Raw genomic sequence first — 126,495 nt, forward strand, 5'->3', positions numbered from 1 at the left:
CATGAGAAATTGGTGCATGTGTGGAATTTGTTCTGTTCTATTTTGAGACAGGGTCTCATGTAGCTCAGGCTGCCCTGGGACTCTATCTTCAAGAATGATACAGAATCCTTGTTCTCCCTCCATCTCCCAGATATTGGCGCAACAGGCAGGTGCCATCATGCCGGGCTCTCCTATGTACTTTTTAAAAAATAATTTATTTAACGTTATTTATTTATTTATTTATTTATTTATTTATTTATTTATTTGAGACAGAGTTCCTCTGTGTAACAGCCCTGACTGTCCTGGAACTCACTTTGTAGACCAGGCTATCCTTAAACTCACAGAGATCCACCTGCTGCTGTCTGCCGAGTGCTGGGATTAAAGGAGTGAGCCACCACTGCCTGGCAACATTTTTAGTGTATTTTTAATTATGTGTTTATGTGTCTGTCTGTGTCAAGGTATGTACGCATAAATGTGTGAGTGCAGGTGCCCACAGAGGTGTCAGATTTCCCTAGAACGGGATGTGAGCTGCCTGATGTGGGTGCTGGGAACTGGATTCAGGTCCTCTGGAGATAGGTTTAACTACTGAGCCGTCCCAGTAGCCCTTTAGTTGTTTTTAGTTGTCTTTATTTGAAAGTGTGTGTTGTGTGTGTATATATGTGCATGTTGTGAGTGCATGTGATGTGCGTGGTGTGTGTGTATGTTACACATTGTGTGTCTGTGGGTGTGTCCACGCCACCAAATACATATGGAGGTCAGAGGACAACTTCAGCTTTCAGGAGCTGGTTCTGTCCTCCCACCAGGTAGATCCCAGGGATCAAATTTGGCTTGGCCGCAGGTACCTTTACCTGCCATCTTGCCTCCTCTTCCTCCTTTTCTCCCTTCCTCACTCCCTGCTTGAGGCTGGGTCTTGTTATGACCCTTTTGCCTCAGCTTCTTGAGTTCTATGATTTCAAGGGTAAACCACATCAGTGAATGAAAAAAAATTAATTCAAATATGTTCCATACATGATTTGGGAATTTCACCAAGAGATATTCAAGCATTACCTATTCATCTGAAGTTGAAATGTAACCATCTACCCTGGGGCTTCCTTTTTTGTTTTTTTTTTTTTTTTTTTTTTTTTTTTGGTTTTTCGAGACAGGGTTTCTCTGTGGCTTTGGAGCCTGTCCTGGAACTAGCTCTTGTAGACCAGGCTGGTGTTTTTTTTTTGTTTTTTTTTTGTTTTTTTTTTTTTTATGGTTTATTGAGACAGGTTCTCAGGACAACCTTGACTGGCCTTACATTTTTATCCTCCTGCCTCTTCCTTCCCTGTGCTGGGATGTCAGTGACCACATGCCCAGCACACTCTGTTTCCACACAGTGAATCTCCAGATGAATTCTCTGCTGCAGCCAGAGTCACTGTATGGAGCAGCCCTACCCCAGACGCCTGCCTGCAGAGGGCTGACTGCTTGTCACATGCCTGCTTCTCGTGGACAGTTTAAAAACAGTCATGCAGAGCTGCTGTTTGCCATGATGCAAACATTTCAGGAACAGACTTTGGGGGTGGTTGCACAACAGTGTAAACGTACTCAACACTGCTGACCTAAACACCTGAAAGTGGCTGAAATGGTAAATTTTATGGTCTGTGGTTTTATTTTTTCCACAGCAGACAAAAGAAAACAGAAGTGCAAACCAACCCACCACAGATCCCCATGTCTGCTTATGAAAAGGACCTTTTGCTGGACATGGTTATGGTGATGCACGCCCGGCATCCAAGACTGGAGAAGCTGAGGCAGGAGGATTGTTGGGTTGATTTAGAGTGACATAGGAAGACCCTGCTGCCCACCAGAGCAGGAGGGATGTGCTGTTTATAGCCAAACCCAACCTCTTTTCAGCATTGAGACCTGGTGCAGGTTGCTTAACCTCTGTGGACTGATCGCTTCACACCAACAAGTGATTGGTTACTTATCTGGCTTGTAGGCTGGCCTGAGACAGGCCAGAGCATCAGGAGATGGGTGACCACAGTGTAACTAAGTTGCTATTTTATTTATTCATTTTTGAAAAAGAAAACAGATTTGATAGCCAGGCACGGTGGCACAGGCATTTAATCCCAGAACTCAGAAAGCAGAGATAGGAGGCTAGATGTAAGTGACCATATCACACTTTGATTTTTTTGTTTGTTTGTTGTTTTTCTTTTTCTTTTTCTTTTCTTTTTTTTTTTTTTTTGGTTTTTCGAGACAAGGTTTCTCTGCAGCTTTTTTAGAGCCTGTCTTGGAACTAGCTCTTGTAGACCAGGCTGATCAGGAACTCACAGAGATCCTCCTGCCTCTGCCTCCCGAGTGCTGGGACTAATGGTGTGTGCTATCACCACCCAGTCATTTTTAATTTTTTAAAGACAGGGTCTCAGTATGTAGTTCTGGCTGACCTGAAATTCACTTCTGTGGACCAGGCTGGCTTTGTACTCAGAAATCCACCTGCCTCTACCTCCACAGTGCCAGAATCAAAGGTGTGTACCACCAGCACCAGGCCAGACTTTGACTTTTTAGGTTCTCCTGATGTAGCCCTAGGTGCCTAGAACTGTGATCACCCTGTATCTGCCTTCCAAGTGTTTGGGGTAATAGGCCTGCACCACCACAGGGATAGAGTATAGGGTCAAGTGTATGCTAAGCAAGAACTCTACCAGTGTAGCCTGAGTGTGATCATCTTTGTTTGACACATGCTTCCTTACACACACTGTGCTACAGGCCCAGAGGGAGTGTCTTTGGTGCTTCCCAGAGATTAGAGATTTTTTCCCCCAGAGTTAAGAATTGAACCCAGGGTCTTTGTGCCTAGGTAGGGGCTCTACCCCTGAGCCCCGCCCCCAGCCCCTCACTGGGAGATTCTAGGCAGGGACTCTACTACTGAGCCACACCCCAGGCCCTCACTGGGGGATTCTAGACAGGGGCTCTACCACTGAACCACACCCCCAGCCCCTCAGTGGGGGATTCTAGGCAGGGGCTCTATCACAGAGCCACACCCCAGCCCCTCACTGGGGGATTCTAGGCAGGGGCTCTAAAACTGAGCCATGCCCCCAGCCCCTCACTGGGGGATTCTAGGCAGGGGCTCTACCACTGAGCCACACCTTAGCCCCTCACTGGGGGATTCTAGGCAGGGGCTCTACCACTGAGCCACACCCCAGCCCCTCACTGGGGGATTCTAGGCAGGGGCTCTACCCCTGAACCACACCCCAGCCCCTTACTGGGGGATTCTAAGCAGGGGCTCTACCACTGAGCCATGCCCCCAGCCCCTCACTGGGGGATTCTAGGCAGGGGCTCTACCACTGAGCCACACCCCAGCCCCTCACTGGGGGATTCTAGGCAAGGGCTCTACCACTGAATCATGCTCCTATCCAGCATTCTTTTCTCACATATGTGGAAACTGAGACTATAGTTGTTAGTGGGGGCTGAATCTAGTTGTCCTTCACCATTCCACCATGCTGGGACAATGCTTGACCCTCTCCATGCAAACCCTACAGCCCATGAGGGATTCTAAGGCAGTGGGGCTGGGCTTGGGGAAGGTCTCTGTCCTCTGCCCTTAATCCAAAGTCAGCACACAGGGTGTCTGTGGGCTGTTTGCTGTTTGGTGCCTGCAATGTTTGCTCATCCTGGGGACAGGAACAGATTGAAGGTCGTCCAGGATGGACATCAGGGGCAACTAACAAACAAGGAGGAGAAAGAAAAGGAATCAGTGAAGGGAATAGGACAGTTGGTGGCATGACAGTGCAAATCTGAGGACTGAGAGCATCCCTGGTACCCAAACTGTCCTTCGAGTCACCAAGCATGCCAGCAAACAGAAACTCTCCCTTTAGCTCTCTTTTTGGCTTTTGAGATAGAGTCACACTACAGCCAGGCTGTTCTTAAGCTCTTGTTAATCCTCCTGCCAAACCTCCCAGGTCTCTACTCTCCTGTCCCTTGGTCGCTGATCTCATCGTGATCGAGAATCCCTGCTTTTACTGTTGAGTCCTCAACCCTCATTCTTTTTACTCTTCTTTCGGAGGTTCTAACTTCTCCAGCTGCATGTTTGGGGCTGTGGCAGGAAATTTTGGAGCAAAAAGGTGTTTGGGGGCCTAGGAAATGTGGCTCAGTTGGTAGCATGCTTGCCTAGCACACATCAAGTCCTGATTTTCATCTCTAAAATTACATAAAACTAGGCATGGTGGCACAAGCCTGCAATCCCAGGACTTGGGAGGCAGTGGAAGGTGGATCTCTGTGAGGTCCAGAACAGCCTGGTCTATGGAGGAAATATATAGCAAGACCCAGTCTAAAAAAGAAGGAGGAAAGAGATGAGGAAAGAGGGAATCCCCCAGTGAGGGGCTGAGGTGGCTCAGTGGTAAAGCCCCTGCCTAGAATCCCCCAGTGAGGGGCTGAGGTGGCTCAGTGGTAGATCCCCTGCCTAGAATCCCCCAGTGAGGGGCTGGGGCGTGGCTCAGTGGTAGATCCCCTGCCCAGCATGTGTCAGGCTCTGGGTTTTGTGGGAATACAGTGTGTTAAGACAGGCCTAGCACAGACCTACAATACAACACTGAGGAGGCTCAGGAGGCTGAGGCAGGACACTCTTTAGTGAGGCCTGCCTGGTCTACAAAGCCTTCTTGAAACCCTTTTCAAAAAAACAAAGCAAACAAAAGCAAAACAAAAAGACCAAAGCCAAAAACTGATGTGTTTAAATTAAGCAATCATTGCTTTGACCAAATATTATTCATTGTTGGCCCTGTGATCAGCTCTAGGTGGACAATGCCTACAGACCTATTGGCGACAACAGTCTTGGCCATATTACCTGGGGGCTCATGGTAACCGTTCCCAGCTAGGGTTGACAGAGACGCAATGCAGAACAGGCCTGGAGTCTGGGAGGGCTTCTTGGAGGAGGGGATACGAGTACTAAGACCTGGTAGCTGAGTACTGCATCTGTCTTTCTGGCTCTCTTCTGTGCCCTCCCCAGCCCTTGCTACTGTTTTCCATTTCTCTTTATTATCCACTTACAGTCCAATGAGCACCTACTCTGTGCAGAAGTAAAAGCAACCCAGCCTTACCTGGATCATACTAAAGCAGAAGAGTATAAGCCTGTGATCATGCCAGGCTATGCATTCAGTCCAGGTTCCCTGTTTTCTGGCAGCATGACCTTACCTCTCTGAGTCTCCATGCTCATAGGACATGAATATGGTTCTCAAAGAAGGTTCTTTGGGGGAATCACAAAGTTAAAACAATGGAGACAGAGCCAGGACTGGAGAGATGGCTCAGCGGTGAAGAGCACTGCTGTTCTTCCAGAGGACCTGGGTTCACTTCCCAGCACCCACATGGTGGCTCACAACCTTCTCCAGTTTGAGGAGCAGTCACACCCTCTTTTGGCTTCCGTGAACGCCGCACATACGTGGTGCACATGCATACATGCAGGTAAAACACCCATACACATTAAAATAAACGCATCAAACAAACATTCTCAGTATCGTCCCTCTGCTCCACCCCCATGCAAAGCACTTCAGGGCGCATTTGTTCACTGTAGTCTTTTTATTGGTGTAGGATGAGGGACCTGCCACATCACGTGGGCGTCCTTGCTGCACTAGGTGGCCCACCAGGTGCTCAGGCAAACGTGGTTTTGATCTTCTCCTTCATTTTGCCGAATGTCTCTGAAATCCAGGTCCTTTAGAGAGAGATGAGGACAGGGTCACTGTTTACTGTTTCCTCCAAGGGGCCCAGAGCCCTGTTTCCTGCTCCTTTAGTGTCCCTGACCTTAATCCCCACCCACACTGTCTGTGGGTCAGTTTCTCCGCCTGTTTCCTCACATAGACCAGAGCTCTGTGTGTTTTTAGACAGGGTCTCAGGTAGCCCAGGCTAGCCTCAACCTTGATAGGTAGCTAAAGATGACCTTGAACTTCTGACCCTCCTGTCTCTACCTCCCAGATGCTGGGATGTACCTTTATGTCTGGTTTTCTGTGGTGCTGTGCCAAACCCTAGGCTTCCTGCATGCAAGGCAAGCACTCTATCAACTGAACCACATTTCCCACTCAGATTGAGCATAGTGACATCAAAAGTCAGCCGGGCAGTGGTGGCGCACGCCTTTAATCCCAGCACTCCCTTTATTTATTTATTTTTTTTTGTTTGTTTTTTTGAGACAGGGTTTCAATGTAGTTTTAGAGCCTGTCCTGGAACTAGCTCTTGTAGACCAGGCTGGCCTCGAACTCACAGAGATCCGCCTGCCTCTGCCTCCCGAGTGCTGGGATTAAAGGCGTGTGCCACCACCGCCCGGCCCAGCACTCCCTTTAATCCCAGCACTCCGGAGGCAGAGGCATGCAGAGCTCTGTGAGTTCAAGGCCAGCCTGGTCTACAAGAGCTAGTTCAGGACAGGCTCCAAAGCTACAGAGAAACTCTGTCTTAAAAAAACTGAAGGGGGGAAAAAAGAAAGGAAGAAATCAAAAGTCAAAGAACTTCCTCTTTCAAAGCCCGCCAGTTTGTGAGAGTTGGTGAACAGGTGTGTAAAGAGGACAAAGGACACCTTCAGGTGTTCCTCAGACAGCATCTCCCTGATCTGGGCTGGCCAGCTAGCCCCAGGGATCTGCCTGCCTCTCCATCAGGGAGGTTAAAAGCATTCACCACCTTACTTCACTTACACTTTGTTTTTTGAAAACAGGGTTTCTCTCTGTAGCCCTGGTTGTCCTGGATCTCGCTCTGTAGAGCAGGCTGGCCTTGAACTCACAGAAATCCACCTGTCTCTGCCTCTTCATCTGCCTCCCAAGTGCTGGGATTAAAGGGGTATGCCACCACTACCTGGTCACTTATGGACTTTTTTAAAGCTTTACTTTTATACGTGAATTTGTGTGCTTGGGTGCCTGCAGAGGCCAGGAGCCGGCATTGTAGCCCCTGGAGCTGGAATTACAGGCTGTTGTGAGCCACCTGACGTGGGTGCTGGGGACAGCACGTGCTCTTCGCTGCTGAACCTCAAGACTGACTTTTAAAATGCGGATCCTGGGCATCAACTTCAGGCATTTTATACACTGAATGACCTTCCCTCAGTCTCCCTCCCTCTTCTTATCTTTAGTTAGCTTTTTTTTTCTAAATCTTGTTTGTTTTATTTGTTGGTTTTAAAAACATGTGCCACCACACCGCACGAGGCGTGCCATCTCTTGCTTCGCGCCCACTCTGGCCTGTGCTTGCCTAAGCTGTCACCACCCTTTTTCTTGCCTTCCTCCTTGGCCCAAGTTATTCCCCTTGTCTGAAAGGCCGGTCTCTCTTGTCTGTAAATCTTCCTGCCCCAGGGCCTTTGCACTTTCCCTACACAGGAAACTTTCTTGCCAAGTTTAGGCCTGCCTGGCTGGATATTGGTAATCAAACTCAGACCTCGCTTTAAATGAATGGTTTGTCCACTTGCCAAAACGAGCAGAAATTGGCTAAACCAACCTGTTTACAGCATACCAGACGCCTCTCAGGTTGCTTTCATTTCCCTTTCAAAATCGCTCCCTCTTTTTTTTTTCCCTTTGTATCTTTTTTGAGGCAGAGCCTTGTCCTGTGCCCCAGGCCTTCCCTCAACCTCCCAAGTTGCTAGGTTTTGCTTTTTATCTGTCCCCCCCCCCCAGACAGGGTTCATTTGTGTAGCCTTGGCTGTGCTAAAACTGGCTCTGTAGACCAGGCTGGCCTCGAACTCACAGAGATCTATCTGACTGCTTCTGCCTCCTGAGGGCTGGGATTAAAGGTGTGTATCACCAGCTCCCAGCTAGTGGCTGGGGTCTTAGCCCAGCATCCCCTAACCTCCCTTCTTTAGTTATCTTTTGGGCTAGTGTGAACTATGACCCCCATCCCAACTCTCCTCTCTTTCTATTCCTGTCCCCGAGACTCCTGGTCATATCTTGTCTCCAGAACATATAGGTATCTCAAGATCTAAGGGAGCTCAGGGTCCAAGGTGGTCTGTAAGCCCCCAAGCTTGGGCCCTTCACTACCACCCAGAAATCCCTCTACCAGGTGGCTAGGAGTTCCACGGCCTGCTCCCCTGACTCCGAGCACCTTGAAACCTAACTCTGTGACCTCAGGGACAGTGTCAATCACTTTTCTGGTGCTCAGCTTCCCCACTGTGGCAGTGTCAGATTGTCCACTAGGGCTTTTTACACAGACACCCTCAGAACCTGCCCTGCCGTGAAAGAGCCTAACCGGGTCTTGGTCAGAAATTCCTTCTGTTTGATGTGTTCAATGGCTGCCCGGGCCTTATCTTCCAAAGTGTTCCCAAACTCCTTCAGCTTATCCGGTAAGTTCTCAAATGTGCTGGATAAGTCAGGGGTCGCCTGGGCGGGGGCTGGGCCTGCAACGAGAGGGTTGTAGGCAAACCCGTTAGCATGGGGGAGGGTATCGGAGTGACCCACCAGACTCAGGACGATGCTCACTAGTGTGTTACTTCACTGTCCACCGTCACCATCTACGCTCCACCCCTTTTAGGAAGATCAGCCAATCCCAGGGGCGAGATGTCCTACGCCATCTGTAGCTAGGGCTCTTCTGGACAGACTAGCCTCCCGCAGTACCACTTTGACAGAAAAATAAGCTATCTGGCAGGTGGGGTGGCGGACCATCCAAGGGCCGTATTGGAACGGGGGACAAAGAAAGGAACCTCAGAGCTCTCGCGAGGGTCCTTTAAGTCTCGTCCCCAGGCCCACAACCAGTTCCACACTTCCATGCCCATTTCTTACCTTCCAAAGCCATGGCCAGTACCACAATCAGGACAGGAAGTGAGATGAAGAGCCTCATCGTGGCTGGAGGGGCACCCTGGAGGCGGAGGGGGGGGGGGGAGTATCACTAACACCTTCCCACCCCCACCATGATCCCACCACCCCCACCCCTTGGCTGTAGGAAGTGGGGAGCACTTTCCCACGCACCAACCTGGATCTAAGTCAGATAGATCTGTTAGGTGGAGCGCAGGAGTGGGAGGATCCTGCACAGGGGTTTAACAGGTTGGGGCAGGGGGCGGAGCAGGCTCCTCGCCCTCCCCCTGAGCCTCCCCCTTGCCTTTGTGCCCACCTACTTTTTTTTTTTTTTTTTTTTTTTTTTTTTTTTTTTTTTTTTTTTTTTTTTTTGACGTAGTCTCTTTGTCTGGCCTGGGACTTGTGATCCTCCTGCCTCTGCCTCTCTTGTGAGTGTTGAGATTACAGGCATGCACGACCATAACCGGCCCACCTCTTTCTGCCATACTGTTGGCTACTGGGAGTCAGGCCCCTCCCAAGCCCATCATTTAGGCCTAAAACTTGTCACTGGTCACTGGTTAGCACCCTCACTCCCACTCAGGAAATACATTGGTCTCACCCACTCTCTGAGGCTGTCCCACCTTAGAAACAACTCCCCCCACCCGCCCGTACTTCCAGATCCCACCCCCAGCTCACACTGCATCCTCCGGTTAGCTCTGCTCTGCCCTTTCCTTGACCACAAGCCTCAGCGCAGACTCTGTGTCAGGATGCTGGGAGCTGGCCCCCACCTCCCTTCACCTCCAATGCCTTTGCATCTGGGCACCCCAGACCTCCTCTGATGCCCTCTAGGATCTTGTCACGCCCTAATCTGCCTTCTTTAGGAGTTGCCTCTACAGTGAGTCAAAACTGCAGAGCCTCTCAGCTTGCAAAGCTGCACAGTGCCCCCCCCCAACTGACACAAACCACCCCTCCCTCCCTGTAAGACACTATTAGCTCTTGTTGGGCCTCTCAGGCCCCTCCAGGCCCCAGACCTGCCTCCCTGCCCCCTCCCTCCACCACATCCTTTCCCTGAGGCTGGAGTCCAAGGCCTTTCCCTCCCTCAGAGATGTCATTGACCGCTAGTGACCCCCTGGCAGCTGGTGGCTATGGGCCCCAGACTCTAGGTTGGCTGGCCCGCTGCCCCTGCAACCCACGTGTCAGTTCCAGGGAGGGGGCTCAACAGGGGATGGTTGTGAAAGGGGAGGAACAGATTCGACCCTGGCTGGGTTGCAACATCTCTGGGGCCAGCTCACAGCTTCTTGTCCGTGTGGGCGCCAGGCCTGACCCTCTTGCTTCCTGAACTGAACACTGCTCAATGCTCAAGCACCCATCTGAATAATGTAACAGATTGCCCCTGCTCCATCCCTGAGCTTCCAGTTTCATCCTCTCCCCGGCAACAGGGCCTCCTGTGCCACAGGTGGGTCATGGAAGCACAGCTAAGGTTATTAAACTACTAGCCATTCAACTCTGATTTTTTTCTTCTTTCTTTCTTTCTTTCCTTCTTTCTTTCTTTCTTTTTTTCTTTCTTTCTTTCCTTCTTTCTTTCTTTTTCTTTCTTTTTTGTGAGACAGAGTTTTGCTGTGTAGCCCTGGCTGTACTGAAACTCACTGTGTAGACCATGCTGGCCTTGAACTCAAAGATCCACCTGCCTCTGCCTCCCAAGTTGCATGCACCACCTCTGCTCGGCTTCAGTGCTGATTCTTACACTTCAAGATGACGCTCTGATTTTTAGTAAGGTCAACCAGCACTCCATGGCTCCCCTTACAAACCTTCTTCTCTAATGTCTTTCTATGGTCCCTGCCTCACCTCTGGTATGACCAGGTCCCTTCCTTTGCTTACAGCTCTCTGCTTTTGGTGGTACATTCCTGTAAATCCCCCACTTGGGGTGCGGAAGCAGGAAGATATGGAGTTCAAGGACAGTCTTGGTTATAGAGTGAGTTTAGGCCAGCCTGGGCTATAGGAGATCCTGATTCAAAAAACAACAACGAAAAGGGCTGAGGAGGACACGGCTCAGCTGGTTGAACACTTGCCTGGCATGGAAGGAAAGCCTGGATGCCATCCATAGCCCTACATACAGCTGGGGGTGATAGTGCACGTCTATCCAGAACCAAGGACTTGGAGGCAGGAAGACCAGGGTTTCAAGGTCATCCTTGGCTACGCGGAGATAGCTCTGGGTGGGTACATTGAGGCCTTGTTTCAAATGAACAAAAACAAAATATCTCTTTAGAACTCAAAATTGAGCTCTAAGCTTGATCTGGTGGCACAAACCTGTAATTCCAGCCTTTCCAGCATTTGGGGCTTAGGCAAGCGGATTCAGCGTTCAAAGCCAACCTGGCTCAAATAACACCAAAACAATTCAGTTCTTTAGTGGGAGTCATGCCTGATATGGTCTCCCCTCATCTGGATATTGGAGGCTCTGAGAGTGTGTTCCTAGCTCCTAGGCATGAAGTGTGGCTGTCCTGAGCCCTGCCACTCAGCCCACTGACCTTTCTTTTCCCTGGGTCCCGTGAATCACCTGTGGGAGTGGTGCCTGCCTCCAGATAATGCTCAATGTGGTGCCAGGAACAGCTCCAGGCTCAGGGTGTGCCAGAGGCAGTGGGGGACTGAAACCATGGTCTGACCCAAGAGACAAACAGCTCAAGCCCTGGCCTGCCCCTGTTGGTGGGAGCCCTGCTAAGCTCCTGAGAACTGAGGGGGTGGGAGGGAAAGCCAGCCAGGGGCTCTCCAGCTTCCACCCTGACCCCTCCAAGTGCCAGCTCCCAATCAGAACAGACAGAGAAAACATCTTCGTATCCCCATAGGCTTCCTGGAAAGACAAATAGCAGAAGTGGGGGAGAAAGGGTGGGCTTGGGGCCGCCCAAAGCCTGACCCAGAGGAAGCAGAGAAGTAGCTATCTTCAGAGTGAAGGAGAAAGGCAGAGGCTCCAAGAGCCACACTGTTAGAAGGGAATGGATCAACCAAAGACCCAGAGCAAAAGACACTGCAGGAGGCGAGATAACAGAGGCTCAGGAAAACAGGAAGCCAGAAAAGGAAGCCCTAAGAGTGAACAGAGAGGAGACAAAGCCAGGAGAAGGAATCAGATAAGACTACAGCGGAGGAGGGATGAGTCCGGCAGATGAGTAAACACAGCCCAGGAGATGTTTAAGTTGGGAAAAGCAGCTCAGCAGAGATAGGGTGGTGCACACCTGTTTTCTTAGTTCCCGCAGAGGCTGAGGACAAAGATTCAAATATTCAAGGCCTGCCCAGGCTGGAGGTCAAGGAATCTCAGTTGAGATCCGATCTCAAAATAAAAAGAAGGGCAGTAATATAGACCAGTATTAGAGCTCCTGCCTAGAATCCCCCAGTGAGGGGCTGGGGATGTGGCTCAGTGGTAGAACCCCTGCCTAGAATCCCTCAGTGAGAGGCTGGGGTGTGACTCGGTGGTAGAGCCCCTGCCTAGAATCCACCAGTGAGGGGTCGGGGGTGTGGCTCAGTGGTAGAACCCCTGCCTAGAATCCCCCAGTGAGGGCTGGGGTGTGGCTCGGTGGTAGAGCCCCTGCCTAGAATCCACCAGTGAGGGGTCGGGGGTGTGGCTCAGTGGTAGAACCCCTGCCTAGAATCCCCCAGTGAGGGCTGGGGTGTGGCTCAGTGGTAGAGCCCCTGCCTAGAATCCCCCAGTGAGAGGCTGGGGTGTGACTCGGTGGTAGAGCCCCTGCCTAGAATCCACCAGTGAGGGGTCGGGGGTGTGGCTCAGTGGTAGAGCCCCTGCCTAGAATCCCCCAGTGAGGGCCTGGGGTGTGGCTCAGTGGTCGAGCCCCTGCCTAGAATCCCCCACTGAGGGGCTATGGGTGTGACCCAATGGTAGAGTTATCAGCTCTTCAAGTTGCTAGGTTCAAGGCTTAATCTTTTGCTGCAGAACCAGAACAAACCAAACTATAGGTGAAACAAAAGAACATAGCCTCCCCTACCCTGCAGGGCAGTGACGGTGTCAGGGAATGTGTGGCTAACATGAGGGAGAGAAGATAAATTGAGATTAGAGCTGTAAACTGTGTAGAATCACTCTCAGAGACCCAGCAGGTGCTTGGAGAATCTTTATTAAGCAAGGGCCACCAGGGGGCCAAAGCGGTACTGGGGACAGGGCCACCTGCTGGCCGTGGGTGTTGCTGCAGTGAGTAGGAGAGGGATACTCATTGATTCTCCTGGGGCACTGAGGAGGGGGGGATGGGGTTGGTAGCCACTGAGGCCTGTATCTTCTCCACGAGGTTTGCCCACTGGCGCTGCATGTCTTCCACCAGCGGCTCGAACCAGCCCTTGAGGCGGGCCTGGAAAATCTCGGCTTGCAGGCGCATCTGCTGGGCCTGCTCCTCCACCTTAGCGCGCACCTCCTCCATCTGCTCACGCACCTCTTCCAGGCGGTCACGGGCCTGGTTGCCCACCTCCTCCAGTCGCCCTCGGATGCGGGCACCCAAAGCCTGGGCGCGTTCGCGCAGGGGCTGGACGGCCCCAGCGCCTAGATTGGCTGTGCGCTGGCGACCCTGCTCTACCAATGGCCCCAGGCGCTCACGGATGGCGCCCACGCCACGCTCCGCGCCCTCGCGTGCCCCGGCCTTGTACACCGCCAGGCGCTTCTGCAGATCCTCCGCATCCCGCATCAAGCGCTTGCGCAATTTGCGCAGGTGCGTGGTGAGGCGGGCCCGCAGCTCCTCTGTGCTCTGGCCCAGCATGGTCTGCACCTCGTTGCGGTACAGCCCTAGTCGGCTGCGTAAATCCTCCATGTCTGCACCGAGCCGAGACTGTGCTGCCTGCACCTCTTTGGCCAGCCTGGCTCGAGTCTCCTCCGCCATTGGGCCCATCTGTTCCTCCAGCTCCTTTTTGTAAGCCTTCAGTTCCGTCATGGTGTCCTCCATCAGTACCCTGCAGGCCCAGAGGAAACACACAGGAAAGATGAGGACCAAGACAGAAGGGCCCCAAAGACAGGGGTGAGGTGGGCAAGAAACTAAGACAGAAGGGTGTGCTGAGCCTTTGAAGCCAGCTTGAGTTAGAGATTGGGACTCTTGTTTTAAGCCAAAAACCGCTGGGTGGCACAAATCTTTAATCCTAGCACTCAGGACGCAGAGGCAGGCGGATCTCTGTGAGTTTGAGTTTTTTTTTGAGTGTTCGAGTGAGTTCTGGGACAGCCAGAACTGTTTACACAGAGAAACCCTGTCTCGAAAAGAACAAAAAGAGAAAAGAAAAGAAAAGAAAATCCCAGTACCCAGAAGGCTAAATAAGGCAGGAATATTGAGTTCAAGGCTAGCCTGGGTTACACACAAGAAACAAGAAGGGGGTAGGTGCCCAGAGAGTCAGACACCCTGAGGCCTGGAGGATGTTCAGTGGGTGCAGAGGGTGAAGGTACAGGACTGGGCACTCACGTCAGTTCCTGCGTGACTTGTGAAGTCTGCAGTTCTTCCTGGACCTGGTCAGACAGTGTCTGCACCCAGCGTAGATAATCCCAGAAGCGGCCCAGGGCCTGCTCCCAAGGTTGGTTGGTCTGCCATCCCAGCTGATCGGTCACCTCCGGCTCCAGCTCCGGCTCTCCCTCGGCCAGGCATCCTGTGCAGAGTAAGTTCAAGGCTGGGTCAGGACCTACAGTGCCCTTGGGTCTCTTTGAAGCAACAGTGGGTCTGAAGGGGGTGGAGTCTGTTCCGTTACTACAAGCATGCATTGTCTTGGTATCCCAGAAGTACAGAGCAAAGACCAGGCAGGTGTGGAATTAGAAAATATATACTTCCCTTTTTAAAGCAAATATATATTACATATTTTAACTTTGTGTGTGTGTGTGTGTGTGTGCGCGCGCGCGTGCGTGCGCGCGCGTCCCTTGGAGGTCATAAGACAGCTAGAAGGAATCGGCTCTCTCCTTCCACCATACTGGTCCTGGAGATGACAGGTCTTCAGGCTTGGTGGCAGCACCTTTACCCCCTGAGCTATATCGCAAGTCAATCCTCTTATTTTACAGATAGGGTAAATCAAGGAAACCACACAGCTGTGCTCCGGGATATTTTATCTCAGAGAGGCCTCAGAACTGCCCCAGTCCCAGCTCGCCAGCGTCCAGCGTTAGAGACCTAGGGATAGAAAGGGGTCAAGAGAAGAGCAGAGGAAGAGGCACCAGAGTGAACCCTTGTTCCCATACCTGCCAGCAATGTGACCACCAGCACGGCCCACAGAGCCTTCATCTTCCCGATTGTAAGTGGCCAGTCTGGGGAAGAGAGAAATTGTCTTTGAAAAGCTAGGGGGGTACTCCGCCCACCCAGAAAGCCCCACCCTACCTCCCTTCTCAGTTCTGAGAACTCAACCAATCACAAACATTTCCCAAAGAGAGCTCCTCCAGTTCCCAAAGGTCTAAGTACTCTCCCTCCGGTGTTAGCTATCGGCATCCCTGGGGAAGATCCGCTGCCAAAAATTCCAGCTCCCTCTCCTAGGGTTCAAATTCCACCTCACCAGGACACAGCGGGCAGTCCAGTTTACATCCCTCATTCTGCCTTCCCGGCTAAGCCCTGCTTTCCGTTTTGGTGCTAATTTACCGCGCACTTAATCATCCTCTAGCCCCGCGAGGTGGTGCCCTCACATAACCCCAGAACTCGGGACACTGAGGCATGGGGATCGTCAGTTTGAGGTCAGCCCAGGTTACTTGGGGACTGCGATGGAAACCAGTAGGTGTTTATATAAACACAGACTAAGGCACATTCCCGGTTCTTTCGCGGAAGGATGGTCCCACCTTCTGGTTGTGCTGGATGCCGTGCTCCATACTCCAGGAGGTGGCCCCTCCAGCTCCTCCATCTGTCCTGACTCGGGCAAAGGCTAGTCACCTCATGTCCTTAGTTTGTCCCCAAGTGCTTCTATAGTGCTTTCTGCTTTTCCAATTCTTGCCCGTTTCCTAGACGCCTGGAGATCCCAAGGTCCCCAGCCTACATCTTCCCAAGACCCCTGGGTGAGTCCCCAACCCAGCGTGTCTTACCAGCTCCTTCAGAAACAAGTCCTTAGCCTCTGGGGGTTGAGCAGGGCGCTGGATCCCAGACTCGTCCAATTATAGGGCTCCCCCTGCCCCGCCCCCTCCTCAGGGCTAGGGCGGACTGGGCCAGCCCCCTGTCACGAGGCGGGTTGCTCCCCCCCCCCCTTCACAGCAGGGCAGAGGAAAGAGGTGGAGTTTGGAGGCCTTGTGACCCCCCCCCCCACCACACACACAAGTGAATTTACACTTCATCGAATAAACCATGCATCTTTCTCCATAGTGAGATGCTGGCGCCCAGAGTACTCTTTCCCGACTTTTCTTATGGGGTCTGGTGCACTTTAAAGGAAGAGGGTTGGAGGCTTAAGTGGAAAGTGGGGAGAGCCGCGGGGGTCCAGGCCTGTGTCTGTTAAGAGGCTAGACTTCTGGGGTAAATTTTAGCTCCCCACCCCCTTTGTTCATTCATCAGGTACAAAAAGGTAAACTCTCCGTGTCCCGGGGCTGCAAAAACTCCAGTTCCACTGGGTTTGAAGCAATACACCGAGGCAAGCCCTGGAAGCCCAGATGCCAGGACTTTAGTCCTGCTAGTTGCCAGATGTGTGACCTAAGGAGAGGGAACTACTCTTCCAGAGTACAGGACCCTCAAAATTACAAGCCGGAATTGCGTGTGTGCCACTGGCATTTCTGAGCAACTTCTTTGCCCTAAGATCAGAGCAGTTATTTTTGCTGGCGGGCACCTGTAGTCCTGGCCACTTGGGAAGCCAAGGCAGGAGGAGCTCAGGTAGTCAGGGTAAGCCCTATGCTAACAAAAAGTGAGAAAGTAACTGCACCTGGGTCGTCTCAGGTAGGGCCAAGGTTGCTAGAGGCCTGCCAGTTGCACCAAAGTTTCCTATTCCCAGGTGCTGCCCAGAGAGGGTGGCAGAAGAAGCCACACAGTAAGGTTTGGCACTAAACTGGGCAGGCACATGATTCTACAGGATGGCAAGATGAGAACACCTTATTCCAAGAAGGGTACAGGGTGCCTGGCCAGGCCCAGGCCTGTTAGCTTCGGCTTTATTGAACTCTGGCAAGAAGTGGGTGTGGTGAAGTTTCTGTGGGTTATTAAGGGTCAGCCCCATTGGCCAGCTAACATCCCCAGATCATGCAACAGAAAGGGTTTCGGTGTTGTTGTCTACAGGGACATGAGCCAGTTTATTTGAGTCTTGCTTGGCATTACAAAATCCAGCACTTCCAGCAGGGTGCCATGAGGAGCGCAGGACTCTAGCCACAGAAGCAGAACCCAGTTTGAAGTTGGTACTACACCCCACCAGAGCAAGGGCCAGAATGTAGCCCCATGGAAAAGCACTTTGGTGGCCTAGCACCTGCCTGACACGTGAGGTCCAGTTACATCTTCAACCAGCAAAAAATAAAGCTGGACACTTCCTTTGTTTCAGTCTGGGAAGGTCCAAGGGCCCCTTCCTTCCCGAGAGCTACTTTCTGTATTGTGCTGAATTTCTTCCAGGAACTTAGTTTCTTCCTGAAGTTTCTGAGACCTCTGACCTTCCTACCCGGAGAAAGTTACCACAAGCTACCACCTCAGCCCTTTTTGGAACAGGGAGGCTCCAGAGCCCCATCTCCCTGCCCCCACCCTATTTGTAGAGACAAAGTCCTCTGCCACCTCTCAGGGTCAGGCTGCACAGGGGCAAGTGACCTGGAGCCACCCTCCTGGTGAGGCCAGGCCTGTGATGGCCATGCCACGGGAAGGTGACTGAGGCTGGGCCAGGCTTTCCCTATCCTGTTACCGCGTACCCGTGACCCTCGGCGCCCCCTGCTGGCAGCTGTGCTCAGCAAGTGGAGAAATCGAGGCCTCTCAGATCTTTTTTCCATGTGTATTTTTTGTTTTTTAAGTTTTTTTTTCTGTAAAATGTCCCGGTTCTTCCATAACTTATAAACATGATTTCTATGGAGGGGTGGAGGGGAAAGTGACGGGCGGCCGGGCGCTCCTCTGCTGCCCTCGGGAGGACAGGGACATCACGTCATGTCTTTCGTCCCTGAGCCTGTCCAGCCGCCTCTGCCGGAGCTCTCAGTATTGAGTGCCTTTCAGATTCCAGAACTCCCTCTGGGACCCCAGGCCCCCTGGACACTATCCCCTGGTACTGGGGATCCTCGGGCGTGGGGTGGATCCCCTCCTTCCCGCTGCCCAGACCCCAGGAGGGAGGGAGAGGAGGGGAAGGCGGCCAGCCCAGTGGTAGTCTGCAGAGGAACGGCAAGAGGGCTCAGCCGATGGTGAGGCCAAAGCCACACAGGAACTTATTCTTGCGGTGGTTCAGGAAGGCGCAGAGGGACAGCGTCAGGGGAAGAGGAGGCAGCTTCTTTTCCAGCGTGGCGCCCACGATCCAGTTACTGTTCACAGAGCCTGTGGGCCAAGAGAGGGGTAGAGAATGGGTGGGTCGATGTGCCTGATCACCTCTGTGGGTAGTCACACCAGCCCTGTCACATGTCAACCAGCTACTTGGGCTGCTCCTCTTCCAAGCCCTGATCTCTGGGAATGGTCGATTTCCTGAACATGCAGGTGCATGAGAACCTTAGGGGTTGGACGCCAACTTAGCTGTCCCCAGGGAAAGGGACAGAATGAATAGGAAAAAGGTAGCAGGGCTGGACTCAATTGACCCCTAACTGCAGGGGACTGTGGGATTGGGGTCACAAGCAGACCCCAGCATCAGGGCCCCAAAGAGAGCTGAGACCACCTGACTAAGACCCAGATCACCCAGGTCTGAAAAGACCGGGTTACTGCCTAGATAGAACAGGACAGTCTGGACCTGACCGTCACCACCTAGACTCTGACGGGCTGCTTCCCACTCGTGTGTCACTTGAGGGAACCTCAACTGAAATGTCTTCAGAAGACCAGGTGGCAGGCAAGCCTGCAGGGCATTTTCTTAAGTGACATGGGAATACCCAGCTCACTGTGGGTGGGACTGCCCAGGGGCCAGTAGTCCTGGGGACACAGAAAAGCAGGCCGAGGAGGCCATAAGGAGCAAAGTCACTAGACAGTCTCCACGGCCTTCTGCACCAGTTCCTGCCTCCAGGTTCCTGCCCTGACTTCTCAGTGACGCAAGTGTGACCGGAGAGTTGCAAGCCAAAATAAACTTCTCCTCCCCACCTTGCTTATGGTCGTGGTGTTTCACCACAGCAGTAAGGCAGGATAGAGAGGGGAGGGCCATGTTGCCTTTCATTCAGTGCAGAAGGGGAGAGAGCTTGCCAGATAGGCTAACACTCACGAGATGTGCCCCGTTTGGTAACCGCCCTGAGGAATTCACAAGTGTACAAAGGCCCCCAGCACACAGCCAGCTGAGTCACCCCTGTCTGTTTTCTAGGAGGGAAACTGAGGCCTTCGTTACCTTTGAAGAGGAAGTTGGCCTTGGGAAGGTCCAGCTGGTACCCAAAGGAGGCGCTAGTGTCCTGCATCCTGGTGCTGGCCTCGAACTCCACACCCACCTGCAGCTGGGGAGGGAAGGCCCGGCACATGTGAGCTGCCCAATGGGGCTCCTGGACACACCAACAGCACCAGCCAAACTAGGAAGCACTCCCTCCAGCTCACCTGGTCACTGGCTTTGTGGTAATAAGTCGCGTGCATGCCTGCCTGGCCCAGCGTTACTGTTGCCAACCAGTTGTTCACTAGGAGAGCAGAGTTGGGTGAGGGCTGGGTATCAAGGGGATGAGGGCATCTGGAAACCCACAGCCTCATTGTTCAGACCCTAGAGCTCTTCCCTCATTCCGAGGTACAGGCCACAGCCTCCTCCCTCAGACCACAAGTGTGCCCCAGGCTCACGTGTGTATTTCCCAGCTAGAGACATGACAGTGCCTTCTTCTCCAGGCCGCCGGTGGTAGACGAGCTCTCCCCCCAGGGCCAGACATGGCGTGATGCTCTGGAGATAGTGGGCCACGAGGATTCCTGCAGGAGGAGAAGGCGCTCAGACTCCAGGGCCCTGCAGGCCTGGATTTACCTCGCCACAGGGGCTCCTCCTGTTAACCCTTAGGACAATTCCCGCCTTTCTGAGGAGCTTCCCTAAACCATCAGAGAGGGGTGTACTCCCATAGAACGGGAGCAAGTACACCTTTAGGCCCAGTACTCGGGAGACGGGGGAAGTGAGGTTCCAGGCCAGCCAGGGATACACAGTGACACATCTCAAAAAGAGGGCCTTTGCAGAGGACCATCTGGCAGAACAGGCAGGACTACATGAGGGCCAGCCTGTGCAGGGATTAAGGCCCTCCCCTCAGAAGTGGGAAGCGAGGCCCAGAGTCTTAGCCAGGGCCTTGGTGTGTGCTGAGAAGTGTGACCATGGCTAGGACAGAGGCACCCTGGGCTGATGGACTCAGGAGTAGTGTGTTTCCTCAGTGAGCAGGGGACCATCAGCTTCAGGACAGGATCAACCAAATCTGGGCACACCTCTGACCACCATTAATGAACCAACCAACCAACCAACCAACCAACCAGAGGAAACAGAGCCAAAGTCCTGAGTGGCCACCTACAGACAGCAACTTCAAGGCAGAACACCCTCCACCACAGCTGTAGGGACCTCTGGGATTAAGGACTAACCCAGCCCTAAGTGTGTCTCTAACAGTCCTTAGCTTTGGGGCGCCACTGCCCCCCACAAATCATTTCTCTATGCCCAGCCTCCTCTATCTCCAGGAGACCCCACAGCACACACACAGCCTAGGGGTCTCATCGCAGCACAACCCAACTGCTCTCTCAAGAGCCTGCCATAGCTTCCCAGTGCCCTGGGAGGATCTGAGACCCTCACAATAATCTGCGGTGTCCTATGGGTTGGACCAAGCTTCAGAGCTTTGTACGCTTGCGTGACACAGCCTGTCACTAAAGCTTTCCCTTGACCCAGCTGACTAAACATCTACAAGGCGTGCCCCAGATCTGATCTCCTTTAGTGCGTCAACTGAGACAATCATGGGACACCAGGCTGACCTGTCCTCCTCAGCCCTTTCCTAAAGGGCTGAATTTGAAGCCTCTTCCTCTTAGGAGCTTGCAGCTCTTTATTCCCTCCAGCCAGGGTCTTAGCACGTGGGCCAGAAATGCCTTGAACACGTAGCCCTCCCATTTTAGCCTAATATATGATCAGATTAGAGGTACCACCATAGCCCAGTTTTGGCCTTAACATTTAAAGATGTGTATGGGTGTTCTGCCTAAATGTATGTCTCTGTGACATGCACACCGGGTGCCCAGAGGCCAGAATAGGTTATCAAATTGCCTCGATCAGTTACAGGTGGTTATGAACTGGCATCTAGATCCTAGGAATTTAACCTGGGTCCTTTGGAAAACCAGTCAGTGCTGGCTGGTTCAGCGTCTCTCTCAAAAATGGGGTCTCATGGGCCGTGGTGGCACAGGGCTTTAATCCCAGCACTGGGGAGGCAGAGGCAGGTGGATCTCCGTGAGTTCGAGGCCAGCCTGGTCTACAAGAGCTAGTTCCAGGACAGGCTCCAAAAGTCAGAGAAACCCTGTCTTGAAAAAAAAAAAAAAAGTCTCATGCCAGGTAAGACCTTAATCCCAACACATGTGACAGAGGAAGAGGCAGGAAGAGAGTTTGAGGCCAACCTGGTCTACATAGACACCCTGCTTCAACAAAGGATCTTGCCATGTGGTTCTGGCTAGCCTCAAACTTGTGGCAATCCTTCTGCCTTGACCTCCCAAGTGGCTGGATTATAGGCATGTGCCACCGCACTCTACTCGAGATTTCATCCCCACCCTCATCAGCAGTTGTGCAAGCATGTGTATGTTGCTCGTGCAAGTGTACATAAGTCAGAAGACAACTTGTGGAGCGGGTTTCCTTGCGTGTTTGTCAGAGGGATCAAACTCGGCAAGTCAGACACAGCAGCAAGTGCTTTTTTCCCTGTTAAGCCACCCTGTTGGTCCCACCTTGTTCTTTGCCATTGTTTAATACTCTCTCTGTAACTCTGGATGGCCTAGAACTTTTGGGGATTCTCCTGCCCCCTCCTCCCAAGTGTTAGAATTACAGGTGAGAACCAAGCTCAACAGACTGAGACAAAGCCTCTCTATGGATTTGGGGTGTCCAGCTCTGGTCAGTGTGGTTGCTGAGGACCCAGTGCAGGGTTCTGTGCATGCTAGGCAAGCGCTCTACCATCCAGCCTGTAGTGCTGCAGATGAACAGAGCCCATGGTGTTAATATGCGCAATGACCTGAAGCTCGACTCCAGCCTTTGCAGTCCTGATTCTTGACCTCTCTATCCCAGGCTGCCTAGGAGGCTCTGCGGTTCCTCCCAAGCTTGTCTGCACTGGTCCCCACTGCAGAAGCCCCACAAAGACATGAGTTTTGAGTATAGCACTGGTTTCCGCAATGTATTAAGTAAGATACTTCTGATGGGCACAACTTGGAGGGTATCGTCAACAGCTAAACATGGCACACCCAAGGACAGTCTAGCCAAAGTCACATCCTGAGGCTTAAAGCACAAAAGTTTTTTTTTTCTTCTTTTTTCTTTTTTTTGGTTTTTCGAGACAGGGTTTCTCTGCAGCTTTTTTAGAGCCTGTCCTGGAACTAGCTCTTGTAGACCAGGCTGGCCTCGAACTCACAGAGATACGCCTGCCTCTGCCTCCCGAGTGCTGAGATTAAAGGCATGCGCCATCACCGCCCGGCCACAAAAGCTTTGAATGAATTTCTGGTGGGGACACAGCCCAGAGGTAGATCCCCTGCCTAGACTCCCTGAGCGAGGGTTTGGGGATGTGATACAGAGGTGGAGAACCTGCCTAGTCTTGGCTTCCATCTTTAGCACTGCAAAAGCATGAACGAGGATCATAAAGCCAGGCACATCAATAAAATCACCTTCTTCAAGCAAATGGATGAATGAACCTAACGTCCTAAGGGACTAGTACCATCCAAACTGCAACCGCCAAGGTAAGGGCAGGTCTCAGGAAGGCAGGCTGGAAGGCCCCACCAGGTTCCACCCTGATCTGCTCAAAGTTGATAGCTTTTTCTTTTAGTTTTGACAGGGTTTCTCCGTGTGGCCCTGGCTGTCCCGAAACTCGTAAAGATCCGCCTACCTCTATGTTTGCAGCACTAGGACAGCTCTGCCGACAGCGTCTTAAATGACTACCGGCGTAATCCCAGCACTCAGGAGGCAGAGGCAGGCGGATGAATTTGAGTCCGAGGTCTACAAGAGCTAGTTCCAGGACAGGCTCCAAAGCTACAGAGGAACCCTGTCTCAAAAAAACAAAAAGAAAAACACCAGCCACTCTGCAGATGTATAGGTTGGATGCCTAGAGGGCAGGCATCTATGTTCCAGCCAGAGACCCTATCATCCCCAAAATGCCAGTAAACCCCCCCCCCCCCCCCCCAAAAAAAAAAAAAAAATCACCCCTCCCTCCTCCTTTTGCCTCTTGGCTGAGGTAGTGCCATTTTGGAGTAGCTGTCTCGGGCACTCCAGTAAAGATAAAGCCTTGTGTTAGAAGCCATCATAGCTGGGCCAGCCAGAGGGTCCAGAAGGCGAGAGCCTGATGATTGCCATCCCTGGTACCTGACGCGGAAGGATAATCAGCTCCTGAAAGTTGTCCTGATCTGCACTTGCACCCATAGCATGCACCCACACACAACGATAAAGTAAAAAGAAAGGAGCAATCAGTCCTTTGAACTCACTTTGAGTGGGACTCATCCTAACAGTAACAAATGCATCGTACGAATATTTGGAGGTATAACATGCTTGCAGGTAGAGCGGCACACTCTAATCCCGCCACCCAGGAGATAGGCAGCCAAAGCTCTGTTCAACTCCAAGCCAGTCCTCGAGAACAAAACAATTTTCTTATGGTGCTGGGACTAGAACCCAGGACCTTGCTCACAAGCTCTCCACCAGAGCCATGCCACAAGCACCTCACTGCTGGACCTATCTATACCTGACATCTCTCTGTGCTCTTTATCTAGAGTCCCTGCTGGGATGGGCAGAAAGAGGTGGACTCTGCTCACTACCCATCACCAGTACTTAAATACACTGTATGGGGCACACTCAGCACACTGGCATTCAATGTGCGAACAAGACAGGCAAGCAGCCAACTTCTGCCGGCAACAAAAAAAGAATGGAAGGTTGGGCAGCGGTGGCGCATGCCTTTAATCCCAGCACTCAGGAGTCGGGAGGCAGAAGCAGGGTGATCTCTGTGAGTTGAGGCCAACCTGGTCTACAAGAGCTAGTTCCAGGGCAGGCACCAAAGCTACAGAGAAACCCCGTCGTCCTCCCCCCTCCCCCAAAGAAGTTCAGATATCAGTACTCACTTTGACCTGTCTGGTCGTTCCTTGTTGGGACATGGCCACCACATGCCACCATTCCACACACTATTGCTCCCAATTCCATGTCTCACACTAAGATTAGTTCCCATCACCTGGTGCCCAGCATGTGCCTGATCTTACAGTGCCATGAGCCAAGATTCACCAGTGTCACTAGGGTCCACATGACCAAGCAGGCAGCAGCAGTCCAGGGTTGAACTATGTCCCCACCCTCATCGTCACTGCTCCAAGACAGACCAAGGTTGTCTTTTAGCACACCATGTGCCCTCCCCCATCACTGTTTACTCTGCACCTCAGTGGGTGGTGCTGTTTGGAGAGGCCCAGGAGGCGTGGCCTTGACTGAAGATTTAGGTCACTGGGGGTAGGCTCTGAACTTTCAAAGCCTCATGCCATTTCCAGTGTGGTCTCTTTGCTTCCCGTTTCTGTTGCTGTGCCTGCCACTTGCTGTCATGTCTCACTGCCATGACAAACTCTGGATCTGTAAGCCATGGCGCCTCTACCACAGCAGCAGAGAGCCAACGCTCCAGGCTGGCCTTCACCTGGGCGGCCTCTGCAGCACCAATCTGCCGTGCACCTGAGCACAGGTTGAGTATAGGTTTGTGTCACCAAACTCACATTTATTATTCATTTATTTTGATTTCTTTGTTTCAAAGACCACCTCACTATGTAGCCCAGGCTGGCCTTAAAGGTGTCCTTCAGGGAACCCAGATCCTATGTCCAGCAGCCATAAGGTGGCTCGCAGCAGTCTAATCCCAGCTCAAGGGGATGGATACGCTCTTCTGTCTCTCAGGGCAACAGACGCACATGCAGGCAAACATCATACACAGCAAATAATTTTTTTTTTAAAGAACATGTACCCTCCCCTAAAGGGTTCCAAGCCTGATCCTTGATCCTCCCCAGCCCTGGGATTACAGGTGTGACCACACCTGGCCTTTTGTTTTGCTTTTTCTTCTTTTTTGAGGCAGCACAGGCTGCCAGAAATTCATGACTGCCCTGCCTTAGCCTTGCAAGCTCTGGGATCACAAGGTTGTCTGACACCCAAGTGTCTCAAGTCGTTCCTTCCTACTCTGCCATCCCTCAGAGGGAAGCAAGAGACAAAGTCACACTTGCTTTGTGGGGAAGGGGGAATTGGATCAAGGCCTCAGGACCACCCGTGAGCCCCTCCCCCACCTCTTACCTGAACCCACCAAGACATCTGGGTTCCCTAGGGTGACAGCAGCCGTGAAGTCAGAACCCCGGTATTCCCCATCCACCTGCCAGTTCACGAACTTTGACTGCTGGGTCTGTAGGGAAGGGGCAGTATGAGGACCATGGATGAGGGAGCACCTGTGAGGGTGACAGGCCACACACACCCACGCACGACTCACCTGGATGGCCATCTTGGACCTGAGGCCTGGGCTCAGCTGATGGATGACCTGTGCATTGAGGCTGCCACTGTTGTCCATGTCACCTACCAGCACGGGAAAGGCCTGCGGGGCAGAGGGCGGCTTAGAAGTCAGAGAAGCAACACAGCAGTTAAGTCTAAGCAAGATGCCTGGACTCTAAGCACCACACTGGCAGCCCCTCCTCCAGGAAGCCTCCTCAGTGCTTGGCCGTGCCCATTTTGGTCCCCTCAGCAACACAGCCCCCTCTGGAACTGGTGGATTGAGCCCAAAGCTTCTGTCACTGCTCATCCTGCCAGGCCAATAATCTGGGTACTGATTAGCTGAGTTTTTTGGGGGGAGGTTGTTTTTTAAGTTTCTCAAGCCCTGGCTTCTCTGTGTAGCCCTGGCTGTCCTGGAACTCTGTAAAGCAGACTGGTCACAAATGCAGAGATCCTCCTGCCTCTGCCTCCTGAGTGCTGGGATTAAGGGTGTGCACCACCACTGCCCAGTTACTCTCTCTTTTTGAGATAGGGTTTCACATTGCTCAGAGCAGCCTCAAAGGAATGCTCTTTGTTTCCGTTGCTGAGATGAGCACCAGCACCAAAAGTTAACTGAGGAGAAAAGATCAACTTTGCCTTCTAGTTCCATACCACAGTGCATCACTGAGGTAAGTTGGGGCAGGAGCTGAGGCCCTGCGGGTGCTACTCACTGGCTTATTAGCTTTGCCCATAGCACCCAGGGCCACCGGGCCAGGGGTAGCACTGCCCAGTGAGCTGGGTCCTCACATCCATCATCACTCACGAACATGCCCTGCAGTCAATCTGGAGGTGGCATTTCCAACTGAAGTCCCTCTTCCCAGATGTCTGCAGCTCGCATCAAGCAGACACACACCAGTCAGCACACTAGCTATGTCACACAGGATAATTGTGACTTCCTAAGTGCTAGATTACATGTCTGATCCACCAGTGTGCTCTTTGGTTTGTAAGTCTGTTCACTAATTTATACAAGTGGGTCTTGCTATGTGGCCTGAACTCATATTTTGTAGGTAGGCTCTGCTTCCTGACTGAAAACACAACCTCCTCAGGGGTCCTCCATTCCTGAAACCATGTCTTCTCCGCCAGGATGGCATACTTCCTCTCCAACTATTGTAGGCCACTTGCTTCCCACACCTGGGGACTTCCCAATCTCCAAGCAATGTCACAGTCCAGTTTGGACTCTTACATATCTACCCCCTTTTACTCTTCAGAACACATCTCGAGGGGCCAATGAGATGGCTCAGTAGGGAGGTCAAGGCGCTTGTCACCAAGCCTGAGGACATGAGTTCAATCACAGGACACACAAGGTAGAAGCAAAGAAATGACTGTTGGAAAGCTGTCCTCTGCACCCAAAGGCCTCCCCACACACAAATAAACGTAAGTCAGTGTGCACTTCACGGCTTTTCTGCCTCCCAATACTAGGAGCCTCCTACAGATGGGCAGCCAAACAAGGTCCCCTAGCTACTTTAAAGCAGCTGCAGGAAGCACTTACTCTTGTCAGTGGCCAGACCTTGCTGATCTGGAGGTATAATAGTGGAGAAAATTTACAAAAGAAAAAAAAAAAGAGTATCAGGCACGGAGGCACAAATCTTGAATCCCAATCCTGGGAGACAGAGGCAGAAGGGCAAAAAGATCTCTGAGTTGGATAACAGCATGGTTTACATAAAGAGTTCTAGTCCAGCTAGGGCTTGGATAGGTAAGAACTCTCCTACACACAAGTATCAGAACCACGGTTCAAATCTCCAGTACTTGCATAAGCACCAGGTATGGCTGCAGAGACAATGGGTCCTTTGAGCTGGCTGGTGAGCCACTCCAGATCAGATGTTCTGTTTTGGCATTTGCAAATGCAAACGCTGGAACAGGCACCTGCACATGTGCATACTTCACTCAAAGTGCACACGTTAAGTGTCGAGGATGTAATTCAGCTGGTAATAATGCTTGCCTAGAATGCCCTGGGTTTGATTCCCAGCACCAGATAAAACCTACACATGATGACTTATGCCTGAAACCCCGGCAGTTGGGGAGACAAAGACAGTTTAAGATCATCCTAAGCTACAGCTCAAGCCCAGCTGGGACATGAGACTTTGTCTCCAAAAGCAAAAAACCAGAACAGGTAACATAAGCAGACTCAGGACCAGTTCCTACCCCTCCCAAAGCTCCACATCCCACTATCCACCCCCTGCTAGGGCAGCAGGTGCAACACACCCAAAGCAATCATCTAACCCCATTTCCTCCCCTTGCCACATTTTTTCCGTGGCTCTCCAGCGCCCCCTAGAGGACGTCCAAGTACAGAGTCTGACATTCCTGGTCCTATACCTGGTTCCCAGCATACGGGTCATCACCGGGTCTTGAAGTACTTGCTCCCCTCTTCTATCACCCAGCCCAGGACCAAACAAAGAACAAGTATGCTAGGGATGCTGCTGCAGGAGGGAATCACCTGTCCTGACACCACCTCCGAGCCTGTCACTTGTCCACCTATTCCCTCAATGGAAGAATTGGATGGAAGAATGACCAAAAGAACCTTACCTCTGTGGGACTCAGCTGCTTCGTCCCCACGTACGTAACCCCAAAGTGGTAATTGGACTCCCCAATTGTGCCGAGGGCTACTGTGTGGGTTACCTGAGGGAAGAGTGTGAGTTATGTATGGGGTCTTGGAAAAGCTGGCTTATCCAAAGACAGAGTTTTGGGGCTGGGCAGGGAATAAAAACTAGGGGTACAGGGAGTGAACACTGGGTGGCAAACCATCCAACCCAGCAGCTGAACAAAACAAACACCAGGCTTGGCCGGACAATATTAAGAGGCACCTAGAGAGAAAAGTGGAGCTAGAGTGGGCTACACACTTGCCCTTGCACCCCGGCTTGAGGCTGCAGGGTAAGAGGCACCTTTCAATTCTGGGCGCCTAAATCCAAACCTTCCCACTCCCCTAGAGTAGCCATCCTGGAATGTGTGAGACTCTTACTGCTCATTTTCCTTTTATGTTTTGATGCAGGGTCTTGCTATGCATCCCAAGGCTGGCCTGGGACATAGAATCTTCCCGCTTCAGCCCCTGCCAGTGCTGAGATCAGAAGTGTAAGCTACTAGAGTGCTATCTACTTGTCACCTACCAAAACGCCCATGCCTTTAGGAGCACGAGGGGAGCTGTATGCATGGAGGTCATGGCACCACAGACTCACCTGGAAGCGGTTACTCAACCCTTTGTTGACTGTGAGTTTGACACCCTCCATCTGCACTGGAAACAGCTCTGTAGAAGAGAGATGCTGTTACACTCCAAATCCCCCCTGCTCTCCTCCCAGCCCCAGCTCTCTCCGTTGACCCACGTCTCACAGAACATCCCACCACTAGAGGAAACTGCCTAGTGAATGGTGCTGGGCCCTCTGGTTGTTTCTAAAACCCAGTGCAATCACCTGGATTTAGGAAATTCAACTTTCTTACCAAATTTCTCATCCATACAACGCGGATCCTCACCACACAGAACTGTTCCAAGTATTTTATAAGTTAACACGTATTTTAGCATCAAAGATAAAAGTGTACCTCTCTTACGATCAAAATGATCCTAGGCCAGGATCCAGATCCCCTGGGTTGCACCCCTCACATGAACATTGGGGAACACCTTGCTGACACTGTGACCTTGGGCCATAATTCCTTTCCTGATCACACACACTAAAGAGTATGGCGGGGTTGGTCCCGGGGCTCGCAGTGTCCAAGACTTCTCTCTCCGGCTGTGGCATTTTTCCCCAGGGACTTCGCCATGTGATCGCAGCTCCGAGCTCCAAGTCCAAGGTCCCACCATCCCATCCCATCCAAAACTCCTCATATTCTGTTCAATGATTGCAACGATGCGCGCCAATCCTCCGGGGTCCTTCCCCTTTCCCTCAGGTAAGCAGGGCCCGGCACCCCTCACCTTTACACTTCCGGTGGCACTCCTCGAACGTGCCCGGGTTGGGCAGGCAGCCACAGCCCCCATCGTCCGAGGCCCCAGTAGCGCCGCCGGTCGCAGTCCCGGGAGTCCGTTCCGAGCCGCGGCCCGCGCTCGATCCTGTGCCCAGGCCACCCCCGAGCGGCGGCAGCGTAAAGCCGGGCGGCGAAGGCGGCGGCGGCGGTAGCCCCACGAGGGACGGCGTAGGAGGCGGCGGTGGCCCTGCGGGCGGAGAGCTGGCGGCCAACACGTTCCCCATGGTATCTGCGAGGGGAAGGGCCAGAGGTCAGAGGTCAGGGGCCACACACACACTCCCGGATGCGACCTCAGCCACCTCCCACCCAACTCGGACCCGGTTCTCACTGGCGGCGGCGGCGACGGCGGCGCCTGTTCCCAGCCTGGGCTCCGCTCCTACCCCGTGCGCTCCGCGCAACCGAACCCACTGCCGCCGCCGCGGCTGTCTCCCCGCCCCATGGAGCCCATTGGTTCATTTTTTTCTCCAAAATCCGCCCATCACGCTAGAAGCGGGACTTTTTATTGGAGTTCCGGAAGGAAGTACCACCCATCTCGCTGAAACACCATTTCTATTGGTTCTCAATGTCAATCGGTCAGAGCCGCTTCTTCGCCTTTCCTATTGGCTGGCATAACCCATGCCCATTGGTTCACGACCCCGCGGGTCTGGGACTGGCTCTCCATTTGTCGATACCGCTCGCTTCGCAACGCCCACTTGCTCATTGCCCCACCATCCTCCTGGAGGAGCGGAGCTCCGCCCCAGAAAACGCCGTGACCATTGGGCAGCTTTGGCTCATTTCGCACTCTCATTGGCTACGGAATGTCTAGTGGGCCGCCTTCGGCGACGTTTGCATTAGTTATCTCATTGGCTAAGGTATCGGGGTCAAAGGACGTGGGCCGAGGTGCGTTGCACCGTAGACGCTGCTAGGCAGCAAGGTCAGGTTCGGCGCCCCACCAGGCACTGCGGTGAAGGGGCTGGGTCGCCGACGGCAGAGCCGGAAGTGCGACCCCTTCCCACAGTGCCTCGGGAAAGCCTCAAACAGTCCTGTGAAGAGTGGCCCGCGTTGACTTACCCACAATGCCCGCCTTCCCCTGACCACAGCTGCCTCGGAGCCCACCCCTCGTGTTACCCAGCATGCCGGACGCTCCCGCGTCACCGCGGCTTCTATCTTTGGCCCATTCATTCCTTTCCCATTACCCAGCATTCATTCTCCCATTCATTGCGCTTCATTTCCTCAACTGTTTTGCCCATTTCTGCCCGTTCACTTTCTCACTTTCACCATCCTTCCGGCCTTTCTAATTATCTGTCTTGTCTTGGAATCTTACCTCCTGGCTATTTTACCCATTACACCACATTCCTTGTTTCTTCTTATCTCTTTGCCTCTGGCTCATTCATTTAGATACATTACCCATCACGCCACGCCACGGGGGCTTCTTTGAAAATATTTTCCCCATGATCTATTTTTTTAATGACCCCCCCTCAGCTTCTCAAGTACCCTTAGCCTATTTTTTTTTTTTTTTTTTTTTTGGTTTTTTCGAGACAGGGTTTCTCTGTGGCTTTGGAGCCTGTCCTGGAGCTAGCTCTTGTAGACCAGGCTGTTCTCGAACTCACAGAGATCCGCCTGCCTCTGCCTCCCGAGTGCTGGGATTAAAGGTGTGCGCCACCACCGCCCGGCTGCCCTTAGCCTATTAATTGCCATTGACTTACTAAACCTAAGCCCCTCTTGGCTGGTTACTGGTGTGTTTCTCTGTTTCCATTACTTAGAGCTGTTAATCGTTAGGCAGCTGTTGTAGCCAGTCCTTTCAATACAGTCTGCACGTTAGACGTCTCTTGTATCCCTGTCATTTTGTTTTAGTTAATACGGTTTTACTTATTACTATTATCAGTTTCTGGGATATCTTTGGTCTTTGCGGAGGGGACCAATTTTGTATTGACTTATGGCTCTCCAATTCCTTCAAGCCCCAGCCCTTACTCATTTCCCTCATATCTTATCCCACTCTAAACTCACAGAAAACACAAGACTTTATCAAAGTATAAATTCATATTTTGTAGGAAATGCTTACAAAATAATATTGCCCAGACTCCCAACCCAGATGCCCAGATGTCCCATCTCATACACACCCCAACCCCCTAAAGAGAGATACGTAATTCCCTTCCATTAGATAGAGGTCAAAAGGATTCAGTAGTCTTCAAGATAAGAGCAAATCTCTCAAACCTGGGGTGGCAAGGCACACTTGCGTTAGGCTCTCCCCTCCAGCTCTGGAGACAGGAACTGGGGTACCGGGTGATGAGAAGAGGGTGTGAACCCTGAGATTCCTGCCTGCAGGAGTGGGTGGAGATGGGGAGGTCCTACCTTACACAGGGGAGTCTTCTTTTCACCTTTGGGGAAGAGGGAGGGGAGGGATCAGGTGAGCTTCTGCTGCCTGGAGGGCTCAGGTCTGAGCAGCAGGGGGCCCCTGATCCCCTTCTTGCAGACCTGTGGGGACTCTATTGCCTGAGGGCAAGTCCAAGGTCCCAAGTCTTCTTTATGGGTAGGTGAGATCTAGGTGGGCGGTGAGTGGCAAGGTCAGACGGTCACAATCTTAGGAGTCCTTGAGGGGGTCAGAGGTGGTGCAGAAGGACCCTCTGAGCTCCCTGCCTCGAGAGATAAAATTCCCAGGTTTCCAGCCACGCAGGTTTGTCTGGGTCAGAATCATAAGTTGGAGGTCATGGTGGAGTCACTAAGAAGTCACAGGTGGATTGCAGGGGTGATAGCTGACCCTGGCTTGGCTGGAAGTCAGAGAGTGTCCTAGATCACTGGTGGAAAGCTTGGGGGGGGGTGTCAAGGGTGAAAGTTGAGAGATCAGAGGCCCTGTGCCTCACACATACATGGCCCGTGACACAAAAAAGTCTTTGCCTTGGTAGGAATCATTGGGGCTGGGGTAGGACAGGGCATCATAAATAGGATTAATTTTATCCAGGAAGTCTTCCTCCTCATCATCTTCCTCCTCGTCTTCAAGATCCAGGGAAACTCCCTCCACAACAGAGGGTACTGGAGGTACCAGAAGAGAAGGTCCCAGGCCTGTGGCTCCCAAAAGCAGGGGTCCCGACCGCTCTTCCAGGGTGGGCAGCTCATGATACCTAGGCGTATCCTACAAGTGGAGAGCAAGCAGGAATTCAAGGTCACCTCAGTCTCAGGATGGCATTTCCTGATCTGTCCCTTGGTCCAAGATTCCTGACCACCTTATCCCTATGTCAAAAAGACTCAAGCACCCCACTGTCATCCTTTCTCCCTGGACGAAACTGCTCAGTATGGCCATCCTGCCCAGCACTGGCTTCCTCACCCTGCCAGTCCTCTTCCTTGATCCCTGAACCCAAATCCTTACACTTGACCTCTTCTGTGGTATGTTTGCTTGTTTCTTTTTTCTAGACTGTTGGGATAAGTGTGCACTCTTGCTATCTGCTTGACTTTTTTTTTTTCCAAACACATATACTATGTAGCATAGGATGGGCTCAAACAGTGTAATCCTGTACTCCCAAGTACTGAGACTACAGATGTAATCCCCACACCAGGCTTGACAGTCAGTCAGTCTTTTCTTTTGGTTGTTGAAAATAATTTGCACGCGCACGTATGTGTGTGTGTGTATATGTGTGCGTGTGTGTGTGTATACACAAAGGCCAGAAGAGGTATCTGACCCTCAAAGCTGGAGTCCCAGGCATTTGGCGATGCCCTAGTATGTGACACAGACCCTCCCTCAGTCTCCAGCTCTGGTCCTCAGGATGACACAGCAAGTGCAAAACTGCTGAGTCATCAATCCTGCTGGTCTCCTTGGCTATTTTGAAACAAGTCTTTAACTCATGCCAGCCTTGAACTATGTAGCCCAGGTTGGTTGAGCCCACTATGATTCGAGTTCTTGCAATTCTCCTGCTTCAGCTCCCCAAGTGTTGAGATTACAGGCAGGAGCTAACAAGCTCTGGCCTCAATCTTTACTTAACCCTGAGTGCCAATCAGGTCTTTAAACCTCAAGCTGCTTTGACCTCCTTACTCAACTCCTGACCATCCAGGGGACCTCAGAGGAATGTTTCTATCATAGAGGAGACCCCAGGGGAATGTTGTCTCCATCATAGAGGGGACCCTAGGGGAATGTCTCCATGATGGTATCTCTGCTGCAGGCACAGATCCTGGGCAACTCAGAAGCCCTAAATCACTCACCTCTACTCAGCCTTGACCTCCTGACCCTTAACCCAGCCCTAAACCCACCCTAGTTTACCCAGGAACTCCCACCTGATCAGCACAAGAGACACCAGCATCGAAGTAGGGCGTCTTCACTGAGCTGTGCTCTGAGGCCCCCAGAGTGAAGAGTTGGGAAGGCTGTGGCATGACATAAGGGTAAGAAGTCAGGACTCCTCATGGTGGCCCCTCCCAGGCAGCCCTGTCCCAGCCCAACAGCCCCTCCCACTCGACCCCAGGGAGGAAGAGTGGGAAGGGAAGCAGGGTAGCTTGGGCTCTAAATTGCTCACCATCTCTGGTTCTTCCAGCTTGGCCTTGGGGGTTGGTGGTTTATAGGAGGGAGGTTCTTCCAGTCTGCAGGGGTCAAAGGTAGAAGTCAGATCAAAGGATGCTAGCTCCCCCTCCCCAACCCCTAGTTTATTCTTTTCCAAGAAATCTGGCCAGGTGTTAAAATGCTGGTTTTTTTTACTGTGGTTTTTAGCATTGTCCCTGCCCCAACCCCAGTGCTCTGAGTGAATCAAACCGAGTAAGGTAGAGAGACCTGGCATCCCAGACCCCTCTGGGAAGAATTCAAAGAATTCTCATTCAAATAAGTGAGCCAGGTGTGTGGCACAGACCTGTGACCCCAGCACTGAGGAAATCTTGAGTTCAAGGCCAGCCCTGCCTACTTGAGGAGTTTCAGGCCAACCTGTGCTAGTGAGATCCTGTTTCAAAAACAAACAGACCAAGGTGGGTGGAGCCTGGGGAATGCCATTCAAGGTTGTCCTCTGCCCTCTCTGTGTACAAACATCTGTCCAGTAACACATACTTGATTAAGCTTGCATTCACATGGGCACAGGCAAAAAACAAAATGGGGTTGTCAAGACTGTTTAGTGGGTGAAAGAGCTTGCCACTAAGCTTTTTGTCTTGAGACCCAAATGGCGGAAATAGAGACTCTTTGACCAGATAACATTCTCTTACACACACACACACACACACACACACACACACACAAACTTTCAAAGGGAGATTGGAGAGATGGCTCAGTGGGTAAGAGCACTGACTGCCTTTCCAAAGGACTTGTGTTCAATTCCCAGCACCCTTATCAGGGAGTTCACTACAACCTGTAACTCAAGCTCCTAGATTCAAGGTCTTTTGGCCTCCGAGGGCATACACACACAAAGACCTTCAGAGACCCACACATACACAGAGACAGACAGACAGACACACATACACATAAGAATAAATCTTTTTTTCTTCAGTTTTTCCTTTTTTTGTTTTCAAGTCAATGTTTCTCTATATCCCTGCTGTCTTGGGACTTGATCTGTAGAGTAGACTGGTTTTGAACTCTACCTGCCTCTGTCTCCCGAGAGCTGGAATGAAAGGCATGCACCACTGCCACCCAACTAAGAAAATAAATCTTAAAAACAAAACAAAAATAAATAGGCAAGTTGACTAGCAGATAAATGCTTTGAAAAACCTGAATTCAAACTGGGCAATGGAGGCACACACCTTTAATCCCAGCACTCAGGAGAGGAGGCAGAGGCAGGCAGATCTCTGAGTTCGAGGCCAGCCGAGTCTACAGACCAAGTTTCAAGATAGCCAACCATCTGTAATGAGATCTGGTGCCCTCTTCTGGCCTGCAGGCATATATGGAGGCTGAATACAGTGTACATAATAAATAAATAAATCTTAAAAAAAAAAAAAACCCAACCCTATTTTAAGTGAGCTCGGGGATCTCCGTTTATTCCAATACGTCAATACGTTGGACGTGCGGAGAGACTGAGTTTGCAAACTTGCATAAAATAAAGGCTCTTTGCTTTTACATACAGGACTTGGGCTCCTTGTTGGCTTTTTGGGGAATTTTGCATATTTGGGCATAACAAGTGCAGACATATAAGCAAGTAAATACACAGAGAAAATAAAAATAAATCTTAATAAATCTTTTTTTTTTTTTTTTTTTTTTTTTTTTTTTGGTTTTACAAACATCCCTAGCAGTGCTGGAAGTTGCTCTGTAGACCAGACTGGCCACAAGATCTGCCTGCCTCTACCTCCTCAGTGCTGGGATTAAGTTGTGTGCCACCACCACCCAGCTTCTTCTTCTTTTTTTTTAAGTTAAAGAAGAAAACAGTAGACTTATACAGCAGAGTCATTTAGGAAGCATGTTACTAATTCAAAACCCAGTCTTCTTGTGGGAATTCTGGCTCAGTGGGTTTCGGGGCAGGCCCGGAAATGGGAATATACTATTTGTTGTGAGATAGTGCATCCCAAACTGGCCTTGAATTCTCAATCCTCCTACCTCATTCTCCTGAGATCTGGGATCATAAGCGTATATACCATCATCCTTGGTTAGTGTGCACATCATTATTTTTTTTAAATCTCTTTTTAAAAAGATTTATTATGTATACAGTGTTCTATCTGCATGTATCCCTGCAGGCCAGAAGAGGGCACCAGATCTCATTTCTCATTACAGATGGTTGTCAGCCAACATGTGGTTGCTGGGACTTGAACTCAGGACCTCAGGAAGAGCAGCTAGTGCTCTTAACCTCTGAGCCATCTCTCCAGCCCCTGTATATTAAATTTTAAAATTACATTTATCTATTTAGTCTCTCTCTTTGACTCTGTGTGTGACACACACATGTTCATGCATGCCGAGGTCAAAGGATAACTTGTGGAAGGGCTCTCTCCCTTTCCGCCATGTGGATTTCAGGGAATGAACTCAGGTCATCAGGCGTAGCAGCAAGCATCTTTACTTGCTGAGTCATCTTGCTGGCCAATATCTTAATTTTGTTGAGATTGTTTCTCATCAGCCTGTGTGGTGGTTTGAACAAGAATGATCCCCATGAGCTTATATGTTTGCATGCTGGCTCCCCAGTTAATGGAACTGTTTGGAAAGGATTAAGAGGTATGGCCTTGTCGGAGCAGATGTGTGTCACTGAGGTTTCAAAAGCCCAGGATCAGTCTCATTCTCTCTCCCGCTGCTGCCTGGGATCAGCACTTAAGATCCCTGCGACTGCTCCAGTGCCAGGCCTGCCTACTGCCAGCACCATGACAATCATGGACTCGCCCCAGAAACTGTAAGCAAGTCCCCAATTAAATGCTTTTCTTTAATAGCAGTCTTGGTCGGGGGCTGGAGAGATGGCTCAGAGGTTAAGAGCACTGGCAGCTCTTCTAGAGGTCCTGAGTTCAATTCCCAGCAACCACATGGTGGCTCACAACCATCTATAATGGATCTGGTGCCCTTTTCTGTCAGGCGTACATGCAGGCAGAACACTGTGTACATAATAAAGAAATAAAGAAATAATTCTAAAAAAAAAAAAAGCTGTCTTGGTCACGGTGTCTCTTCCCAGCAATAGGACAGAAACTAAGGCAGCGTGGAACAGGAAGTATGCTAGGCCACCTGTCTGGCCTGTGAGCCCCAGAACTCCTCCTGTCTGCTTCCTCAGGGATGGGGTTGCAAGTATTCACCACTACACTTTTCTTCCCCCTAAGACAGGGTTTCTCTGTGTAGCCCTGGCTGTCTTGGAACTCTCCCTGTATACTAGGTTGGCATCTGCCTGCCTCTGCCTCCTGAGTGCTGGGATTAAAAGTGTGCACAACCACCACCTGGCTGATTTATTTATCTATTTTTAATAAAGGCTGTAGGGATGGAATTCAAATTCTTAGTGACTGACTCATCTCCCTGGCTCCTGTACCTTTTTTCTTAGTTTTTTTTTTCATTGCTGTTTTTTGAGACAGATGTAACAGAGGGAGCATGACCTTGAACTTCTGCTCCTCCTGCTTCTACCTTCCAAGTGCTGGGAACCCACACTTAGCATCCCTTAAGAGCTGAAGCTCAGGAGAAGGTGGAGCAACAAGATAGTCGGGGCCTGGGCTCTTACGACATCTCAGAGTTTCTCATACCCATACTTCACAAGGAAGAGAAAAATCTTTCCTCACCACCCTTATTTATGGTTACTCATAGTGGTGTCTCTGTCTCACGCCACCTTTAGGATTTCTCCTTCTGTCCCCTGTGCTCCCCAACTCTGATGTGCTCCCCAACCTTGACATCCCTACTCCCAAACACTTCTCAAGACCCCATCACTCACTCTTCTTCCTCATCAGCCCCCTGAAGCCTCTGCTCCTTCTGCTGTTGTCGGCAAATGAGGATGCCTGTGGCAGCCACTGCGGTGGCAATGATGGCAGCGATAATGCCTCCGATGATGCCGCCTGTGGCCCCTGCGCCTGCTGTGCTGGGTGACTCTGTTAGGACAAAGAAAACACGGGGCTTACTAAGAGGGCCTCAGAGCTGCTGCTTCCAGCTTCATTCCTCAGATACCACAGATACCAATCTGTTTTGAGACAGGGTCTCACTATGTAGCCCAGGCTGAACGCATGCCTCTGCCTTCTGGCCTTGTCTCCTTTGGCTGTACAGGAAACTAAACCCAGGGCCTCAAGCATGCTAGGCAAGTGCTCAGTGTTTGAGCACATCCTCTGCCTGTCCACCCCACATGGATAGGGCTTTGCTTCAACCAACTGCCCTGTGCATCTGATTCAGGGACATCTCACCTGTGTAGGTGGGAAGAGACATGGAAATGAACTAAATGCAGAAAGTCCCCACCTTCATGGACCTCACTGCCCAGGGTCTTAAGGTAGCCCAGGCTGACTTTGGCCAACAGCAAACAAGCAGATTGGGTGCTTTCTAATGTCAGGCTTGAACTGGACACAAAGTTCAGAATGTTCAGAACGGGGAGAGGGACAAGGAGTGACAGAAAGCCAGGCAGACAGGGCTTATCTGTGAAGGGATATTTTGAGTCCTGTGTTGTACTGTAGAGGAATAGCTAGTGCAAAGGTCCTGGGGCAGCCTGGGGTCTTTTTTAAGGAACAAGGAGAGCCAGTTGTGACAGTTTAGAGGCACCTATAATTCCAGCACTGAAGAGGTTGAAGCAGGAGTTATGTCAAGAGTATGAACGTAGTCTGGGCTACAGAATGAGTTCCAGGACAGTCAGAGCCACATGGCCAAGAGGGTTTCAAAAAACAAAACAAGCCGGGTGGTGGCGGCACACTCTAATCCCAGCACTCGGAGGTAGAGGCAGGCAGATCTCTGTGAGTTCGAGGCCAGCCTGGTCTACAAGAGCTAGTTCTAGGACAGGCTCCAAAGCTAGAGAAACCCTGTCTAGAAAAACCAAACCAAACCATACAAAATAAAACAAAACAAACAAAAAACAAAAACAAACAAACAAAAACAAAACAATATCCACACACAAGGGGGAAGCAGTGGGAAGAAGTTCTTCAAGTTCAACCTTGGAAGAGAGCATTTGAGGACTGTCTCATACAGAAAAAAAATACAAACAGGAACAGCATGAAGACTGTGGTATTGAATGCAGAGAAAGGGGGAGGATGTGGAGGGCAGGCTGAGGTGTCAGGAGCAGAACCCTTCATTATTAAGGGAACGTCATGTTTTTAGGCCCATCAGGAGAGCTCACATGGTTTCTCATCCCCAATTGTTCAGTATGGCAGGGTTCCTGGAGCAAGGACCTGCCTCCTCACTGGATCCATAGCCCTGGCTTGGACACAGGCAGACCTCTGAGAGGTGATCTGTGTGCAGACAGAAATCAAGCAAATTGCTGGCCCTGCTCTCAGGACGGAGAACATGGTGGGCACCTGCCACGAACACCCAGAATAGACACGGATGCAAAGCTCTGGAGTGTCACCAGTGACGTTACTTAATGTGCTTCCCAAACTCAGAGGGGAAGTTGCCCAGGGTGTGCAGTCAGCATCCGCTCTCCTGCTGGGCATCCTCCAGAAGTTCCCAGTGTGTGCGCTGGTGGATGTGTGTGTTGGCGGGGGCAGCAAGAGTGCGCCACACAAGGCCATCGCAAACACTCAACTCTTCCTGCCATTGTTGCTGGCTGGCCACATTCCCACAGGACAGGGCTCTGTGATCTGTGTCCCCAGCATGGTGGACACAGGCTTAGCATTATGGGATCTATGACTACTGGCTGAGGAAGTGCACATAGCCAGGCTTCCTGGCTGTCCCACCCACCCAGAAGGCGTCCTCTGATCCTAGTGTCTCAAGAAGCCAGATTTGGGGGGGGGGTGAGGCGCGGGGGTTAAGCTCACCTCCTTCTCCCAGGGGCAAATGGTTTGGGATGCTCAGAATCAGATTGCTAGCTGAAGAAACATGTGTTTCTGCTATATATGTTGTGCGTGTGAGTATATGTGTATGTGGTACGGGGGTGGTGAGGCCCATCAGAATTTCTGGTAACTCCCATGGGACCAAACCCTGTTAAGAGAGTGGGAGTCACCCAGGACAGGACACTTTGAGGATGTCAAGGTAGGACCATCTGGGTATCACCAACACCTGGAACCTGCCTCTACACCCTTGAGGTCTCCAAATACAGACAGAAGCAGCCTTCCATTCCTAGGACCTTCCACAACAGAAAAAGGAGACCTGTGTGGGTCCCCACCCCACAGATCATTAGAACTCAGAATCAAGGGAGTTAGCCTTTCTCTCTCTGAGGAAACAGCCCCAAGCCAATTGCTCACCCACCTGTCCAAGAGTTTAAGCTCCCTTCCCCATACTCCCGTCTCTGAGCCTCAAAGTCAGGGACCCCATTCTCAATTCCAGCAACTACAGGGGAACTTGGGCGTAAGTGCTGTGACATCTCCCAATCTGGGTCCCCACCTATTTTTTTTTCAAGCTTCTGTCCCACCCACTTGTTCCCCAGGACACAAAGAGAGGGGTCTGATGTATTACAAAACACCCCTAAGTTTTTCTGACAAGGCATTTATTAGCTCCTGAGTGTTTCGGGGCCAGGGCCAGGCTGGGGCCGAAAGCAAAGCTCTAAGGAGTCCTGAGTGTGCACCATGGCGCTCTTGGGGTCCATGAGGGCCTGGAGATAGGAGTCTGGTGTGTGGTTCCACTTGTCCTCCATCCAGAAACTGGGGAGGTAGCCTTCCAACTCCGGTGTGCTGAAGAAGAACCAGTCCAACCGGTCCCTAGCCATCCCATTGCTGGCTGGCGTTGGTGTGGTTGGCAGTGGGGGGTGGGAATTGGCGTCTCTATGTGTCCGGTGTCTACAGCGTAGGGTCACACATAAACTGCCCGCCGAGAAATGAGGGAGCCATCCAAATGAGATTCCATGTCGTCCTTGGGTGACTCGTGTGGAGGCAGCATGAGGCCTTCCTCGGCCTTTGCCTCTTCGTCCTCCTCCTCTTCCTCCTCCCTGCCATCTGGCCTCATGGGCTCTGGGGATGACGACCTCCAGAAGACAGGACCCCCGTTCCCAAACACCTGAGTCTTTGGATCGTAGGATCCTCTGTCGCCATCATTTCCTCCTCCTCCAGGGCTCTTCCGCCTCCTCCTCCCCCTCAGCAGGATGAAGGCCAGGAACCCCCCAGCCAGAAGTAGCACCAGCAATGTTCCCCCCACGGCCCCCCACACCAGCGGACCCACATCTCGGGTGGCCTGGGGGGTGTCTGAGGAGAAAGGAAGGAGAGAGAAAAAGAGGAGAGGGAGTCAAGAGGACACATCTGGGGGGGAGGGCATGGGGGAGACCCAGGACACGGGTTAGTGACCAGAACTTACGGGGTGACTAAGGGGGAGAAGGGAGGAGAAAGGCAAGGTGGAAGATGAAGGGGTATGTATGACCCTTCACGCCAGGGTGGGCACTGTATTAAGGAGAGGTTGCCAGCTGATGCTGCCTTAGATAGCTATCTGTACCTACAACATGCTCAAAAATGAAGACCGCAGCAAGGTGTGGTGGCACAAGACTGTCATGTTAGCAATTGGGAGAATAAGGCAAGGCAATCATGTCATCAAGGCCACATAGTGAGACGATCTTAAAAATTCTGAAGAGGAAAAGTTGTTGGGCTGAGGATGTTGGTCAGCAGTAGAACGTTTACCTACAGTCCTCCAGTGAGGGGCTGGGGGTGTGGCTCAGTGGTAGAGTCCCTGCCTAGAATCCCCCAGTGAGGGGTTGTGGGTGTGGCTCAGTGGTAGAGCCCCTGCCTAGAATCCCCCAGTGAGGGGCTGGGGTGTGGCTCAGTGATAGAGCCCCTGCCTAGAATCCCCCAGTGAGGGACTGGGGGCGTGACTCAGTGGTAGAGCCTAGAATCTCCCAGTGCGGGGGTTTGGGACACTCAGTGGTAGAACATTTGCTTGCCCAGTCTGAGGCCCTGTATCCCATCTCCAGCATTACCCAACACGCAGAATTAAACCCACTTCTGTGACCTGCAATTGAATCTACTGGGGAAACTCAGGTTAAGATCCCACATTTGAGGCCAGGCTGTCCCCACCCCTTCCCTCAAAACAACAAAAGACAATAAAGTCAGTAACATTGTAGTCAGGGGGCGGGGTCCCAGCCCCTTATACACAGGAGCTCAGGATGAGAGCCCCTCTGCTCCCTCCCACTCAGGCACAGAATGTGCAGGCAGGAGGAGGAATGGAAGCACTGACCATTCCTGGGTATCTTCTTGGTTTGGGAGATCTCAAATCACCTCCCTCACCTCACACTGCTCTTCCTAGTGTTCCCTGCACCCTGGCTGCCTCATGCTTACCTCCACGGGCCCCTTCCCACCTGTTCAGCCTGGTGGGGAACACACAGGAAGTCAATAGGACAGGGGATTGGAAGCCTTGCCTTGCGGCCCACTGGGATGCCTTTTTATTTTTTTTTAATTTTATTTTTTTATTTTTTTTTTTGAGACAGGGTTTCTCTGCAGCTTTTTTAGAGCCTGGCCTGGAACTAGCTCTTGTAGACCAGGCTGGCCTCGAACTCACAGAGATCCGCCTGCCTCTGCCTCCCGAGTGCTGGGATTAAAGGCGTGCGCCACCACCGCCCGGCTGGGATGCCTTTTTAAAATACAAAAATCCTGTGGGCTGGCATGATGGCCCTCAGCCAGCTAATGGAGATACAAATGTGTTCCTGACCAGTGAACTTGCTGGCCAGCTGTGAAAGTTGCTTGGCCACATGTAACCAGTTAGCATTCCCTGACAGCTGCTCACTACCTCCGGTCTGTGTTGGCCAAGCTGGATTCTTCTGCCAACCTTCGAGTTCTTTCACAGCTCTGGAATGGAATCCAGACTCTGTTCATGATGAAAACGGGCTCAACCACTGAACCATTTCCCTAGCCCTTCAGTGGGGGATTCTAGGCAGAGACCCTACCTCTTAGCTACTTCCCTAGTCACAGGGCTATAGCTTTCGGATTTTGTTTTGGTTTTTGAGAGGATTCCATGAACCTCAAGCCATCCTCAACTTCCTGATCTCCTTATCTCCATCTCTGTAGTGCTCAAATTACAGAGCTGGGTTGCCACATCCAGTTTCTAAGTAATGTTTTCAAATGGAGTGCCATACTGGGTACAGTTATGGCATGCTTTCGATCCCAGCATGCAGGAAGCAGAGGCAGGCAGGTCTCTGAGTTCAAGGCCAGCCTGATGCACATAGTGAGCCCCCCACCACCTAGGGCTACACAGTGCGACCCTGCCTCAAAACAACAAACAAAACACAAAATCAAACAAAGTAATAAAAAACATAGTAATAAAGTAATAGTTTTGGGGGTTGTGTGCAAGTTCTATGCAAACAGGGCATTATTCCACGTAAGGACCCCAATCTGCAGCAGTGTGGCCTCTGAAAGGAGAGTGGCAGTAACTGTCTCTAAGAACTGCACCGGAGGCAGGGATGAGGCCCTCTGAGTGCTGCTCAATGCATCCCTCAATCTTCTTCCTTGGAAATGTGGGTACTCCCATGAAGCTGGAGAGGAGCTTTGGAGCATGGGCAGGGAGAGTCTAATCACTTGTGTGTGAGTCAAAGGTGTGAGTTTTCTGCAGAGGCTGCCATGTGTCACAGTGTACCCACTTGTGTTTTAATTGTTGAGCATATAAAACCACGTCCTAGTGAGACTGAATATGTTGGAAGCATGGGTATGTGCCTGGGAGCAGGGCTTTGCGTCCTCAGAGGGCAGCTGGACCCAGAAACCTCGTTTTCCTGGTGTGGGTGGATCTCTCCAACTATGGCCAAATGGATTTATTCTCTTCCTTTCTTTCCTTTTAAAATGGCTGGGGGGCTGGAGTGATGGCTCAGAGGTTAAGAGCATTGCCTGCTCTTCCGAAGGTTCTGAGTTCAATTCCCAGCAACCACACGGTGGCTCACAACCATCTGTAATGGGGTCTGGTGCCCTCTTCTGGCCTGCAGGCATACACACAGACAGAATATTGTATACATAATAAATAAATAAACAAAAATACAAAAATAAAATAAAAGATATGGCTGGCTTGGAACCTGCTATGCTGGCCAGGCTGCCCTCAAATTCAAAGAAATCCTCCTGCCTCTGTCTCCCAGGTGCTGTGATTACCGGACCACCCTGCTACACATCCAGCTTTTCTGGTTTTCTGAGATGGCCACAGGCTGCACAGGCTGGGTCTGGATTCACTAAGTAGCCAGTGCTTAGCTTGAATATTAAAAGGGAGGCGGAGCAGTCCATCCCCAGGGATGGATTTAAGCTCAGAAAATAAACAGCTCAAAGTTCCAGAAAGTGATGAGCTGCAAGGCTGGGCCACTCCCTCGCTCCCTCTCTAAGCCTAGAGAGGCAGTAAGAAAGGCCGAGTGACTCTCAGACCAGCTGAGCTGCCCAGTGCCACAAACACAGAGACAAGTGAGTTGCCCGTAGGCTGCGCCATGTGCTCCAGTCTGAACTGTCACCCAGGCTGGGGTGGGCTCTGATGATGCGGCCATCCTTGTATCATGTCTGCACTGTAAGTAACCTCAGCACAACGCATGGGCTCACCAAGTTGGCCTATGGTGCTATCCACACAGGACCTGTCCAATTCCTTATTTTGGATGAATAGATGTTTGATCTTCCAGTTATATCCTCAACAACAGTGTCCCGCCAATAGGTGGGTCCATGGCTACCTTTATCGGAGTCAAGGGTGACTTTTTATATGGCAGTTTTTCTTTGGTTGTCCAACTTTTCTTTCAAAGATTTTATTTTTAACTGTGTGTGTGTGTGTGTAGATGTATGAACATGTGAGTGCAAGAACCCCATGAAGCCAGAGACATCCAGTCTCCCTGTAGCTGGAGTTAAGAGGCAGGTGTCAGCTGTCCAATATGGGTACTGTGAATCCAACTAACTGGGGGTCTCTGCAAGAGCAAGCCACACTTAACCACTGAGGCATCTCTCTAGCCCACCCAGGTTTCTCTCGGCACTTGGGGTTTAGGAGTATCTGACTGTACAGCAGACTATTTATTAAACTAGGCCCGGACTAAGCAAGCTAGGGACAGTCTCAGCACTTTGGAGGCAGAGGCTGGACTATTCAGAGTCAGAGATGGCTTGGGCTGTTTCAAAACATGAGAGAAAGGAACATACGTATACATGCGCTCCTCACCTCTGCCATGCGATGCCCCGCTGTCTTTGAATGTACAAGCAAGAAGGCTGTGACTAGATGAGACCCATAGGAGCTGCACCCCCAGGTCTCTGAGCTGAGAGAAACCTCCTTTTATAAAGAAGATTGCTTCAAGCATTGCTTCAGAATAACAACAAAAACTGCCTGAAATAGTAATTGATATAAAAATCTCAAGACCAGTACTTATTTTTTTTTTTTTTAGGAAAACATCAAAATAGAGAGAGAGTCTGTATCCTCCATTCTTCAGGTCCCAAACCCAGGCTGAGCCTCCTGAGACTTAAGGGAGCAGCTCCAGCTGAGCATGTTTCCTAGTGTGTGGAGCTGGGCTCCACTGGCTGCACCTTAGCGGAAGGACTGCACCTGTATTTGTTATCGTACCCCCAATACTAAAGAATTTGTGGGGGTATGATGGCTCAGGGGCTAAGAGCATGACTGCTTTTCCAGAGGTCATGGGTTCAATTCCCAGTACCCACATGGTGGCTCACAACCATCTGTAATGAGATCTGGTGCCCTCTTCTGCAGGCATATGTGCAGACAGTACACTGTATACATAATAAATAAATCTAAAAAAGAAAAAAGAAAGAAAGAAAAGAACTTGCGCTCAAGAGGAAACCTCAATAAGAATTGCTTAACAGATGACCTAGTGACTCAGAATCTCTATAATGGAATTTCTGGATGCAGAAGCGTCTTCTAGAATGTTCTTCAGGTGTGTAAGAAAAGATGTTTCTGTATGTGAACTGTGGCCCTGTTTGACAATGTTTTCATCCAAGTACATGTCCCTGAAGGTTCAGAGCTGATGAGCAAGGCAAGTTTCTGTTCCTACAGGCAAGTCAGCTTGCCATGGGTGTATGAGCAAAAGTTGTGTGTGTCTCAGCAAAAATGTGTTCTCAAGAAGCGCATGTCCAACTACATCACAGGGCTGAGCTGTCATTTACTTTCTCTCTAAGCCATTTGCTGTGTTTCTGAGGGGCTCAGGACCTGCTTGGTAAGGTCTGTCTTTCAGATTAATGTATTTGCATAGGCAAACTTTGTGGCATCTACAGTGGTACTTCTAAGTCTTCTTTTATGTTTCCATACTGAAGATTGAATTTAAGGTTTCCAACATGCTAGTCAAGTGCTCTACCACTGGGCCACACCCCAGCTCCTCACTGGGGGATTCTAGGCAGGGGCTCTACCACTGAGACACACCCCAGCTCCTCACTGGGGGATTCTAGGCAGGGGCTCTACCACTGAACCACATCCCAGGGAATTCTAGGCAGGGGCTCTACCACTGAGCCATTTCCCTAAGTCTCTTGTCATATTTTATTTTATGGTATATTTTATTTTCTGAGATTATGGTTTTGTTCTGTAGCCCAAGCTAACTCAGAACTCACTCGGTAGTCCATGTAGGCCCTAAACTTCTTATTCTCCTGCCTCAGCCCCCACCAGGTCTGGTTAAGGGTGTTCTAAGAACAGTTCTTTCCTGGTTCCTGCGGCATATTATAGGCCTTGGCCAGTGTCACTCTTTCTTGGGGTGTGTCTCAGTGACAGTGGTTCTGACTATAAAAGGTTACATCTGGGTGACTGGATTTCCAAGTTTCAAGAGAATTCCCAGCCTTGGCTCATGGCCAGCTTGTGGGTCTTGACTGTGGTTCTCATGACTGAGCAAACTTGCTCGATGTGAGTTTATCACATCAGTAGTCACAAGAACCATGTATGCAACATTATGACAGTCTTGTCTGCTCCCGGGGACAAACCTCGACAGCTGTCATTAGCTCCTGTGTCCGTCATAGACTCACCGGTTCTCTTCTCTCACTGAACTTTGGGTGCTTTCCTTCTTTGAAATAGGGTCTCACTATGTAGCAAAGGCTAGCCTCACAGTAATCCTCCTGCTTCAGTCTCTTGAATAAATGCTGGGACTATAGATGTACCTCATACCCAGCTTAGGCCTTGGCTTTTAAGATAACTCAGTGCAGGCCCCCACTTTGGAACTCTTTGGCCAACTCTCCTCTCTGGTCACCCCCATTACAGCCTACACCTGCAGGCCAAGATGGAGAAGCTGAACTATATACTCATCTGTACAGATTGAGGAAATTTTGACTCCCTCTCATCCTAGGGCAGCACCAGCGGACCCGAGCCCCAAAGGGAGAAACTACAGGGTTTTATATTCAAATGCCAAGACCTCCTTACCTCGCACCAGGACGACCTGCTCAGCACGACCTGTCCCCACAGCATTGGTGGCTGTACAGATGAAGGTAGTGTTGACCATTCGATCCACAGAGTGGACAAGTAGCTGAGACCCCTGGACAACTGCGGAGGCCGGGAAGACGCCTGAGGTCCTAAGGGTGTGGGGTGAGGTGAACAGTAGTGAAGCAGGCACCCAGGGGGAGCAGGTTGTCCCGGAGACTGCAACCCTAAGTCCCAGGGGTCCAGACTCCAAACCTCCTCCCTCAGACCCAGGGTTCTAGGCCCCAGCCCTCTTCCCCACACCCAATCCTAGGTTCATGTCACTCACGTGCTCCAGTCGTAGCCTGTGGGCTCTGGGTTGCTGCGTACATCACAGGTCAAGATGGCTTCGCTGCGGCCGAGGTACCAGTTGTCATCATAGCCAGAGATAGACACTTCGGGAGGGTCTGAGAGGAAGAGACGGCTGACTCAGAGACAAGTAGACTCCAGAACTGGGGACAAGTTAGCAGAACAGGTGGCAGAAAACCATGGATCATAACCAACTGGGGTTAGCAGGCCACACTGTAAATGCTCTGACCAGTGTGGACCCCACACCCAGGAAGCCACTTGAATGTCAGCTCAGGCAGGATCAAGAAAACAACTACAGGTGTTGTGTTTGTGTGTGTGTTTTGTGTATGCATGCTCCCAATTCAACGTGCCTAGGGTACTCCATACAGGAGACAGTATATCTAGACAGTTTGGGGCGGCCAGTGTAGAAAGACAGGAAGTCAGGGTGGACAGGCTCACAGAGGATCTCAGGATGAATATGGCTGGAAGAAGCCACTGCAGACAAGGTAGGAGGACTTGATCTCACAGTGAAGGGCACAGCTACTCCACTGGTGTCCTGGGTCAGTTGCAACAGTGGGCGGACAGGGTGGCGCTGAAGATAATAGGTTTGCATGGCATGGCTCAAGCTTGTAATCTTCGCAGTAAGGAGGTAGATGCAGGAAGAGCAGGGGTTCAAGGATATCCGTAGCTACACAGAGCTCAAGGTTGGCCTTGCGCGAGATGTTCTCTCAAAAAATAAAGACTGCAGAGACGGCTCAGCGCTTGGACTATATATAGCTCTTACTGAGAATTGTTTCAGCACCCATATCAGGCAACTCACGGCGGCCTGCGACTCCAACTCTAGGGGCATCTAAGACCTCCGGCCTACTCCACTCATGAGCGCAGACACAGACACACAGAAATAATTATAAACAGTAAAATAAGTGTTTAAGAAACGTAACAGCTGGGCAGAGGTGGTGCATGCCTCTAATGCCAGCACTTGGGAGGCAGAGGCAGACAGATCTCTGAGTTCATGGTCAGCCTGGTCTACACAGTGAGTTCCTGGACAGCCAGGGCTATGCAGAGAAACTCTGTCATCAAAAAACAAAACTAAACAAAACAAAAAAAACCCAAACCAAAGCAAAACTGCTGTACATAGTGATGCATGCCTTTAATCCCAGCACTCAGGAGGCAGAGGCAGGAGGATGTATCTGTGAGCTGGAGGATAGCATGGTCTGCACAGAAAGTTCCTGGCCAGCCAGGGTTACACAGTAAGACCCTGACTCAATACAAGAACGAAGCAGGTAGAATCCCAGCCTTTGTGTAGAGAGTGACTGGGGTTGTCACTGTAGGCAGTTTCTGAAGATGCTAGCCTCCGTTGGGAAGGCTGGGGGAACTCCAAGACCCCTAGGGAGGCAATTTAAAGAGGAGGGGAATGCTTGCTCAGCATCCCCCAGGCTGTGCTCCACTCCCAGCACCTCACAGAACCAGGACCACACCACTGTTTTGTTTTGAGATGGGGTTTCTTTGTGTAGCTTTGGAGCCTTTCGTGGACTTGCTCTGTGGATCAGGCTGGCCTCGAACTCACAGAGATCCACCTGCCTTTATCTCCCGAGTGCTGGGATTAAAGGTGTGCACTGCGTTAGTAGTAATCCCAGCACTCTGGAAGTGAGCGGGGCTCACAGGCACAGGCTGTGGATGAGCAGGCTGGGGAGTCTGATGCTAAACCAGGTTAGGTGTGAAACTCTGTCTCCAAAAACGAATCAATGAGCAAAGCGTGGCAACAGTGCTGCGGTGGACAGCATGGACCGTGGGTCCAGGACAGTTGATGAAGACTGTCAGGGGACGAAAAGACAATGGGGGCGGAGTGAGGGGACTGTTTACAGGCAAACCAGGTCTGGGAGGTGGAACAGCTTATGTGACACATTCTTCTATTTTCTTGTTTGATCTCACACCTCAGCGATTGGGGAGAAAGTAAACCTACTGGCTCGCAATGCCTTCTCAGCTCATCTTTGATTCCAGGGCAGGCAGGCAAGCATGCAAGGCAGGAGCCTGTAGAAGCCCGTTAGGCCTGGTGCGATGGTGGGAGACCGGGAGGCAGGCAGTGGGGCAGGCCAGTCTGGATTTTACAAAGAATCCCAGTGTAGATGCTAGAGGCCGCACATGCACGAGGCCCTCCAAAACTAGTACAGACAGTAGGCGAGATTTGGCTGGGGTAAAGGGAGAGCCGCACTCACAGCGCACGGAGAGCGTCACTGGCAGCTGGGCCGGCTCCTCGAGGCTCTCGTGCTCCACTCTGCACGTGACCTTGACACCATCCGCTTGGCCCACAGGCACCAAGGAGTATCGGCTGGTGACTGTGACGGTGCCAGCCTGTGGACCGAGCTCCTGAATGTCTCTGGCCTCTCCACCCAGAGATGAGATCCAGGTGATCCGGGCAGGAGGGCGGCCCCCCGTGGAGATACAGCGGGCAACAGGCACGGCCTCGGAGCCAATCGTGACCTCCTGGGCTTCAGCATGATTCTCAGGCTGGGCTAGGGAGAGGAGCAAAGAAGGTGTGTGACCCATGACTTGCAGTCATTCAAAAGATCAGGCAGTGACCATGGAGCATGGGTCCACACATCAGGTTCTGCTGCCGGGCTTCAGAGCCTAGCTCATCCACCTAGCGTGTGCACAGCTTTGGGCAAGCCATTTTAACCATTTTCTTTAGTGTCAGAGTAACCTAAGTCCCCACTCCACGGGACTGATGTTTGGATCAAAGAACATACCCAGTGCATACATTATTCTAGCATAGTGTAAGATATGTATGTATATTTACATATAATTTATATGAATTATATATATATATATATAGACATATAATTCTAGTCTCTGTTGATATATATAACATGTGTGTGTGTGTGTTTTTCCCCCTTTTGAGACTGGGACTCCCCTTGTGGTCTTGGCTGACCTTGAATTTCCAGAGATCCACCTTCCTTGAGTGCTGAGATTAAAGGTGTGCACCACCAAGTCAGGCCTGTGCAGGACATTTTACAATATCCATACTGCCCCATCGGAAAGATATACAGGCCAAGGCTGACAGGGTAAACCTGTGATGCCATCACTGGGAAGGCTGGGCTTAAGCTACATAGTTAGACTTTGAATCAATAATAAAAACAATAAGTGGGGCGTGGTGAGTGGTGCATGTCAGCTCTGGAGAAGCGGAGGCTGGAGGGTCAGAAGGGCAAGTCAGCCTGGGCTACCATAAATTTTCTCTCAAAAAAACCAAGCAAACAAAACAACAACAACGGCACTAACAATAATTAAAAACAAATCAAAAGCAGAGACAGAGGGCAACAGCCTGGAAGAAAATGAAAAGTCTTTAGCTGAGCCAGCTTTAAGCCAAATGCCTTTGATCCCAGCACTCGGGAGGCAGAGACAGGCAGATCTCTGAGTTTGAGGCTAGGACAGCTAGGGCTACAGAGAAACCCTGTCTCAAAAAAGAACCAAAAAAAAAAAAAAAAAAAAAAAAAGGCAGGGAAGGAGAGAGAAAGTCTAGAGTCTGAGGCATGGCTCTGTGGCAAAATTCCTGCCTAAAATTCCACAGTCAGGGTCTGTGAGTGGGCTCTCGTCTAGGACGCTGAGGCCTGGGTTCCATCCCCCGGGACCAGAAGGGAAGACAGTGTTCTGTTTCTTTTCCTGTGATCACCGCTGTACTGCACTTCCAAACTGGGAGGTAAACAACAGGGATCCCCGTTGCTCATCACGTTTGCCCTTTCACCTTATCCTCCCGGGAGACATGGGAAAACCCTGTGTTTCTCTTAACCAGCACTGTCCCTGGAGTCGGACTCGTGGGTCTCCTGCATCCAAGTGGACCTGCCCATCTGAGCAGGTATCGCCTGAGCTATCGGTCCCCTCCCCTCTCTGTCCTCACTGTGTCCCCCTGACCACCAAAGGGCACGGATCCATCAGGCCCTCCGGTTCATCGGTGGCCACAGGGGTTTTCCAGATCCTTCCACTGGGAAGTTTCTTTTGACTGTGGAGCCTGGCCATGGTGCACGGCTCTCGGTTGGGAGTTCTATACCCTACAGCCCTCACCCCCAGATGGAGGCTAACTTCCTCAACTGGACTTTTCTGGCCTCTGTGATCCTGAGTCACCAGCCTTTCCACAGTCAGAGGTTGCTCTTCCCACAATGCCTGTGGCCTGACTGATGTTCTAAAGTTTGCCTGCCCTCCACCCCTCCTTCCCTCTTCCAGTATTACTGATGGAACCTAGGACCTTGTGAATGATAGCCAAGGCTGTGTCCCTGAGCCGCTACCCGCCCCCACCACTTCCCACGCCCCCGCTTCTCCCTTCCCTCTTCCCTGTCCTGTCAGTCTCACTGCGCAGCACAGCCTAGGGACACAGCTGAGGACCCCATGCATGCCAGGCAAGCACTCGCTACTCAACAACCCCAGTTTCCCTTTTAGGTATCCATTTTTTTCTGTGTAGAAGGAGGGTCTAGCTATGTAGGATAGCCTCAATCCCACGATCCTGCTTTAGCCTTGGAGAATGAGCACATGCCTCCACACCTGGCTTGAAGCATTTCTTGATTTTAGTCTTGTTCAAACTATTGCACAAGAGCAGAGGGCTTTACAGAGGTGTGGGAGAAAGACTTTGCGGAGTGTGAAGTGTGCGTGCATGCCTCTTTTTCTTTCTTTCTTTCTTTCTTTCTTTCTTTCTTTCTTTCTTTCTTTTAGATAGGGTCTCAAAAACCCCAGGTGGCCTCAACTCCCTTCATAGATCCAAAGATGACCTTCAACCTCTGATTATCCTAACTCTATCTTCCACTTCTTGGGAATGCAGGCCATCAGCCCTTGTTTCATGTGGTGCTGGAGACTGGACCCAAGATGTTTTATGCACCATAGGGAAGCACTCTATCAGGTAAGCCCACTTCCAGCTCTGCTTACATTTCCTTCTTCCTTCCTTTTTTTTTGCATGACAGACAGGTGCTCTGTTACAGAGCCATGCCCCCAGCCCCTCACTGGAGGATCTAGGCAAATAGTCTATCATAGAGCTTCATCCCTAGCAAGAACTTTGTGTTGGTTTTTTTTTTTTTTTTCTTTTTTTTGAGACAAGATTTACTCTGTGTAGCTCTGAACTCACTTTGTAGACCAGGCAAGATGGCTTCAAACTCACAGTGAAATCGATTTTGAGAATAGGTCTAAAGTTGCCCAGGCTGCCCTCAGCCCCGAGTTTATGGAATGACAGGCGTGCTCCCCCAGAACTGGCAAGAGCTGTGCCTGGAGCTATGGAAGCAGCTCTTCTGGTGTCCCTTGGAAAGGGAACCTTCTGTTCCAGAGTGTGTAGGGAGGTTTCCAACTCTCTGGAGCCAGAAAGGAGGTACTAACCTGGGGCAGTGTGGTGTCTGGAGGGCTGGATGGTGTGGCCTGCAGGGATTTTTCCAACTCTAAGGAGAAATCGCTGCCACCCTGCCAGCTGGCTCTGTCAGTCATCTGTTTGTGAGGCCGGCAGGCTGCAAGTCCTTTATTTTTTATTTTCTGCGTATGGGTGTTGTGCCTGTATGTGCCTGCCCACCACAGGCCTGCAGCATCCACAGGGGAGAGAAGAGGGAGATGGAGCCCCCAGGAAGTGGAGTTACAGGTGATTGTGAGCTGCCATATGGGTGCTGGGAACCAAACCAGGGACTTATGAAATAGGAGTCAGTAGTCTTCCTACTGAGCCACCTTTTCAGCCCCATGGGTGTCTGTTCTGGTCCTCCTTCTCCCCCACTCCAGGAACAAAATTTCCTGTTTTGTCTCCTCAATTTCCCACACTGCCTCATCCTGCGGCAAGCCAAAGCGAGCCCAAGGCTCACTCCCTGCTTCCTGCCTCTCTAATCCCCCCACCCAGTCACATTTTTTGATTCAAAAAAGTTGTTCTGAGCTCTCTGGGACATCCACAAGGACTCTTCCCCAAGCCCCAGCTCCGTGCTTGCTCAGAACCCCCATGGCTCTTGTTCTCAGGACAAAGCCAGAGCAGAATGCAATGGCCCACACACCTATAGTCCCAGCCCTAAGGCAACTGCTTTGAATTGGAGGTCAGCCTGGACTACATATTGAGCTCAAGGGGAAAACATGCTGTAGCCTGCTATACCCTTGGTGGACAGAATAAGCAAGTACCACCCAGTCGGGGACAAATAAGTGTTTGTCAAGGGTAGGAGCCTTGATGTGTTCCTGTGGTCCTAGCACTCGGGAGACGGAGGCAGGAGGCTTAGAGTTCAAGCAAGCCTGGGCTACATTTCTTAGAAGAAGGAAGGAAGGGGAGGAGGGAGGGAGGGAGGGAGAAGGAGGGAGAGAGGAAAGGAAACTGGGGCTAAGGCTATAACTCAGTTGGGAAAGCGCTTGCCTAGTATTGGTTCTGTCCCCAGCACCAAATGAACTAGATGGGATGGCTCAGGTCCTTAATGCCAGCGCTCTGAGGTCGAGTTGGAGACAGGATCAAAATATCCAGCTCATCCCCAGTCACACAGACGTTTGAGGCTGGAGTTGGCATAAGTGGCTCAGCGGTAATGGCAACAGCCACCAAGCCTGGCGCTTGACAATCCGAGTTTGATCTCCAGAGCTACCAAGGTATGACGAGAGAACTGGCTCCCAAAAGTTGTCTTTGACCTCCAAACACTGCAGGATGGACGCACATACCCACATGCACGCACCTAATTTTTAAAAAATAAAAAAATTTGAGGGCAGTCTTAACTACATGAGCTTCCCTTCTCAATGAAACGAAAACAGAAACAAACAAACCGCAACAAAAACAAGCCCTTTGACAACACATTAAGGGCGGTCAACCTGAAAGCTGAGACAGGGAGAAATAGGCAGAAGGGGCTCTCACACTGTCTCCCCACTCACCTATGACTCTGAGCCAGGTCACCCCCCTGCGGGTACCATTGGGAAAGGTAGCAAACTCGCAGGTGTAATTGCCCTCGTCCTCCACCCTCAGTCCCCGGAAGGCTAGCGTGGCGTCCCGCAGGTCCGCGTTTGTGTCCTCGTTTGCTCTGACAAAGGACAGGCGCTCCTTGTTGTACTGAGGGTTGGGGAAGTCCACACCGAAGGATGGGTGGAAGGCGGCCACGACTGCGGCATCCAAGCGCTGCCAAGTCACCTGAGAGACGCGCTCAGTCGTGGGTGGGAGCAGGTGACACGGTAACTCCACAGTGCCTCCCAGGCGGCCGCGGACCTCTGGCAGCACTCGTACCCGCACATCTTGGGCTCCTAGGGAGAGAGGAAAGAAGTCAGTCAAGTGGGGAAGGGAATAAGCCAGTGGTCTCCAGGAAAGGCTATGCCAAGGCAGAGATGAACTTCCTATTCAATTGCTTTAATTTAGACAGGGTCTCAGTACGTAGCTCAGGCTGGCCTAACTCACTATGTGGCCCAATGTTGCCTTGAACTCAGAGATTTGCTTGCCTCCGTCTCCCAGCGCTAAGATTAAAATCATGTGTCACCACACTTGACTCCCTCCTTGTCTTTTTAATTTTATTTTTTAGATTTATTTTTTTCAGTTTACGTGATGGGTGTTTTGCCTGTATGCATGTATGTGCACCATGTGCATGCAGTGCCACTGGAGGCCAGAAGGGGGAAGTCAGAACCCATGGAGCTGAAGTTACAGGTGGCTGCGAGCCTCTATGTGGGTGCTGGCAATCAGAATCTGGATCCTCCGGAAGGGCAGGCAGTGCTCTTAACAACTGAGCCATCTCTCCAGTTCTCCATCATATTTGATTCAGGGTCTCTGATTGGCCTGGAGCTCACCAGTTCAGCTAAACTGGCTAACAAATCCCTGAGATCCCCGTCTCACTCAGCCTCTCCAGTTGCTGGGATTCCAGATGTTCGATGTTGCATCTAGCTTTTTGTAGCAAGGAGGCTGCTTCTTTATCCCAGCTGCCCAGAACTGAAATAACCACATAGAAACTATATTAATTAAATCTCTGCTTGGACCATTAGCTCTAGCTTCTTATTGGCTAACTCTTACATATTAATTTAACCAATTTCTATTAATCTGTATATCATCACGTGGCTGTGGCTTACCAGGTAAACCAGCATGTCCCCGGTGGTGGCTCCATCACTTCTCTCTAACTCGGCCTTCCTCCTCCCACGCTATAGGCCAAGCCAGTTTCTTTATTCATTAACCAATAAAAGCAACACATAGACAGAAGGACCTCCCACACCAGCTTTTGACATGGTCCTCATACCACAGAGAAAGTATTCTGTCCATCGGTCTGTCTCCCCCGTCTGTCCTCTGTCTTACAGCACTGGAGAGAGAATGTGGGCCCCACACATGCCGGATGAGTGTTTTACCCCAGGGCTACCGTCCTTTCTCCCTGACCATCACCCCCATTACTTCTCACCTCCTGTGGCTCCTGCTGAACCTCTTTCTTACCAGCAAGTCTCCCTGACTTTCATGCGTTTTGTGATCCATCGAATCTAATTTGGGTGCTGTGCCATGAGCATGGCTGTGGGCTTATCTACTGGGACATGGGCAACAAGCCTGAGGCCAGGCCACTCAAGAAAATGACTCCCCTTCCTTTAGCGACCACTAACTCCCAATATGTCCTCGAGTCCCTTTTCCTATTTTCCTACTTTATTTTTGTTAATTTACTTTTGCTCTTTTTGAGACAGACTATCTCTACATAGAACTGATCATCCTAGAACTTGCTCTGTAGTCCAGGCTGGCCTTGAACACAGAGATCCACCTGCCTCTGTGCCACGTGTTTTGCCTACATGTATGTCTACGCACACGTATGTGTTCCTGGTGCCTTCACAGGAAGAGGGCATCGGATCCCCTGGAACTAGAGTTACAGACAACTGTGAGCTGCCATGTGGATGTTTAGACTTGAACTCGGGTCCTCTGGAAAAGCAGCCAGTGCTCTCAACCACTAAGCCAGCTCCCAATTGCTCACATTAAAAAGATTATTTTTTAATTTTATGTCTGCATCTATGTGTGACGTGTGTGCAGGTACCTATGGGGGCCTGAAGAGGGCGTTGGATCCCTTGGAATCAGAGTGACAGGCCCTTTACTGGCAACCGAGCAAGTCCTCTGCACTAACTGTTGAGCCTTCTCGCCAGCACCTGTCCCCAATTTGAACGAGTACAGAAACAAGAAAGGCCGTATCTCAGCTTTGGGAGGAAGTACACCACGATGACCCAGGGCACAATAATGTGTGGGTTCTCCATCTCCGTGCCTCAGTTTCCCAGCTGCATAATGAGGCCATAATGACAGTGTCGCATCCTCAGGGGTGTCGCACCCTCCAGGGGTGTTACGCGGACTAAGGAATGCTTGGAGAGCACTTTAGCGTGGGTCCACAGGAAGCCTGAATTTGTAAACAAACCAAGAGGCCCATAATTACAAGTGGTCATTGCTGGTGAGCCCGAGGTGAACGACTCATGACAGGGCACATGGCAGCCACCTGGAGAGGGCTGGGCAGAGCTGTGCTCCTGTACAGTGGTGAGGGGACAGCCCCGGCCTCCTCACACACAAGAATCCTGGGGAACCAGGGTGTGGCGGTAAGAGCTTTTAAGTCCAGCACACTGGAGGTGGAGGCAGATGAGTTCAGAGTTCTGTGAATTCAAGGCCAGCCTGGGCCACATAGAGAGTTCCAGGACAGCTAGGGAGACATAGCTAAACTCTGACTCTCTCTCTCTTTCTCTCTCTCTCTCTCTCTCTCTCTCTCTCTCTATCTCTCTCTCTCTTTCTATCGATAGATAGATAGATAGATAGATAGATAGATAGATAGATAGATAGATAGATAGATAGTCAGGGACTGAAGAGGTGGCTCAGAGGTTAAGAGCACCTGTTGCTCTTGCAGAGGACCTGGGCTCAGTTCCCAGTGTCAGCGTGGGGGCTCACAACCATCCACAGCTCCAGCTTTTCCTCAGACACTGCACATGCGGTGCATAGACACATGTAGGCGCTACACCAAAATACTTAAAAATCTTTAAAAAGAAGAAGCCAAGTGGCCCTGATGAGGGAGTCTGACAGAACACGAGACTGTGGACAGTGCCAGGGAAGATGGACAAGTGACAACCAGTGATGGCTTGGAGAGTCACAGCATCTCCAGACACGCTTCACCCGTAAGCCCAGCTGGCCTTGCCCCAAAGACTTCATCCTCTGGGGCAGAGCAGATCAATGTGGGCTTGGGGGAGAACAGCTCAGCAGTTAGAGCCCCTGACTAGAATCCCCCAGTGAGGGGCTGGGGTGTGGGGATGTGGCTCAGAGGTAGATCACCTACATAGCATATGGAAAGCCCTGTGTTCCAGCCCTATCACAGAGGGCACCAGGGGCAGAAGTACTTTTTAAAAGAACTGTAACACAGATAGATGTGAGCTTCCTGATGATTGCTGCTTCCTGGCTGGATGACCTTTTCAAGCCCAAGCTCTTCCATGTGTAAAATGGAGACATTTAAGCCACCCTGTAGGATCCCCTGGGACAATTCCAGTAAAAGATCTGACACTCTCTACAGGCCAGGTCACAAGGTCAGTGCCTGCCCCCACAGGCCGCATCTGGCAGGGTTAGCCTAGGCAGAGACCTTACTTTGTTTATTTAGACAGGGCCTCATTGTTTAGCTCCAGTTCTCTTTGAATTAACATCCATCCTCCAGCCTCACCCTCCTGAGCATTGGGATTACACATCCTTGCAAATGTGAATTAGAGGTTCGTGTAACTAGACAGGAAGCACACACATTAAAAACAGCAAAATGGGCTTTAAAAGATGTCAACGAGGGGCTGGTGAGATGGTTCAGTGGGTAAAAGTGACGGCTACCCCGAGACCCACAAAGTGGATGAAGAGAATATACTCCTGAAAGTTGTCTTCTGACCGCCACACGTGTGGTGTGGTTCCCTCCCTCCCCCCCAAAACACTAAAAGTTGGTAAACCTGGCTCAGTGGCCTTCAGTTGTAATCCCAGCACCAAGGAGGCAGAGGCATGAGGATCATGAATTTGAGGTCAGCCAATTCCAGGTTAACCCGTTTTACACAGGGAGGTCCTGTCTCAAATCAATAATAAATGAAAAACACATAAATAGCAAAAATTTTACTGCCCCAAGACCTCCAGACTAAGCATCTAAATATATATAAAAGAACAGGCCCTGTGTGGTGGTGCACACCTTTAGTCCCAGCACTCGGGAAGCAGAGGCAGGTGGGTCTCTGAGTTTGTGGACAGCCTGGTGTACAGAATGAATTCTAGGACAGCCAGGGCTACACAGAGAAACCCTGTCTCAGAAAACAAACAAACAAAACCTCCTCAAAACCAAAGAGCTCAAACAAAGAATGGGATGTTCAGGTCCTTATGGGATGGACAGTGGTTTTTTTTTTTTTTAATTATTACATTTATTTGTGGGCAGGGCTGGGTGTGCCATTGCACAGGGGTGGGGATTGACTCCCCCTGTCTACTTGTGGGTCTCGGTGACAGAACCTTGGCTTGGCACCTTCACCTGCTGGACCAACTTGTCAGCCCCTGTTTTGTTGTTTTTGAGACGAGTGGCTGGCTGTACGGTCTGACTGGCAAGGAACTCAAGACCTTGGAGTCACCTGCTTGAGCCAGTCCCGCCCCCTTTTGTTTTGTTTTTTGAGACAGGGTTTCTCTGTGTACCTTGCCTGTCCTGGAATTGTTCTGTAGACCAGGATGGCCTCAAACTCACAGAGATCCGCCTGCCTCTGCCTCCCAAGTGCTGTGATTAATGTGTGCCACCCCTTCTCAGCTGAGTAGCACATTTTAAAAGCCCACCCGAAACCTTAGTAAAAGGTTCAGGATGGAAGCTGGTTCAGTCTCTCCCAGCTCCCTGAGGAAAAGCCATCAGGAAGTCCATCTCTGCAGGAACCATCTTTAAAATTTATCTACAGCCAGACTACATGTGTGATGCCTCAGGCCCCCACTCTGGCTTACCCCAGCAGCATTTCTTGTTTGGGTTACTTCCTAGGTATCTACCTTGCAGGCTATGTCTCCATGCACAGCCAGAGAGAAACTACGGTAGCTGGTATCTCCTCTTCTCTGCTTGGAGCCACCAGTAGCTCCCTTTTTGCTGCGAACCCTGCATGCTCACACCCACCCCATCTCGGGGCTCCTCCCTGGTCCTCAGGCTCAGGCCAAGTCCTACTTCAGGGCCTTTGCCCTGGCAGTTTTCCTTTCCCAAGAGGTCCACAAGGTTTCCTCCTCATCCTGCTTAGTGAGATAAGCTCCATCACCATACTGATAACAAGGATTCTTCTTTTTGGATTTCTTGTTTTTGCTTTTTCAAGATAGGGTTTCTCTGTGTAGCCCTAGTTGTCCTGGAACTCACTCCCATAGACCAGGCTGACCTTGAACTCACAGAGATCTGCCTGCCTCTGCTCCCAAGTGCTGGGATTAAAAGTATGTGTCACCACCGCCCAGGCTGCTCACTGACCCCAGCATGGCCCCAAGGGGAAGAGGTCTTTGTTTTATTCATCCCACATTCCAGAGCCTAGATCAGTGCTGGTATCCCAAAGGTGCTGGATGAATGAACGATGGCATTTTGATTAGAATGGTGCTGGACTACCAGGCATGGAGGTCCACACCTGTAAGCCCTGCTCTGGAGAGGCTGATATAAGAAAAGCTTACGCAGTGGACACCCATCTTACAAACAGCAGAATACGCTAGGTTCCATAGGCCAGGACTGAATTAAAGTGTGTGGGCTTTTAGTGGGGAGCCCCAGGGATTGTAAACATGGGGAAGGGACAGGACAAAGTTTAGGAAGATCAGTGATAATTAAGAAAAGGCTTCTGGGTCAGGGTAGGGCCTGTGCTGATGGAGAAGGATCTAGAAGGAAGATTTTCTCCCAAGCAGGAATGGGAGCGTAAGACTGGGTTTGGGAAGGAAGAGACTGTTGGGGACCTGGAATTTGAAGACTTGGGGGTTAGGGGGATGAGGGGATTCTGTGTGTCAGGTGAGGAGACGGGGAGTCATGAAGTAGGGAAGATGTGTGGCTCGGTGCTAAAAACATATCTGGCTGGGAGGTGATGGCACACGCTTTTAATCCCAGCACTTGGGAGGCAGAGGCAGGTGGACCTCCGAGAGTTCACAGTTCAGGGCCAGCCTGGTCTACAGAGCAAGTTCCAGGACAGAAAGGGCTACACAAAGAAACCCTATCTCCAAAAACAAAATGAACCAAAAAAAAAAAAGACTAAAAAAAAAGAGAAGAGAGAGAGAAACACTTCTATGGGCAGCATGGCAGGTGGCTGTGGTATGACCTTGCAGGGACACAGCCAACACCATGCCCCAGAGGCAGTGGCCAGAAAATGGCCGTGGGAACACTTGCTTCTCTCTGCTTTCCTCAGCAAGGCTAACTGGTGACAGATCCATAGTGATGTCAGCTGGGTCCTCAAACACACTTCCTCTCCCTGAAGACTGGTTTCCTGCAAGCCAGAGTGGGGACTGCCTCCCTCTGGCATAAGGAAAGCCTACGGTGAGCAAAGACACAGGGAGGGTTGGAGCTGGGGTCTTCTAGCCTGAGGGAGGAGGGCTGGCTCCTATACTTCAGGTCAGAAGGAGAGAGGTTGTGGGATCTAGAACCCCAGATCTTGGGGAAGAAGGCTTGAGTCTGAACTCCTGGCGTCTTAGATTCTTGCCTGGCTGGCTGACTCCTCAAGTCTCCGCTGGCCCCTGCACACCTATAAAACCCGGTGTGTCCTACCCCCAACCATGGTAAGGTGGGGCAGGCCTGGAGCAAACCCTTCATGGCCAGCGTGCTTGGAGCACTGGCATCAGCTGCTGCCTCAGCCACCTGGTTAATTAATTAATTACATTAATCATGGGTCCCACCCCCACAGCGGACATCCGGAGCCGGGCTGAGGGCTGAGAATGCAACCAGGGCTGCCAGGATGCATGGCCTGGGCTGTGTCTGGATTTCTACGCGGGCCTCAGCTCAGCTTTAACACTCGGGGGTTACACGAGGCCCCTCTGGCCCCTTTGCTACAGGGTTCAGCTTCCAGAGGACTTCCCCTGTGGAAGTGCAGACTCATCAGGGTAAAGGCCTCCAAAGCTCTTTCTGGCTGGGCCCTGGGGCAGACCACTCCCATATCCTGCCAAAAGATGCCACCTTAGTGCTTAGTGTACATCCCAGTTCCAGGAGGCCTCTATCTTAATAGGGCTACATATATATATGGAGAGAGAGAGAGAGAGAGAGAGAGAGAGAGAGAGAGAGAGAGAGAGAGAGAGAGAGAGAGAGAGAGAGAGAGAGAGAGACAGAGACAGACAGAGACAGAGAGAGACTTAATATGTAGCCCTGGCTGTCCTAGAATTCTAGTTAGACCATGATGCCCTTGAACTCAGAACAAAGATCCGCAGGCCTCTGCCTCCAAAGTCCTGGGATTAAAGGCGTGTGCCACCACAACACAAAATGACGACAATTTTGTTTTTGATGCAGGGTTTCTGTTCAGCAGAGGCTGGTCTGAATTTAATTATGCAGCCAGAATGACCTCAAACTTCTGCCATTCTGGTCTCTACCTTCCATTTTCGGGATTACAGGTGTACACTCCCACTGGAGATTCATTTGGTGCGAGGGGACCGAGCCCTAGGCTTCACATGTCAGGCAAGTACTATGGCCTGGACCTCATTCCCAGCTTGTCTGCGCCCTCTCTTCTCTGAGAAAAGGTCTTGGGTAACCGAGGCTGGTCTCAGTCTCACTATGCAGTCATGTAATCTTGAACTCATGTTGGATTACAGTCTTGGGCCACCATGCCTGCTTTAGTTGAGGATGGAACCCAGGGTTCCATGTAAGCTAGGTGAGCACTCTGGGGCTCAGATTCTGCTGCCTCAGCCGCCCCAACATGGGCACTAAACTTACACACGGGCCTGCCTCCACCACTCTTCTTGAAGACAGGGTCTTTTAGATGTAGCTCAGCCTGGCCTTGAACTCCCTGCAATTCTCCTGCCTCAGTCTTCTTCGAGTGCTGGAGTTACAGGTGTGTGGTCACCACTCCTGCCTTTCTGTTTCGGTGACCCTGGGATCTCCGTGTCCCTGCGTGTCCAGCACCCACACCAATCCACATCTCCCGACACACTTTCTCATTGCCTGGGCCATCCCTCTGGGTCTCTCTCCTCCTCCCCTTCCTGTTCCGTTTCTCAGCATTGCTGGGACATTAAAAATGTAACAGCATCCCAGGCGGGGGCAGGGGAGCTGGCCCTTGTGCAAGACTCCCTGTCCCTCCTGTGTCTATCACTCCCTGTGGCCCCTCCACACTGGCTGTCCTTGAGACTGGCCTGTGCTATGATCTTCAGTCACAGGATCTCCACAGTCCCCTGGCTGGGGTCTTTCTCTCCTGTCACCAAACCTCTCTGCCCTTCGGCTCTCCCTGCCTACACCCCTGCCCCCTCTGCCCTCTCTTGCAGATCTTCATTCTTTGTGCATGACTCCATCCTTAGATCTGATTCTCTGTCCTCCCTCTCTTGGCTCCTGTCCCTGTCCCCCCCATTTCTCTTCTGCTCAGTGCCCCTTCTCTAACGAGAAGAGACAGCCAGGCCTGCAGTCCCCTCTTCTCCCCTCCCCCACCGCTGTGTGGGGCTGCCTGGCAGACAAGGATGAGCAGAGAAAGATGGGGAAGAGTTGGGAGAGAGGAGCAGGCTCAGGCAGGAGGTCCAGGTGGTGAAAGTCCCATTCCCCCCCCCCCCAGGAGGCCTGTGGGGGGGGGAGAGAAGCTGAGGAGCCAGGGGCAGGAGACTGAGAGGGAGAGAAAGGCGACGGGAGATAAGAAACAGAGTAGAGATGAAGATGGGAAGGAAGAAGGGGAGAAGGGAGAAATGAAAAGGAGTTGTGAACGGAAGAGGGAGAGAAGACAAACTAGAGGGAGGGAGAAAGAGAGAGAATGAAGTGGAGGTAGGAGCAGGTGGTTAGGAAGGGCTGCAGCTTTCTCCAGGTTATGCCCAGCACCTAGGAATCCCCCCCAGGTTCTTGCAAAAAAGGGACAGTCTAGGAAACAGGAAGCACTTTAGGGGGAACCTGTAGAACAAGGCCATTGGATTGCTGGCTTTCAAAGGCCTCCCAGGGACAGAGTGGACCTTGGGAAAGAATGTGTTTGTTCGGTTTCCTCCTTTGCAGGCTGAGAAGAGGAACGAGTTCTGCTTTGGGGTTCTGAGGACTGCTCTGTAGGCTCACACTCAATCAACGCTTGGCTTGGGGGGTTCCGGTGGGTTTTGAAAATTCACCCAGAATGGCAGGTTCTGATCCCATCTGTCGCTGAGACAGAGGCAGGGAGCTTAGAGGTCAAGACCTATGACCTCAAAGGAGGTATTGGAATGGAAAAGGAGGCCAAAGAAGTGATAGGCATTCTCCCCAAGATCCCTCTGATCCCCGCCCCCCTTTTCTGAGGAAAGGCTCCGGAAACTCCTCGTCCTCCAGTCCCATAGTTTGTCATAGGAAGAAACAGCCGGGGCACCTGCTGGGGCGGGGCGAGGACAACACACCTGTTTTCCCCCACCCCACCTCCAGTCTCCCCGGGGGCCTTTCTCCTCCAGGAGTGTGTGGGGGCAAGGGGCGCGTGCTTTAGAGAGAAGACACCTCCCATTTACCTCTCTAAGTGCTTCGAGGACAAAGGCGTGACCAAAGGAAAGATAAGGTCCCGAAACCGGGAGTAGGGACTCCGAAGCGCTCCAGCCCCGCCCCGCCCCTCCCAAACTAGGTGAAAGCGATACCGGAAAACTTCCCCAGGGACGTCGCCACTCGGCGTTCACAGGGGAAAGGGAGAAAGGGAGAAGAACTGCTGCAAACCTCCCGGCCTCCGATTGTACCGGGACACACGCAGCGCCGACGGAGTTCCCAATTCCAGGCAAAGCCTTTTAGCCTTTGTTTATATCTGGGGTGTTAAAGGTCAGAGTCCCCGGTCGTTTAAATTCCATTACCTATAGTTAAATCCTCAGCTGCCAACATAGTGTGCCTCTGGCCTCCAACTATCCTGGATCCCCAACGAACGAGCTCTTCGGCCACAGTTTAAACCCAGACCCACAATTTGGAATCCCCTTTTCCCCCCCCAATTCTACCTAGATCCCGGTTAGAATCTCCTAAAATCCTGGAGGCAGAACCCCTCAGCTCTTAATTTTTCCAGAAACGGTGGTCAGCGCCTATAAACTCCCTGAGGCCTGAGGTTTGCACTCAGAACTCACACCCTTCCCCCTCAGAGTGCCCCCAACTCTCATCATTGGCTTGCTGGGGCCCCCAAAGACCCGAGCTCCCTACCCTTGGTCTAGGGAACCTCGACCGAGAGTCCCCTCGCGCCCAATTCTCTCCGGGCCTCAGACGCCCAACCCAGCAAAAAGAAAAAAAGGTGGGGGGGGAGGTGGGTGTCCTCCCTCATCATCACGACCCTTCCAGCTAGTGAGTGGGGGGGGGAACATTCTTCACATTCCTGAGGGGGGTAGCAGAGACGGAAATCCAGATTCTGGATAACTGAGCGGCGCAGGATGGGAAGGATTTAACCCCTTCCACCCCTAGGGAAGGTGGAGGGGGGGGGGGACACAGAAAACCCGGGTTAGAATGGGCACTTGTGATTAAGAGGGCGTTTAGGAGGGAGGTTAGGCGAGTCGGAGACCGACCGTGTGTGTTGAGGGGAATCTCTGGGTTAATAGGGACAGCCTGGAAGGTGGCACGAGGGAAGGGGCCTCGAAGAGCTGGGAGTGAGGTGGGGAACGATGTCCCAGCTCCCTCCACTCTAAGGACGGAGGGAGGGCATCCGCGCGTTTTCACCGTTTCCTGGAGCAGGAGCAGAAGCAGCGGCAACAACAGTAGCGTCGGTGACAATCTGGACGGCGGGAGGACTGCGGCCCGGGCCATGGGGGGCCCGGGGAGGGACTGGGCCCGGGGCAGGGGGTGCCTAGGGACCACTCTGCGTTCACACGATCGGTTGTGAGGGCGGTCAAGGGCCTGAAGTGTCCGGCTCCAGGGCCGGCTCCCGCCGCTCACGGTTCCTCGGATCAGTTCTTTTGGCCGAGCTTTCCCCGCCTGGCTCTCAGGATCCGCGCCCCCCCGGGCCCCTCGCTTAGCTCCAGCGGGCCGGGCTCATGACGTCACATGCCCCGCCCCCTCTTCACCAAGCCAACCCTGGGATTCAGGCCCCGCCCTCTCCCGGAGCTATGACCCCACCCCTCCCGAGTCCCACACCTGTCCGACTCACGATTCTATCTCCTCCCCTCTCCTGGGATTAAGCGCCGCCCCTTTAGCAATGTGGCCACGCCCATTGTCAACGAGCCACGCCCCCAGAAACTCCGGAAGGCCCACTGCGCCCCCTACTGATCATTCTACTTAGATGCGGTCACACACCCCCCTTCTAGACTTCCGGTCGGCTCTCCCCAGCAGAAACCATGCCTCCTCGCCCAGACCACGGCCCCACTGCCCTCTGGTTAGCCTGAGTATGTGGGTTTTCATAGGGCTTCCTTCTTGAGGCACCGCCCCCTTGACAAGGGCCACGCCCCTTTCCCCAGCCCTTCCTCTAGTCCCGCTGCCGTCTTGTGTCGAGGTCACTTCTCAGTGGACTTGGTCTCCTTTTGATCTCTGCCCTGGGTTCTCTAGATTTCCCCCACCACCACCATCTTTGAGCTGCCCTCTGCGTCTCCGTGTTTCTCTGTCGCTCTGCTTCTGGTATTTCTTTGTCTATCAGTGTACCTGAGTCACTTGGTCCCCATGTCTCGTAGCATTTCTTTGACTGTGTGCGTCTGTTTCTTTTCATCTCTCTTTGCATCCCTGTCATTTTCTGTTTTCTGTCTTACGGTTTTCTGTGTCACTCTTAACATTTCTGTCCCTACATCTGGCCTCTGCGTCCCTCCCACCCAGTATCCTTTCTTTAGATCACAACCTCCCGCCAGGGGGCAGCACAGACCGACCGGGTAGGCCGAGCTCCTCTGGGTGGGGCTGGACCAGTCACTCCCGACTCCGGCCCCACCAATCTCTCCCGGTGTCCTTGTCCCACTTTCTCTATCTCACCAGCCTCCTCTGGTCTCAGTGGCTGGTTTTGACTTGGCCTCTTTGTCTCTTTCTAGACGCTGTGCTCCTCCCTACCCTCACCTGGCTCTTCACATTTCCAGGGCCCCTGAGGGGAGCTGATGAAGTCCATTTGGTGGGGTGAGGGAGGGGAACAGAAGGCAAAGGGGAAGGGATTCAGCTGCGGGGTTGCCTAATAACCAAATCTTCCCTGAGGGCCAGGTACTAGGAGGTTTCTTGCAGAGAGCCACCTGGACTGGGATAGGGTCCCTTCTCCAGCCTGTCACATTCCTGTACTCCCTCTCCCAGGTGGCAACCGCCCAAGGAGGGGAGGCTGGCTCTGACCTACTTGTTACGGAATACTATTTGTTTGTTTGCTTGTTATTTTATGTGCTTGCAGGCCATGCCTGCTTCTGAAGATTAGAGGACAGCTTGTTTTGAGTGGTTCTTCCATCAGATGGGTGCCAGATCCCCGACTTTGAAGGTCAGGTTTGGTGCCAAATACCTCTACCTGCCCAGCCATTCATTCCACCCACCTTGGTTTTGTTTCATGAGAACAAGAGTTCCACGTAGTTCAAGGTGGCTTCCAACTATCTATGTAAGCTGTGGATGACAGGCTGGCATCACAGTGTAGGTGGCCACTCACTGGCTCCTGGCCCTCGTGGAGTGTTCGGGATTGAAACTGTGAGCTGATCTAGCTAGCACTCTCCAATCTGGGCTGCCACCTTGTCCCTTTAACAGAATTATTAACAAAGAGCCTTAACCTTTTCTGTCTGTGAGGCACTCAACTCAGCCTGCTGCAAATGCCCCCATCAAAACTTGGGGGAGGTAGAGAAAGTGAGTCATGGGAAAGGAATTGACTCAGTCCCAAAGTCAGAGTTAGAAAAAGGCAGGTCCAGGATGGACACTATGCAAAATCCCTTTGTCTTTGTTCATTGCTCACAAGAATCTCAGGAAGAGGTCGAGCATGGTGCCAAACACCTTTAATCCCAGCACTCAGGAGGCAAAGGCAGGAGGATTTCTCCGAGTTCCAGGCAAGCCTGGTCTACAGAGTCAGTTCCAATCAGCCAGGGCTATGTAGAGGGACTCTGTCTTACAAAAGAGCAAAACAAGAATCCTAATAAGGGGACAGTACTGTAATGATCTCCACTGGGTGAAAGGTAAACTGAGGCACAGAACCTTTTCAAAGCACCAGCCAAGAAGTAGCAGGATGAAGCATGAACCTGGACCTCCAGACGCCGCCTCTGGCCGGGAACAAGTGTATGTGAGGACAGCTATGTGAACGATCGACACAGAATAAACGCAGTCTAGATCACAGTGACTCCTGCCCCTCCCCCAGACAAAGTCTAACTCTTTAGCCCTGAGTGGCCTGGAATTCCCTTTGTACACCAGACTGACCTTGAGCTCACATAGATACCGCCCCCACCCCCAACCATGCTGGGATAAGAGCAGGGTCACCGTGCACAGAACCTTAATGACTTTCCTGTTTTGAGATTTATTTAATTTTATGTATAGGAGTGTTTTGCCTACATGCCAGAAGAGAACATCAGATCCCCTGGAACTAGAGTTGTGGAGAGTTGTAAACTACTCTGTGGGTGCTGAGAAGCAATCCCATCTTACCAAGAAAGAACCACAGATGCGCTTAACCACTTGGTCATCACTTGGCATTTGTGTGTGCGTGAGTGCGTATGTGCATGTGTGTGCATGCATGTGCGTGAGTGTGCATGCATGTGCGTGTGCATGTGTATACTTTAAATTTTTTTGTTTAGGAGGGGCCTATGTGCTATAGCATGTGAACGAGTTTCAGGAGTCAGTTCTCTCCTTCAATCTTTTTATTTTTATTTTTTCGAGACAGGGTTTCCCTGTAGTTTCTAGTGCCTGTCCTGGAACTAGCTCTTGTAGACCAGGCTGGCCTCAAACTCAGAGATCCGCCTGCCTCTGCCTCCTAAGTGCTGGGATTAAAGGCGTGCGCCACCACCGCCCCCTCTCCTTCAGTCTTGTAAATCTCCAGGGATTGAACTCAGGTCATCAGGCTTGGTAGCAGGTACCTTTACCTGTTGAGCCATCTTACAGGTCCTGGATCATGAGTTCCGCACCCTCCCTTCTCTTAACCCTTCTCATGGTGGGTGAGGGCATGTTAGGAGGTCAGAAGACGATTTAGGGAATTGATCCTCTCCATCTGTCATGGTTCCGGAAACCAAACTAAGATGGTCATGGTATAGCTTTTACCTTGCCGACCATTGCTGGCTTTCTCAAGGCCTTTTATCCTGACCCAGCTGAAGATCCTGCCTCCCGCCCTCTCCCATGAGTCAAAGAGTCCGTGTGCCTCCCGCCCTCTCCCATGAGTCAAAGAGTCCGTTGTGTCCTACGGTCTTTTTTTTCCCCTTTGCACCTGCTCTTCTGGATGGCCACCAAGTGGGCTGGGCTTTCTGCTGGCTGGTCTTTTTGGGGCAGGGCCGGCTCAGGAAAGGAAGCCAGAGAGAGGTGCAGGCTGGAGTGTGGAGCTCCAGATTACGTGCCTGTGAGGCCTACTTCAGACTTGTTAAGATCGCTTGGTTTGTTGACAAGAGGACTGGGTGGGTCTCATGCCTGTGAAGGAGTCCCCAGAGGTAGTGCTCACTCTAAGGCAGTAGCGCGGCTGGCCCAAAGCCAACGGCTTCCTGTTCCAAGTAATTTACCGCCTAGCAACCCCTGCTCTTGGGCGCAGAGAGGAAGCAGCAGCCACCTACTTTGATCAAATACAGCCATTGAGTCCCCTGCCCCGCCCCATCAGCGTTGGAAGTAGATTTGATCTCCTGGATCCAAACTGTGCCTGAAGATAGTTTGCCTTTGATCTTACCGGTTGTTTATACATCTAACTTTTAAAATTATTGGGGGGCCTTAATCTGGTAGCCTTGCCTGGCTTGGAAACTCCAAGGAACTCAGTTATAGCCCCAGGCTAACCTCAGGTTTGCACTAAACCGCCTGCTTCTGTCCTCTCAAATGCTTGATTCCCAGAGTGTGCTGCCTATAGTGGTTTGTTTGTTTGTTTGTTCGTTTGTGTTCTCCTAAGACAGAGTCTCATTATTATCACAGCCTGGGCTGAAGCTCAATGTTGCATTCAATCCTCTGCCTCCGGTCCTACTGAGTATACAGGTATGAGCTGGTGGTGGCACTGCGCGCGCACTTTGATTCCAGCCCTTGGGAAGCAGAGGCAGGCGGATCTCTAAAGTTCGAGGCCAGCTAGACTACAGAGGCTAGAGCCAGGGCAAGCTCCAAAGCTACCCAGAGAATACCTGTCTATGGGGGAAAAAAAAAAAGAGGATACAGGCATGAACAACCATGCCATCTGGATTTAAATAAAAAATTTCACCCCCCATATTGTTTATTGTTTAGTATTGTGTGTGCTCACGCTCTGATGCTTGTATTTGAAGGCAGAAGGTGGCTTGTATGAAGAGGTTCTCCTTCTACTAAGTGGGATGTGAGGACCCTTGGTCATCAGGCTTGGGGACAAGCTACTGGGCAGCTCACCAGCCTTCCTTTGTCTGTCTGTCCCAGCATTCGAGTCTGAGTCTGAGGCCAGCTTGGGCCACTTGAAACCCTGTCATAAACAAGCAAGCCAGCAAATACAGCAAACAGACAAAACTGCCATCTTCCACTTTGCCAGAGGACAAAAGGGCTCTACCAACAGGGACAGGGAGATAGGAGGGTACAGGAACAAATCCTGGTATCTGCTGACAGGAGGTGTCTTCCCCTAATCCAGTTTCACTCCCCATGGCCAGCCTTAGTTCAAAAGTGATCAGTGGAACATTCCCAGATATAATAATTCCTAAGTTTAAAATAACTTTTATTTTAATACAGCGCAATTTTTAACAATGCCATACTTTATGTCGTTATATTTATTCTATTTAGTGTGCATATGTGTGTGTGTGGTTGTGTGTGTGCATGTGTTTACATGTGAGTGTGGAAGCCAGAGGGACAACCTCAGAGTTCCTCATCCACTATCAACCTTTCGAAAAGATATTTTACAGGCTGGAGAGATGGCTCAGAGGTTAAGAGCACGGACTACTCTTCCAGAGGACCTAGGTTCAATTCCCAGCACCCAACTAGCAGCTCACAACTGTATCTTTAACTATGGTTCCAGGGGGATCTGACACCCCATGGCAAACAAACATATTTTACTTTTAATTATGTGCATGTGTCTATGTGTGGGTATTGGCACGAGTTGTAGGTGGACCGTGGAGGCCAGAAAGAGGGCGCCATATTCCCCTGGAGCTGAAGTTTACAGGTGGTTATGAGCTGCCTGATGTGGGTGCTGGGAATAGAACTCCAGTCTTCTGCAGGAGCAATAAACACCCTTAACCACTGAGCCATCTGCCTAGCCCCAACCTTTTGGTTTTTTCGAGAAAGGGTCTCTCATTGGTCTGAAATCTTGCCAAAACAGGCTGGACTAACTGGCCAGCAGCCAGTCTCTGCTTCCGAAGCACTGGGATTTTGTTCAGCTTTTTATGTGGGGATTTATGGGTTAAACTCATTCTATTGACTGAGCCATCTCCTCGGCCTTCCGTTTTTACTAATGACTGTTCACTTTCCTTTCTAGTCTTTCTTTCCTTATTGAGACAGGCTTTCACACTGTAGCCCAGGAGGGGCTTGAACTAATGGCCATCCTCCTGCCTCAGCTTCCTGAGTGCTGAGATATAAATGTGACCCACAATTGGCTTTCTCAGTAGCTATGAATTTCTTCTGACTTGGGCTATAAGTGAGGAATTATCAGAAGTGCATATTGTGTAAGAGAAAGACAGTGTACAGAATGCTTAGTGATGTCTGTTTCTGCAATTCAGTGGGATCTTAGAACAAATCCCTTGCTCAAGGGGAAGGTGTCTACTGTATTAAAATGTGAACTTCTGGGCAAGTGGTGGCGCACGCCTTTATCCCAGAATTCAGGAGGTAGAAGCAGGTGGATCTCTGAATTCAAGGCCAGTCTAGGCTACAGAGCGAGTTCCAGGACAGCCAGGGACAAAGAAACTCTGTCTCAAAAAAAAAAAAAAAAAGTAAAATAGTGGTGGCATGCCCCTGTAATCCCAGAACTTGTGAAGTGGAGGCAGGGGGACATGGATTTTAGGGTCATCTTCAGCTACTCAGTGTTAGTTCGAAGCCAGCCTGGGCTATACGACCCAGTTGAAGTCATGACCTTGCTCACTAAGACACCTTCTGACTCCAGTTATTTTGTGATAGTCTCGCTCTGCAGTCCCCCAGCCTGGGACTCGCTATTGTAGCCCAGGCTAGCCTCAAACTCACAACCCAATCACCTCAGCAACCTGATTGCTCAGATAACCAGCACAGGTCACCATGCCAGGCCTCTGTCCTCACCTATCCTTCCTGTTTGGACCTTAGAAAGTTTGTCAGTTTCAGCACTGCCCCAGGTCCCTTTTGCATTCCTCCTATGAACCCTGCTTCCCTAGGGAGCCCCCAGCTCCTCCAGGAGGGGGAAAGGATTTTTCTAGCCTTAGTTTCAGCTCTCTAGGGACTCTGGGAATTTTTCCTTAAGGGGATAAGGACCTCACCCCTAAGCAGGCACTGGACACTGATCCAGTGTCCAGGCTAGTGCATGGACCCCTAGCGGGGCTCTTCCAACACCAGCTAGTTGTGTCTCATTCCATGCTATCTGTCTCTCACTCTCTCTTAGCTTCTGTCTCTTGCCGTTCTCTTTGACATCAGGCTTTTTCCTGAGGGTGTGTGAGGAGGCAGACAGCCAGCAGTAGTAGGAGGGGGAAATGGGCCTGCACCCTCCAATCCCCCTTTACCACCCTCCCCTTCCTCAGAAGAGGATCTGGCCATAGGAAGGTATCCACGTGACAGGCAGCATTTATTTAAGAATCCAGTGTCCACAGATGATGGGCTGGGCGAGGGGCAGGAATGGGGTAGGGTTGGGGACTCCAGTTGTCAGACTACACAGCAGGGTATCAGGTGGGGGGCAAGTGCCCAGCAAGGGAGACAGGAGGTAAAACTAGCCCGGCCTGCCGACCCTCAGCGCCTTGTCCCAGGCCCGGTCCCTGGGCTTTGGCTCCAGGAGCTATTCTGGCCTGGGAGAGTTCCATTCCTGGAGGAAGGCCCCTCTCAACCCTCCCCCACCCTCCCTTTTTCCTTCCCTGAGGCGCTGGCCACTGTGGGTCCCTGCCCAAGCAGGCAGAGGAAGGAAGGGAGGGGCCGAGAGACTGAAGGAGGAAGGAGGTGGAGGCGTGTGCGCAGAGCCGGTCCTCAGATGATGCCCAAAGTTCCAGATCCAGAGACCAGCCTCTGGGAGGTCCTCCAGGCTCAGCACTGGTGACAGAACCCGTAGCTCAGCCTGAGCCCTTAAGACTGGCCCTGTGCTCAGTTGCTTCCTCAATGGACACCCAGGTCATCACTCACCTCATCTCCGAATCCCCCGCCGCCACCCTCTGCCTCCTCCGGAGGGCCCCACCCATAAGAAGGCCTGTCTGCTCTGGACGATCTGAGCCAGAGTGGCTCAGCTCTGGTCCCTGGCTGGCCTGAGGGAGGACAGTGGCATCACGGAATGATCACTGCTCGAGAGTGGAACTGGGAGTGGAGTCGGGGTGGCTAATGGCATTGGGTTTGGTGGTAGGAAGGAAGGGAAGGTTGCTGAGGTTGGAGATGGGCTAGAAGCAAGGTTAACTTTAGAGAGAGGCCTGGACAGTTATGGGCAGAGGCTGAGGATGCTATGGGAGGTTGGAGATGAGGTAAGATAGGACCGCGTACAGGACGTAGAGTTTGAGGCTAAACACAGATATGGGGTTGTGGGGATGTAGCTATGACAGAGAAAGACAGACCGCCACTGGAAGTGTGACTAGTATTGGTGTGGAAACAGTCCTGTATGGGACTTTGGATAGGACAAAGTCTAGACTGGAGACAAGTTGGGCTTTGCGGCACAGGGCTCTAAGCCCAGCCTTGGGAAGTTAAAGCAAGAGGACTGAAAGTTCAAGGCCAACCTGGACAACTCAATATAGCCTTGTCTCAGAACAGTCCAAAAGGGATGGGGATGCATGTAAACAACCTGTCTAGAATCTCCCAGTGATGGGTTGGGAATGTGTCTTAGTGGTAGAGCAACTCCCTGGAATCCTCCCTCCTCGGTGTGCTGGCTAGTTTTATGTCAATTTAACATAGGCTAGTATTTGAAAGGAGGGACCCTCGGCTGAGAAAATGCTTCCTAAGATCAAGTCTGTAGGACATTTTCTTTCTTTTGGTTTTTTGAAGACCAGGGTTTTCTCTGTGTACCCCTGGCTGGCCTCGAACTCACTTTGTAGACCAGGCCTGCCTCTGCCTCCTGAGCGTTGGGATGAGAAAGACTTTTGCACTACCACTGCCCTGCTAGTGTAGCTCAGGAGCAAGGGGCTTTGTTTGATGTAAAGTCTGGTCCCAGCTCCAAAACTTCAGACCAGAATTGAAAGACTGGGCCTAAAGATAGAGGCAGTAACAGGGGGATGACGGATGGAGACTTCAAGGGGCTCTGGGTGGGATTTCCGGGTGGTAGGCAAGGCCATCCTTGGGTTGGCGAGGGGCGAAGATAGGTGTGGGAGGGGCAGGGTAGCTAATGGGTTTGGGACTCTTTTTGCAGTAGACCTGGAGGGCTTGGTCTGAGGACAGGACAGGGCTATGGTTGCAGAAGGGCTGGAAGCCTGCAAATACTTACGGAGCCCCCTTCTCCGCTCCGCCGGCAGCAGTTGGGGCGCCCTTGCGTCTCATGCAGTAAAAGCAGCAACCACAAGCAGCAGGAGGCCTACGCTGACGGCTACAGCCATGACAGCCACTCCAGCCTGGGCAGTCTGAGGGGCCACTGCGAGGAGACAACAAAGAGGTACTAGGCTCACTAGATCCAGGGTGCCTGCGTGTCCACCCAGCTGTCTCCCTCATTGGTTACCCACCAGAGCCCAAATGGAAGACATGGCTTCTCTTGCCATGGATTTAGATGCCTCACAGGACACGCCCTCTCGGCTCAGGGCGCTGGTCACTTTCACCATCAGCGAGCTGCTCATCCAGCCTTTGCCCTCAAAGGGAGGCTCTGCTGGCTGTGGAGGCTTGGGTCAGGCCAGGCCCTTGGGGGTCAAGGGCTGGGGGTGTAGGCTGAGGTGAGGATAGGGGGCTCTATGAAGCTTGGATCGATATGAGGGCCAGGTCCCCCTGTGGAACTTGGGGTAAGCTCAGAGTGGCAAGGCACTGTCCCTTACAGTAACGCCTGGCTTGCTCCAGGTGAGTTTGGGTTCTGGGTAGCCTTGGCGGAGCAGACCAGCGTGACTTCGTCTCCTTCCATCCAGCTGTTCCCGATATGGGCTTTTATCTCATTTGGTTTTAACTCTGGGGCTCCTGTGGGTGGAGGGGACCATAGCAGAGTGAGGGGGAGGCCGGCTGCCAGGGAAAGGAGAGAGACACAGGAGTGGAACGAGGAGAGGATAGCGAGGTGACTGGGAGATGGCTCAGCAGACCAAGTTTCAGGACCGGAGTTTGCTCCCTGGCACCCACATAAAAAATGGGTACAGCAGTTGTACCGTTAGAACCCCAGCACTGGGGTGGGAGGACTGCAGAGACAGGAGGACTTCTGGAGTCCCCTAAGCAGCCAATCAATGAGCTCCAGGTCTCAAGAAGGAAGAAGGGGATAGCAGGATGGCTCAGCACGCGAAGTGCACCTTGCCAAGCCCCACAACCAGAGTTCCTTCCTTGCAATCAATGGAGTGTTCTCCCGCCACCATAAACTGTACCCCCAAAATAAACACCTTGTACCCCCAGCACTTCAGAGGCAGAGGCAGGTGGATATCTGTGAGTTTGAGGCCAGCCTGGTCTACAAAGTGAGTCCAGGACAGCCAGGGCCGCACAGAGAAACCCTGTCTCACAACACGCGCCCCTGCACCATGCCCCTCCCCTAACAAAAAATAGACAGAAATAGAGGAAGACACTCAGGGTCGACTTCTGGCATCAGGCATGCACATGCACGCACACACAGACACACATGAGTAGCTACATACACCGCACATGCAGACACAACAAAGAAAGATAACGAAAGAGAGACACTGCCCCCACATAAGGCGCCCAACAATCCAAACCTTGAACCACCAGCTGGAAACTCTGTGTCCGGCTCAGGAGGGGGACAGTGGGTGTAGAGGCCTCACATGTGTAGGTGCCAGCAGAGTCAAAGGTAACAGAGTCGAGAGCCAGCGTGGGACCATATGCGAGGGTCATCGAATCCTAGGGGCAGGGACAGGAAGGAAGCCGGGGAGGGACGATGAGCTTGAGAGGCTGAGGTGGACCAGCTGAGGCCCCACAGCTCCTCCTTCTGTCACCTTGGTCCAGCGCACAGTAGGAGCAGGCAGACCTCTGGCAGAGCAGTCCACCACGGTGCCACTGCTGTTCAGGAAGACGAAGAGTTCCTCAGGCTACGCTCAGCTCCAAGGGATCCAGGTCTGGAGGGGGGAAACATGCTCATATTCTCCAGCCCCTGTCCACTCAGCCAGGGCCTCTAGAGAGCTATCAGGGGCAGCAGAAAACACCTTGTTGTTCTTTCTAATCTACCCAGTACCGTTGCAAACTTTACTTTCCATTCAGGCTCTGCAGCCAGCACTAGGAGAACAGCTCTGAAGAAACGCACTATCTGACCTACTATCTGAGGCTTTGCAGTACTGAGATGCCACGAGCAAGGTAAGTGCTCTACCATTGAGGTACACCCCCAGCCCTCACTGGGGGATTCTAGGCAGGGGCTCTACCACTGAGCCACACCCCAGCCCTCACTGGGGGATTCTAGGCAGGGGCTCTACCACTGAGGCCACACCCAACCCCTCACTGGGGGATTCTAGGCAGGGGCTCCTTACCACTGAGCCACCCCCCAGCCCCTCACTGTGGGATTCTAGGCAGGGCTCTATCACTGAGCCACACCCCAGCCCCTCACTGGGGGATTCTAGGCAGGGGCTCTACCACTGAGCCACAACCTGGCCCCTCACTGGGGGATTCTAGGCAGGGGCTTTGCTTCAGTGCTGTGCCTTCAGTTCTCTATCTCAAGCTTTGCTTAATTAAGCTCAAATGTCTGCTCCTCTGTACCATCCTCATTTCACATACACACCAAACTTGATGAGTTTGGACCAGCAAGAAGGCTCACTGGCTAGACTCAGATGATAAGCTCCTGCAAGCTGTCCTCTGACCTCCACTGCACACATGCACAAATGAATAAACTTTAAGAATAATTTAATGATCAGACAACTTGAAGGGCTTCGGGACTTCATATAAACACAGAGGTAGGGGTGTTTGTCTAGCATGGATAAGGCCCTAGGTTCAAATGCCAACATCATCAAAAGACAATAAAATTCTGACTAGGTTTGGTGGTTCCGTGCTTGTAATCCCAGCACTTGGGAAGCTGAGGTGGGAAGATCTGAGTTTCAGGCTAACCTTGGCTACCTAAGACATTGTTTATAGAAAAACTAAGATTTTTATGTGTTGTTGCCCTAAGAGAGGCTCCCCCTACCTCCCTTTACCTGACCTACTCCCTGTCCTTACCATCTCTCTACTAGCTTTCCTTCGCTGTCTCTCTCTCTTTCTCTCTCTTTTTTTTTGGTTTGTTCAAAAACAGGGGTATCTGGTAGCCCTGGCTGTTTCTGGAAGTCACTGTGTAGAGCAGGCTGGCCTCAAACCAGAGGATGGCCTGTCCCTGTCTCTCCAGTGCTGGGATAACAGCATGCATTACACCGCTTGGTTTATCCTCACTTTCTAAAAGTTGTATTTTTATAATTGTGTGTGTGCACGCATGCATGCGTGAGTGCCATGGCACACGGACGGAGGTCAGATGATTCTCTCCCTCCTTCATGTGAGACCCAAGAATCAAACTTGGACAGCTGGGCCTGGCGGCAAGCTCCTTAGCTTGCTGAGCCAGTCTTGCCAGCACTGTTCCTCATTTTGGTCATCTCGGTCGAGCCAAGGAATGCTTTCAAAGAACACACTGGTCCAGCCATCTTCCTTCCTCTCTCTGGCTTAAAATTCTGCTATGGCTCCCCAGTAGTCTGTGCATCATGGATAAATTACGCCAGCCTACAAGAGCCTGCCTAGTCTTTGAACACTATCTGCTTAGTTACAGAGACCTTGTTTTGGGGTTTAGTTTTCTCAAGAATACCAAGTTCGTTTCTGGGGCCTGTGCACCAGGTCATCTGCCTGCAGCAGAGGCTTTCGGCTCTGCAAGCTTCTCACGTCATTCTCCAGCTTCCTATCCATGTGTCCCCTTCTCTCAGAGGCCTCCCTGCCCCCGCCACTGTGGAAGCCCGGATCTTGGGATCTCACTTCCAACACCAACAACTGATTCCCCCAGCTGCTGCAAGGGGCTGGCAGCTGTCAACCCTCAGCTGTCAGCTCTCAGTGGGAATGCCCTCAACTGCAAGGAGCCCCTCACCCAAGGTCATACCCCCTTTCCTGCACAACACACAGTCAGGTCTAATTCCACCGTGCTAACTACAAGCAACTGTAAAGTGTCATCGGCCACCCGCTCCCTGTAAGACCTTGTGTAAACCACAGTTAAAACTTCACGCCTGCTCATTCTTGCTGCTTCTGAATACAGAGATCACAAGAGACTTTCCATAAACACTCTACCTACAGACGTGGTAAGCAGAGAACACTTCTAGGGAACTCAGATGGTGACAATTCTTTGTCACCAACGACCTCTGTTTATCAGTGCTACTGCTCTAACACAATAACGTGATTAAAAGGGTTTGGGCCAGCACTTGCCTTCTGTCTCTGCTACTGTAGGGGGGGTGTACAGTGAGTTCAAGCCAAGTCCTCTATCTTCATGAGAATGTCTCAATTGAAACAAAGCACAATAACTCAACAGTAGAGTACTTGCGTGGGCAAACATGGAGGAACCAGAGTCCTAGAACCCTGCCTAGGATCCCCAGTGAGGGGCTGGGGCGTGGCTCAGTGGTAGAGCCCCTGCCTGGAATCCCCTAGGAAGGGCTGGTGGTGTGCTCAGAGGTAGAGCCCCTGCTAGAATCCCCCAGCAAGGGGCCTGAGGGCATGGCTCAGTGGTAGAGCCCCTGTCTTGAAGCCCCAGGTTCCACATAAAAGGTTTGTGTAGCTGAGCAATGCTAACTCTTAGGACTAGAGGAGGCAAAGGCAGACAGATCTCTGGGGCATGCTGGCTGGCCAGCCAGTCTAGCTTAACAGGAGAGCTCCAAGCAGATAAAGAGATCTTCTCAAAATCTAAAGTGTCAACCCTGAGTAACGCCAGCTAAGTTTGACCTCCAGCCATGACACATGCATGCACAGGAGGTGTGCACATACACTCAGATGCACACACTAAAGACCACTTTCTTCCTAGCGAAGTGAATGCAAAAGCTGCTTAGAAACCAGTGCCGAGCCAGGCTGGAAATCAGTGGGCATAATCCCATGGAGTTAGTATGGAAGAGAGGAGCCTTGGGTGTGCTGGAGCTACGGCCTCCACGGGGGAGGAGTCATTGATGGCAAAGCCGCTTGGCTCCGGGGAACACAGATGGTTAAAAGGGGATTGATCTTTCTCTATAAAGCACTGAGGAGGCACAGCAGGTTCCAGACAGGGGAGAGAGACCAGTGTGTGCTCTGGAGCTAGAACTCTGGAAGGAGCCAGGGTGGGGACCCTGAGGGAGAGGAGCTGCTGAAGCCTCACCACACCCTGCCCTCCCTCCCCACCAAAGCTCTCACAGGCCACGTGCAGTTCTAGGATCTTGACGAGTTGTGCATCCTCGTCGGCATCGTAGTCCTCCACTCTGCATCCATAGGTTCCACTCTGGTTCCGACGCACCCCCTCCAGGGTCAAGTTCCCCTTGAGGTTGATTTTTAGCTGTTCCTCCTGGTTGTTCTGAGAAAAGTAGATGGGACGCAAGAATTAGAAATTGTTCTGGGGGCAACTAGGGGTGGAGTCAGGGGTCACCAAGCCGATGTCATACTTGACTAGAGCCTATTCAAAGGTCAGGGGTCACACTGGGTGGGTATAGTCTCCAAACCATCTCAAGTCAGGGTCAGAGGTCCTTTGGTAGAGCTCTTGCCTAGAATCCCCCAGTGATGGCTGGGGTGTGGCTCAGTGGTAGAGCCCCTGCCTAGAATCCCCCAGTGAGGGGCTGGGGCGTGGCACAGTGGTAGAGCCCCTGCCTAGAATCCCCCAGTGAGGGGCTGGGGTGTGGCTCAGTGGTAGAACCCCTGCCTAGAACCCCCCACCCCCACCCTGTGAGGACCGGGATTGTGGTTCAGCAGGAGCACAGTTGTGTAACATGAGACAGGCCCTGGGTTCCATCTCCCTCATCAGCAAGAGGCTGATGAGGTTAGTATGACCCAGAATCAGGTGAGATCCAAAGGGAGCACAGAGTAAGTTACCTGCAGGCGGAAAAAGGAGTACTCCGGGCTGGGGCTGCCATCACCCTGGCAGAGCAGCTGGACAGCGTCACCCTCACGCACCCATCCTTCCGTGGTGGATGGACTTCCCACCCAGAATTCCACATGCTCAGTGGGATCTGTCGGAAGACGGGAAGTAAGGTCATCTGTCAAGGGGAAAGGTCAGTCCTCCTTTTTTTTCAGTCAGGGTTTCTCTGTGTAGCCCTGGCTGTCCTAGAACTCACTCTGTAGACCAGGCTGCCCTCGAACTCACAGAGATCTACCTGCCTCTACCTCCCGAGTGCTGGGATTAAAGGCGTGTGCCACCACAGTCCAGCTGAGATTTCTGTTTTGTGTGTGTGTGTGTTGTATATGTCTTATTCCTTTTGTCTGATTTTTGAGACAGGCTCCCTCTCTGTCGCTCAGCTAGATTTCGTACTCTCTAAATTCCTATCTCAGCTTCTCCAGTGTTGAGATGACTTGAGAGGTCCAGACTCATTCTCAGAACACACTGAAGGTCAGAGGTCTAGGTAAATTGACAGAATGGCTCAAGGGTCAGGGGTCACTGTACAATTCGAGATTTAAGACAAGATGTCATATGGGGAACCAATTCTGTGGGAGAAGGTGAGTGTCCCATGGGGTACAGGGTCCTTTGCTGAAGTCAGAATCAGTATGATTGTTTGGGGTGCTGAGGTCAGAGGTCAGCAGCTCATCCTCTCATTATTTCAACAAGAGGTTAAAAGGTAGGGTGAGGACACAGATTGGAATCGGGGTCTGGGAGTTGGGCCTTGCTGGGATAGCATTTTGGGTCAGGGGCCGGGGTCATGGGGACTCACAGTGCAGCGTGAGCTGGAAGGCAGGGCTGTCCAGGTGGCCTTCCTGGCCTGTGGGCAACTTGTACTGAGCAGCACAGTGGAACCTGGCATCCCGGTCCTCCTTGTGGAGCTTCAGGTAGAGGGTGCTGGTCAGGGAATACAGGCCTGAGGCCTCCCGGACGGTGCGGCTGGTCATGTAACCATCTGTGTGAAAGGCAGGCAGCAGGATGAGGCGACTAACCCCTGCCACCAGCCACCACCCCGACCCCCATTCCCCTTGTCTCCTGATGGCTCACTTGTGTTCAATTCCATGGGCACATTCAGTTGCTGCCCGTTCCGATACCATGTGATGTTAGGCACCGGCTTTCCGTTGTGGCTGCTGCAGGTGGCAATCTGGGAAAGGCATGGGCGTGGCCTGGGCTTGGTGCCAGGACTCTGAAGTCTGGTTCTCCTTTCCCCAGATCTCCCCTTTAGACATGTCCATTGGGCTTTCTCCCCAGGAGAGGAAACAGATCTCATTGACTCCAGTTCCTCCCAATAAAAAGCCCAGAGCCCAGGCCTGTGAGATGGCTCAGTCAGTTAAGTGTGCTTGTGGGGGAGATGGAAGACCTGCGTTAGATCCCTGGAACCGTGGAGAGGTATAGAGAGGGAGGCGGCTCTCAAAAGTTGTCCTCTGATTTACGCTGTGGCACGTGTGTGTGTCCCCACCTCAATAACCTGAAGCAGGTGTGGCGGCACACAAATGTAATTTTAGGACTCAGGAGGCTGAGATAGAAACATCAGTTTGGCACTAGCCTGGGCTACGTAATGAGTTCCAGGCCAGCCTGAGCCTCATGAGACCCCATTTCACACAACCCTAAGCCACAGCTAGGGTAATCCTAGCACTTGAATCAATCGTAGAGGCCGGGGGAGCAGAAGTATCCTAGCCACACAGCAATTTTGAGATCACACTGGGCTATGAGACAGTGTTGCAAACAAAACAAAACCAAGAAAGAAAAAACCAGCTACGATGACACATGCCTAGGACCTCAGTCCTTGGATGGCGACACAGAAAGTTTCAGGATAGCCTGTGCTACATAAGGTCGCCTTCCCAAACAAAAACAAAAACCAAACAAGGAAAATACCCAAGGAGTACCTGCCTGGCGTGCTCAAAGAAAGCCCTAAGTTCAATCTTCCATACCACAAAACAAAGCAATGACAAAGGTCTTGGGTCTCTTCACCCACTGCTCAACTCCAGGGCACATTACCTCCTGGGCAAACTCGTCCAACACAGACAGGGTTCCTTTGTTGGGAATCACCTCCGTAGGCTCGGGGGTTGCTGTTGGGGAGATGTTCATGTCAGGAGGGCCTTCTCTGACCCTCCCCCACCCAAACCCCCATTCCACCCCTCGCTCCTCAGGATAGTGTTGGGGACACTCACCAAACACACGGACTCTTGACGTGGCCTCTGAGGTTCCCATTGGCCCAGCCTTCACCACACACACGTAGTCCCGCTCATCACCCACTTGGATATCATTTATCACCAGTCCCCCGTGGGAATCCAGAGTGTATGTGGGATTGCGGCCCCGAGAGTTGTGGATTGTGGACCGGAGCTCTGAGCCCTGTGGCTCCCCAGAAGCTAGGAGGTGTCGGGACCCAGAAGCATCAACCTGTGGATATGAACAGGGGCAGTCTTAGCTTGGATTGTGAGCCCTCCCTTACTGCTGAATCCCTCTAAGATTTTTTCCTCTGGGTCTAAGGGGAGAACCTGGTGGCTTCCACATACTAAGCAATCACTACCACTGAGTCACACCTAGCCCCTCACTGGGGGACTCTAGGCAGGTACTCTACAACTGAGTCACACCCCAGTCCCTCATTGGGGGACTCTAGGCAAGGGCTCTACCACTGAGCTACACCCCTAACCCCTTACTGGGGGTTTCTAGGCAGGTGTAGATCTAGGCAAGTGTTTGTCTGTAAATGGAAATGTCCCTTTTGAAAGCTCCATGTGGGGTCTTCTGGACACGCCAGGGGATCCCATGTAGGAAGAGTTGATGGGTACTGATGTGACCAGGCCACTGGATCCTCCTCTACCTCCTCCCCACCCCACATCATCCCCAGCTCAGCACAGAGCACTCACAAGGAACCATTCCAACACGTAACGTTTGGGGTGCTCCCGTAGTGTGCAGTTCAGGGTGATCTGATGTCCTTGCGACACGTCCACCAGCGGAGGTACAGACACATGCACCTCAGCCTGGGTGCCTGCAGGATGGGTGTGGCGTCAAATGTCTACCCAGTGCTACGAACAGGGAGAGCACTGCAGCCTCCTCTCTCAGACTGGAAAAAACTAGCCCACACGTCCTCCCTTAGACACAGAGGTCCAGACCCTTGCCTCCTCCCTCAGACAGGAGTCTAGGCTCCCACCTTCTTTCTCAAATGCAGCTCCTTTTTCCCTCCTTGGTCCTCCTCACGTCTGGGACCCATCAGTATCTCTGTATAACTTGGGAGTTATGTGAACCAGGCTCAAACTCACAAAGATCTACAGCTGCCTCTGCCTCCTGACTGCTCGGATTAAAGTCCTGTGCTACCAGGCCAGGCTCTCAACTTCTAAGGGTTAAGGTCAAGCCTTCTCCACTTTAAGCTAAACTCTTGCTTCTCCTAGTATAGCAAACGTCCCCTCAAGGAAGGGTCAGGCCTGTCTCTCCCTTTGGCCTCTAGCACCCAGGGCAGGACCTGGCCTGGGGCTGAAGAACAGGTCTTTCTCCATCTTTGTTTTCCATTTCTTGACCCCATCCTGTTTTCTCAGGTAGTTCCTGGGGGCCCTTCTGCTCTCTGATGTGTGGGGGGCTGGGGTGTAGGTTGCAGCTGGGCCAGGAGCTGGATGGGTGTGTGGGAGTGGCAAGGGGGGGACAGGGCTGGGCAGGTCTCAGGAATGTGGGAGGGCCAGGCTGGCTGAGACCTGCCCGGCTTGGCGCCAGAGCCCCCTACCTGCCCCCTGACAACACCCCCCACCCATCTCTTTACAAGAGAAGTTTGAAAAGGGTAAGGTGAATCACCTGGGCAGGGACTGAGCCTGGGTCCTGAGGGAGAAAGGGCTGGGAGTTTAGACTCCCAGTAGCCTGAGGCATTGGAGGCTGGATGTTGGAAAAGAGAACCTCTGGGTCCTAGGGACCTGGAAGCTTGAGTCTTAGACTCCTACCAAGGTCTGGTGGGTAGCATAGTTCTTGCTGGGAATCTATCCCCTGGGATGGTATTTTGGCATCATTCCTTCTCCGCCCAGCTTGGCCTAGGCCTACTCCTGGGTTCCCAGCTATATACCACGCTTGTGCCAGGAGCCTGGGTTTCCAGGCACCCACCTCTGGCCCCAACTTGTCCCAGGGGAGCGATGTGGGGCCAGACTGGTACCCAGGGCTGGATGTGAGCTGCAAACAGCCAACAAGCAGATAAATATCTTCTGTCCTCCCTTATCCCTTTCCACCCTGTTCCCAGTGTCCCCGAGCCCCACTGTTCCTCCTCCCTTCTCACCACGTGCAGGTGTGTGGATTTATCAGGGGCTCCAGGAAAGGGGCCCTTTCAGTCGGAAACACTGTTCCACGTTCCCTGCCTGCCAGGCTTGCTACTCCCGGCCCTTTCTGAGAGAGGTGGGTTTTTTAGAGACAGCCTAAACTCTGAATTGAGAGGAAACCCCACACTGTAAGAAGTGCTTTAGCCGCGGGGTCCCCAGTTTCCCCGAGGAAGTTCAGACTTAATCATTTAGAGAACAGCTCTGGGATGTTGCTCTTTAGTATGCTAGCAGAAGCTACTTTGACTAAGCAGGAGGCGGGAGGGGGGGGGCGGTGCTGGACTCGAGTCTCAGGGACCAGGGAGAATAGAACCCAGATTCCAGGTACCCAAGGTTATTAGGGGTCGAGGGCTTAGATTCTAGAGTTCCCAGAGAGACAGGAAGGGGCAGCTGGCTCAGGTTGTGTCTGCTCCAGAGCTGGGGTATCCTCAACTCTCGGATCGGGGACATCCCAAGGCCTCCCCGCCTTCCTCCATGGTGGGGAATCCCTAGATTGTACTCCTTGGGGAGATGGAAGATTGTTCCCCTTGTCTTCCCGGGGACCCCGGGGGAGATCCCCACAAAACCCAACACCAGGTTTCAGCTCTGCCCTCAGTCCCAATTCATACCTGAGTGGCCCGCCAGGAGGAGGGCGAGCCACAGCAGCCCTGCGCGGGCGTCTGGGGGCTCCATGTTCCCTGCGGTGGTGGCGGTGACTGAGCCAGGGTGAGGCTCTCGGCAGCGGTGAGGCTGGCAGCGGAGGCCACGCCCCGGGACACGCCCCCACCCCCACATCCCCAGGCTGGGCGCAAGGCCAAGACCTCCCACTGCCCAGAGAGGACCTCCCACCCGCGCGCACAAGGACCCATCCGCACCGCCTGCACCGCCTCGCGCGCGCGCCGCTTTTATCCAACCCACGCCCGCGGCTGTCCTCCGTGGCCTGGGGCCTGACCGACCGACCAGGATAGCTGGTGCCCAGAGCTGGGATCTGAGGGACACCGCGAGAACCCTCATTCCCTTCCGTCTTGGCCTCCTTCGGGGGCCTTGATATTCATTTCCACGATGACTGCAGGTGGATCTTTTTCCTAGTTTGTTTTGAGACAGGTGTCACAATGTAGCTCAGGCTAGCCTGGAACTCGTAGCAATCCTTCTGCCTCAGTTTCCCAAGTGCTGGGATTACAAGCGTACCCACCGCCTCTGATTTGTTAACTGTCGGTGTTTACCAGCGGTTCCTGGTACAATTAGTTTCCTGTGTTGGCCTCCTTCTGTAGTCTCTCCTGCATGACTGGCTTTTCCAAGGGTGCTCTAGGATGCCCTCCCCTTAGAGCCACCTTGCTGGGAATCGTTCCTCCTCTGACTGAGCAGTGGCCTGGAACTGGTCGGGTCAATCTTCTCTTTAATGGGTTTTCAATTCTCAGGTCCTCATAGGCCTCTTTGGTGATGGGGTGGGGATGGGGAGCCCCTCCCTCTGCTCTGCTCTCCCTTACTCCCTCACATCCCCCCATCCAGGGAATCTAAGGAATGTCACCCCCCTTCTTCCTTCTCTCCCCGCCATTCCCTCCCCACCTTGGGGGGAGGGGAGGAGACGTGGGCTGGCTCGGGGCAGGTGAGTGGAGGAGGGAGAAGGCGATCAGGCCACTGGGGCCACTGGACGGAAGAGAGGGTCACAGGTCAAAGCCTAGGGTCACAGATTACCCTACTCCAGGGTCCTCACAAGCCAAATCAGCCCGGAACAAAATCCCAAGAATGCTGGGTGGGGGCTGGGAAGGAGGGTTCTGCCACTGTTCAGCCTGGAGAAGCTATCCGGGGATACTGGTAGGGATGGGGTGGGGGATGTCACTGGTCATGCTGAGTGACAGTTCTTCCCCAGTCTAAGGGACGTCAGCAGTGAGTTTAGGGGGCCCCTGGAGCCAAGGTTTTACCCATCAGCCTCAGACGAAAGGCTATAAGTGGGCTCTACTCTGCTAAAGGCTGTTTGAGCATTCCTGTCACATAGGACAGTAATTGTGAAACCAGAAAAAGTGACCTTTGCTTGGGGCTGCTCTTGTCTCCTCTTTATGAAGTCCTCCTTCAACCTTCCCCTTGCAAATCTCTGGATCCCCTGTCAGGCCCCCACACCCTGGGAGGCATCTATCCTCCATTCTCCTCCACCTGATGCCCAGCCCTCCTGAAGGCTGAGGCTGCCCTGCATCCCATCCTGCCCTACAGCAGGCAAGAAAGGGTTGTAAGGTGGGTCACAGGAGACCGCTCTCCACAGCTAATTGGGCTTAGTGACCCACTCTAACAGCCCTTACTCTGAAGAGGCTGAAGCAGGAAGATCAGGAGTCCAAGGCCAGCTATGCCTCACGGGAACAGAAACAGGACCAAGGAATGGTGTGTTGGGCTGGTAGAAAACTTGTTTAGCTTTCATGAAGCCTGGGGCTCCATCCCCAGCACCCAGTCTACCTGGCACACACCGTCTATCCCTGCACTTGAGAGGTAGAGGCAGGAAGATCAGAAGTTTATTTGTCCTTGCTACGTTGAGTTTTAGGACAGCTGGGCATGGCGGCACATGCCTTTAATCCCAGTGCTCTGGAGGCAGAGGCAGGAAAGTCTGGGTTCCAGACCAGCCTGGTAGGTATACATAGTGAGTTCCAGGGCAGCCAAGACTTCATAGAAATAAATAAACAAATAAAATAAAACAAAAAGAGTTTGAGGACAGCCTGTGCTACACAAGGTCCTATCTCAAAAACAAAAACAAGCTGGGTGGTGGTGACATACGCCTTTAATCCCAGCATTTGGGAGACAGAGGCAGATGGATCTCTGTAAGTTGGAGACCAGCCTGGTCTACAGAGCTAGTTCTAGGACAGGCTCCAAAAGCTACAGAGAAACCCTGTCTCAAAAAAACAAAAAAAATGTCAGGTGGTAGTGGTGCATGCCTGTCATCCCAGCACTCAAGAGGTAGAGGCAGGAGGATCTCCATGAGTTCAAAGTCAGCTTGGTCCACAAGAGCTAGTTCCAGGACAGGCACCAAAGCTACACAGAGAAACCCAGTCTTGAAAAAACAAACACAAAACAAAACAAAAAAACCCCAAAACCAAAGGTGTTGGAGAGCTGGCTCAGCAGTTAAGAGCACCTATTGCTCTGGCAGAGGACCCAGCTTCAGGTTCTGGTACCCATGTCCAGTCAGGCTCACAGCAGCCTGTAACTCTATTTCCAGGGTGATTTGATGCCTTCTCTGGCTTCCATGAGCACCAGGCAAACAGGAGATGAACATAGGTACATGTAGTCAAAGATTTGGACATATAAAATAAAATAACTGGGCGGTGGTGGCGCATGCCTTTAATCCCAGCACTCGGGAGGCCAAGGCAGGGGGATCTCTGTGAGTTCGAGGCCAGCCTGGTCTACAAGAACGAGTTCCAGGACAAGCCCCAAAGCTACAGAGAAACCCTGTCTTGAAAAACCAAATAAATAAACAAAATAAAGTGAACCTTTAAAAATAAATATTAAAAACTAAATAAAAATAAATCTTTAAAAACAACCCAAACCAGAGTAGCCACCATAGGATGCCACCACATTCCCAGATGGCATTCTCACACAGTGCCGAAGTGCTCTGTAGGACTCTCTTCCACACTGGCATATCATCAGCTGCCTCTTTCCTGTTCTGTCTCCTCCCTGTGTACCTGATTAACTGGGCCTGGACCCTGATGAGGAGCCTGGCATCAAGCACCTTCTTTGCAACCAACCATGAGAAGTCAGCAGGCCAGGTGCTGGGTGAAGAAGTGCCACATGGCGAGAACACAGAAGAAAAGCTTCAGCCCTGGACTTGTAGAAACTAGTATCATATGTCACCTCCCATTGTCCCCTACAATTAGGTCCTACTCAACAGCTAGAAGAATCCTGCGGGGATGTGTCAGCTCAGGCCACTGTTCTGTTAGAAGCCGCCCACGGCTCCATCTTGCTGAAAGTAAAAGCCATCATTCTCTCTGTGGTTTGTGAGGTCCTAGATCCGACCTTTTCCCTTCCCTGACCCCATCTGCCATTCACTCTCCCTCTCAAGCAGTATTTTATCACATTGGTCTCTCGCTAGCCCAACAATCCCAGGACCTTTGCACTTCCTGCCCCCACTGCCAGGGCATCCTTTCATGGAGTGCCTTCCTTCCTGCTTGCTTCTAATCTCTCCTGTGACTTGCCTCATTAGAGGACTTCAGGTCCCAGTCCCCAGCCGCCCCATGTTTCCCTTCTCTATCACCTTTATCACGGTGGGATAAATTCTGTCTGTCACAGAACCTGTGCCCCAAGAAACAGTCACTCCGCAAGGGTCATACTGTATCTCTAGTGCCTAGGAGAGTGCCCTGACTTTAGACAAAGAAATACTGTGTACTGAATAAAGTCATGTTCTGACTCCATCCTCTTGACTTGTGTGTGTGTGCAGATGGACAGTCACGTGTCACTTAACAATGGGCATCCGTTCAGATAAAGGCGTTGCTAGGCAATTGTGCCCTCATGTGAGTATCACAAAGTAGCTCCACAAGTGAAATCACACATAGGACATCATCAGTTGATACGATCTTACAGTCTTCTGTCTCACACGGGCTCTTGTGTGACTCATGACTCTATCTCACTGCCCCTTAAATAAAATGCAGAGAAACAGCCAATTAGCTGTGTGCATCTCTCCATAGGCTTTATAATAATTATTAATGATTTATGTGTATATGTGTATGTCTGCATGTGCATGCAGCTGCCTTCAGAGGCCAGAAGAGGGTGCTGGAGTTCCCAGAGCTGGGGCTACATATATCTTGAGACACTCCATGCACATGCTGGGAACTGAACTTTGGTCCTCTGAAAGAGCAACAGGTGTCTTAACCACCAAGCCATTGTCTGAGTCACTGTTCTATTGCAGTGAGAGAGACCATGACCAAGGCAACTCTTATGAAAGGAATCATTAAATCAGGGGCTTCTCACAGTTTCAGAGGTTTAGTCCATTATCATCACGGTGTAGAGCAGGGTGGCACAAACAGTGCTGGAACAGTTGCTCTATCTGGATCCTCAGGCTGAGAGAAAGAGGCATACTGGACGTGGTATGGGCTTTCGACACCTCATCCAGTGTCACTGCAGTGACACACTTCCTCCAGCAAGGCCACACCTCCTAATCCTTCTCAAGCAGTTCCACTCCCTGGTAACTAAGCATTCAAGTACGTGAGCCTATGAGGGCCATTGTCATTCAAACCACCGCAGCCACCTCTCCAGTCTTGTATTTCACTATGTAAGTCTCCTGAGCGCTGAGTCACAAGTTGGCACAAATGCTTCTTACCAGAATATATTGCTGTTTGGTTGGAGATGTGGTCTTGCATAGCCAAGGCTGGATTAGAACTTGCTATGAAGCCAAGAATGGACCATAAATTTCTGATTTTCCTTCCATCTCTTCCCAAATGCTAGGTTACAGATGCTGCTGCGCCTGGGTCTGGCTGTGTTTTCATTAACCTTTCTTTCTTTCTTTCTTTCTTTCTTTCTTTCTTTCTTTCTTTCTTTCTTTCTTTCTTTCTTTCTTTTGTGGAACTTACTCTGTAGACCATGCAGGCCTTGAACTCAGAAATCCATCAGCCTCTGCCCCTCAAGTGCTGGGATTAAAAGCTTGTGCCACCACTGTCCCAGCTTAGTTAATCCATCATCATCATCATCATCATCATCATCATCATCATCATTTTGAGATGGTCTTACTGTATCGCTTTATCTGGCCAGGAACTTACTCTGTAGACCAGGCTGGGATGAATTCACTGAAATCTGCCTGCTTCTGGGTGTGGGATTAAAGGCTTGTGCCACCACACCAGGCTATTATTATTATTATTATTATTATTTATTATTATTGGCTGTTCTGTGTGTACGTGTGTGTGTGCATGTGCACATGGCATCAAATGTGGTGGTCACTTTGAGGGTGACCGTGAGTGCTGGTTCTGCCCTTCCAACCTTGTTTGAGATGTTCTTTATCACCCGTGTTCACTAGGCAAGCTGGCCTGTATGCTTCAGCAGACCCTTCTATCTCCTCTTTCACACACACACACACACACACACACACACACACACACACACTCACAACACACACACACAACGTCGTTGCTGTCTGGTTTCAGTAGGGTTCTGGGGGATGTGAACTCAGGACTTCAGGCTTGTAATGCCAAGAGTTGTATCTACAGAATGATCCCCTCACCCTCGGTGACCAGGTTGGCTTTGAACTCCTCCTCTCTCTCTCTCTCCTCTCATCTCTCTCTCCTACTCCCTCTCTCTCTCTCTCTCTCTCTGGCTTTAAAAAAATTTTTTTGTTGTTTGTCTTTTTGGAGACAGGGTTTCTCTGTGTAGCCCTGGCTGTCCTGAGTTCAAGGCCAGCCTGATCTACAAAATGTGTTCCAGGACAGGCAGGGCTACACAGAGAAACTCTGTCTTGAAAAAACCAAAATAATAAATAAATAAATGAATAAATGAATAAATAAATAAGATTTTTTTGCTTACTTTATTTTATGTGCTTTTTTTATGTGCCACATATATGTATATGTACCAGGTGTGTGTGTGCACATTGCGGCGGGAAGAGGGTGAGGGTGCCCCCGGAATTAGAGTCATTGAACGCTGTAAACTACCACATGGGTTCTGGAAACTGAACCTGGGTCCCTCCGCCAGTGCTGTAAGCATTCTCTCCAGCTCCTGGCCATGAGCTTCTGCTGAGCCTCCTTCCTCAGCCTCTTGTGCACTTGGGGCTACAGATGGGAGCCGAAGCTTCTGCTCATTCTCTTGTCACTTTCAACACATGGAACAATGGTTCACAGCTCACGGAACATGGGACCATGGCATGTTTGGAAGGATGGCTATTCTGCCTGCTGCCAGACTTGGGGCTGGAAAGCAGCTGTTGATGTTCTTTGTTGTGTGAGTTCACGTTGGGTTGAATGTGGAGAGTGGCGTGTGTGAGAATCTCTCAGAAATCACTCTGGTGGGGGCAACGTGTAAATATAAAAACCAAGGGCAGGATGGGCCCACAATTGTAATCATAGAGTGATTACAATGTAATCATAGACTAAAGGAGAAGGGATTCAAGATTGGTCTGGGCCACGCACACGCGCGCGCGTGTGTGTGTGTGTGTGTGTGTGTGTGTGTGTGTTGAGTGTGTGGTGGTGTGGTCTGTATGTGTGGATGTGCGTGTGTGTATATTGTAAGTGTGTGTGTGATCAGTGTGTGGTGTGTGTCTGAATAGTAATGTGTGTATGTGTTGTGGGTGTGTATGGTAAGTGTGCGTGTGGTATGTATGTAAGGGGAGTGTGTGTGTGGTGAGTGTGGTATGGTGTGGTGAGGTGTGTGTTGTGTGTATATGTTTCTGGTGTGTGGTGTGTGTGTGTGTGTGTGTGTGTGTGTGTGCAGTATTACCATACATGTAAAGGCAGAGGCTAGAGGACCAGCAAAAGTTAAAAGTCATCTGGTTTAAATAGTTCTAGGCCCACAAAGGGGAGTAAATGGTAAGGACTGTTTCAAACAACAACAAACAAAGACATAAGAAGCACAACTTTCAGACTGGCTGTGGAGGCCCAAAAATGTGAGCCTATTTCTACCTCATTTGAATGTCAGAGAATTTGAGGTTGCTCAGTTGTTAACAACAATCAGGGCTACACATCCTGAATCAGGATATGGTTACTTGGTCTTTTGACATTAAGATGGCTTATACAGCTAGAATCCACTCCACGCCTGACCAATGGTCAGGAAATTCAAGCATACTTCTGCTGTTCTTTTGAAACAGGAGGTTTGACCTTGGGAGTGGCTGCCTTCAGGATACTTGGTCTAGGGTGGGTTCACTGCCCCTAAACAACAGAATGCTAATGACGTCATGTCTCAAAGTATTGGAGCAGGTAACTGTCCTAGTTGTTCTTTGTGTCGTGTTAAAGCAGTGTTTTATCTTCTTCCCCCTGTGGTACAGGGTGTAAAAGTCTAACGAAAAGGAAAGGCAGGGGATTTCAGTATTCATTGGAACTCCCTCCCGGGCTATCAGTTTTCTGTTTTATTATTTTCACATGTGTCTTTGTATTCTTTACTAATATTTCTAAATCCCCACCACCCCTACCCTGGCAAGAGCTGTCTTTGTTGAGAGTGGTCCCTGACAGCTGGCCTGTCTCAAAGAGTAAACAAAACAAATGGGGATAGGGAGATGGCTGAGGTAATAAAGTGCTTACTACACAAGCATAAGGTGCTGAGATCGAATCCCCAATGCCCACTCACATAAAAGCCTGGGGCTGGTAGCATGTATCTGTGGAGCAGTGTTGTGTGACGCTATTCCTGGGAAATAAGTGAAAATGTCTAGTCATCCCGACAGAGAAGCCAATGACAGGAAACGTGAACAAATGAGTGTATTAGGGTCACTTAACAGGAGCAGGGATGACTCAAAAGCACCCTGGCATGGGTGCTGGACCCTGGAGCACACTGCACAGCCTGCACACAGTTCAACAGGTCAGGAATATCCTCTTTTTAGCACTGCTTACTGATTGTATAACCTTGGGAACTGAGGTGTGTCTGTGCAGTTGGTCAGTTTCAGGGACTTCCTGAGACTTGTGAATTGCCTTCTTCCCGAGTCTTAACAAGCCTGGAATTTTCCTCTCCAGGATGGAGTGCTTTAACTAGGAGGAAACTGTTACACAAGAGGCAGAGCCCAGGGACATGGCAGGTGCTTGCTGGGCAGAGAGCCTGAAGCTTGTCTATCTTAGTTTTTATTATTATAAAGAGACACCATGGCCATGTTAACTCTTACAAAGAAACACATTTAATTGGCATCTTATGGTTTCAGATGTTCAGTCCATTATCATTATGATGGGGAGCATGGTGGCATGCAGGTAGACAAGATGCTGACTACATCTTGACCAGAGGCAATAGGAAGTTGGCTGCCTGTCAGACTGAGTGAAACTAGAGAAAAGAGATCTCAAAGCCTGTCCCCACAGAACACGTTTCTCCAACAAGGCCCACACCTCCTAACAGTGCTTCTCCCTTTGGGGGGTCATTTTCTTTCAAACCACCACAATGACTAAGGAAGATGCTCAACTTCACCTTTGGACTCCACTATATGTGCACATGGATAAATACCTCTCTCTCTCTCTCTCCTCTCTCTCTCCTCTTCTCTCTCTCCTCTCTCTCTCTCTCTCACACACACACACACACACACACACACACACACCAAAAGACAAAAGCCATGCATGGTAGAACATACCTGTAACCCTAGCACTTGGGAGGTAGAGACAGGGGGATCAAGAGTTCAGGCAGCTTCACTACATGATAGGTTCAAGACCAGCCTTGGTTACATAAGAAATTAAAAAAGAAAAAAAGAAAGTCCAAGATAAAAAAAGTGAACACCAGCCCAGTGGTGGTAGCTCATGCCTTTAATCCCAGCACTTGGGAGGCAGAGGCAGGTGGATCTCTGTGAGTGAGTTTGAGGCCAGCCTGGTCTACAAAGTGAGTTCCAGGACAGTCAGGGTTGATGCACAGAGAAACCCTGTCAACATCAAGGGTGTATGTCTATAGAGTGTCCAAAGGGGTGGTCAATTATATATTTTTTAAAATACATTATTATTAAGATGGGGCATAGCTCAGTGGTGGTCAGAGAGAATTTCTGGAGTCTATTCCAGGGATCCAATCCAGGAGGTCAGACTTGATCCCAAGCAGTTTTACCCACTGCCTGTGAGGCATCAGTTACCTGCCATCTGCCCATTCTGGCCTTCTCTGGAAGTTCCACACCCTCTGTGGAAACTGACAGTGACAGCTGCTGGCTGTGGCCACTGGGAGCCAAGGTGATCTAAGCTTGGAAAACCATGCCAGACTTTTGAATTAGGAGTGAATACTGCAGAGGGAGCCAGCTTTGGCTAGGTTTCCCAGCCATGACAGCTGGAGCAGATCCGATTGTCTAAAGATGGAGGAAACAATTTCTCAGCCTACAAGACCATCTATAATCAGATCTTGACATTCCCTGCACAAGGAAGTGGGAATTGGTTCCATAGTTCGCAGTAGAGTGCTTGCCTAGAATCCCCCAGTGAGGGGCTGGGGTGTGGCTCAGTGGTAGAGTCCCCCAGTGAGGGCTGGAGCAAGTGGTTCAAAGATAGGATACTTGCTTAGCAAGCCAGAGACCTTGGGTTCCATCCTAGCACATGAGACAAACAAGGAAGCAAGGAAGAATGGAAAGAAGGTATGAAAATAGGGGTCTTTGTTCCTTCCCCTCAGATCTGTGTAGTTTGGGGGCTGGTACACAACCAACAGAAGGTACTAGAAGCAGTGTGCCACCAGCCATCATGAGGGAAAACAAATTACATAATTTCTGCCAGGATCATGGGATGGTCATTTTTCCATATCTGAGAGTTTGGGTCTTTTTTAAAGATTTGTTTGTTTGTTTGTTTGTTTGTTTATTATGTATACAACATTTGCCTGCATGTATGCCTGTTGGCCAGAAGAGGGCACCAGATCTCATTACAGATGGCTGTAAGCCACCATGTGGTTGCTGGGAATTGGACTCAGGAGCTCTGGAAAAGCAGCCATCCCTCCAGCCGCTTGATAGTCTTTTCTTGCAATTTAGCCTAGACTGGCCTTGAATTTGGGATTATCCTGTCTCCAACTCCTGAGTGTTGTGAACCACCATGTCTGTCTCTCCAGCAACTCTTTTGGGGGGTAGGGTGGGGCTGGGATGGAGTCCAGGACCTCATGCACGCAGAGGGAATATTTTACTATGTAGCTATGTCCTACCCCTCCCTGGGTGTCTTAGCTATGGTTACTATTGCTGTGATGAAACACTATAACCAAAAACCAGCTTGGGGAGGAAAGGGTTTACTTTTACTTGCACTGATCACTGAAGGAAGTGAGGACAGAAACTCAAGCTGGGCTGGGAGCTGGAGGCAGGAGCTAATGTAGAGGCCATGGAGGGTGCTGCTTACGGGCTTGTTCTGCTTTATTACAGAACCCAGGACCACCAGCTCAGGGATGGCACCCACCATGGGCTGGGGCCCTTCCCCATCAATCACTAATTAAGAAAATGCCTAGCAGGGTGGTGGTGGTGGTGCAATATCTTTAATTCCAGCACTCAGGAGGCAGAGACAGGCAGATCTCTGAGTCTGAGGTCAGCCTGGTCTACAGAGCAAGTTCCAGGGGCTACACAGAGGAAACTATCAAAGAATCAGGGGGGAAGAAAGAGGAAAAGAAAATGAAGAAAATGCACTACAGACTTTATCTTGCGGAAGTTTTTCTCAGTTGAGAACTCTAGCCTATGGTAAACTGACATAAAACTAGCCTGCACACTGGGGGACTCTAGGCAGGGGCTCTACCCACTGAGCTACACCCCAGCCCCTCACTGGGGATTCTAGGCAGGGGCTCTACCACTGAGCCACACCCAGCCCCTCACTGGGCATTCTAGGCAAGTTGCTGTTCTGATAAGTGATAGTTCCTGGTCCAGGGACCCCTTTGTTTCATCTTTTGATCGGACATTGAGCCAGAGGCACTCAAGTGAGAGCCCATCCCTCCACTCTCCACCTGCAGGCAACGCGGAGCGGTTAAATCATCTTCGCTGTCATCCACCACTCTAAGGAGTGACTAGTGACGAGACTGCGCTGAACAGAGGGCAGCCACGCCTTATTGACTGCCTGCAGCGGGTGATCGCACCACGACCTGGTCACTGGGGAACCTGTGGTGTCCTCATCAAACCGGTTCTGTAGAGAGGTTTCACTTGGTGACCGTTGTTGGCTAGCGGCCACTAGTCTCATGGCTTTCCAATCCCAGCTCTCCAAGCTGCTCCTGGGAGTTTGTGACTGACCCAAAAAGCTCCTCTCAATAAATCCCCTGTGTTCCCGAGGTGGCTTTTGTTGCCTATTATTATTAGTAACTTATCTGTGAGTCAAACTTTCCGGCACCCTTCCCACGGGACACCGATTCTCTACAGTCTCAGTTTCGATACCCTCTTCCGGGAAGCCTACCCCCATTACCTGGGTCAGCAAGGCACCTCCCTCTGGCTTCCTATGGTCCCCCGTTGTCCCCTTCCAAAGCAACTTTTTTCTTTTGCCACCTTAGGCCGGCCCAGGCCTGCCTCCTCCAGCGTATTATGGGGCACATGACACAGTGCCCGGTGAAGAACCGGGTAAGAGAGGGGCTGTGGGAGGATGGGACACACGGCAGGGTCTCACGTAAAGCAAATAGACCCTGAGCCCTCTAAGCAATGCTGGGGAGGAGTCTGCGGTCTGGCAGAGGACCGAGGGTCACACTAGTTTGGGAAGAAGTGGAGGAGGAGAGCTGGCTGTGGCCTCCGCTCATCTTGATCCCTGCACGGGGAGAGATCGGCAGGGGGATTGCTGCACGCTGGAGTCCATCCTGGGCTACATAGGGATAGAGCAGATGCTAGCAATCCAGGTCCCTAACTGACAAACAAGTGATCTGGGATTTGGGTTGCTGGTCCACGAGGTGGTCACAGGGTGGGGGCCAAGATTGGATGTGTAGTTAGGGGACTTCATGTCTGAAGGAGGAGCCTAAGGCTCCGATGGGTGGGAAGGTCTGAGGGTGAAGGGGCCCAGGTTCCTGAGTTAACGGAGGAAGTGTCAGAGGTCAGACTGTCCCCCATGGCGTTGCTGGTGTCCCTCACACGCTGGAGGACTGAAGGTCCAGGATTCACTTTATTTCAGCTTCATCAACCCCTTCCAGCCCCAGGGCGCCCTTCCTCCAGTCCAGGTGCCCTGTCAGGCAGGAGAAAAAGGGTATTAGAGCTTTATTTACTTATTTATTATTTATATTTTTTGTTTTTTCTGAAATAGGGTAACTGCCCTTGCTGTCCTGGAACTTGTTCTTGTTCCTGCCTCTGCTTCTCAAGTGCTGGGATTAAAGGCATCAGGAACCTCTGCCTGACTTATTTGTATTTCTTAAATAAGTTTATTAGACTGGATGGTGGTGGCGCACGCATTTAATCCCAGCACTCGGGAGGCAGAGGCAGGAGGATCACTGTAAGTTCGAGGCCAGCCTGGTGTACAAGAGCTAGTGCCAGGACAGGCCTCCAAAAAAAAAAAGTTTATTAGCCAGGCAGTGATAGAGCATTTGATCCCAGCACCCAGGAGGCAGACACAGGCGTTTCTCTGAAATTTAAACCAGCCTGGTTTACAGAGTGAATTCTAAGACAGCTAGGCTAGCAGAGAAATCCTGTCTCGAAAGAAAAAAAAGTAGTTTATTTTTAATTAATGTGTTTGAGAGTGCAATGCCTGAGGAGGCCAGAGGGGGGCGATGGATTCCCCTGGAGCTGGAGTCATCTGACATGGATGCTGGGAACTGGACTAGGTCTCCGCAAGAGCAGTACCCACTCTAACTGTTGAACACTCTCTCCCAAACCGTTTTTGTTGTTTTTTTGAAGACAGAGAGCCAGCAAGACAGTGCAGCAGGAACTGCCTGCAGACCTCATGACCTGAGTTCCATTCCTAGGACCCCCAGAAGTTGTCATCTGACCGCCTACACATGCTGTGGCCTGTGCCATATCCCCCCACCACAAAGGAAACACATGCATGTAATTTAAAAAGAATAAGAATTAGGGGGCTGGAGAGATGGCTCAGTGGTTCAGAGCACTGACTGCTCTTCCAGAGGACAGGGGTTCAACTCCCAGCACCTTCACAGAAGCTCACAACTGTCTGTAACTCCAGTTCTAGGGGACCCGAAACCCTCCTTCACATAGACACACATGCAGGCAAAACACCAATACACATGAAATACATTATTTAAAAAAATAATAAGTTGGGCTGGGCGGTGGTGGCGCATGCCTTTAATACCAGCACTCGGAAGGCAGAGGCAGGAGAATCCCGGTGAGTTTGAGTCAGCCTGGTATACAAGAGCAAGTTCCAGGACAGCTAAGACTGTTACACAGGGAAACCCTATCTCGAAGAACCACGTTGCTGAAACCTCCTCCAACTTCATGATTTTTGAGGCAGGGATCTTGAATAGTCTGCTGACAGTAGCATCAGATCCAGTCCCATCTGGGACAGAGGAAGGAAGCAGGACTCACCTGGCATCTAGATCTTGGACACACCTGGGGGCCACACAGGGCCAGCTGGAGGGGTGCATTCCCGCTCAGGAGCTTCTGCCGCGAGAATCACTGGTCAGCACTGGCTTCAGTCTTTTTCCTCTTGCCCACCCCTCCAAGACCTTAAGGTCTCATGGTACTGGGCAGGGCCTCTCTACTTACCTGTGGCCCCCCTCCCTGGCCTGGGGCCTGGTGGGGACCTCCCACATAACCGAGGCCATTTTTGGTAAAGGAAGGGGAGCTCGGAGTCTGGGCAGGGTGAGGGGTGCCTGGAAGGAAGGAATTAGGAAATGTTTTGTCAGGCCAGTGCGACAGCTCACTGTGTAAAGACGCTTACTATCAAACCTCCCGAACCGAGTGAGTTCCATTCCCCAGGGCCCATGTGGTAGGAGAAAACTGAGTTGTGTAAATTGTCTTCTGACCTCCATAAGTGTGCTGAGGCAGAAACACACACAAAAAATTAAGAAAAAAATAAAATTTGGGTGCTGGAGGGAGCACTGACTTCTCTTCTAGAGGACCTGGGTTCAGTTCCCAGCACCCACATAGCAGCTCACAACTTTTAGTCCGGTTCAGGGGATTCAACACTCTCACATACCACATACACACGGGCAAAAACACCAATGCACATAAAATAAAAATTTAAAAAATAAAATAAAATCTAAAATAGTTCAACTCATAATAAATAAAACAACAACACCCTTTCCTTCTGAATGGAAGAAAAGTTCACTGGGCTGACAGGACAGCTCAGCATCAAGAAGTCTGGTCAAGCTTGATGACCTGTGGTCAATCCTCGGAACCCACGAAGGAGAGAACCAAACCTGAAAGTTGCCCTCTGACCTCAGTACCTGAGAGCTTTACATACACACATGTCAAACAACAAACACACACCACACACACACACACACACACACAAACAGAGCAATAGTAAATTTTAAAAGAAAACAGAAATATCCCAACTGGGGCTGGCTGTGGTGGCAGAGGCAAGAGGATCTCTGAGTTCTAGGTCAGCTTGGCTTCAGGACAGCAGGACCAGAGAAACCCTGTCTCAACAAATAACCCAAAACCAAAACCAGTTGGATGATGGTGGCACACACCTTTAAATCCAGCACTTGGGAGGCAAAGAGAGGCGGATCTCTGTGAGTTCGAGGCCAGTCTGGTCTACAGAGTAAGTTCCAGACAGGCTCCAAAGCTACGGAGAAACCCTTTCTCAAGAAACCAAAAAAAGAACCCCCCCCCCACAAAACAAAGCAACAACGAAAACCCACCAACCAAAAACCCCCCAATCCCCCAAAAAACCCTAACCCCAAAAAGGAACTAGGAAGCCATCTTTGGCTACATAGCAAACAGAAGTGAGGCCCTGTCTCAAAAATACCCATCCACTCATGCCACAAACATCTCTGGAGCATCGTTTTAGGCTTTGGAGACACAGCATGAGGGAGAAAACATCTCTGTTCTGTAGAACTGACATACATGGAGAAACAAGGAGAAGGGCTCTTGCAGGGGTGGGGCGAGGCGGAGGGAGGAGGGACGAGAGGCAGTTCCCAAGCAAGGAAACAGCTCAGATGTTCGGAGGCCTTCAAGTCAAGGAGAGAGTGATGTTGGCCAGAGGAGGGGGGGGGCAGCTGCAAAGGCCTCTGGGAGACTGGAATGACAGGCCAGAAGCCAAGGGGAAAGGCTCCAAGGTAGGAGGTACTGTGGTGGGCGGGGCTTGCTGGCCTTGGAAGGACAAGGCTTGGTAGATTAGACCACAACAACAGGACTGGGAAAGCCAGGGCAAGAGGATCTGAGTTCAGACACAACCCCGGCTTATGTAGTGAGATCCTGCCTGGAAAGCACACGCAGAAGGACTGCATACCAATCCTCATTATGTTAACTACAGCCATGAAAACGAGAAGACCCATCCAGTGCCCATGGTGGCCTTTGGTGGTAGGCACAGGTATGTCACACATCACACACACGCGGTACAGAAGGTATGTCACACGCGGTACAGAAGGTAATGTCACATACCATACAGACCATAGAACATCATGTAGTTCCTAGGCTTTGTAACTGGAGCCAGGAAAATGGGTTTCGTGAGTGTCTCCTTCCTCTGGAAATCCGTGGCTGGCATAGTAATAGAGTATGTGAAGAAGCTGTGAACTCCCTTAAAAAGAGAGGGAGGAGCTATGGGTGTGACTCAGTGGTAACCCATGCCCAGAGTGACCAATGAGGGCCTGGGGTATGACTCAGTGGTAGAGCCCTGCCTAGAGTCCCCCATGAGGGGCTGGGTGCGGCTCAGTGGTAGAGCCCCTGCCTAGAATCCCCCAGTGAGGGGCTAGGAGTGTGGCTCAGTGGAGTACTTGTCTAAAATATACAAGACTCTGGGTTCAGTTCTTAGAACCTGAAAATAGAGATGGGAGGGATGCTGGGAGAAATGGATCAGTGATTTAGAGCCAGATCAGTTTTCCGATATTTACAAAGGTGACTCACAACCATATGTAACTCCAATTCTAGGGGTTCTGGTGCCCTCCTCTGACTTTTGCAGACACTGCACACACCTGTATGCACATGCTACACAACATACATTCAGAGGCCTACACAGATAGATGAGACATGTCAGGGGCAGTGGCACACGCCTTTAACCCAGCACTCAGGAAGCAGAGGCAGGTGGATCTCTGTGGTGTAGTCCTGGCTGGTCCTGGAATTGCTTTTTAGACCAGACTAGCCTGGACTCCCAGGATCTCCACCTGCCTCTGCCTTCCAAGGGCTGGGATTAAAGACCTGTGCCACCTCATCTGGCTTGAAAAAAAATCTTTAAAAAATAAATAATAATAATGAGGGGAAGGGGGTGAAGGAACGTAACAAAGACACATACTTTTGAACTGCTCTCAAAAGAGCAAGTCACATTTCCTGAAGCGGGCAGGCTCAGGGCTTTCTCTTCCCTGGTGTGTAGGGAGAGCCAAGGAGTAGGAGTTGACCAGGAATGTGAACAGGAGCAGGGGGCCAATTCGTGCCAGGCGGAGGGCGTGGCACAGGCCAAGGTGCGCCCATCTGGCTGGAGGTGACCGGCAGGCTGCCGTCCTGGCTGCGCCCCTCCCTGTCCTCAGGGAGCCAGCTGAGTACCTCCTAATGTTCCATTTGCCTTTGGCCATGGGTCCAGATCTGTTTTTATTAGCTTCTCCTCCCTGGGCTCTTGGCCCCCATTCCTGCTGACTCTCCTTTGCTGTTGATAGAATAACGTTCCCGGATTTCACTGAGTTGTTTGTTTGAAGTCAGCTGGGTATTGATCGGAGCCAGGGAGCACTGAGCTAGGCTGCTGGGTCAGCTGCCCTCCCCGTTGTGGGAGGGTCTCAGAATGTTCAGGGGTGTGGAGTGGGAGTGGGAAGAAAGAGAAACAAGCTCATTTAAGGAGTGACCACGCGGGAGCTGGATTGAGGAGCGTGTTCTTCGTTCCAGCACTCAGGAGGCTGAGGCAGGGAGATGGGAGAGTTTCAGTCAGCATGGATGTCATACTGAGCCTGACTCCCAGAGGACAGGAAATAAGGAGCGGGGAGAAGGAGCAGGGGTGGTGGGAGGAGGAAGTAGAGGTGGAAGAGAAGAAAATAGAGGAGAGCTGGAGGGATGGCTCAGCGGTTAGTCCTGGTTGCTCTTGCAGAGGACCCAGGTTCAATACCCAGCTCTCACATGGCAGCTCATAACCCTCTGGAACTGGGAATCTGGCTTCCATGGTACCACGTGTTCACAGTGGACCGAAAGACATGCAGCCAAAGCACTCATCCACATCAAAACAGAGGAAGTGGGGAGGGCATCCTGAATAGCAAGTGCTGAGGAGTCCATCACTGTGACCCCAGACTGTGGCCACATGGAGGTGAAATGAACCCTAGCCACATCCAACTCAGACGTCACTCACCACTGTCAGCCAGCCTTTATCTTGGGGTCTCCTAGGGGACGGATCTTCAGGAGACAGTGGGGGAGCAGCGGGGAGTCACCTGAAGGAGACAGAGGAGGTCGGGCCGTGGGCTAATTCTCACAGCGTCCAGCAGGGGGCACTGTGCAGAATTCCTGCCGTGGGTACAGGGTCCTCACCCTCAGGTCACACTGCCAGGGAAAGCCAGGCCCAGGCCAGACTCAGCCAGGCAGACACTCCTGTGTTAGACCCTCTCTCCTCAAACCTGGAGGGCCAGGTTCCAGCCCCCTTCCTTAGACCAAGATTCCAGTCTTTAGCCCCCTCCATCAGGCCCAAGCCTTCCCTCTGTCAGACCCTGGGAACAGTGGTTCTAGGCCCTGCCTGTCCTGCTCACCTGCTCCAGATTCCACGCAGCCTCTTGGGTGACAGTTGTCTATGGCGTCCTCTGCAGTGGCTCTGAACTCCACGGACCTCTCTTGTGCCTGACAGATACTCACTGCCTCGTGGCCCTTGAATCTGACAACGGCAGAAGGGACAGGTCTGGCTGGTCCGACTGCTGGGGGACAAGGAAGAAAAATGTCAAGTACCACCCCGCTTGTCTCCCTTCTGACTTCAAACGCACAAAACAATGTAGGAAGGGAAAGCTGGAGAGAGCCGAGCTCTGGAATGGGTGGGTGTGGGGGAGAGGGTTGGGATGGGGCTGGCCTGGTCTGAATCCAGGAAGGACTCTCAGGCCAGGGCCTAGTCCAGCAGAGCTCAGGTCTTTGCTGAGGGATTCGAAGGGCTGGCCCCTCATTGTACCACTGATGATGGAATATTTAGTTCTAAGCCTTTAGAGGCTGAGGTCAAGGTCCCGTAAGGGAAAGCCATTGACGCCACACAGCCCTGCTGGAAGGGAGAAGGGAGCCCTTTCTAAAACCCATTATGTAGCTGCTCAGGGAGGAATGGAGGCTGGGACTGAGGGTGAGATGGGTCCAGAGACATTAACTCAGACAGCCAGGGCCCTGAGTGGCCTGAAACCGCGACCTCTGCTCTCTCCATGAGGCCCCTGGGAGATCCAGATGGGGCTTTTTAGGGGAGGGATGGGGGGCAGAAAGATGACAAATGGCAGCCCCACCTGCCAGGTAGCCAGGCAGTGGCTGCAGAGAAGGTGCCCACAAGGCTCGATCCGCACGTCCTTGTCCCTCTCAGCACAGATCTTGCACAGCGCAAACGTGGAGTTCATGGCTTCATAGAGCTGCAGTTGCTCCTGCGGGGAAGTGGTGGGGTGAGGGGAGGCTTGGGAAGGACGGCCCCAGTCTCCTGTGCCAGCCTGGAGCGTCAGAAGTTCAAGGTCACCCTTAGGTCATGACCCAAATTAAACCAACCAAACGACAACAAAATAAAATCCCTCACAGAAAAACCACAGCCAGGTTGAAGGCCAGTGCACGTAAGGCCTTCCCAGGCACTGCATTGTTTCCTTTCCTGGCCAAGAGCTCTCACTAAGTGGACCCAGAGGCAGACCTGAGCCTACCCAGCAGTGGAATTATAGCCACATGTCACCACCAGGCCAAGCATGTATTCAACCCCGGGCAACATTTCTGGATTTGTCTTTACTCAGGAATGCTAACGTGTTTTAGTTAGTTTTTTGTTTTTAGACTCTTTTGTTTCTGATCTATGTGTATGTGTGAAAGACTGCATGTATTTTTTGTGCATCACTTGTGTTGCCTGGTGCCCGCAGACATTGAATCTCCTGGACTGGAGTTACAGGTGAAGCTGCCAGGTGGGTGCTGGGACTGAACTGGGGTCTCCTGCAAGAACGGCGAATGCTCGTAGTCACCGAGTCACCTCTCCATCCCCAGAACTACTCAATTAGCAAATACAACATGTTCCATTCCACTTGAATTTCAGATAAACAGCAAAGAGAGTATGAAGAAGGGGCTGGAGAGATGGCTCCACTGTGAAGAGTCTATGCTGCTCTTGCAGAGGACCCCGCGGTAGGTTCCCCGTATTCATCCAGGGAATGCCAGCTCCAGGGGCATTCAACACCGCTGGCTTTCAAGGGCACCTGGACTCACAAGCCCACATGTAGCTAGACACATATACACACAATTAAAGTAAAATAGGTGCTGGAGAGATGGCTTAGCAGTTAAGGAACATTGACTGCTTTTCCAGAGGACCCAGGTTCAAACCCCAGCACCCACATGGCAGATCACAATATCTATAATTCCAGTTCCAGTGCTCCAACACCCACTTCTGGCTTCTGTGGACACTACACATAGAGGCTACACATACCTACAGACAAACACTCACACACAAAGTATTTTTTAAATAATAAAAATAAATACTTAAGATATATTAAAATAATATGAATAGTAAGTATATATCAAATATAGAATGAAATTACTTAGGCTAAAAAAAATTTCATGGTGTCAAAGGACTGTAATTCCTCAGAGGCTGAGGCAGGAGGATTGGGAACTCCAGGCCAGCCTCAGCAACATAGAAAGCTCTTGTATCAAAAACCCAAGGGCCAGGCACAGTGGTGTGTACTTTTAATTCCATCGTTTAGGAGGCAGAGGTAGTTGGATTTTGAGAGTTTGAGGTCAGCCTGGTGGACCACTACATAACAAGTTCAGGGACAGCCATGTCTACAAAGAGAGACCTTGTCTCAAAATGATAATTAATAGTAATAATAAAACCACCATGGGGGGGGGGCTGAGCTGTTGGTGGCACTCTGTGGACATGCAGGCCATCAGTCGCGTGGAAGTCAGAGGACGGCCGGCAGGACTCTGCTCTTTCCCTCGACTGCGAGGATCCTGGGAACTGAACCCAGGTCCTCAGGCTTGGCTGCAGTGCCTTTGCTAGAACTCCTGTTAATTCCCAGTCCTTTGCAGTATAGCCAATAAAGTTATTGACAGGCTATGAGTTGAAGTCAGCCTGGTCTATAGAGTGAATTTCAGGACAGCCAGGGCTACTAAAAAACCACTTGTCTCAAACAAACAAACAAAACAAACAAACAAGAATGGGGTTGTGGCTCAGCGGTAGAGCCCCTGCCTAGCATGCATGAGCTCCTGAGTTCCATCCTAAAACTAAAAGACAAACACTTGGCTCTTCTCCTGGGTGTCTGTTCAGACTCAGAGCTGATAAACACTCAATGCATCAGCTGTTCTGATTATCTCAGAAGCTCGTTGCTTTATTTCATATCCAATAAAATCCCCTGGGAAGGAGGCTGCAGAGCTATAGTTCCCAGCAGAACTCAGACAGCCTCAGAGAAGCCAGGATTGGCTCGAGGTCACATAGCCCCATGTTGGCAGTACCTTTGAGGTCTCTGAGCTGAGGCACGTTTGAGGGTAGGAACAGGGTGGTGGGTAACAGTTGTAGGTATGAGACTCACCTCTGATACCTCAATGCGCTGGTGGAGTTCTGCCTGGCACAGCTCGGTCAGATCTGGGTTGTGGTTCTTTTCCATCAGGGGTAGAGGAAGCTGAGAGAAGAACAGAGTTGGGCTCTGAGTAGCTGGACTCACAAGGACCTGCCTGCCTCATTTATCCAGGGTGTGTGTGTGTGTGTTAGGACCTGCCACAAGCCCACATTGGGACTTCCCAGAGCAAGTATATTCTCCAATCCCTGGGACAGAGCTGTCCACTTGATCATCTCAAGGAAGTCACATTGAACCTTGGTCTCCAGCCTGAGAACCAAAAAAGGAATCCAAACATCTCCCCGTCTAGGATCCCATGGCTCTTCAAAGCCAGTCCTGGAAGGTTGTTATTGTGATTATTACTGCATTTCACAGTGTTAAACCTAACCTGGAGGATGTTATGCAAGTGCTCTACTACCACTGAGCCACGCCCCCAGCCCCTCACTGGGGGATTCTAGGCAGGGGCTCTACCACTGAGCCACGCCCCCAGCCCCTCACTGGGGGATTCTAGGCAGGGGCTCTACTACTGAGTCACGCCCCCAGCATGACCCTATACCTTTTTTCTTTTTCTTGCTGAAAGTAGGTCTCACTATGTAGCTTAGAATGCAGATCTCAGGGTCCTCCTGTGCCTTTAATATTTTCACACACACAACACACACACACACACACACACACACACACACGCACTCTATTCCTTGCTCATGCTCATGATCAATACACTTTCAAAACAAAGAACAAAAGGGCCAAAGAAAAAAAACAGCTAATAACATAATAATGTAATAAAGGAATGGACCAGTCATGAAGGTGACAGAGACCTGCCTCTTCCCAGAGTAGGAGCTCTGTGTGGGATGATTCAAGCCTTTGCCATATTATAGAACAGTGCCCCAGGGGACAATGAGAAGCAACATGTCTGCTGTCTGTTCTGTCTGTCCACCTCTCTCCCTCCCTCCCTCCTTCCCTCCCTCCCTCCCTCCCTCTCCTCCCTTCCTCCCCTCCCTCCCTCCTCCCTCCCTTCCCTCCCTCTCATCTCCATCTCTATCTCACGCTAACCAAGCAGTTCCCTGGTGGCTCCTTGCCTAGCTGGGGTCACGGGTCCCCAGCAACGCAAAACAGATAAGATCGGGTGGGAGAGAACAGGGGAGAGCAGCCCAGCCCCTCCCCTCCTCACCCTACCTAAACGCGGGCAACTTCCCGAAGAAACCGGAAGGCAGCTGAGGGTTACAGGTGGAAAACCACCATTCTAGCTAGCTGTTTCCCTGACCCCTGCCCCGCCAATCTAGATCCTAGAGCAGGTATAGCCTCCAGAACACAGCTCTGGAGCCCAGCCAAGTAGGAAATCAAGTGTCCGTGTAACCCGCTGTGTGACCAGACATTCCCCTGCCTCGAGATCCCGCCCGCCCCCTGCTGGGCGCCTGTGGCGTTGCAGTTTGGTGTGTCTGCCCACCCTGCACCCTCACGTTATTGTTTGTGCATAATCTGGATTTTGCTGATACCGCCTTTCCCTTTCGGGTTGGGGACTCACATGCCGTCCTTTTGTCCTTTCAGGAGCACCTGGAACAGGGGTTTTGTTGAGAGGATGGTCTGTAGGATGCTTCCCTCGGGACTCACGTACCCCAATCGCCCACATGCCCCAGGCGAGTACAGCTGGGCCTGAAGATTAGCTGTGGGGATATAGTGAGATGAGCGAGAGAGTGGCCGCTGCTGTCCCTGAAGGGAACACCCGGCTGTCCTGCCGCGCCCGGGATCCAGGCATCTCAGTCCTCATCCTCACCTTCTCACCCTTATGGAAGCAGGGCTTTGCTCCCCACCCTAACTACAGACTGGAAGGGTGTATGGCTATCGCTTCAGCCATTGCTCACCGTAGGGACAGGTCACGACTGAGAATCAGGCTAATACAGAAAAAAAACAAGGCAAGCACAGCCAGACACGGACCCCTGATAAAGGGCTTGAAAGCTTGTATCCATCCGTGCTGGAATCCCATACTCCGGTTCTTTCTTCCAATTTTATAATAATTCCCATCCCTGGCCCTGCCCTATACAGTAGGGTCAAAGCTAGCCTGTGCTAACAGAAACCTTGTCTAGGACCCATCTGGACGAGGATGTTACCACTGATCAGAATGCCAGGTATGGGACAGAGACAGAGGGACTGACGGAGATGGAAGAGAGAGGACAGACTGAGAAAGAGACCCTCCCCTCTCTCTTCCTTCCTCTTCCTTCCACAGCTCTCTAGTGTGGATTGGGAGCTCTGGGAAGCAGCTGCTCTCTACCCTGACCTTCAGAGCCCTGCAGAGATATCTTCCCCTCAACCTCTGTGTGCTCAGCTCCTCATGCTTAGCTCACTAAGGAGCTCCAGTGACTCCAGCCTCTAACCTGAAAGGAAGTAAGGGTCTCCAATGTCGGTTTTCTCCCGGTCCCTCCTACTCTAACCCACGAGGGCTCACGTTTGAAAATATTTCAGAGGCTGGACAAGCTGAGCATGCTGCCCACCTGTAATCCCAGCATTCAGGAAGCCGAAGCAAGAGGTTCCCAAGTTCAAGCCCAGCCTGGGCGACAAGGGAGACCTTGTCCCAAGAGAAAACAAATAAATCCCAGCAAAATGCTGAGTGTGAGGGGTAACATCTGTAACCCTAAGCATTTGGGAGGTATAAGAGAAGGATGAGTCAGGATGTCAATGGTCATCCGTAGCTACACACACGTTTAAGCCAGTCTGGTCTATAGGAAGCAAGCCCTATCGCCGCAGAACAATCTTTTTGTACACTATGAATATGTATTACTCTCTCTCTCGCCTCATAAAAGAGTTGACTGGGGCAGGATGAGACTAGGCGGGAAAAATCAATGAAAAGGATCCTGGAAGGAAGAAGGGCAGAGTCATGGGGTCAGAGGTCATGGGGTCAGAGGCGATGCCAGTCAGTCACAGAGGGAATAGGAGATGAACACAACCATAAGGGTACCGCCACATGGCAGAGGATAGATAAGACATACTAGTTATTTAAATGTAAGAATATAACCCTGACCTATTGGCTGAGCGTTTATAGTTAACACTAAGACTCTGAGTAGCTATTTGAGGACAGGCACGCAGGACAGTAAACTCCGTCTACAACCCTAGCTCCACAAAGCCATTTAATGGCTTCACCGCACGCCTCTGACTTGTCAGAGATGGGCCTTATCTCTTGTTAGCCACCTTCAGGATGCCTTGCTGGCCGGGGTATTGTTGCTTTAGGTTGCTGAGCCATGGAATGGCCCAGGGGCCCCAGGAAAAGAGACTGGGCATAAAACTTAGGGGTTTTGTTTGTTTGTTTTTTTGTTGCTTTGTTTTGTTTTGAGATAGCGTTTCTCTGTGTAGCTCTGGGCTGTCCTAGAACTCACTCTGTAGACCAAGCGGGCTTTGAACCTTGAACTCCCACCTGCCTCTTCCTCCTGAGTGCTGGAATTACAGGAGAACACCACAGGCCTCCAGCTGCAGAGTTCCTGACCTCTGGGTTTCTTGGTCTTCTAGAAGCTCAGGGATTCTCCCGCCTGCGAGCCAGGACTAGACTTCCTGAGCTGTTCAGCCCTGGCCCACGGAGCCATCTTTGCTCACCTGCCTGGTTTGTCCCTGCAGGCCTGCAGGCGCGTCTGGACTTCATCATAGGTCAAGAAGGCCATGTAGCCAGGGTGGGTTGACAGCCAGGAGCTGCCATTCTTGAGTAGGGTCGGCCACGGCTGGGAGGGACAGAGAGGGTCACTAAGGGACTTATGAAGCAATCTATGATTGAAGATCTTCAGTTCAAGACTCCGTCACCATGCTCACACCTACGGTGGCCCTGGACACTATACACAGGAAACCATGCTCCCCTCTCTCCCCAGGACTCAGCCGTCCAAAACAGCCCTCCTCCTTCAGATCCAGGCCCCATCTCCTCCTCAGACCCAAAGTTCTAGGTCCACTTTTGACCTTCTCTGACCTGGAAGAGCCTGGTGAAGATGTCAAACTCAAAGACAGACACGTGGCCACTACAGGTGAGGTCCAAGGTGGAACGCAAGGCCTGGGTGATGGGGCCTGGTTCCACAGGGTGGTAAGTACACAGCAGGGCCTGGAACTCTGCCCAGGGAAGCACGCACCTGGATGGGAAGGGGTAGGGTTGCAGCTGCGGATGTTGGGAGGGTCTATAACAGGAGGCTACTGGTCTCCCACCTACACACACCACACACCCACACACACAGCCAAACACAGCACACCACACACACACACTCCACACACACACACCACACACACCACCACACACACACACACACAAGACACACCAAACACCACACAACACCACAACCCACACACCAACATCACACACAACCACACACACACTACACACAACACCACACACACACTACACACATTTACACACACACAACCACACCAACACACCACACACCACACCACACACACATCCACCACACACATACACCACACACCCCACACATTATCCACCATACACACATTCAGTACACACACATCCACACACACACACACCCAGCACACACCACACACAACTTTCCAAGCTTCGGGGCCCTTGGGGAGGGTGGTTAAGGGACTTGCAGCCCACCATCCCCTGGCCTTGAAGGTTCACTCACCGGATTCCACAGTGCTTCCTCCAGAAGTTGTGGGCAGAGCCCTTAGTGAGCTGGGTACAGTGTCCGCAGTACTTCCCCCCAGGGAAGAGTGTCAACTCAGCTCCGCGTGCATGTGACTGAAGATGAGGGCCAGCTTGGCCAGCTGTCGCCTGCAGAAAAAGGTTATGAGCATCACACTGGACATAGGGAGAATGGCTAACAGATTCCCTCTAACAAGGCCCTCAATTCCTCTAATAAGTCAATGCAACCAAAGGGAGCCAGTCTCTGTCCTGAGGACTCTTCTCTCTGAGCCTCAATTTCCTCATCTATGAAGGAAAAGTAGAAGCTAATATCCAAAGTAGCCTCGAGCCAACAAAGGGGTCCCTGGACCTGCAGCTATCACTTAGTAGAACAACAGCACTTGCCTAGAATCCCCCAGTGAGGGGCTGGGGTGTGGCTCAGTGGTAGAGCCCCTGCCTAGAATTCCCCAGTGAGGGGGCTGGGGGTGTAGCTCAGTGGTAGAGCCCCTGCCTAGAATCCCCCAGTGATCTGTGTGGATCGTGACTCAGTGGTACTGCCTCGTGCTTACAAGTGCTGGGGTTCCTAGCTGTCCATCCCCAGCATCGCAAAATCAAACAAAACCTGCACACGATAATTGGGTTAACACTCAGTGCATTGCTGATTTATTATATTTCTCATTTATACTTATAACTTCCTTGGGCAGGTCTGCAGGGCTTCTGGCAGTTTCTTAGCCAACCTTGCGTCCAGAACGTAGAGCTGTGTAGCCCAGTAGGTTGCCGTCCACAGCTCTGGCTGGTTCAGACCGGAAGGTACACTTCTTCTTTCGTTCTCCTACCTGTTTTGTGTTTTTTTTTCTGTTTGTTTTTGTTTTTGCTTTTGTTTTTGAGACAGGGTCTCATTATGTAGTCCTCAGCTGGCCAATTTATACCAAGCTGGTCTTGAACTCACAGAGATCCACCCTGCCTCTGCCTCCTGAGTTACTGGGGTCAAAAGTCTCTGCTACCACAATCAGTCCGGAGTAAGAAACTGATGCTTTTTTCTTTTTAAGACTTGTTTTTTTTCTCTCCCTCTCCTCCCTCCCTCCCATCCCTCCCTCCCTCCCTCCCTCCCTCCCTCCTCTCTCTCTCTCTCTCCCTCCGCCTCTCCTCTCTCTCTCTCTCTCTCTCTCTCTCTCTCCTCTCTCTCTCTCTCCTCTCCTCTCCTCTCTCTCTCTCTCTCTCTGTGTGTGTGTGTAGGTATGTGCACATGAGTGTGGATTTCTGAGGAGGCCAGAAGGTGTCAGATCCCTTGGAGCTGGAGTTACAGGTGATTGTGAGCCACCCATCCTGGGTGCTGTAAACCTGGGTCTTCTGCTAGAAGAATAAGCCCTCTTAACCTCTCAGCTAGTGCTTCTCAACCTTCTAATGCTGTGATCCTTTAATACAGCTCCTCAGGTTTGTGGTGACGTCACACCATAAAATTATTTCATTGCTACTTCATAACTGTAATTTTGCTACAGTTATGAATCAAATGTAACATCTGGTGTTTTACGGATGGTCATAGCAATCCAGTAAAAAGACCAATCAGTCCCAGGCTGGCGACCCACAGGTTGAGAACAGCTCCTCTAAGCATCCCCCCCTCTCCCCCTCCCCCCCAACACCACCAGCAGGTGTTTGGAGTTTATACAGCTTGTCAACAGGTAGGCCAAAAGAAAGCAACAATTGTAACAATTTGTTAAGCACACTGATCCAGCTATCTTCTGACCTGCCCACCGGCACACAGACACACACAACACCCACCCACACCACACACACACACACCACACACAGAGTGAGAAATAAATGGTGAAATAAAAAAATGTGAATTTTCAAGTAGTGTATATAAATATATTTGGATGCAGTATTTTTCTTCATGGGTTTATAATTTGGGGACAATGAGAATTTAAACAAATACGGACAGGCAGATGATTGATTTCATTTCCTCATGAATTGAGTGATTCTATAAGCCAAGGAAGCCACTGCTGGGGGCGTGGGAGCCAAGCCAAACCCCGATTTAGACCTTGCTCTGGGATCCGGGCTCCAGTGCCTCTGGTGCACCTGTTCCTCAGAAGAGAGAGCCGGCAAGTTCAAGGTCCTCAGCCTAGAAAGTCCATGGCACTCACAGCAGGTCTGGGACTGACCCAGTGTTCAGTCACCAGAGGTGAGCCCACTCACCCCCTCAACAGGAAGTCTCTGGGATCCCTACATTCAGAAGGCTGTGTGTATCTAAGGCCCTCAGGAAGAGACCACACGTCTGGACCCCAGGTGCAAGGTGATCCACAAAGGAAGAAAGGGGGATTGGCGGTATGGGTGCTTAAGGGAAGAAAAAATGGGGTGGCTTAGTTTTCCTGGGTCTGAGGGAGGAGGGGGTCTGGACTTCCTGTGTCTGGAGGGAGGAGGGGCTGGGCCTGGACCCCTGGGACTGAGGGAGGAGGTGGCTAGAGGCACATCCGGAAATCACTAGTTCATTACTTGTTTCTGAGGCAGGTCAGTGCTCACCTGATCTGGAGCCCTCCCGGAAAACCTCCTCGTTCGCATCCTTTTTGCCTCGGGGTGGCAGCAGCTCGGCCACCTTCCTGCCTTTGGCCTCCAGATTGGCCAGGTAGATGACCAGAAAATCCCCAGCGCCACCGGGACCCCTCGGGGTCTCCCTCAGCCTCGCGCCGGGCTTTTGCCACTTCTTCTCGAAGTAGTTGAGCGGTGCGGGGCAGAAGGACCCGCAGCGACGGGGGCCCCATAACCAGTCTGGGGTCCCTGCATTGCTCTTCCAAGGCGCTGTAGCAGCTTCACTGCCCCGGCCGAACGCGCGTGGCTCTCCCCACTGCCATCCCTCGTCGGGGATGCCATCGCAAGACCGTGGGTCTCTCGGATAGCCTGAGATGGAGGGGTGAGGCGGGGAAAGGCTCCAGGTAGGGGCGGAACCAGGAGGGGAGCAGAGGGCGGGTTCTGGAAAAAGGAGGGGGATTGCAGGTGGCAGCTGCCCTAAAGGGCCCGACTGCAGAGTCTAGGGAGGAGGGCTGGGGCCCTGGACCCCCTGGTCTAGGGGGAGGATGGCTGGGGTCCTGGACCCCTGGGTCTGAGGAGGAGGGCTGGGGCTTGGGTTCCTTAGTGTGTGGAAAGAGGTGGCAAACAGAGGAGGAGGGTGTTAGAAGCTTGGTTCTCCACACCCCACAGGGAGGGGCTCTGGGACACAACACCCCTTCCTGAATCATTTCAGGAAGGTTTCAGTCTTTGCTCGTAGCGTGGGATCAAAGTTCAGGCAGTGGAATCTCCTAAGAACAGAAAGTCAACGTACCCACTCTGTATCCAGAGGGAAGGTACTAGAACGCCCAGACTCTGGGTCCCATGGCAGGTAAGGGGAATAGGTTGCAGTTTAAGTTACCCAGATTTTCAAGAGGTAAAAAGAGGTGTGGGGGAAAGGGAAGTTCAGGAATGCACAGGGGCTGCAGGGGGAGTGGCTACAGCAGGTTTGCAACCCCAACCTGTCAGACCTGTAGGGTTCGCGCCGACTGTGCTTCAGGCAGCCGCCAGGGGGACGCCGTGGACATGGTCCTCCTCCGCCCAGGGCACCCAGGGCAGCCATCTAGGCAGGCTGGGTGCTGATTCCTCTCCAGCCTGCATTCTGCATTCTGCATTCTCCCTTCTTTCTCCTCCTCCTCCTCCTCCTCCTGCCTCCTCCTCCTCCTCCTCCTCCTCCTCCTCCTCCTCCTCCTCCTTCCTCCTCTCCTCCTCCTCCTCCTTCTCCTCCTCCTCCTTCCTCCTCCTCCTCCTCCTCCTCCCCCCCCTCCTCCTCCTCCTCCTTCCCTCCTCCTCCTCCTTCCTCCTCCTCCTCCTCCTCCTCCTCCTCCTCTCCTCCTTCCTCCTCCTTCCTCCTCCTCCTCCTTCCTCCTCCTCTTTTTTCTTCTTCCTCTTCCTCTCCTTCTCCTCTCCTCCCCCTTCCTCCTGTCTCCTCTTCCTCCTGTCTCCTTCTCTTTGCTCCCCCCTCCTTCTAATTAGGTTCTTCCTAAATAGCTCGAGCTGGTCTTGAATTCACTGAGTAGCCCAGATTGGTCTCAAAGTTGCCTTGCTCCTCCTACCTCTGCCTCCAGAGTGCTGGGGATTGGATGGTAAGGCTCTATCTATCTCAACAAAAGACCTGGGCTGGGACTGGAGAGATGGCTCACTGGGTTAAGGGCACCTGCTGTGTGTTCAGAGGACCAGAGTTCAGTTCCCAGCATACTCACATCACCATCCGATAGTAACTGCAGATCCAGGGGATCTGATGTCTCTGGCCTCTGAGGGCAGCCTGCGTGCTCGTGTGCACACATACACAGAGTGATACATATTTTGCTGTTTTTTTAAAAAATAATTTACTTAACTGTATTTTGTATGCATTGATGTGAAGGTGTTGGATCCCCTGTAACTGGAGTTACAGACAGTTGTGAGCTGCCATGTGGATGCTGGGAAATGAATCAGGGTCCTCTGGAAGAGCAGCCAGTGTCTTAACCACTGAGCTATCTCACCAGTTCCCCCCCCTTTTTTTTTGACAGGATCTCATCATATAACGTTGGCTGTCCTGGAACTCTCCATGTAGACCAGATATTTTCAAACTCACAGAGAGCTGCCTGCCTCTGCCTCCCGAGAGCTGGGACTAAAAGCATTCCATGCCTGGCATGATTAAAAAAAATAAGAACTGGGTTGACAAGGTTACTCATGAGGTAAAGGTGCTGCCACCAAGACTGACTGAATTTGATCTCCAGGACCTACATGATGGATGGAGAGAACTGAGTTCTGCAAATTGTCCTCTGATGTATACATTGGCATGCACACGCGTGTGCACGCGCACACACACAATAAATAAATACATGTGTTTACTTATTTATACAAAATCTCACGACACAGCCCTCACCCCAGCTCTGTGTCCATACCTTAATATGTTCTATTTAATTACATTTCATTAATGGAAAAATCATGTTTGCAACCCACCAAATTGATTTCACAACCGGTTAATGAATCCTGTTAGGCAGTAGGGAAAGTTTCAAAAGATGTTAATGGAAGTCTTGTAGGAAGCAGAGAGGGCCCTCACAAATACCAACAACACAGGGTATGAAAATGTAAAGCCTGTGAGGCAGGAGGATCTCTGTGAGTTCAAGGCCAGCCTGGTCTACAGAGCTAGTTCCAGGACAGGCTCCAAAGCTATAGAGAAACCCTGTCTTGAAAAAATAAAAAAGTAAAGCCTGGGGGCTGGAGAGATGACTCAGAAGTTAAGAGCACTGGCTGCTCTTCCAGAGGTCCAGAGTTCAATTCTCAGCAACCACCGGTGGCGCACAGTCATCTACAATGAGATCTGGTGCCCTCTTCTGGCCTGTAGGCATACATGCAGGCAGAACACTGTATACATAATAAATTAATCTTTTTTTAAAAATGTAAAGCCTACAGCCAGCCTGGATTACAGAATGAGTTTAAGGGCAGCCTGGACAACTTGGCAAGATCCTGTCTCAAAAGAAAAAGCAAAAAGTTGACTGGGGGCCGCAGAGATGGCAGAGTGGGCAAGAGCACTGGCTGCTCTTCCAAAGGACACCCACATGTCAGCTCACGCCTGTAGCTCTGGTTCCAGGGGATCTAGTGCCCTCTTCTGGCTGCTTTGCACACTGCACACACGTCACATGGTGCAGACACATCCTACACTTAAAAAAACTTACAAAGCTTGCTGGATCTGTTGTTGTTCAGTGGTAAAGTTTGCCTAGTTTGCCTGAGGCCCTGGCCGCTGCACCAGTGCTGCCTCTTAACTGTATCTGAATCCACCAGAGACACAGTTCTCTCATCCCCAACCTTATCCATTGGACAATGCAGATGAGACCGGATGAGCAAATAGGGGCTCTGAGAAGTGCCCAGGCGAAGACAGATTAGGGTGGTCCTAGAATCTACTGCGACGATGACTTCAGGATAAATGCTCTGTGTGTGTGTGTGTGTGTGTGTGTGTGTGTGTGTGTGTGTGTGTTCGCGCACGCGCGTTGGGGGTGCAAAGCGGACCAGACAACCCTGCAGTTAAGAGCTTCCTACCGAGGAGCTGGAGCGACGGCTCAGCGGTTAAGAGCACTGGCTCCTCATGCAGAGGACCCAGGTTCAGTTCCCAGCACCCACACCATCTGTAACTCCAGTTCCACGGACTTCAATGCCCTCTTCTGGCCTCTTTGGCCTCTGCACATACATGGTACACAACCACACATGCAGACAAAAAAACCATACACATAGAATAAAAAAAATCTCTTAGAGGGGGGGAAAAGAATGCCCACTGCTCTCCCATAGGACTTGTTTAATTCCCAGCACCCAAGTCAGGCTTCAGGTGGCTCACAATGCCGCCTGTAACTTCAGTTTCAGGAACATCTGATGCCTCTGGTCTCTGAAGGCGCATGCATGTGTGTGAGCGCACACGTGCATGCACACGCATGCACATGCACACACACAGAGCAGTACACGACCAAGGCAATTCTAATAGAAGAAAATATTTAAGTGGGGGCTTGCTTGTAGTTTCAGAGGCTTAGTCCATGATCATCATGGCAGGAAGCAGTAGCTGAGAGTTTTGCGTCCTGATCTCCAACAGCAGGCAGAGAGACACTGGTCCTCAAAGCACCTGCTACTATACCTGATGGCCTGAGCTGAATCTCCAAGAACCTCGTGGTAGGAAAGATCGACTCCCACAAGCTGTCCTCCGACCTCCACACAAGCTTTCCCCAAGTAAATAAATGAGTGCAATAAAAACTATTATTTTCCTGTATAATTGAGCCAGGTGATGGTGCACGCCTTTAATCCATCCCAGCTCTCAGGACACAGAAGCAGGTGAATCTCTGTGAGTTCCAGGCCAGTCTGGTCTACCCAGTGAGTTCCAGGACAGCCAGGGATACACAGAGAAACTATGTCTCAAAAAAAAAAAGCCCAAAATAAAACCAAAACAGAAAAAGAAAATCGAAGCTGGATGTGGTTCAGATACAGTAAACCTAACTGTTCCGAAGGAAGAGAAAATGACACTGAGTTACGGTCCAACCTGGGCTACAAAACAGGGTTCTGTCTCTGCAAATAAACAAAGAGACAGGGTTGAGAAGTTGGCTCAATGGGTGAAGGTGTTTGCCACCCACACTAACAACCTGAATTTGATCCTCAGAACCCACAGGGTAGAAGGAGAGAACTGACCCCTATGAGCTATCCTCTGACCTCCGCATGTGTCCATACGTAAACACACACATAAATAAGTACGTATAAATATACTATACCAATATAAGATAAAACTTACATAATAAAACCAAAGACTTCTATCAGCCCCCACCCCATGCACACACACAAATGAAACCTGGGAAAAGGTTGGCGTTTGGGGGTGAAGTAGGGGGTGTAGCCAGTTGGCGAGTGCTTGTCTAGACCTCACGAAGCCATGGGGTCCACCCCAGCATCACATAAACATGAACAAAATGTGGTGACCTGTGCCCGGAGCCAGTTCTTGGGAGGTGGAGGCAGGGAGATTACCAGTTCAAAGTCGCCTTCATCTGCATATCAAGTTCTAGGTGGCTTTGGGTTACATGCAAACCTGTTTCATTTATCTCCCTCCCCAGTGAATAAAATAGAAATCCTATGTATAATATGATTCCATTTATATGAGACATCCAGCATAGGTTAACTTTAAAAATAGCAGACACACAGTCTGAACTGGCCATCTCCTGTGACCAGGCAAGACTTCGAGTGCAGGGTTGGGACACCGACCCATCCACATAATCTTCGACCTACAGTCTGTCTTGCCAGTGGGATGTGCTGGGGTACAGGTGGTGCAGGGATTGTGGGAGTGGCTGACCACTGGTCCACCCTGAGAGTCATGCCAGGAGAGTCAGTCCACTCCTGACACTGCCTGGAGCACCAGGACCTGCAGGCTGAATGACTCAGATGCCTAGGATAGAACCGAACATAACTGGAGGAAAAATGTCAGTGTCATGATACCTAATGATATTCTGCAATACATAGAGATTGCTGCCTAGAGCAGCTCTTGCCAGAGAGGCTTCACCTAGCAACCGCTGGAAACAGAGGCAGACCCACAGCCAAATATTAGGCAGAGCTTGGGGAATCCTGCAGAAGAGGGGAAAAGGATTGTAGGAGCTAGTGGGGTCAAGGATGTCACAAGAAAACTCATAGAATCAACTAACCCGGGCTTATAGGAGCACACAGAGACTGAATCACCAATCAGGAGCCTGCACGGGACTGGCCTAGGCCATTCGGCACATATGCTATAGTTGTATAGCTTGGTTCTCTTGTGGGACTCCTTACAGTGGGAACAGAGACTGCCTCTGACTCCTTTATTGGCTTTTGGGACCCTATTCCTTATACTGAGTCACTTTTCCCAGCCCTAACACATGGAAAGGCGCTTAGTCTTACTGCAACTTGCTATGCCATGTCTTGATATTCACGGGAGGCTGGCCTTTCCTGAGCAGAAACGGAGGAAGACTGGATTGGGGAGTAAGGATAGGGAGAGGATAGGGAGGAAGGAGGGGAAATTGTGGTCTGGTTGTACAGTTAATTAATTTTAAAAATTAAAATATAAAACTAGCTGTGGTGGCACATGTCTTTCATCCCAGCACTTGGGAGGCAGAGACAGGTGGATTTCTGTGAGTTCGAGGTCAGTCTGGTTTACAGAATGAGTTACAGGACAGCCAGGACTACACAGAGAAACCCTGTCTCGAGAAACCCACCAAACAACCAGCCAAACAAACAAAACAAAACAAAACAAAACAAAAACAACCCCCCCAAACCCCCTGTATATTAGTGGAACACACACATGAAAGTGTCCTGCAAGATCTAAGTCAGGTTCCAACGATCTCTCCTCAAACTTTCATCATTTCCTCAGGCCTTTCTGTTAAGATTTTATTTTTATTTTAAATTATTTGTGTGTCTGTCTGGGGTTTTGCACATCTGTGTGTAAGTGTCCAAGGGAGACAGAGAAGAGAGCCAGATCGCCCGGAGCTGGAGGGAGTTTGAGTGCTGGCAACTGAAGCCCAGTCCCTACAGAGCAGGAAGCACTCTTCCCTGCTGTGCCACCTCTCCATCTTCCTCTTTCCTTACTTTTATAGTTTATTTATTTTATACATATGCATGTTTTCCCTGCATGTATGTCTGTGAATCACCCGGAACAGGACATGGTTGTGAGCCACCATGTGGTTGCTGGGAATTGAACCCAGGTTCTCTTCAAGAGCAGCCAGTGCTCTTGATCAATGGTTATTGCTCTAGTTCTATATATATATATTTTTTTTGGTTTTTTGAGACAGGGTTTCTCTGCAGCTTTGGAGCCTGTCCTGGAGCTAGTTCTTGTAGACCAGGCTGGTCTCAAACTCACAGAGATCCGCCTGCCTCTGCTTCCCGAGTGTTGGGATTAAAGGTGTGTGCCACCACTGCCCGGCTCTAGTTCTATATTTTTAAGGCTCTCACTGTAGCCCAGGTGAGCCTCACATTTCTCTCTGATGCCTTTTGGTATTGGGAGTGCTGAAAAGACAGGTGTGTGCCTCTGCAGTGCTGAGATGACTGACAGGTGTGTGCCTCTGCAGTGGAGATGGCTGACAGGTGTGTGCCTCTGCAGTGCTGATGACTGACAGGTGTGTGCCTCTGCAGTGCTGATGACTGACAGGTGTGTGCCTCTGCAGTGCTGAGATGAATGACAGGTGTGTGCCTCTGCAGTGCTGAGATGACTGACAGGTGTGTGCCTCTGCAGTGCTGAGATGACTGACAGGTGTGTGCCTCTGTAGTGGAGATGGCTGACAGGTGTATGCCTCTGCAGTGCTGATGACTGACAGGTGTGTGTCTCTGCAGTGCTGATGACTGACAGGTGTGTGCCTCTGCAGTGCTGAGATGAATGACAGGTGTGTGCCTCTGCAGTGCTGAGATGACTGACAGGTGTGTGCCTCTGTAGTGGAGATGGCTGACAGGTGTATGCCTCTGCAGTGCTGATGACTGACAGGTGTGTGTCTCTGCAGTGCTGATGACTGACAGGTGTGTGCCTCTGCAGTGCTGAGATGAATGACAGGTGTGTGCCTCTGCAGTGCTGAGATGACTGCCAGGTGTGTGTCTCTGCAGTGCTGAGAAAGTCTGAGAGGATAACGAAATAGCATGTTTTGCGTGTCCTGTGGCTTTAGACTTACATTAGGGGTTAAATGTGGGTCAAAAATTGATCCTTCCGGGCGATGGCGGCGCACGCCTTTAATCCCAGCACTCGGGAGGCAGAGGCTGGTGGATCTCTGTGAGTTCGAGACAAGCCTGATCTATAAGAGTTAGTTCCAGGACAGGCTCCAAAACTATAGAGAAACCCTGTCTCGAGAAAAAAAAAATTGATCCTGACCACTAGAGGGCACACTGAGAACAGCTTTCCCTCCTCCGTGGTTAGGGATGTGAGGCTACAAACTCTGGATCCTTTGATTGCAGTTCCTGGCACCAACCTAAACCCCAACCATAAAGCCTTGCTTGCACCCTCAATTCAATCTTTCTTTCCTATGCTTCACCCCTCTTTTTTTTTTCGTTTTTTTTTTTTTTTCAAGACAGGGTCTCTTTGTGTAGCTCGTGCTGTCCTGGAACTGGCTCTGTAGACCAGGCTGGTATTGAATTCAGAGATCTGCCTGCCTCTGCCTCCCGAGTGCTAAAATTAAAGACCTGCGCCATTACCACCTAGCTCCTCTCTCTGCTTTATGTAGCTCAGGCTACCTTCACACCCCCCACATCAAGCCTTGTCTTGATCTCTTTTTATTGTTTTTGTTTTGAGACAGGGTTTCTCTGTGTAGACCTGGCTGTGCTGGAGCTCACTCTGTGGACCAGACTGGGCCAGACTCGGATCCGCCTGCCTCGGCCTTCCGAATGCTGGGATTAAAGGTGAGCGCTACTAGGGCCCGGTTAGCCTTGACCTCTTTGTCCTGCGCTGGTTTGCTGTGTTTCTTTCTGTACCACTATGCCTGGCCTCACAGGCTCTAACTGTCCAGATGGCCTCAGGTGCAGGCAGAGTTAGACTTTTTTTTATCCTTGTAAAACATACTAAGTTTATGCTCGTGTTGTGGATGACCTAATGCAGGTGATGGCTGGGTGCTGTCGCACCTGGCTTTTCCTTGAGTTCTGGGGACCTGAACTCCGTTAACCTTCACGACAAGTGTCCCCCCCCCCCCCGCCATGATCTCCCTGGACCTAATTTTAAAATTCTGATTAAACAGCCAGATGGTAGTGGTGCACACCCTTAGCAGGAGGATCTCTGAGTTTGATGCCAGCTTGGTCTACAAAGTGAGTTCTAGGACAGCCAGGGCTACACAGAGAAACCCTGTCTTGAAAACAAAGAACAACAACAACAAAACCCCTCCAAAACCCAAAGAACAAAAAACAAAAACAAAAACAAACAAACAACAAAAAACAAGAAGCCCCTGGACTTTCTCCTGAGCCCCACATTAAGAAAAAACAAACTAAACAAACAAACAAACAAACAACCCCCATGAATGGTGGGCCTCATTAAGCCAGTATCTGACCATTCTGTGCTTCACTTTCCTCTCCCAGTTCTCTTTCTGTCCTTTTCCTTTCTTATTTATTCATTTATTGTGTGTGTGTTCACGTGAGCATGCGTGTGTATGTGGGTGTGGGCACAGCCCAGCCATGGTAAAAGTGGAAGTCAGGACGTTTCTCAGAGGACATGTCCTTGAGGCTGGTCTCCTATTTGCCCTGCTGTGTTGAGTACTGTCACTAGGTGGAGCTCCCGAGCTCCTGGGAGAGTCTGTCTAGGTCTCCCACCTTGCATTAGCCATGCTGGGATTACAGACTTGCTTTCTGTCTGTCTCTGTATGTATCTATGTATGTAAGTATCTATGTATCTATCTGTGTATAATGTAAGTATGTATGTATGTATGTATCTTTCTCTCCACCTGTCTGTGTGTACATGTCCCACGGTACATGTGTGCTGGTCAGAGGACAATTTACAAGAACTGGTTCTCTCTTTCTGCCACATGGGTCCTGGAAACTGAAATCTGGTCCTCAGGCTTGGTAGCAAGTGTCTTTGGTGATGAGCCATTTCACTGGCCCTGCATTTGGCTTTTTAAATGTGACTTCTAGGATTGGAGCTCAGTTGCCAAGCTTGCAAAGGAAATACTTTGACCTGCTGAGCCATCCTGACCAACCCTCTGTTCTCTGCTTTTCTTCTTGGTCTCACTCTGTAGCCCAGGCTAACCTTGAGCTCAAAATCCTCCTGCCTCAGCCTCCCGAGTGTTGGGGTTAGAGGTGTGTACCACCACATCTGGCTCAGCCTGTGGAATGTGGGGTGGGTTTATGAGACTGTTTGCAAACACACTTAAAACTCATGGCTCCTTGGGCATTTGCACACATGGGGCACACACTTGGACACCCACACACACACATAAATAAAAATAAAATAAATATTTAAAATCCCATCTAATAATAGGACTTGGCGGTCGTGAGCACGCTTGTCCAGGTGTGCACAGGCTGGTGAGAACCTGACTTTTCCTAACAATGCCCAGTGGTCATGGGAAATTTGCTGAAGCCATGACTCTGGATGTGGCCACAGCCTGATGAGCCCATCATCGATACTCGAGGACTGGTTAGAATAGAAAGGCTGTTGATCTGCAGCCCCCTGCATAAGGCCCCACCCCCTCTGGCTTTGCCTATCTTCAGGGCACATGGAAGGACACGTACCCAGTCCCAAGGTCAGAGAGGCCAGAGAGGGGGATTTCCATGCATGGAGAAGCCAGATCCTTTGTTTTAGGGAACTAGTTTGCTAAGGTCAGCTATTGAACCCCAGGTTCTCATGGGCACATCACCCATAGACTGTAGAAGCTTCCAGAACACACAGGCCAGGACTGTGCAAAACTCTTGGTGGCAACCCTGAGAAGCAGATGCTGGTCTCATAGCAGAGACAAAAGAAGAAAGGTCTGGCGAGTTTGAAGTCACATTGGCCACGGTGGAGGGGTCCTTTGTGGAGCTTGGTTTGGTGATCTGACACATTGGGTGTCTCCACTCTTCTGAGTTGGGGGTCTCCTGTAGCCCAGGCTTGTCTTGAGCTCAGAGTGTAGCCAACAATCACCTTGCTCTTCCTGCTTCCACCTCCAGAGTACTGCCATTAAAGGTGCCTAACACCATGATGGCCTTTTTTTTCTTCTACTTATTATGTATACCTTGGTCTGCTGGCAGGCTGTATATACATAAGAGGCCAGAAGAGGGCACCAGATCTCATTATGGATGGTTGTGAGCGACCATGTGGTTGCTGGGAATTGAACTCTGGAAGAGCAGTCAGTGCTCTCAACCGCTGAGCCATCTCTGCAGCCCTACCATGATGGTCTTTTGTACCGCTGGGGTCCAAACTCAGGCCACCAGCCTTTTACTCCCTGGGGCATTTCCCTGGTTCATTTTCTTCTTTTCTTTAGACACACAACTTGTGAACTTTCCTGGGTTTGTGCTCCTAAGATAAAACAAAGTTTCCCTTGTAAAGATAAAGACACTTGCCCCCAAGCCTGAACCCCAAGTTCAATCTCTGGAGAGCACACAGTGAAGGAAGACAGCCATCTCCTGTGCTGTGTGCTATGATCTTCACTTATGCACACAGCAAACTTGTGCCCTGTCCCCATAAATAAAGACGTGTAAAAATTTATTTTTTGATAAATTACATTTCCTTAGGTGTTAGGTGTGACCATGAGATTAAATTCAGTTCAAGATGCGAGGTATATGATGTGTGGGCTGTAGCTTCAAAGAACAAGGGTGTACATTTGGGGGTGTCTGAGATTTTTGTTGTTGCTTTTTTCCTGTGTAACCCTGGCTCTCCTGGAACTAGCTCTTTAGACCAGGCTGGCCTCAAACTCAGAGATCCACTTGCCTCTGCCTCCTGAGTGCTGAGATCAAAGGCTTGAGCCCCCCCCCACCTGGCTTGTTTTGTTATTTATTTACAATAATTTATTTTTAATTTTTGTTTCATTTATTCACTTATCATGTATGGTTACACTTGTGTGTGAAGAATGGGAGGAGGGCTGAGGATATCTTACAAGAGTCTGTTCTTTCTTTCCACTGTCTGAGTCCTAAGGATTGAACCCTGGGATTGAACCCTGGGCTTCAGGCTTGGAAGTGAGTGCCCTTACACACTGAGCCATCTCTATTCTCCTGCCTCTGCCTCCTGGGTACTTGGAGGGATACATTACCACAGCTAGTTCATTGGGTTTGCTTCCCCTTGTCTTTTTTTTTTCTTTTTTCTTTTTAAGATTATTTATTTATGTATCTCTTTAAGGCATAAGTACTCCATCTGCGTGTATGCTTGCACGCCAGAAGAGGGCACCATATCTCATTATAGATGGTCACAAGCCACCAGGTGGTTGCCGGGGATTAAACTCAGGACCTCCGGAAGAGCAGCCAGTGCTCTTAACCTCTGAGCCATCTCTTCAGTCCCCTGATCTATTTCTTATTTGTTATAATAACTGCAGGGAATAATCTGCCCTTTAAGTTAAATGACTACTGGACATTACAGGGCCAGAAACACTGGCATAGGGGTCTAAGCATATGCAAATACACCTGTCACCCGGCTGGGGGCTTAGTGCGTGCCATCACCCAGAGTCACCTGCAAGCCTGTGTGTCTCTTTGATCATGGCAGACTGAATAGAGATCCCTCAAATATCCAAATCCTTGATTGAGTGTGGAGGCTTGTGTCTGTAATATCAGTATTCAGGAGGCAGAGACAAGAGGGTGGAGACTTCCCGCCAGCCAGGGCTATATAGTGAGACCCCCCCCCTCCATCCCAAAACAAAGAACTGGGGGCATGGTGGTTCATGCCTTTAATTCCAGCACTTGTGAGACAGAGGCAGGAGGATCTGTGTGAGTTCAAAGCCATCCTGGTCTAGCCAGGACTACATAGGGAGACTTTGTCTCAACACTCCCCCTGAACTCCCCCAGAAACAGCAATGAAGGAGCTGGAGAGACTCTGAGTGGGTGGGAGGGCTCACTGCTCTTGTATAGAATTCAGGCTTATTTCACAACTGCCCATAACTCCGGTGCTAGAGGATACGACACCGCTGGCCTCACATGGTGAGAATAAACTCATGCAGGCACACACATACACATAAATAAAAATAAATGGAAATCAAATCCAGGTGTGTGGCATATGTCTGCAAGTCTGTAATTCCTTAACTGGGGCGTTGGAGGATCAAGAGTTCATGTTCATCCTCGGTGTTATTCTTTTGGTCCCCGCCCCTTTCCACGCCCACTCCCAGCGACCTCTGATCTCTTGTCTTCACCTTGAATTCTCTCTCTTGCCCTCTTCCCTTCCTGGAGAACACGCTTCTCCCTTCTTCCTTTCTCCTTTCTCTTTTTCTTTTCCTCTCTCTCTCTCTCTCTCCCTCCCTCTCTTCCTCTCTCTCTTCCTCTCTCTCTCCCTCTCTCCCCCCCTCTCTCCCTCTCTCTCTCCCCCCCTCTCTCTCTCTCTCCCTCTCTCTCTCTTTCTCCCTCTCTCCCTCTCTCCTTTAATAAATGTTCATGTCTATTTTCTGTGTCTATGTGTCTTTTACCCACCACTGCCCGGTTTACACTCAGCCGCTTGGCTCTCCCGGCGGGTGCCTACCTGCTGGTGGGAACCTGCCGCCATATGCTGCATGGCGGGGCCGCCCGCTTGCCCGTCCGGGATGGGCCACCGCTCGTAAACCTCCAGGAGATCTTGCAGGGACCCACAACCGTCTCTCCTGGGCTGACAGCTGCGCTGCTTTCAGTTTTTAAGAACAAAACTCGGTCTTATAGCAGGAGGCTAGCCTATGCTACATGAGACCCTGTCTTAAAAAGAACCAAATTTAACAAACATCAAACAAAAAGTTGGACAGTGGTGGCACAAACCTATAATCCCAGTACTTGAGAGACAGAGACAATGGATCTCTGAGTTTGAGGCCAGAATTCCAGGACAGCCAGGGTTACACAGAGAAACCCTATCTCAATCAAAAACAAAAACAAAAAACAAAACAAGACTGGGATTTGCTACAGGTGGTGAGATGGTTCACTGGGTAAAGATGTTTGTTGCCAAGACTAAGGCCGTGAGTTCAGCCCTAGAATCCACTTGATGGAAGTAAGGAGCTGACTCCTGCAAGCTGCTCTCTGACTTCAACATTCATATGCACACACACTATACATATTAATATATCTGTTATTATATACATTTTATTGTGTGCATCATATATTGTATATGATATATAGTTGTCATATTGTATAATCACATAGTATATAATATATACCTATAATTATATAATTACATTAATATATAATTACAAGTATATAATACTCATAGATCATTATTGTGGGAAGTTGAGTGGTGGCGGCACACGCCTTTATTCCCAGCACTCAGGAGGGAGAGGCAGGTAGATCTCTATGAGTTCGAGACCAGCTTGGTTTGCAGATGAGTTCCAGGACAGTCAGAGTGGTTACACAGAAAAGTCATGTCTCAAAACAAAAACAAAAACAAAACTATTGTTATGGGAATTTGTACACCATGTGAAGTTGTGTGGCTGATAGGTGTAATAAAAAGCTGACCAGCAAGTAGTCCAGCAGGAGGTATAGGCAGGATTTTCAGGGAGAGAAAGGAAGAGGAGGGGGAATTTGGACTTGCTGGGGATGCCAGGAGACAGGGGGAGGAAACAAGAGGTGCAAGATAGA

The 126,495-nt window shown here is 51.1% G+C and overlaps 5 protein-coding genes across 8 annotated transcripts; all 5 read right to left on the reverse strand.

Moving 5' to 3' along the window:
* Positions 1 to 5,480: 5,480 nt before the first annotated feature.
* Positions 5,481 to 8,908, reverse strand: Apoc1 (apolipoprotein C1). Of its 2 annotated transcripts, none has more exons than XM_038339131.1 (4): positions 8,851 to 8,908; positions 8,661 to 8,736; positions 8,131 to 8,278; positions 5,481 to 5,632 (listed from the first exon to the last, which is right to left on the reverse strand). In XM_038339131.1, the coding sequence occupies exons 2-4, from the start codon at positions 8,716 to 8,718 to the stop codon at positions 5,572 to 5,574; spliced, it is 267 nt and encodes an 88-aa protein (XP_038195059.1). In that variant the 5' UTR covers positions 8,719 to 8,736; positions 8,851 to 8,908; the 3' UTR covers positions 5,481 to 5,571. The 2 variants fall into 2 exon arrangements, with proteins under 2 accessions (XP_038195059.1, XP_038195058.1); XM_038339130.1 differs by having other exon boundaries at positions 8,110 to 8,278.
* Positions 8,909 to 12,747: 3,839 nt separating this feature from the next.
* On the reverse strand, positions 12,748 to 15,758 carry Apoe (apolipoprotein E). Its single transcript, XM_038340545.2, has 4 exons — positions 15,664 to 15,758; positions 14,839 to 14,904; positions 14,081 to 14,261; positions 12,748 to 13,583 (listed from the first exon to the last, which is right to left on the reverse strand). The coding sequence occupies exons 2-4, from the start codon at positions 14,879 to 14,881 to the stop codon at positions 12,857 to 12,859; spliced, it is 951 nt and encodes a 316-aa protein (XP_038196473.1). The 5' UTR covers positions 14,882 to 14,904; positions 15,664 to 15,758; the 3' UTR covers positions 12,748 to 12,856.
* A 1,750-nt stretch (positions 15,759 to 17,508) lies between these two features.
* Positions 17,509 to 29,738, reverse strand: Tomm40 (translocase of outer mitochondrial membrane 40). 2 transcript variants are annotated; one of them, XM_038339916.2, is made up of 10 exons: positions 29,608 to 29,738; positions 29,230 to 29,508; positions 28,502 to 28,569; positions 27,855 to 27,947; positions 25,297 to 25,398; positions 25,107 to 25,212; positions 19,463 to 19,585; positions 19,232 to 19,308; positions 19,032 to 19,134; positions 17,509 to 18,049 (listed from the first exon to the last, which is right to left on the reverse strand). In XM_038339916.2, the coding sequence occupies exons 2-10, from the start codon at positions 29,501 to 29,503 to the stop codon at positions 17,910 to 17,912; spliced, it is 1,086 nt and encodes a 361-aa protein (XP_038195844.1). In that variant the 5' UTR covers positions 29,504 to 29,508; positions 29,608 to 29,738; the 3' UTR covers positions 17,509 to 17,909. The 2 variants fall into 2 exon arrangements, with proteins under 2 accessions (XP_038195844.1, XP_038195845.1); XM_038339917.2 differs by having other exon boundaries at positions 29,597 to 29,698.
* A 1,541-nt stretch (positions 29,739 to 31,279) lies between these two features.
* Positions 31,280 to 65,315, reverse strand: Nectin2 (nectin cell adhesion molecule 2). 2 transcript variants are annotated; one of them, XM_038339696.1, is made up of 9 exons: positions 65,002 to 65,315; positions 54,166 to 54,530; positions 49,536 to 49,832; positions 47,321 to 47,438; positions 46,996 to 47,144; positions 37,535 to 37,688; positions 33,758 to 33,821; positions 33,522 to 33,608; positions 31,280 to 32,388 (listed from the first exon to the last, which is right to left on the reverse strand). In XM_038339696.1, exons 1-9 carry the CDS (start codon positions 65,085 to 65,087, stop codon positions 32,116 to 32,118), a joined length of 1,593 nt encoding a protein of 530 aa, XP_038195624.1. In that variant the 5' UTR covers positions 65,088 to 65,315; the 3' UTR covers positions 31,280 to 32,115. The 2 variants fall into 2 exon arrangements, with proteins under 2 accessions (XP_038195624.1, XP_038195625.1); XM_038339697.1 differs by lacking the exons at positions 31,280 to 32,388; positions 33,522 to 33,608; positions 33,758 to 33,821; positions 37,535 to 37,688 and adding an exon at positions 40,196 to 40,907.
* A 6,741-nt stretch (positions 65,316 to 72,056) lies between these two features.
* On the reverse strand, positions 72,057 to 84,651 carry Bcam (basal cell adhesion molecule (Lutheran blood group)). Its single transcript, XM_038339775.1, is given in 20 exon segments — positions 72,057 to 72,647; positions 72,649 to 72,669; positions 72,671 to 72,739; positions 73,896 to 73,963; positions 73,966 to 74,043; positions 74,132 to 74,173; positions 74,176 to 74,275; positions 74,435 to 74,481; positions 74,484 to 74,570; positions 75,305 to 75,446; positions 75,542 to 75,634; positions 75,636 to 75,661; positions 78,909 to 79,065; positions 79,578 to 79,714; positions 80,411 to 80,593; positions 80,686 to 80,782; positions 81,637 to 81,707; positions 81,810 to 82,038; positions 82,506 to 82,627; positions 84,536 to 84,651. Coding segments are annotated over 20 exon segments (1,887 nt in total). The 5' UTR covers positions 84,600 to 84,651; the 3' UTR covers positions 72,057 to 72,593.
* Positions 84,652 to 126,495: the final 41,844 nt, after the last annotated feature.

The sequence above is a fragment of the Arvicola amphibius genome, chromosome 8 (assembly GCF_903992535.2).
Source record: "Arvicola amphibius chromosome 8, mArvAmp1.2, whole genome shotgun sequence".
NCBI lineage: Eukaryota > Metazoa > Chordata > Mammalia > Rodentia > Cricetidae > Arvicola > Arvicola amphibius.

Coding starts and splice junctions, on each gene's coding strand:
- Apoe (XM_038340545.2), bottom strand. CDS start 14,881: ATGAAGGCTCTGTGGGCCGTGCTGGTGGTCACATTGCTGGCAG. Junction 14,262..14,838: donor GGTGGTCACATTGCTGGCAG/GTATGGGAACAA, acceptor TACTCTGCACAG/GATGCCTGGCCGAGGGAGAG. Junction 13,584..14,080: donor CAAGTCACGCAGGAACTGAC/GTGAGTGCCCAG, acceptor CTGGGCCTGCAG/GGTACTGATGGAGGACACCA.
- Tomm40 (XM_038339916.2), bottom strand. CDS start 29,503: ATGGGGAACGTGTTGGCCGCCAGCTCTCCGCCCGCAGGGCCACCGCCG. Junction 19,586..25,106: donor AGATGTCTTGGTGGGTTCAG/GTAAGAGGTGGG, acceptor CTCCTCCTGCAG/GAATCCTCGTGGCCCACTAT. Junction 19,309..19,462: donor TCTAGCTGGGAAATACACAC/GTGAGCCTGGGG, acceptor CTGCTCTCCTAG/TGAACAACTGGTTGGCAACA.
- Nectin2 (XM_038339696.1), bottom strand. CDS start 65,087: ATGGCCCGGGCCGCAGTCCTCCCGCCGTCCAGATTGTCACCGACGCTA. Junction 54,531..65,001: donor CTGCTCCTGCTCCAGGAAAC/GGTGAAAACGCG, acceptor TCCTCTCTCCCT/AGGAGCCCAAGATGTGCGGG. Junction 33,822..37,534: donor GGGGCTGATGAGGAAGAAGA/GTGAGTGATGGG, acceptor TGACCCCTGCAG/ACTGGAAGAACCTCCCTCCT.
- Apoc1 (XM_038339130.1), bottom strand. CDS start 8,718: ATGAGGCTCTTCATCTCACTTCCTGTCCTGATTGTGGTACTGGCCATG. Junction 8,279..8,660: donor ACTGGCCATGGCTTTGGAAG/GTAAGAAATGGG, acceptor CTCTCGTTGCAG/GCCCAGCCCCCGCCCAGGCG. Junction 5,633..8,109: donor TTAGGCTCTTTCACGGCAGG/GCAGGTTCTGAG, acceptor CTCTCTCTAAAG/GACCTGGATTTCAGAGACAT.